We start from the raw sequence: 144,179 nt of genomic DNA on the forward strand, positions 1-144,179 counted from the left end.
CTTATTCAGAGATTGCATCAGCTAAAACAGTGTAAACGGTTGATTATAACTTTCTGTGTTGTTCGATGTGAATTTCAACCGTGTCTTTTCTTTTTGAATTTTAATTTTCTGAAGGCTTCTGAATAATTAGAGGATGAGGAATATTTTGAGAAGCTATCAGCAAGTATATTAACTATGTACTGTTTCGAACTGACATTGTTGTTGTCTAGTTTGAGATGTCGAAAGGAATTGTATTTTCCCTTTCCATTTATTTTGCGGATCGTGTCCCAAACTTTCTTAAGAGAAGAACGAGAATTTAGAGTTGAAAAATATTTTTTTCATGATGCTCTTTTACTTTCTTTAATCGTGCGGCAGACTTTGGCTCGAACAATACGGTACTTAGTTATATTTTCGGGCGTTGGGCGATTATTAATTTTTTTTCAGTTCTTCTCGGCGTTGTCTAATGGCCTCTTTACATTCTTTTGTGAACCACGGTTTTGAGGTCCTTTTACTGTTTGGTCAGGACATGGAAATGGATTCTTCTGCAATGTCGATTAAAACAGAAGTAAAATATTGAAATGAGTTATTGTCGTTTAAAAGAGTATCCCTGTTTAGTTTAGTTATACAAAGTGTTTCAAAGTTGGCCCAGTCAGCTATCTTTAAATTCCAATGTGGAATTGCTTCGTCAATTGTAACGTCGGTGTTGTTAAGAGAGATTGGAAGGTGATCACTGCTGTGAAGGTCATCAGCGACCTTCCATTCATAGTCCAAAAGCAGCGATGGGGAACAAATTGTGAAATCGATACACGTGTATGTACCCGTTCCTGGGTGTAAATATGTCGGTCATTTGGCGTTATATAGAAAACAAATCGTGTCTGGAAATGAAGTCTTCTATTTTGTGGCCTCTGTCACTTATGTGATCTGATTCCCATAAAATGTTATGGGCATTAATATCCCGGAGTAAAACGAAGGGTGCGGGGAGATGTTAAACAAGATTGTCTGATTCGTTTGGTACTAGGTTGGTGTTTGGTGGTATATAAATAGAACAAAATGTAATCACTCGATGTAGAGTGACGCTTACAGCAATGTCTTATAAATTTGTGTTTAAAGGGATGACGCTATGAGGGGCTCTGTTGTTCACAATAACAGAGACTCCTCCTGAGGCCCTATCAACATTTTGAGACTAGTTATTAAATAGGGAGTAGTTTTTAGGTGTGATGTTATCCGTATCTTTCAAAAATGTTTCCTGAAGACATAGTACTGCAGGATCATGTTCGTTTAAAAGCAGACGAATATCACTGTAATTTGCTTTAAGTCCTCTACAGTTCCATTTTATGAAGGTGTTCTTCATTACAAGTTTATATTGAATATTCTGGAGCTAGGTTAGACCTTTCGCGAAGGTAATCTGTTTGGTTATTTATCTGGAGGAAGTACGAGGCTGTATTTTTTGTTGTTAGGTCTGCTGCGTATTTGTTTGCGACATTTGTCTACTGTTTGGTGAATGTCGTTTGAGTCGATATTGAGTTTTTATGTGGTTTGTAATATGGAATGTTTGAGTGGAAAGGGGATTCAGGTGGGTTTGTTTGGGTTTGGGCGTCTTTTGGTGCTTTTTGGTTGGTCTTCACTACAGTTGAGAAGGATGGGCCGGGGAGTGATATTCTAGCTTGTAAAGCTTCCTGGCCTCTGGATAGGGGATGTTGGACGTGTATTTAACCCTCTGGATTTCCTTCTCCTGTTTCCATGTGTCGCATTCCTTTGAATTAGCATGGTGTTCCTTGCTGCAGTTGACGCAGTGCAGAGTGGCTTTGCTCTCGGGTTCCCGATGAGAGGGGTCGCTGCATCGGCCACATATTTGGCTTCTAGAGCATCGGTCTTCATGATAGCCGTATTTTTGACATTTGTAGCTTCGGAGGGGATTTGGTATGTATATCTTAACCGTAACTTGTAGGAATCCAACTTTGACCACTTTAGGTAATGTTGGCTTGTTGAAGGTGAGTATAACAGTGTTGGTGTCCTGCCGATTGTTGTTTCGTTTGATACGAATTCTACGGACTGCAGCGACACCTTCATTTTTCATCCCCTGGACGATTTCTTTGTCGCTGACTCCAGCTAGGTCAGGGCAACGAATGACATCTTTTTGATGTATTAAGTGTAGAGTGGGCGAAACAGCTTACTAGAATATCGTGAAAGATTTTAATTTTTTAAATGTTTTCAGTATGTGCTTTGCGCTCACACTATACAAGTAGGCAGATTGATTTTAGTTTTTTTTACACCTTTTGGCTTGCCGACTAATCCAAGTATAGTCTTTTCGACTATAAATGGCGATAGAGCAGCAAGTGGTTTTGATTCGTCTTTTGATTGGATGACCATGAAGCGAGGAAAGGATTCCACACTACATGGTTCATCATCCGACTCTGATCTAGTTTTGGTACGTTTATTTTGATTTTTATTTTATTTTCGATGTTGGCTTAATTAAAATTCAGCACCCGTGCTCCCCGCCCACCATGGAGCCCAACAAGGGGACACTTTGCAAGTGCCAGGGATACACAGACGCCATACTCAGTTGATAAAATTACATTTGATTTACCCGTGAAGTCGCCAGTTTCTAGGGTCGGTAAAATTACCTCCCGATTTACCAGCTAAGCCACCGCCTTCTAGGAAGTCTTCTAAGACTTGGGAGAGGGAAAGATAAAGGAATATACTATAAGGATAACGGTGGTATCAAGAGAGATACAAGGAGAAATATAAAGAAGGTGAGAGAGTAAATAAAGACCTCCTAGGGCTCGGCGTCACCAGCCGATTTGTCGGGACCGGGTCCATACCGACCACCCGTCTAAAAGAAGTATAGGCCAAAGTAGTGTATTGCATGGAAAGCCTCTGCTCAACTACCAGGATCCTTTCCTCCTCCGACATGGGACGCAACCTAAGGCAAACAGGTTGCCTCTACTTAGTCGCCTTTTACGACACGTAGCGAGGCACGTGGGCCCAATTCTACAACCCTGGACCCGTAGGGAGACTTAAATGATACGGTCTGTTGTCAGGGTGATCAGTAGCGTCTTTGGCGAACATCGTTGTCGGACCAGCTGATCTTGTAAAATCACCCGAATATCTTGCTAGATCTCTTATTGTTGTAGCAACATCGACGTCCTTTTGAATTGATTCAATATTTATTACATCAATCAAGTATGTAACGCTATCAAACAACGCCGTGATGCCGTTATTAACAAAACCAACTATGACATCAGCTCCATATGCTGTGTCATCTTCTTTTATAATTTCCCCTTCTACTTCAATAAATGCTTAGCAGGTAAGAAATATCTACTTGTATCATGAATTTGTAATTCAATTCGACCACGCTGATCTGGTTGTCGTACGTCGTAAGAATAAAATTGATAATCACGTATCGATTCATCTTTAAGTATTGGTGCATCCACGTCGAACGCTGTATCGGATACATGTTTAAACATTATGTTATATTTATCATCGTCTAAAACGAAGACCTGTTCCTGCTATTAAATTTGCAGTTAGATTTCTTTGTGCTTCGCCAGAACATTATGCTAGTTTCTGATTTGCAGCTTGATTTATTACTTTACAGACATCTGCAGGCATAATTTCAGTACTGGTTAATTTTACTGGCGGTGGTTTTCGTCGCATTAATCGTGCTAATTTATCCTTAATTGCTGAGAACGCTTTACTGGCAACATTACCAACAGCACCAGGATCTTTATCACGAAGAAAATCAATAGCTTTCATTCCTACTTGTTTTGCAATCGGTATTGCTTTTGGAGCTATATTTCTAAATAAACCCTGAACAACATCACCGAGTCCATCTCCGTAAATCGCTTTGTAAGTTGGTAATCGTGAGTTTACTACCATGACCATGATCGGTCTACTTTGAGCATTGTGTATAATCATTTTTAAATTACATGCTGATTGATTAATTGTTTATTCGCTGTAATACTTATCAGTAATTTCATTAATGAGAGAATGATAAATGCTGCGATCCATAACACCGCCTGTAAATAATCTTCGACAAATATCAAATATTTCGTTAATTTATGGAGAATTATTTCCTGCGCGTAGTCGGTCAACGTCGGAAATGACGTTATTAGGACAAGCAATAAGACCGCTTCCTCCTGGTGTAGTTGAGTAAAAACCATATATGGCCATCATCATCATCCTTTGTTTCTGGAAAAGGTTTATCATATCTTTTAGGCGAAGCATAAAGTCTTGCTTATGCTGCTGATTTTTCTGCTCTTTTTTAAATCTCTCTCCCACTTTTGCTGTAGTTTTCTTTCATTATCTTCCACATCACGTTTAAAATCCATAAACTTCTGGTTATAATCACTTGGAACATTGCTACTATATACATAATATAAATAATTAACCCAATCACTTCTTCCTCGTACATAATCTTCAAAATATTGAACTTTTATAAATTTTAATGATTCATTAGGATCTAATGCTGCATTTAATAATTGTTGCTGGTTTTAATTAAAGACTTTTTTTAAAATACCTACAGAATAAAATCTATCGTTAACAATAGTTAGTTCTTGATCTTCTTCTTCTTGCTGTGCAGGTTCTTGCTGGGAAGATTGTGGTTTTTGTTGTGACCTAGTAATTCGTGACCCAGAAGATTGTGGTTGTTTTTGTTTTCGCTCTATTTGTTGCTCCGGTGGAGGAAGTTGATAGGAAGGTTCTTGCTCAGGAGGTTGTGGTTCTGATTATTTCGGTAACTTTGGTAGGTTTTTTTTCCTTTTTCTGCAAGGTCTGCATAATATTAATTTATTTTATCAATATAAGCCGCATATAAAATATCAGTTGTATCTACTTAATCAAGATCCCGATTTATTCAAAAAATTAAATTATACCATGTTACACGACCAACATTATCGACATATTCGAGTTTTAAATATCTATATCACTGAGCATAAGTTCCGGCAGCAAAAGTTCCTAAATCACGTATGTCAGTCATCTTTATTACTTGTACACCTTTTCCAGTAAAGTTTTCCTTAAAATTAACTCCTTTCCTTCCTTTCTTCATTTTTATCTTTTTGCTTCTATTTTGTATCTATCACCAATATCAGCACCACCTACATCAGCAGGAGGAGGCTGATCAGCAACTATTGCGGCTGGAAGTTTTTCTATATTGTTTTGGTGTTTTCTTAGGATATTTAGCAGTCTATTTTAACGTTGGAATAATACCTTCAGTTGTTTTTGTAACAGGTTTAAATAACTTTTCTGTATATTCAACTTGTGATTCCGGACGTTCTTCAAGTTTGTGTCTAAGAGAATCACGAACAGGAAGAAATTTTCTAATTGCCTCTAATCTTTCTCTGGCTAATCTAATCTTGATATAATAATGATCTAGTTATAGCAGCAGAGAGGGTGCGACCTCAATGAAACGTCTGGTGGGTAAACGAAAACGCGAGTACAAAATTTAAAAAAAAACACTACAAAGACAAAGTAACAAACGAAAAAAACTAACCCAATTAGAGAAACTCTATGTCAAGTTAGAAGCTTTATTTTAGCGTTAGTGACCTTATTTTTTTTTTTCGTTTTCGTACGAAGCCTTAGTTTTCAAAAATAACGTTTCACAAAAGGTCTGTTCACCCTCTCTGCTGCTATTAGAGATTCCACTTTAATCCACTTGTATTACAAATTAATAAGTACTACTCATATTACAAATTAATAAATACAGGCGTAGCTCGCAAAACGTCGGATTTGATGGCTTTTCAAGTTATATCTAGTTTAAATTCGTAAACCAGTTTTCATCCACTTTAAGGTAGTTTTCATAATTTTCAATCTAGCATTTGTGGAACAACCCTAGACCAACTCCCCCCAATCCTTTAGATTTTTAATGAAAACGCTACATAACTGGTAATCATATTTTAAGGACAAATATAGTCCACCAGTTGCCTCTACAATTTTATTGAAAACCCTAGGCAACCCTGTTCTGTCCTCCAATTTTGAATGGAAAAACATAGACTAATTGATTTGAATGTTTGCGAGAGAAACCCACTGGTCTTTAAAATTGGTTGGAAATATTCTGGGTCAGTAATTGTTATAATTTTTTTTAAACTAAAGCAGTGACATTCTAAACTTTATGAAAACACCAGTCCAGGCACATTCGTAATTTAATGGAAAAATAACATATGCGAAATTTGAATGGTATGAAAACAAATACCTGGGATGACTAATCCTCTGGTCTGTACAAGTTTATGAAACGGAATGTCATCGAATGGTGTGCAAAATTATACTGAAATCTTTCACGTCATCACGAGTATATTGATATTGGCCCACAAGTCATAAAGACCCCCCACTGGCTATCAGAGTTTTAATTCAAAATCATTAGTCGCAGGTCACAACAGCTCAACATAATATATGCTATTATGTCTTTACTTCTAATTTCAAAAGTTGAAATAAATTATTTTAAAATCTTCTGATGCTGATGATTACAATAAACATTTCACTCTCTATAATTACAAGACTCACTTGATCCAGCCCATGATCCTAGATGGTATCCGCTACCCAACAACTAGTAGACGTCCAAAGTGGATACAAATGCCAGATAAACAGAATATACCACATTATCTGACTTGAAGTATTGATTAGTGATGCTTTAATAGAGACAAAGCACATAGTTGCCGTCTTGTCGAGAAAGGTTATGACACCACATTGACGCACAGAGATGAATGGCCTAGTCAAACTAGGTTTCAAACGATAAACATGTCAGTGTTAAGGTAAGTGTTACGCTTTCCGACATAGGCTGGATAGTCAGTAAGGAATGATCTTAGCCAAATTCGTTTATAGATGAGATTGATACTTTTCAATGATATTTCAATTGTTTTATTATCAGCATCATGTGACCATAACTTTAGTATCAAAGAAACATGAATATATTTATTTCCAGAATGACTTGTGAAGGAAATAAGGAGAATATGATTTGATTAAACTTGCATGTTTTCATTTTTCGTGAATATATCTGAAACATTTGACAAGTATTCAAAGTCACTGGTCTCCATTTAGAAATATCCAGTACGTTTGTGAATATAATAACTTCAACATATATAAATGATCTAAAACGTGGCGTGGATGTCTCAAATGTTCATCTGAATGTTTCATCTGATCATTGTGTAATCTCAGTTCACGGTCAATACTTGTATAAGTTTGATATATTCTTAGAAGCTGCATACTCCTCTATAGTAGCCGTCAACTATGGTAATGCACAGCTTTCATAAATTGCATAGTACGTAAGAAAGATTGATTTAACAAAGCAAGTATCGTGATACATCTCAAAGTTTCTAGACAATCCATCAATTAAATCCGGGATTAAAACATAATTCGCGTGGTTAAATGAACTTGCTTTTAATATATTCGTCCACAAGGAGATAGTTAAATTAAAAAATAAAGAAACACAATGATAAAAACCTATCATTCATATACATATATATATATATATATATATATATATATATATATATATATATATATATATATATATATATATATATATATATATATATATATATATATATCGTCCATGACTGATTATTGCGTCATATTCTATTGAGTGGAGTAGTGTATTAATGGAGTTTTTAGACCGAGACTACTGCTCTAGGTCGCATCTTCTTTCTCCCATCACGCCATTGTTTCTGCGGATGATAGTGCAATCGAATTTTGGTTGTTATTGAGACACTAATCTTGGTTATCGATCCGCAGCAACATTACTGATACTACTAACGATTAGCTTTGCAAGTAGTTTAGCGACTGGCTCAGGTGTCAGGTTTCTTGATGAATTGATTCTATGTCGAAAGCACCTAATATAAGTTCAATAGTGTTTCTGCTGGCATCACTGACTGTTGAAATATAAACGAGGATTCTAAAAAAAAAACAACAAAAGAATTTGATCCAATATCAGGCCAACTGTAATAAACTCGCAATAACGCTAATGTTATCTCAAGTGTCCGTGATTCACCGGCGGCAACAATTATATAAAATGTCACATATAATATGGGTTTTATTGATGAGACTGTGTTCATCGAGGTAACGCTCTGGATTGTATGTACAACAGCACGTAATATAGCAGCACATATTTCGCATAACCTCACCCTTAGAACTCATCATCGGTGTCGTAATATACATCATCAATGTTTTTAATATATTCGTACATTAATGCACGAAATGTGTTTTGGTAAATTATGTCGCAGATGAGCAATCACTGACATATAGATGTTGCCTCATTAATGACCCCATATGCATTATTACCGACAAGAACTGGTACCACAACGTTATTTTCAAATCGATCAAAAAGGTAATTAGGCTCAGACAGTCTTCCAAAGTTTGTTTCCTTTCATTGGTTGTTTTTTTCACAAGCCCGGTAATTCTTCCAGCTCAGGTTCAGACTGGAAATGACTTTAGTTTTTTTCTATGATGTTCGTTGTTGGTACTAATATACACATGGCTTTGTTTGTTGTTCCTCTTATACACATTGTTGTTCCTCTTATGTGCCTTCCTGTGCATGTTCTTTGATCATTTTCTTGTGGATGCAATGATACTACCGGTTTATGTATAAATATTGCTATATACTCTCTCCTGATATTTCAACTTCTACTGCTCTTCCACTCTTAAATGCATTAAATGTTCATATAAGATGATTCCACCACTTACAAATGCAATTCGACTTTCCAGTAAACCCTCCAAGTACAATTCTGGTCCATCGTCATGTGTTTACCATGTGTCTTTGGTTGTAGCTTTACCAGGTTATCTTTCCAGTTGTACGTGTATAGGATCTTTAAAGATCACCAGGCGAGTTGTTACGTGATGGCATTAAAACGGTGTTGCTATCTGTGAATGGTAATTGGGTGACACCTTTTGCATCTATCGTATTCGTCAAGAACACGGGTATACAGTTTGCGATCAAACAACAGTTTCTCTAATTTATCCGACGTCTTATTTTACCTCTGCAATTGCTGATGGTAAGGTTTGAATAGTATTTGCATTTGTTGTTTTCGCTTTCATAATGTTTTTGTTGTGTTTAGCTGTTATTTTCGTTTCAGTGAAATATACGAAAGATAGGTCTTTATCAACGTTGGAAAAGAAATTACGGGTAGACGATGCTTTGTTACATAAAGTTTTCGTTAATGATTGATTGATTGATTATATTTACGGCGCACCAACACTGTTAGGCTATTTAGCGCCATAAACAAGGTTATATGTAGGATCATTTAAAATTGGTAAAATATGTCGTATCGACCAGCGATATAAAAGCAGAGTTGGAGGTAACACAACAAGATGGTAGCGGTAATAAATAAAGTTTCCCGATCAACAATGAATGCAAATGGTGTATGTTAATCAAGAGAGAGGAAAAGGTATTGAAAATAATGGACTGTTTATATATTACATAAAACGGCTTAAGTTGATTGCATAAAATTTATAGTTTAGAATAGATATTTACGTCTTTCAGGAATTCCATAATACAAGTCACGTTTATTGTATCAAAAAGTTCCTTCATGTCACGCGCATTGTAGTCTGATCACGCGTAGGATGGAGGTCGATACACTCTGTCACAAATTGCTTAACAGTGAATGGTTCATTGCAAGAAACGCACTCTGGTGGGTCTTCGCCTTTTAGTATGTGGGAGTGGGTTATATAAGTATGATCAATTCTAATTCTTGCAATGACTACATCCTCGCTACGGATAGTTCTGTAGGAAGGAGTCCATTCTCCTAAGGTGGGCTTGATGGAATGAAGTTTGTTATGTACTCAATAATTCCATGATGCCTTCCAGTTCCTACGCAAACACTCTTTGATACTAGTTTAAAATCAGCATACGGTGTTTTAAAATCAGATGGTTCTAGGGATAGGACCATTTTAGCAGCGCGATCTGATTTTTCATTAACTTTAATAGCAATATGGCTGGGTAACCAACGGTATACTATATTGTGGGAGATACTCAGCTCAGTAATTTTGATGCGAATATTGGTTAATAATGGGTTCTCCAGTTTTCTATTATCTAGTGATTGAAGTACTGATAGTGAGTTCGAGAAGATGATGCTGTTTGAAATACATTTGTTATCGATATACAAGGTCTGATTTCGGCTGAAAACAATTGGTGTACCATTTGGCAAGCGAACTTATGTTGTGTGGTTTCCACTAACGAAGGCTGCACCAGCATTTTCCTCGGATCCAGCAGTATAAATTCTTGTGTAGTTTTCAAATTCGGTGAGGAGTTCATGATAACAGTTGTGGAATATGGAAGGGTTTTTCCATCGTGGAGCGTAAAAAGTACTTTTGGTTCCTTAAGTAGCCAGCGAGGTGTTTCGGAGATGAACGTTTTCTGAGTTTTAGAAAGATCAATTTTGGTACTGTCAAGGCCGGATGATATTCTATTGCCAAAGGAAGGTATAGTCTTTGATGTCTTTTCGTATAAGGTTTTGTATTCGGGTTGAAAAGCATTCGAAAGCAGGTTTGAGAGGGTTTGATCTTAATTTGAAAGCATACGGTACCGAAAGCATTTCTCAAAGATGTAATACATGTGGCTCGTTCGCTTCAGCTAGAAGACATTCACACGAGGGTGTTATAAATGCTATTAGAGCGAGTCATGTTCCTTGATGACGAACTGGGTCTAGAATCGTCAGATATGACTTCCTAGCTGAACCATAGACATGTCAATTATAGTCGAGTATACTTCCTAGCTGAACCATAGACATGTCAATTATAGTCGAGTATACTTCCTAGCTGAACCATAGACAGGTCAATCATAGTCGAGTATACTTCCTAGCTGAACCATAGACATGTCAATCATAGTCGAGTATACTTCCTAGCTGAACCATAGACATGTCAATCATAGTCGAGTATACTTCCTAGCTGAACCATAGACATGTCAATCATAGTCGAGTATACTTCCTAGCTGAACCATAGACATGTCAATTATAGTCGAGTATACTTCCTAGCTGAACCATAGACATGTCAATTATAGTCGAGTATACTTCCTAGCTGAACCATAGACATGTCAATCATAGTCGAGTATACTTCCTAGCTGAACCATAGACATGTCAATTATAGTCGAGTATACTTCCTAGCTGAACCATAGACATGTCAATCATAGTCGAGTATACTTCCTAGCTGAACCATAGACATGTCAATCATAGTCGAGTATACTTCCTAGCTGAACCATAGACATGTCAATCATAGTCGAGTATACTTCCTAGCTGAACCATAGACATGTCAATTATAGTCGAGTATACTTCCTAGCTGAACCATAGACATGTCAATCATAGTCGAGTATACTTCCTAGCTGAACCATAGACATGTCAATCATAGTCGAGTATACTTCCTAGCTGAACCATAGACATGTCAATCATAGTCGAGTATACTTCCTAGCTGAACCATAGACATGTCAATCATAGTCGAGTATACTTCCTAGCTGAACCATAGACATGTCAATTATAGTCGAGTATACTTCCTAGCTGAACCATAGACATGTCAATTATAGTCGAGTATACTTCCTAGCTGAACCATAGACATGTCAATCATAGTCGAGTATACTTCCTAGCTGAACCATAGACATGTCAATTATAGTCGAGTATACTTCCTAGCTGAACCATAGACATGTCAATCATAGTCGAGTATACTTCCTAGCTGAACCATAGACATGTCAATCATAGTCGAGTATACTTCCTAGCTGAACCATAGACATGTCAATCATAGTCGAGTATGGAGTGAATAAAGGATCTACATAAATTGAGAATGACATTTTTTATCAGCACCCCAGTCAGTGGGCGCTACTACTTTAAGTAGCTATACAGATTTCAAGCATTTAGCTTTCGAGTTCTTTAGGTGTAGAATAAAAGTCAATTTTCCATCGAAGATAATATCTAAAAACTTTGTTTCATCTACAAGTGGAATAGTTGTTCCGTCCAGCGTGAGTTTAGGTTCATTATGATGTCGTCGTACCTAACAGAAATGGATGCATACCTTGAGTTCGAAAATTTGAAACCGTTAGCATTGGCCCAATTTTGTATCTTGTTGATATTTTGTTGTAGTTTTCTTTCAATTGTATGCAAGTGATTCGATCAATAGCATATTAGAAAATCGTCAACGTATAAGGAGCAATCCACATCAGCAGCCAAACACTTGGTGATGCTATTGAAATGCGTCACAGATAAAATATTGCATATCAGAGAGGGTTAAGTCCACTCATAACTTGAATTCTCTGTCTGGGAGAAAGTTTGATATGAAAGAGGGCATACGGCCTTTTAGACCCATATCGTGCAGGTCATTTAGTATCCGTAATTCCATGTTGTGTCAAATACTTTTTCTAAATCAAAGACAACCGATACTATATGTGCCTTCTTAATAAATGCGTCGCAAATAAATGTTTCACGTCTAACCATATGATGATTGGTGCTACGGCCATAAGGAAAGCCACTTCGCAAAAGAGGGTATCAAATTGTTAGTTTCCAAGCACCATACAAGCCGAGAAGTGATCATTCGTTCCATTGTTTTACACACACAGCTCGTCAATGCAATGTGTCGATAGTAGGATCTGCGCTATCTTAACCTGGTTTGGGAACTGGTATTACTGTTGCTTCTTGACAGATATTAGGTACATTACCAGTAATCCATAAATCATGGAAGAATTTCAAAAGATATGTTAATGATGATTCCGGAATGTGGTATTGTATTTCTTCAGGCCCAGCAGATGTATCATGGGCCTTGTCTAAAGCCTACATAAGCCCCAATTATAAGAACAGTTGGTTATAATTTTCCCAGTTGATGGATGTGAATTTTAAACGTGACTTTTCTTTTTGACCTTTTAATCTTCGGAAGGCTTCTGAATAATTAGATGATGAGGAATTTTTAGAGAAACTGTCAGCAAGAATATTTGCTGTGTCACGTTTTGAGCTAAAATTGTAATTGATCAGTTTTAGATGTCGGAGAAAATTGTGTTTTATCTTTCCATTTATTTAGCAGAGAGTGTCACAAACTTTCTTAATAGAGGAACGAGAGTTAAAAGAAGAAACATTTCTTCCATGATGCTCGTTTGCTTTCTTTGATCGTGCGGCGAGCTTTGGGCCGGATAATACGGAATTTACTTAAATTGTCTGGCATCGGATGTTTGTTAAATTATCTCAGTGCTTCTCGGCGTTGTCTAATGGCTTCTTTACATTCTTAATAATCGGAGCGTTTTGGGTTTTTTATAGTTCGTCCAGGACTTTGGAATGGTTTCGTCTGCGATCTCGATTAAAATAGATGTATAATGCTGAATATGGTAGTTCACGTTGAAAATGGCGTCCTCATTCAACCTTGTTTTACAGAGAGATTCAAACTTAGCCCAGTCGGCATTCTTTGTATTCCATTGTGGAATTACATCATCAATTGAAGAGTTAATACTTTTAAAGGAGAGTGGAAATGGATCACTGCTGTTAAGATTATAAGTGACCTTCTAATCATAGTCCAAAAGCAGCGAAGGAGAACAAACTGTCCAATCGATACACGTGTATTTACCCGTTCCTGGATATAAGTATGTTGGAAATTTGGTGCTATATAGACACCAATCTTGTGTAGAAATGAAGTCTTCTACTTTGTGGCATCTGTTACTTATGTACTTTAGTCCCTGAGTAAACCAAATGACACGCAAAGTTGTTGAACAAGGTTGTCTAATTTGTATGTTACCAGGCTGGTATCAGGTGGTGTATAAATATAACAAAAGGTAATCACTCGGTGAATAGCGAGACTTGCAGCAATGGCTCGCAAATCTGTGTTTAAAGGGATGACGTTGCGAGGATCCCTATTGTTCCCATCAACAGAAACTTCTCCAGAGGCCCTGTCACCATTTTTAAAGCAGGTGTTAAGGAGGGACTTGTTTTTAAGTGTGATATTTTGTTTTGTTGTCATCACTCATGTCCACCCAAACAAGGGTACACTTTTCAAGTGTCAGGGATACGTTGTCGGTATACTCGGCAAGTAAACATACCCCCCGATTGATCCGTTAAGCCACCAACTTCTAATATAAAATTGTGTCTATCCAAGTAGCGTGATACTACCAGTTTTGTGGTTTCTGGTCTGTCAAACAGGCTCTATCCCACATGACTGTCCTCTTCTATGTCGCACACTGGTCACATTTATATTCACTGAATATAATTCGAGGGTTGCACATAACATCGCTTTTTACTCATATGTGATGAGCGGGGATAAAGGTTGTGACCTAGATCAGTAAACTCCGTCTAAAACCATCCTCTACACATTACCATCAAGAAACACAAGCTAACATAAACAGTAGCAAACAATGACAAAGAGCGCTAAGACCACATGCAATTAGCTGCATACGTCGCTGGTTTCGATGTTATTTGCAATACTGATAGGTTTGTATGCTTGTTATCAACCGGTGATCGTGATAAATCAATCAGTCTCTATCAAGACACGCTTTTACAACATACCGTATGTCATATATTGTGTTTAAATACCCAATAGCAGCAGCTTGATTCATTGAAAGTGGTAAGAAAGGAACGAGTATTTAGGAATATAAAAGATGATATTCATGGTACGCAAAATCGAGATGATTGTTTGGTTAGCATAGATTAATGTATCAATACTTCTTGCACAATAATATTATCTTATGATACATCATCCTTGTATTCATTTTCATCATAATCATCATCATCATTACCATCCTCTTCAAAATGCGTACATGTAGGCACTGATTTCTGCAATTTCTGACATTTTGCGTTAGACTGTTTTTGCAACACCTTATACTAGCATCATCCCAGAATGATCACCTGATATATGTTTCATAAAAAGTGTACATATACTATTATAACGATACGGGTTCCTCTTGGTTACTTTTGTGTAAGTTCAAATTCCAATATTTTATTCAGTTTCTTTTTCTCTCTCATCCCACAGATCTCCACATGCGTTCCTTCTTTATGGCAGGAGGAGGGGAGAAAGGATGGGACATTGACACAATTATGCAAAATGTTCAATTAATTGTTCTCGTTACGTTCCATCTTTATTGATATCAACATCTGATTTGATGCAGACTTAAAGAGGTGAATGTGAGGTGGAAAGGCTCTACCCCAAGTTTTGATTCCTTGTCGCTTCAGAGGTGATCTTCGTTGAAAAGAACAAAACGTAACCACCATGCCATTATAAAACAGAAGCTACCTCTCCTTCTCAGAGTTCCTCTCTTTTGGAACTACAACAAAATCTTTCTGGGTGTGGTGAGAGCAACGTGTTCCTAAAACTCGCTTTTCTTCAAAATATGTGGTGCATTGTGTCGTCGGAGCAGTGATTGCCAATTTTAGCTTTCAATAAGGAGACATGCAAATTGTAGATAATGGTACCCACCGGTAGTATTGAGTATCATCTCAGTCCTTCCTTGAAATATAAAAATCAGGCAGTCACAAAAACTGTAGCCTTCCGGGGAACACCAACCACTATTTTTCCAGTCACAACAGCAACAACTGTCTTTTTGCAACATTTAGAACATCATTGTCCTTTGTTATCGAGGAAATCCATGGAAAAGAGAAGCAAATTATAAATTACCAATTTCATTTAACTTTACTGGGTGAGAGTTCTTCGGATGTGTTTTTGAACAACATCTTATGTTGGTTCACGGCTAAACTGCCCCAAGCCAGATAATTAGATCACAAAATACATTAGCAGGTCGCTCATGTTGCAATCATTCATCATACGCAAGTCCTAAATGTCAACCAAAACCAAACTGCTTTCATTGAGGTATCCTGGACGTATAAGTTCAAGAACAGTCGGACAAAAATTATTTACGAAACCAAACATCCGTCACCAATCATTCCTTAATTGATTGCCTATACCATGCGAGTTTCTTCTTGGGTATTATCTTAATGTTAAACTCCAGGTCGATACAACTGCCGATATTTTAACGACCGGTTCGGAAAGCATTGGATGATGTTCGCAAACAAGTATTGATAGAGTATGATAGATTTTGCTCATCGTCCCAAAATAGATTTTTCAACAGTCGAATAATGTACATAACGGTTTGTCCTGTTTTGTTTGTATTTTGGGTTGATCTGGCTTTTATGCAAGACATTTACAACAACGGCCGAATCTCGAAGTATTTTCGTTACGATGTGCAATTGAAAGAGAGACTCAATTTACTTATTGTTTACTCCGATGTGGATGAGTACAACGTGGACGAAAACACACCCGCTCCGTTACTCTCTTTCATTTCAAAGAGGATTCTGTCATTATAATTAAGGTGGATACACGTTTCACATACAAGGTGAATTTGTACATTCTCGTTATCTTCCTTTCTGTAAATCTTATTGTAATAGTGTCAACATTAAAAGAAAGGGAGATCGTAGAAAATAATATTATACTTTCAAAAGGGAAAGTCACGGTAAAATTACCTTTTTTAAGATGATTCTCATAGCACGTTTTAAAAACAAATTATCCTGTGTACCAATGAGTCGCTCGATGAAGAGTAAAACATTTAGTAGAGTAAGGGATTTACTCTTTCACTATGGAAAACAATACCTAGCATAAACAACTGCTGATGTCAGCATCTTATTCCAGCTTCAGATATGTTTACGTATTAGCGTTTCACGGTCACATCACTCGTCAAGATAATCCGCATTAATTCATACCCATTAAAAAAAATTTCTCAGTCAGTTTATTAACTTGCCTCTGTTTCTGTTTACCATATTGAGTCTGGAAACACAAACGTTTAAAATTGCTATTTACATATCGAAATTACTGCAAATCGTTACTTAATTTTGGTTCTATGCCATACTACAGTAAGGTATATAACCAGTAATTGATCGACTACACTCTAATCGGTACACAATCGGATAAACCTGTTGTCAATAAAGCTGGAGCAAGTAGAGATCACACTGGCTTAAAGTTAATGTATTATTCACTAATACTTGAAGCATGTACACAAACCGTACAGGTGTCATACTCATATTCAAAAGAGACTGAATACAACAGATGTAAAGGAAGTGTAAGACTGCTAAATTGTACTCCATAACTTATCCTTGTGCGGCACGCAACATATTCAACATTAGTCAATAATTAAGGGATCAGTTATGTAGAACAATCAATTAATAACATGTAGTCCGTTATGTTGAAATGAATGTACATTAAAATACTGGACGGACCTGGTCATATGAATTGTACGAACTGATCATTTTACAACCTTAATCTTTAGCTATTGTTCTTCAGCAATTTCTCAGCAATTACTTGAAGTGATTTGTGTACATGTACTGGTAAGCGTTTCACGTTGAAATTTCTCGTCTATCTTTTTGTAGAAGATACAGACCATATTGTTATCCTAAACAAAGATTACAATGATTTCCCTATCTTCTTCCATCCAACACGACGCTATCACCATCATCACCACATCGACAACAGCAGCAATCAACACTACTACTATTGTATCCGATAAACGAAATTGGTGTTGTTTTCCTGCAAATTGTTGTTTCGTTTAATACGAATTCTATGGACTTAAGCTAGTAATAAGACCTCTGTTCGAAGATACAAGTGATAGTCACCCATGTCTTTGCAAACTGATGCGGACCAGATTTGGTTTTCATTTTCATGCTCTTGTTCTGGTAAAAACGTGTGCTCATGTAATATTGTGGAACAAGAACAGTTTTGTTTATAAAAATGTATTCACCTATCAGAAACCGGAGTGATAATTCTTGTTTCTACAAGGAACTGTAGACTTCAACACTACATATTGCAGCATACATCATCGTCTTCCATTTTGGATTCTTCGTCGGGATTAGAACGTGAAATCAGAAGAACATTTTGTTATTAGGACTACAACAATTTTGTTCTTGGATTATTTCTTGGAATTTTTTCGGATTTGATTCTATAAAACCGTAAGTTCATATTTTTTCATTTTTACAGAATTTTTCCAGGGAAATAAATTATTGTATTTTTTCAAAGCTTGTTGTTTTCACTCTTTCTTGTGTTATTGTTTATTCGAGCCTAAACAAGTGACAAAAGACAAACATGTCCCAATCGCTCATGTTTTTGTAGGCATACATCTTTTCTAGCTAGCAATATAGTGTTAATAGTATAATACCGAGTTTTAATTGTGACTTTTTATGCAGCTAAATTCCTATCTTTCTAAGAGATGTCTTCAAAAATTACAACAATTTGATACAGTGGAATTACCCTCCTAAATTATACATCAAGTATTTTTATATTGTTTGGAACAATACTTCATCAATATGGAGGTTATCAACCAATTTGTGCATATTTCGAACATACGGAATTTAAATGGCTTTATATCTGTATATCTGGTTTTCCCAAATAAAAGGGCTCCTTCACTTTTGCATCCTATGACTTTTGTAATGAAAAGTTGAATAAAACTCATCCAAACAGCCGCAGCCCAAATTAGCTGAAACGACCTGTCACGTTAAATATTACATCACCTCAAATACGACCAGACATTGTACGTTTATATCAAATAACATATAATGTCTATTGGGGTTTTTAATTTTCCTCAATAGTTCTTGCTTCATTATTTGTTGTAACAGCTTCTGAGATTTTGTTCCAGTGATCGCGCAGCCTCTTTTGCGTCATTCTTTTCCTTGACATATATTGATGAGTGTGGATATCATCGTTATATACTGCTAAACCATCTCGCTAATTGATTTGTCCTTGTTGAATTTCACTATTCAATATACAATATTCACTTAATATTTCATCACCATTGTGGTTCTCGTCATTGCAGCATTCATCTGTACTCAACGTTAGCGTCTTTATTTTCTCGCACAATCACATTCAATGACTTATCAGGCTTTTATCAAAATATTTGCCAATTTCATACCCTTACTTCTTTAAGATACTTCACAATTTAATTATTTTATCAATATGTTATGATTATTTGCTCAAAAACGCTTGTTATATCTTTGGGGCTTTTTCATTAACCTGCATGACAAATTTAATCGAAACAGTGATTTAATCTTTTCTGTAATATTACATACACTTCTTTTATCTGGTAAAATTACGTCACGATTATATATTTCTATAATTTATTTCCCAAAACAATCTTCAGATAAAACTGAATGTTTCGCCATTATATATAATTAGAATTTTTATTATAGCTTCTTTTCTGCCATATACAGTATCATACATTTTATCCCAGTATTAAATATACTTTGCAAAAGAAAATATTATCTGCTATGGAAAATATTCACACTAAACTGGCGATAAACAATCCCGATTATGTAGCAATACATAAATTTAAGTAGAGCAACAATTAATATTATAAACCTGACTGGAAACTTCATGATGCAGATTATTATCATAATACTTATCATAACAAACAATCGTTGTCTATCCTGGTAGACATCAACAGCCTGATTCGTTGAAAGTGGTGGAATAGGAATGTGCATTTTTGGAAGAAAATATGATATTCAAGGTACACAAAAGCGAGATGATTATTTGTCTGGTTAGTATAGATTATTAAATAAATACCTTTTGTACAATAATATTATCTTATGATACAGCATCCCTGTATTCATTAATTTTCATCATAATCATCATCATCTTTATCATCTTCATTAAAGTGCGTACATGTAGGCATTGATTCTGCATTTTCCTGAGACTTAGCTTTAGACTATGTTTTGGCAACACCGTATATTAGCATCATCCCAGAATGGTTACCTGGTATATAAGTTTAATGAAAGATGTTCACAAGCCATTATTACAACACAGGTTCCTCTAGGTTACTTGATATACTTTCATGGTCCAAGATTTCATCCAGTTCATTTTTCTCTTTTACTCCACAGGTTTCCACGTACGATCCTTTTTTATGGCACGGAGAGGAGAGAAAGGAGGGGACATTGATACAATTATGTAACTTTTATAATTCATTTAGAAAACGGGTATTCTTAATGCTTGTTCTCGTTACTTTCTATCGTTTATTTACATCACAATTTGATTTATCGATAATGTTGGCATTTTAAATTGCTTATCCCAAGACTTTAAACGTATATATATATATATATATATATATATATATATATATATATATATATATATATATATATATATATATATATATATATATATTTGGAACTACATTCAGAAATAAAAAGCGATATTTATATAACGCGTTTCAAACTGTAATTTGTTTTGATTGTGCGTCAGGAAAACCATATGTTTCACTGCGTCGTTGTTTCCCTTGTTCTTAATGCCACTAGGTGTCGCTCACAGTACGTCATTGGTGGCAAGCATTTATTGCACATGAGGATGGATTATTGCTGTTGTTAACGCCTGGTACGTACGTTTACATACAGGTCTATGCAAGCGTGTGTGTGAGTGTGTGTTTGTGTGTGTGTCTGTGTAAGAGAATTACGTTTGTTTAGCACGTGATATGACAGGTATTATTCCGGTCACCGCCCAGCTCAACTTCCTGGTTGTGTTAAAATTGCTTTCGTTTTTGACGTGTACCTTTTGTATTATGCGATTTAGAGAAAGGTTTTATTGCATGTGTTCATACTCATTGTAAGTTCAATACATTTTCAATCAATGCTAACCTACAAGGCAGATATTTGTTATTATATATATTAGCCAAAATGCGACCTTTGGTCGACATACGCGCAACCTTTAGGCGACCGCGGTCGCCTAAAGGATATATCTAGTGTCGCCCAAAAGTCAGACAGTATTTTCTACTGTTTCTGTGAAAATTAAACTGTATTGGTCACTTTATATACATAAATGAGAGAGTAATAAGGTTAAAACTTATTTTTAAGTCAACTTTATTTAAAAGGCTGCTTAAATATTTCAATTTTAAATTTTGTATATATATTCGCGGTGCAACCATTCGGCGACATCATGTATATTAGCCTGGAACGATGTATTATCGCGGTACTTAATGTTATTATTAGTACAAATTAAAACTGTTTTTCTATTGCTGTTTACTTATCATTTATAAATTTTCAATGACTTTCCCTCTTTCTATTCATATAAAAATATTTGTCAATCGAAGCTCGTAAATGTAAATATAACAGCATATGGTGACTGACCCAGATTAACGTACCATGGGGGAACAACTCTATATTATCGAGGTATTTGCCTAACTTACGTCTGGTAGCACGCAGGTATTATAATAAATATAAAATACCACTTACCTATGAAAAGAAATGTCTCCGCTTGTACTGGCATAATATTTCCAACATAAATGGAAGGATCCAATAATAAAATCAAACACACATATGTAATTCAACTGTAATTCCTTGAATAACAAAATTACAAATTAAAAGAAATTATTATTTAACTTTATATGAATTTTAAATGCAATGTGGGCAATGAATTTTGAATATATAACAACTATTAGTAATATTATTATTGAAATATTACTGATTTCAATAATGTTTAGCTGTTATTATATTCTTATTTATATACGAGAAGTATGATCATAAGTAACATTTTGTAAATTTTGGTCCATATTGGCTACCATGAAATGAAATTGCAACCTTAACCTTGTAAGGACATGTATGACACAAGCAGTATATGACCTATACTCATCAAACATCAGACAATACACTGAATATATTTCATAATCAAAGCCGATTCTGGTATAGCAAGTTCGACTGGAGTTTTCTATATGATGATAAACGTAAATTAATGCACTTTACAAAAAAGTGATGTTCATTTTTTTTCATTGTAAACTTATAAAAAATGTACACATTTCAGAGGATATTGTGCTGTACGATATCTGCGTCCTTACTGGCTACAACTTTACAGATGTAAACAACTGCTAGACGGCGCGAGTCCAAAATTAATCGGGAAATCCCATTTGCCGCGATAATATAGAGCCCGCGATAATACAGCGTTAGACTATACGTATAATTTTGTTGGTAGCGTGTATGTTTATATCACTAAGATAGATTTTAAGTTTATTTTTGATCATCATCGTTTTACATATCGCACCGTTAGCATATATAATGAAATACCATAGCCCCGCATATTATCTATATGTTTTGCCCACTTCTAGGTTTAACTTCGAAGTGATACCTTTGAGCGTAATGCGCATGCTTATATATTGGCCTAGTCAGCTTCCGGAAAAGCTGTCTCTAAATTTTCAAAAATAATCTCTTGTTTGCAGTTGCCTTACACAAAGCGCATTGTAATTACTGCAAATGTAATGCAGGGATTTGTAGATGTAACAGGGATCTAGCAGTGTAGCCAGTAGGAAGAATATTCCAAAGTATAGAAGAGGTTGGTTGATCATGCAATTTGACTGAATGTGACTGTTGCTTGTTTATTCCGTCAATAACTCCAGTTGCAAACTGGGCCAAAATACATCGCAGTGACTTGCATCATTCTTAGATATAGTGCATACTGTAGGTTAAAGATTGGCTTTTGATTTAATCTACATGCAATTTAGGTGCTGGAGATACTACACAATGCCACACCATTATAGGGGTGGGGGTGTCTCGTATCGTTGCTTAGGGTAGTTTACTTATAAATGACTGACTATTTGGAGTAACGTCGTTTTCGCCCGTCAGGACATGCACGACGATTACCTATAAAGAATATCGGGTACAGATAAAATAACCCCAGAACAACACCCACCTCCCACCTCTTAAAAATAAGAGACAAGACATAATTCCCTCCCCCAGTACAAGTTTATCCCCTTTTAAACTAATTTTTTTAACCAACACAATGTATATACACTGCTGTCGGGCATTTCTGCGCACCTAAGGTTTTTGTTTCCATAACTGAAGCAAAACGCATACCGAAATCGAGCGATTGACAAAAATAAAATGGGTTGTTTTCACAGACGTCACGATTGTGTACACACAAACCCACAATGCAACGTACGTGCACCTTGCGTCGCCATTTTGAGTCCCTAACAAACCTTTGTCAACATTAGTCATCATGTATATTCAAGATAATAATCTGATTTAACTGTCGATAAGGACATTTACTTCATCGAAACGATACAAAGATTATACTTGAAATTAAGTGCCCTATAGCACGAAAATAAAAATAAAGCTGGAAATTCCCTTGCTTACATCGAAAGACAGAATAGTGAAGTTGAACCGTAATCGTGCATATTGCTATCAAATAGAAATGCAGATATTTTTTATTTTTTTTACAAACAGACAATATTAACATTTTTAAAAAGTGTTTCGCATCATATCCCTAGGCTTGTCATCTTACAATAATGGTTCCGGACAATGATTTTCGGGATACAATATCAGTTACGAATTAACGTTTCGTAACATGTTTTATGTCAGAACTTTTATGTAAAAATACTTTTCGCGACAACAGTGTTTGTGCCAAAGACAGTTGACAAATCAATTTAATTAGTATAGTCAAATATTGTATTTGTGACGGAGATGTTGGACGTAGGATGATACTGAATGAAAGCAATAACCGTTCAAAGAAGTTTGATCTTCAGTGTATTCAAACGAAACACGTGCCAAACAGAACATGACTTTGTGTCGAATGTCAAAAAGAAGTGTTCCTGTAATGCTTTTAGAAATATGAAATGATATATTAACAATTAGCCTTTTAACTTGAACGATAACCAAATGATTGATTTCAGCCCATGACAATTAAAAATCATTACATGTTTCTACTTGTTTGTGTCTCCATTTGTTTATGCGTTGGTTTATTGATCGATCTAATTTGTTTATGAAAGAATAACAAGGATGGTTGAAATTTAAATGTTTTACTTGAAGAAAACAAGTAGAAAAGACACGCATTCAGTCTCATGTGGTTGACATTCACAACAGAATGTGATGTATTATTATAATCTTACGCACAAAATGAGACATGTCTTCATATTTATGCGGGAAAAACAATGCTATTAGGTGCCAGTTTGCAGGGCTAGGGACTCAAAATGGCGGATATGGACGTACACAAGTTTTGTGACGTCACGTGAAAACAACGGATACAGCAATGCTTACCATTTGAAAAGATGCAATTGTCACCAGAATATTCTGTTCAAAATAATATTCATTTTGGACGCAGGGGATACCACCCCCGTGTTTTCCTGACTCGCGATATGCTGGCCTATTCTGCGCATAGCTTTGAAAAGATGTAATGTTTATCCGTCTTGCTATAGAAATGAAATGTATTACTTTGGACTGGTTCTGTCAGCAGTTCAGTCGAGTAATTAGGTCAGGTTTATAGTGTGTTTTACAAAATGGGTCTTCACATTGCCATTTAGAAATCACATTTTTATGTGCATTTCGAGTCTAAATGTGGGATATTTTGTACACTTTATGAATATCACTTTTCTTAATTAATGCACAATTCTTCTTTCTGAATACAAAATGGATTTTTGACCCAAAATAGCACATGATCAAATGTTTACTGAAATGACGTATCGTTGCGCAGAATTACCCGATGTGCAGAATAGGCCGACATGGCGGTATACATCTTTTTGTGTCTCCATGGACCATTTGATTCTCAAGCTTAGTGTGGGCCTCCTTTGAATAGATAAATAAAATTTTTTGTGCCTATTAGATGTTAGATAATAACTGCAATAGATAAGGAGATTAAGATGCCTAATGATATAAGGACTTATTGCACACACTTTTCTTTTTCACCTCACTTTTATAAGCATCATGACACGCACTTTTAATCCATTGCATTAAATCCTTTAGCTGTTCTTTAACACTTGCATTTTTAAAGTATACCATATCCATTGGAAATAGAGCATTCTATAGAGATAGACTAAGAATTGAGTGTACTGTATTTGACTATTATTTTGTGAATTACATAAAATCTGAGCCATAATATTATTGTATTATCATGAAATTCCTTAATTAAATTAAATATTAATATTTCTGATTTCTTTTTTTCCCCCATCCCATTTTAAAATAGGCTAGTATTTCTGACGGTTTAAAAAGTTAAAACTTGTTCAGGTAGAGGGGATTATGTCCTATCCTTCATTTCTTTGTGTGGATTTTACCCTACACCCAGTAACATGGGTTATTAAATATAATTTGTCGGTATATCATAAGCAACAAATATGTGTCTATGGTGCCAGGAATGATAAGGTTTTTCACATGTCAGAAAAATGGTAGTACAATTTTAGTTTTAAGTAATGGGAATTTTTTTTTAACACTTAATCCCAATAATACAATGTAAGGTGTACACCCTGATATATTAGCTAGATATTTTCCCCACTTTTAGGTTTAACCTCCGAAGTGATACCTTTGAGCGTGATGCACATGCTTATATATTGGCCTAATCAGCTTCCGGAATAGCTGTCTCAATATTTTCAAAAATAATCGCAGGCTTGCAGTTGTCTTACTGAAAGCACATTGTAATTATTGCAAATGTAATGCAGGGATTTGTAGACATAACAGGGATCTAGCAGTGTAGCCAGTAGGAAGAATATTCCAAAGTATGGAAGAAGTTGGTTGATCATGCAGTTTGACTGAATGTGACTGTTACTTGTTTATTCTGTCAATAACAAAAATACAATCGTATCTACCTGAGATACCCATTTCACAGCTAAACTTGCATAATAGTAGGCATTTCAGTTTAAATGCAAAATTGATGATATCAAATATGATGGATGTTCATGAGGAATTACAAGTACCTGCAGTTACAATATGAATTTTTTATATATAAAAATGCCCACTATATGCACATACTGACTGGCCTCCACCTTGTTTCTATGTTGTTTACATGCATATCTTTAGGCTTACAACTTTTGATTATTACTGTTTTTAATTGAACTTTTACTTTACAAAGTAATGGTCGCAATAGTAATAAAAATGTTGATCCACAATTTCAGATCGTTACATAAAAGATGGCATGGTTTAGCTGTTGAATATATGTGACCATATTTGGAGTCCAGCAAGGAACCAGCCAGTAGGGGGGAAGGGTGCTTTCAATAGGATATTTTGTTTTCTTTTAACTCAAGATAAATTTGTTTTTAAAATATTAAATTTGTTTTTAAACTAATAAATACATGTATTATGATGTTGTTTTTTTTAACTCTGTTGGTTTTATGCCAGAAGTGATTTTTGGATGGTCTGTTGACTGTCTTCAGTAGTCTATTGTTTGTGTTTGTTAACACAAGTTTTTTTTTTTGCTGCTTCTCCTAAGCTACTTATAGGACTGACCTGAGACTTTACAGTCACATTCATCCCAGGGTCTAAAAAATTGTGCTGCTCTGACATCCAATATGGCGACCACAGTGGCCATCTTAAAAATATTGTTATCACTATTCCTAAATGGATGATGTTATCACCATTCTGTTTTCACTTGACATCTAGCTGCTCCCTAATGAAAATGTTACCACCAGTATGGCTGCCACTGACCATCTTGAAATTCTTGTTACTGTTACTTCTGAATGAATGGTCATTCTGCTGCTGGCAATTTCAATGATGCCAGTCTGACTTCCGGTATGGCTCAAACGACAGCCTTCATGGAAAAATCTTGTTATTGCTACTTCTTCTGATTATATGTCCATATCAACATGGGGTTTTCGCTAAGAGACTTTGTATAATGTCTAGTTGGTCCTAACTAAAATGGTGCTGATCTGATATCCAATATAGCCACTACATTAGACATCTTGAAAGTCTTGTCACTGCTACTTTTGAATAGATGGTCATATCATCATGGAGCTTTAACTAAAAAAAACATCTTGGGCTTAATTGACAGTGGTACTGATAATAAGTTCAGTGTGGCCACTACAGTGGCCATTTGTAAAATATTGTTATTTCTAATCATCCATTATGGATGGTTGTGTCAACATGGGGTATTCACCCAAAGACTACTTAATATGTCTAGCTGATCTTAAATAAAAATGGTTCTGATCTGACATCCAATATGGCCACCATGGCAGCGATTTTAAAACTTTTGTTATCGAATCTCTACTTAAACAGAAAGTAAAAATGAATTGGGGTTTTCACCATATGCCTTTGTATGATGTCCAGTTGGTCTTAAATGAAAGCTGTGCTAATCTGATGACCAAAATGTCCATTACAGCAGGGCTTATCATTGGAAAAGTACAGTTAATTTATTTGGTTGATATATTTAACAGTTGAAAGTATTGTGTATTCTCATTGGGCCCAAAATTATGGTAGCTTTCCTATTGGGCTATAATTTTAGCCATGTGACACTTTAGTACCCACTGTTATACTTTATATTTCCTAACATCCATTAAAAAGTACTCACTTAATTAAATACCCTATGACCAAATACTAAAACCCCCATCATTCAAATAACACCTTTTCTTTTCTTATAGGGTCCCCAAGTGGCCGAGTGGTCTAAAGCGCTCTCTGTTACGGATCACTGCCATCTGACCTCTATCTGTGTAGGTTCGAGTCTCGGATTCGGCCAATGTGGGTATGTGAGAAAGCTTGTCATTAGCTTCTCGAGGGTCGGTGGTTCTTTCCGGGTATTTCCCGGGTTCTTCCTCCACCATTAATACTGGTCGCCATGTATAGCCTATCGTGTGCTGTAAAATGGCATTAAACCCTACAACAACTTTTCTTATATGTGTGATTATTAATATAATCCAGGATAATAACTGGCTCACTTGGCCACTACATGTATCTGTTGTACCTCACTTGACCATGCTTCTGGTGCATGACCTTTGTGTTTGGATTGGCGCTGACATAACCACATGATTGGCCTGCCATTATGGAGTCCACTGGTATCGTGTATTATATATTTCAGTGATTTCCATTATCAACTCATAACGTGTGACACATATTTTCAAATTAAACAAATGATGAATGATCATTCTGAAAAATGAATACTGCACCTTCAGAACAAGCTTGAAATTACCCAGCTAACCTCATCTAGATCTGTAATTCATGATCAAACATTGGTGATTCCAAATCAGATAGTGGAAATTACCTGAAGAAAGATCGTAAGAAAGAAAAGACAGTTTTCAGTAGCGAATGGGAGATTTAATTTGCTTCAGTGAAAATCAGTGGATCACGTAAATTTTCTATGCTACTAAACCTTTGTTTCGATTTGCTTAGTTTCATATGGGTGATAGGGGGTGGGTTGGCATAGTTTACACTAATTTAGGCACTATTAAAAATTGTTATTAGCTTTACTTATCATAGAAGAGAAGAGGTTATATGATTGTCTATCATGCATCATTTGTTATCCATCCATTTGTCTGTTACTGCTAATTTGTTGTCAAATCTCCTAAACTACATTGATGATGGCAGTGAACCTTTTCTTATGCACACATTCATCTCATGGTCTAGTTGGTCCTAAATGAAGACGCTGCTACTCAGACATCCAATATGAAAACAGAGTTGTCACCAGAAGTCTTAACATACAGGTATCGTCTAGTTGAAAATCTTGTCATTACTTCTAAATGGATGGTGATATAATGTTTTAACTAAAAGACTTCTGATGATGTCTAGTTTTAAATGAAAAGGGTGCTGATTTGAGTTTCATTATAGCTGTCACAGCCTTGATCGACCTAATAAGCTTTTTATCATTACTCCTTCAATATGGCTATCATAGTGGCTATTTTGAGAACTTTGTCATCACTTCTTGTGCTAAATGGATTTCTTATTAACATGTGGATTTTACTAAAACTTAAGGTGTCTAATGAAAATGGTGCCACTCAGGCCACCACAGTGACCAATTTAATGGTCAATTCAGCATGGTGTTTTAACTGAAAGACTTGTTTTGATGTCTAGTTGGTCATAAATGACAATTATGCTAAACTGATGACCCAATGGTCATTTGGAAATTCTTGCTCTACTCTTCAATGGAAAGTCATTTTGAGATGGGTATTGGTCAGAAGAATTATTCTGATGTCTAGTTAGTCCTGAATGAAAACAATGTAAAATGACTCACAGTATGACTACCATGCTGGCCATGTTAAAAGTGTTGTTATCTCTGCTCCTTCTAAATGTATGCTTATATCAACATAGGGTTTTCACGAGCAGACTTATGATACTTAGCTGTTTTTAAGTGGAAATGTTGCCATTGGTATAACCAATATTGATGTTACATTAGCTGTCTTGAAAATGTTGCAGTCACTACCCCCCCCCCCCAGCATGGATGATTATATTGTCATCAGGGTTGTACTAAAAGACTTTTCATGTTGTCTTGTTACTCTATGGTCTTCAACTAAGTAAAAGAAAAGATAAAAGAAATCATCAAGTTTTGTAAGATTCAACAGATAATTTATTTCCTTTTAATAAAAGGAACTTAACAGTATTGTGAATTAAATCCCAAATAGTCCTATAAATTCTATCACATTTCCAAAAGTGTAATGTTCCAAATGAATTCCAGTGGTGTTCCAAATAAATTCCAATCTTGCATGATCTGATATGTGAATGGTATTAAATTTGCAAATGGTCTTGCTGTTTCAAATTGATGTAACCTAGAATATGCCCTTGAATTAATTCACAATAAACCTTAAAGAGTGATTTTATCCTAAAGTCAATGAAAACTTTGTAATTCCAATGAATACTGATAATTAAAATCAATAAATCTCCTCAGATAATAATTGAACACTTCTAAAAGACCTATTCCCCTACAAATGTTAAGATAGGAATAGTAATTCTGATTTAAACAACATTAAATGTATGATGTATATACCTTCTTTCTTGAGCTATGTTGCAATAAACCATTTTTAGGAAATAGTCTGTCATCTTAGTAGAATTTCCATCAAATTTGTATTTAAAAAAAAGAACAGAAAAAGGTCATGTCTGTTTACATAAATATTAGCAATCTGTTAAGAAAAGGGCAGGTAGATCATGTTTTTCAGAGGGGAATACCAATGTCCTGAATACACATCCATGTTAACATGTTTAAAAACAAAATTACATTATCTTAAAGTAAAAGCCCACAATAACGGACAAGATTACTATTTAATATGTTCTTTACAAAATGACCCGGGGCCCCGAGTGGTCTAAAGTGCTCTCCGTGTTGGATCACTGCCATCTCACCTCTGTCTGGCTGGTTCGAGTCTCTGATTCAGCCAATGTGGGTATGTGAGAAAGCTTGCCAATAGCTTCTCGTGAGTCGGTGGTTTTTTCCGGGGTTTTCCTGGGTTCTTCCTCCACCATTTATACTGGCCGCCATATATAGCCTATTGTGTGCTGAAAAATGGCATTAAACCCCAAAATAACATGACCCATAACAGTGTATAATCGTTAAAAGAATTAATATAGTATACATAACAGTCTACTTAGTCTTTGCCAAAAAAATGGTATTGTATTAAATTCCTGGAAATTCTTCTCAGAAAAGCATCAATCCATTCTAGATTTTTATGTAGTAAAAGTATTATTTATTGTTATAGTTGGGAGATTGTTGTTGTTGTTATTTTCTGGAGTATGACAATGAATTTTGTGCATGAAAATTAGATGTTACTCAGGAGTTGCTTTTATTTTTGCATAGTATACTCCCAGCAAGAGAAGAAAAAAATACTTAGATCAAACAAACAACTGAAATGCATGCTGCAGTATGAATTTTTCTTTTGTATATCCAACTAGGAAAAGGTGCAGTTTGGATCTTCCAATTCACCTGTTTTGAAAACACAAATAAAAAGTGAGGGATTCTTCCTTAATTTATATTGAAATATTTTCCCAGTGATAAGCTGCTGTAGTTGCAATTGGAACTTTTTACATGATAATTAAGTGTTGGTAGCTTTTAGTCAGTATATTGCTGCATTAATTGGCATCATCCTTTCATATGTTAGAGTCACAAATGTGAGCATAAAAACCTCAACCAGTGAGCTGTTTTTACAATTTTAATTTTAAAGTTGCCATAGCTGAACTTAAAACTACATTATGTCAGACGTTTGGAATAAATATAACTTGGATAGTTTAAACATTTAAATTCAAACATTAATGAGTTTCGACATTTATTGAAATTCAAAGATTAGTAAGTTTTGACATGTCAAAAGTGGTTCGTATAAAAAAAATAGTAGCTAGTTGAAATGTTGGAAAAAAGAAGTAAATGATGTAACAATCCAACTTGTATCAAACTGGCTGACTGTAACAAAAATTGCATTATTAATTATTTTACAAATTCTCTGGGGCCCAAAGTGGCAGACTGGTCTAAAACGCTCACTGCTATGGATCTCAGCCATTTCACCTCTGTCTGTGTGGGTTTGAATCTCAGGCTCGGCTAGTGTGGGTATGTGAGAAAGCTTGCTGGTACCTTCTCGTTGGCTGGTGGTTCTTTCTGGGGGTTTTCCAGGTTCTTCCTCTACCATTTATACTGGCTGCCATGTATAGCCTATCTTGCGTTGAAAAATGGCATTAAACCCTATAACAACAGCAACAAATTCCAGATGTCATTGCGGGCTGCAGGAAATAATTCCATTGGCCATCAGTCTGAGACCTCTGGACTAGATACATGTAAGCTGTACTTTCTAGTAATGCATGGCAACCTTAATGTTTCTTCTTACGGTTTTTATACTACAACCATTTAATAATATATGTGCACCTGTTCTACAGATGTCAGTCTGCTTGTTCTTTATTTTGTTAGGAATAAGTTATGCTCCCTACTGTCTGTGGTTACCAAACAATTTGATCAGCATGCCTTTGGGAATAGTCTAATTAATTTTAGGTATCAAAAGTCAGGGTGACTAGGACTAAAAGACTGAAGATGGTTATCTACATGCATACTCACTGCTTTGACCAAACCATGTAAATGGCCCACATAGGAGATGAAAAAGACACTAATTGATTGAGAGAGAATGCCCCACTTGTTACATGGCACTTTTGTTGGTTATTGTTATCTAGGAGATGATTGACTGTGGTGTTATTGCCCAGACTGAGTAAATAACAATGTCAAATATGAAATTAAGGGATGGAATACCAGAGATCTGAGTAGTGATATTGAATAGGACAACACAAGCCCCCCCCCCCATTTAAAAAAATAACAATATAATCAATTACATAAAGAGTATGAAATTGAACATGACATTGGATATACTTTCTCGTAGAAATAGAATTTCAAAATTTATAAGAAATGCAGTTATCCATTCTGTTATATCGATAAAACAAATTTGATCATAGAGTCGAGTTAACAATTAAACTCACTGCTCAGCATGCCGGCATAACCTGTTTGTGTCTCCTTCCAAATTCAGTGTTTGTGAAAGGTCAGAGTCGCTGTATTCCTTTTCCTCTTTCCTCTCTTTCAGCCTCATTTGGCATAACTTGCTTGTCTGTTCTCTTTCCCAACTGGTTTACATATAGAGCTCTGGAAGCAACCTTGCAAACTAATGCATGACATACAAGCAAGCCTAACAACTTGCTTACCTCCTACAGCAGAACAATTCGATAACTGCCAGCATTCATTGCTCGACAAACATGCCCCAGCTACCAAGTGCAGAGTATCAATTCAAAAGTGTTCTCCATGGTATAGCAGTGTTAGGGACTAGCTTCGCACTGCTAAAAGAGACCGCCGTAAAGCGGAAAGGCTTTGGCTTTCCACCACTCACTATTCATAAGCAGATCTATGAAGTTGCTAAGAAGAATGTCACGAATATAGTCCATGCAGCGAAATCAGCCCACTACACGACTAAGATCATGGAAAGTTGCAGCTGCAAAGAGCTCTTGAAGATTACTAACAAGCTAATGTCAAGGAAAAAATCTACACCACTTCCAACTGCCTTCTCTCCAGTCGACCTTCTGGACATGTTTGCAAATGTCTTCTGTGACAAACTAGAAACCATCAGAGACAAGCTTGACACCACAGTTTCAGTTGACTCGTCACTATAGAGTTGGGATACAGAATCTGAGCGGCAACCATTAACAGCATTTGAACCTGTCTCTATTGATTTTGTACGTACAATCCTGATGAAGAGTGCACCACAGCCGTGTGAATTTGATCCAATTTCAACATCAATGCTGCTTGAGTGCTTAGATCCAGTATTGCCTTCACTAACTGATGCTTTAATACCTCTCCCTCATCAGGGGAATTTCCATAATTTTTCAAAACTGCCATTGTAAAGCCTTTGCTGAAGAAACGAACACTCGACCATAACGATTTAAAGAACTACTGCCCAGTTTCTAATCTCCCATTCATATAAAAAATCTTAGAAAAGGTTGTTCTATCCCAGCTTGTATCACTTCTGAATTCAAACAGTGTATTTAGCAATGTACAATCTGCATATCGCCCATGCCACAGTATTGAAACTACTCTTCTAAAAGTAGTTAGTGACATTCTCTCTGCTTTGGATAACGGAAAGATTACAGTTCTCACCCTCCTTGATTTGTCTGCAGCATTTGACACAATGACCATGATATATTATTTCACGTCTCCAGCATGTATTTGACATTCATGATACAACCTTACTGTGGTTCAAGTCCTACTTGATCAACAGGACACAAATTCTGTCTGCAAATGGAATACACTCAAGCCCAGTTGATCTATGTTGTGGTGTTCCACAAGGGTCTGTTGTTGGACCTGTTCTCTTCATTCTATACACTTGGCCACTCTCAAGTGTCATAGATCATCATCCAGTGTCTCAACAATTGTACGCTGATAACAACCCAAATATACAAATCTGGCCACCCAACTGAAGTTGATGCTACCATCCAAGGTGTAGAGAGGTGCATTTCTGATGTGAAATCATGGATGACATGTAACAAGCTGCAGATGAATGATGATAAAACTGATGCCATTCTGATTACAACACAAATACTTTCTCATTCACATCCTTTACCTCAAACAATAAATATCAGCAACACCAACATTAAAATCACACAATCAGTATGAAACCTAGGTGTTACTCTGGACAGTACTCTCACATTGCACCAACATGTCATGAACATATGCAAGGCTGCATATCTTGAGCTGAGACGCATCAGCTCCATTCACAGACATCTTTCAGTTGATGCCACTAAAACACTTGTGTGTTCATTAGTACTTTCAAGACTGGACTATTTTAACTCAATTCTGTCTGGTTCATCTCAATATCTACTCCAAAAACTTCAAAAAGTTCAAAACACAGCTGATCGGATCATAGAGTACCACAATCAGAGCACACCTCCCCGCTGCTCTGTACCCTACACTGGCTATCCATTTGATCCAGAATCAAACATAAAATTTGTTCTCTGTGCTTCGTTTCCACACCAGGAAGATACTAATGCTCCTCTTCTGACAGTTATATACTCATTATTCCTGCTATGAAAACAAAGTCACATGGACAGCGTTCTTTTGCATACCAGGGCCCAGAAATGTGGAATGAATTGCCCACTCACAGAACTTAGACACAAAGACACAGTAATCCCATTCAAGAGTGCTCTCAAAACTCACTTATTTCGACTGCAAGAACAAACTTAAAGACCTAATGTTTCCTACCCTAAATATTCTTAGCATGTTTTTTGTTTTCTAATTTCATGGTGTTTGTATTTGAAATCATATCATTATATGTTTTTTATCTTATAGGTGTTGTCTAATGTTGCAAAGCGCTTAGTACTTCTACAGATTAGGCGCTATACAAAGTCCTCATTATTATTATTATTATTATTATTATTATTATTATTATTATTATTGTTGTTGTTGTTGTTATTATTATTATTGTGAATTTAATGGGAAAATGAAATTTTCACCCTCATTTTCACCCTCATCCAGGTTATATTATTGTGTCTTGGCTTTTGTTATATATATATTTTATTTACTTGAGAATGATTCATTCCTTATCTTAACATCAGTCTAGTGGAGTCAGTTGTGTTCAATTATATTTTGTGAAGATTTAATTTATTTATTTCAATTATTGATTGTAATTACAAAGTGCTCTTTGATTTTAGGACTAAAGTACTATCTTGGAATTATTGTGAATTTATTCAAGGATATTTTGGATTGTATTGTTGTGTTACATTGAGACTGTCAGCACCTTTTTACCTTTCCTGACTTCTGGCACATCAGTGCATTCAGTATCGAATTTCTTTTGGAATAGTACTGGAATTCATTTGAAATTCTTGATACCCATTGGACTTAAGTTAGAATTTTGGGGACTATTTGGGATGTAATTCACTGTAGTGTAAGTTCCTGTTAAACTTTCACTTTGTGTTTTAGGGAAATACATTATCTGTTGAATTTTATGAAAAGCTTGTTGGCTTTCACTATATTCTGATACTTAGTTTAAGACCATAGATTTATAACACCAGTCAGTGTTGTGTTTGGGGGTTTGGGGTGTAAAAGATAATGTAGTGCCATTTTTCTTTGCATAGAACCTAGTAATTGTTTACCTTTTATAATGATGAATTTATATTTAAAAAATGCAGCTATATTGCACTAGTTGCAAATTGTCATATTGATTCTTTAATTAAATTATAAATAAATTAAAGGATACAGAGTTTCTCTTAAACAGATTTAACATATTGTTGCCAGGGGGAGGAGGGTCAGATCCCTTGCAAAGTTGTGATCATAACAGTTTATGGCCATGAAATTAATTCTGAGTTGTTTTTGCATGATTTTGTAACTGGCAATATTCTGTGCCCAAAGTTTAAGCATGTCAGTGCAGATTAACGGTACATGCATACAAGTTTTGTTATCTGTCTGTTTATAACAGCTTGAACTCACTAGACAACACTGTGGCATTTAATTATAGAAATATCTATTGCAGTGTAAATTGTGTTTGTAGCCATTAATTGAATAACTTCTGGTACCATGAATGAACACGGCATTGCAAGTTTCTCAGATTCTACTTTTCACACAAGATTTATTTAGGATTCATGTAGAGCTTAAAGAAAAAAAGAACCTGATAGCACAATGACTAGGCTCCCTCTAAATCAAGATTGTGCCCCTGATGTAAGCTACCTGTCTGATCTGTTCACAAAAGGTGCTGTATAATTTGCCTCAAAGAAAGCTTGATCCATTTGTCGAAATTATGCATTTGCACAAAAACTTGTAGTAAAATGTACCCAGCTCTGAAAGTTTTGCCAGGCTAGCAAATTCTTTCCTCCCTCCAGCTGAAAGTGCGCCCCCCCCCCCCCCAAGGAATTGGCTAGGTGATTATCCCCCCTGCCAATTACACCATTAGAACATTTAAATAGCAAAACTAAATTTATAAAAACAGATACTTAGTTTAAAAATTTTATAAGAATAAATCTCTGCCTTTCCAATGAATATATTAGTTTTTAAAACCAATCATATTAAAATAAATATTTATGTTACAACCTTCCATATTAACAAAAATATATATGTCCATTCTTCATTAAGGGGGTTATATGTTTTTCTTATTTTGTTTGGATTTTATATATAATTAGAATATAAGATGAGGAAATATAACTTTTGTAAGGTCTCACTTGGACGAAATATGATTGTCCCAATTTGTCAGTTTTTATTAGCATGTATAAAATAATTTTGTATTTTATTGAAATTGCAAATTAAAAAGAAAACAATAGGAAGTTTGCAACCAGTGTTGTAAGTATTCTAGGTGTTCCTTACTTTATGTACTTTTAATAAAAGTGTCGCAGGTGTGATGATTACAGGTGAATGTTATTGTTCTAACTGATATTTTGAGGGTTCAGTGGATCAGGGAAGGGTGGTCAGATTTTGAAAACAAATAAAGCCACAAAACTTGTCTATTGCAAAACACCAGAAATGTCATATGTTCTATACGGTAACGTCTCATTAGGGCTCAGACGATTAGAACTTATCACACTAGAGCGCAAAAAATATTTTTGTCCTACTAGAGCTAATCTTATTAGGGTGCATACCATTAGAGCGCGAACAATAAAAAACACATTTGTTAACTGTAACTTTATATTCATTTTAAATGGATTGATTCAGAATGAAAAACATATTTGTTAACTGTAACTTTATATTTATTTTAAATTGGTTGATTCAGAATGTGGCTAATACCAGTTATCAGTTCAATAGCATCAATGCTCCCATCGTTGTACCTTACCATAAGTATCTGATTACGTTTTTCAATGTCCAAATATTTCTTGTTTGGACGTACCACTTCTTGTCCTGCAGTGATTTGCAGTCGTGTAACGTCGGAACTTGCCTGCTCATCACGAATTGCTGTAAGTAGACGCCAGATGTTCGGGTGATGTTTGTTGACCAGACAAAAAAGAATAAACCGGTGTAAGGTATAATAGTGGTATAAAATTATGTGTATTGAAGGTTCTCTGGTTTCTGTCTAGTAATTATTTTCTAACAGTGACGATACCGCCATTTTTGTACATATATATATATATATATATATATATATATATATATATATATATATATATATATATATATATATATATATATATATATATAACATCAAACGTGATGGCAATTCAATCTTGTTGAACTTAATTTTTTTTTCTCCGCGCCCTATTGTGAATGCACTTTAGTGAGATTTTTGGCCCCCTAATGTGATTAGGCCTAATGAGAAAAAAAAAATTTCAGCGCCTCACTGAGTGGCGCTCAAATGGGATGCGCTCTAGTGAGACCAAACCATTCTATACATAGTAATTATCACAGGTAATTCCAGGTGTTCCCTACAGGAAATTGGTCTATAATCCCATTTGTAAGAATATGTGGTGGCATAAAATCTTGGTATAAATAAAGTTGAATATCCTTAATATTACTTCTTGACTCACAATCATGGATGACAAGTTATACATTGATATAGTATCGGATGCTAATGATGGCACCTACCCAGCAAACATGGCAGCTTTCAAAGCTCTCAGTAAGAGAAAAAGTGAATTGGGGTTAAAGGCTTTACTGCAAGCAGTGGTATACTTTATAAAGATGACGTCTTAGAAGAAATGAAGTATCAGCAGTCCTAGCAAACTTTCATGTTGGTAAGTAGTACTTTAACAAATTATTAATCATAATATAATATTATTGCAAAATTCTAAAATACTCGGTTAACATATACAGAGCCCGGGTCTATTGGCCGTAGTCCACACAAAAAAAACCCAATATAACACTACTTGCTAAGCTACTTAATATATTGATACATCCATACTCTATCAAAATCAATTATCCATCATTATTCCAGGAGTGGAATCTGTTTGTCTCTGCTCTCTGTCTTCCTCTGTTTTTCTCTACCTTAATAACTCTCTCTCTCTCTCTTGTCTCCTCTCTGTCTTTCTCACTCTTCCTCTTTGTCATCCTTGCTTCCTATCTCAATATTTCTTGTTTTCTTCTCATTCGTCCTCTCTCTCTATCTTCATTTCTCTCCCCCGTCTTATGTTCTCTTGTCTCTCTATTCCATTGTCTTCTTTTTTCTCTCTCTCTTCCTTAAGTCTTACTCTTTGTCTTCTCTCTTGTCCTCTTAATCCCTTTTCTTCCTCCCTCTTGTCCTGTCTTCCTTTCTCTCTCTCTGCCACTTCCTCTGTGTCTGTCTTCCTCTTTCTTTCTCTACCTCTACTCTCTTTCTTCCTGTCGTCTATCTCCTCTATCTCTCTCTCACATTTCTTCTACGTCTGTTCCTCTCACTCTCTTTCTTCTCCTATCTCTTTCTTCCTCTGTCTTCTTATATCTCCTCTATCTCTCACTTTTCTTCTATGTCTATTCCTCTCACTCTCTCTTTCTTCTCCTATCTCTTTCTTTCTGTCTTCCTCTCTCGCTTTTTATCTCTCTCTCCTTTCACCATCTGCCTCTAGAACTCTGATATACTCCTCTTCCTGTCATTCTATCTCCCTCTGTCTCTCTCTTCTTTTCTTTTTCTATCTAAATTCCTTTCTCTCTAGCTCTTGCTCTTACTCTCTTCTTTCTCTGTGTGGTACACAAAGTACATAATTATAAACTGTAAACATTCTTTACTTGTACTTTTGAAATCTAATTGGATTGTTATATTTTTATTTTAACAGATAAATACACAGGGTGGACATGACAAAACATATGAGAAATGCCAGGAAGGGTATTACTGGATGGGGATGAAACAACATGTAATAAAATATGTCAGTGACTGCAATAAATACAATAGACTGAATCTAGGCCAATACAAGCAGTACCTCCTCTGAATTCCTTACCAGTGCCATCAAAAGTGTTGAGTTTAGTTGGAATCAATATTATCTGTCCTCTTCCAAAAATAGACAGTGGGAACAAATATATTATTGCAGCCACATATATATTTTTTCAAATGGTCTGAGGATGAAGGTCTCCCCAACAAAAGTGCTGATGAAGTAAAAATAATTCTACTTAATCTCATATGTCGCCTTGGTTCTATCGATCAGGGAAAAGAGTTCACAAACCTTTCACTCAGTCTGGAATTTATTAACAAAACCTTGCAAATGACTATTTTAATATAGTGTTAGGTTATAATAAGAAGTATGAACAATATTTAAAAGCTGTATTTTATTCCATGTAGGTGATTTTTGAAAGGTTATTAGTCTGAAATTGTAATCTGTATTAAATTTAATGTAATGGCTCATTTGAAATAAATCCTATAAAAGTTTGTTACATGAACTTATTACATGTATTATATTTCACATGTCCCCCCTCCCCCGATTTGTTAAGTGACCCATTCTGTGTATGGTATTTCACTTGTAGGCCTTAAGTATATTACAATAGAACCCATTAATAATAAGAAATTATTGGAGGGGGGAATAATCAGCTAGCTGATTCTGGCCCTCCTCCCCCCCCCCTTTTTGTTAAGTGACCCATTACATGTATGATATTTCACATGTGGACATTAAGCTTATTACCAATTAGTCCAGCGGGGGGGGGGGGGATTGGCTAAGCTAAGTTATCTATGTGAACAAATTAGTTAATCAGTAGGTTCAGCAAACTGGGCATCGGTGATATTGTTGATAAAACTTTTTATCAACGTTTAAATGTGAAACTGTTCCCAAAGTTGTTTTACTTTATTATTGTTTCATAATGAGTTAATTAAAATAATATATCTAGACTGATCAATAATAGATTGTTCTGAGGAATGATAAAGTCCTAAGATGACCAAATATCGGGACCAGGTTTTTCTGTGGCTCTACCTTTTGTAAAGATAACTGGCTACGTTCCCTCATTGAAGCATGTTCATCCATGCCATAATTGTTGTGTGCAGGGTAAAACATTCTGTTTTATAATGTGACCAGGAGCATTATATTTTTATTTCTTCATAAAAAATATTTGAAAACAGTTGAGTAGATTCGTTGCACTTGGTAACCATTTTATGTCTTACATGAAATGAGGCTTTATATACAATACTTCAAAATTTTTAACTATTTTATCATATCGTGTTGTGTTCATTTAAAAAGTTTTATAGAAATTATAACTAAGCAACTGTACACTGTATTTTTGTATTATTAGCTGAAATGAAGATTATGCTTAAGGTGGAGATCGAATTTAGTATTAATATATTTGCATTGCTCCTATTCTTAATGTTTGGAAAGTTGTACTGTCTTTAAACTGCATTGTTTGAGGAAACAATATGGGCATTTACTGGCATCTATTGGTCAGTATGACTGGCCACATTTATTTTCAAACCTTCATTAATTGCTTGACCTGGTATGGGAGTTGAAGAAAAAGTATAAAAATAAGTTAACAGATATGGATGCTTAAAAGAACGTTTGAAGATAAAAATACCCAATTTTTTTTTATAGATGAAACTCACAACCTCTTGTTTGACAGTGGTGACACAAACAAGTTTACTAAGTCTTGTACAGTAATCAACTGACAAAGTTAGTCACAAAGACCTGGTCTCATCCTCCCATGACTACATATATCACTATGCCTTTAGTTAATATTTCCTTACAATTTTTGTTATACAGTCATGAAATTAGATTATTTATTTTAATAGTTTGTTTTACCCATTTGCAAAAAAATGCAGAACCATGGCCTACATTTCAGGTTTGGTTAATTATGTTCTTTGTTTACATTAAGCTGACTTTCTGAGATCTTGAATACTGTTGCCTGTTGAAATATGAAACGTTTTTATTTTATATTTATTAACTGAACTAATTATTAGCAAGAGTTGGTCAAAGCAACATGTCATTGAACATTAATACATATTAATATCTGTATTAAAAAAAATCATGACACTAATCATCACATGTATATACATTTTCATTCATCACTTGTAAAAAAGGTCATATTTAGCAAGTGTTGGTCAAAGCAACCAAACAACTTTTTTATTTTGTTTGTGGTGCAGATCTGATATTAGATGTGACTGTTATGGCAGCCATCATAGAAATATTGTTACTGTCATCTCATGAATGGAAAATCATATTGACATGTGGTTTTGTACCAGATGATTTATTATCAAGCCTATATGAAAGTAAATGACAATGGCTCCAATCTTCCAATCAGCATGGCCATCTTGATTTTATTTTTTTGCATTCTTCTGAATGGATAGTTATATAGACATTTGGTTTTCACCAAAAGGCTTTTAATGGTCATAAATCAAAACATTGTGGAGGTGACATCCACAATGGCCACTATGGCAGCCATCATAACATTTTAAGTTATTTATAATTCTCTCACATTGTTTGATTTTATATTTTATTTAAGTAGATTTATAGTTTGGAAGACTTGAATGCTTGTTTGGTTTTACCTGGTCTTGTTACCTAAGTTCAAGCCCTATGACTTAACGTTGGTCTTTAATGATGCCAATCTGCACAGACAGTATGATAGCTACTATCTTGAAAAAAACATTGTATCTCTACTCTTCCTAAACGAATGGTCATATTGACATAGGGTTTTCACGAGAAAACTTCACATAAAAAATGGCCCCAATCTTGCATCCATTATGGTCATCATGGTGGCCATTTTGAAAATTGTCTGTTTCCTCCAGAATATCAGAGATAGTTTCCACACCATCAGTTAACAGACAGAAACAGTCGTTGGTTCCTGGAAATTCATTTCAGCCAGCGGAGTATCATTGTTTGAAGGAGCTCTTGTTTTACTTAACTTGGCTGTAAAGCCAAGTGAGCTTTTGCTATTAACGCCTTTTTTGTGCTTTTGTCCATCGTGCATCATTTTGTGTCCCTCGGCAACTGCTATATTAATCTTGACACAAATTTAAACCAGACTTGTCAACCTTGTAAACATGTTTAGGTTTAAAACATTGCATGTTTGTTTTATGGTTTTGAGTTAGAGAAGCTTATTTTTATTATTAAATATGGTGATTTTTGAAAAAAGGAAAGGTATTTTTATTTATTGAAAACAAATTGACATGCTCGTTCACCTTTCTTTCTTTCAGTCTTGGTTATGTTTGCTTTCTCATCAATCCAATAGGAAGGTTGTATTCCTTTACATCTGTGCTTTTCCCATGTAAATTGGTGGTTTCATTAGTCTTACCACCAGTCATTGACTCATGAACCAAACAAAATAAGTAGATCAGTTGAGCCCAGGTACACATGCAAAGGGTCTGACAAGGTCTTATTCAGAAGAAGAAGGACAAAAAGACTTTCATGACTTTACTTTTATAAGCAATTTTTCATTATGACCCTGATATGCATTAATGCATGTGTGGTAAAGAAAGTGACCCTTCTGCATTACACACAAACCTGAAGTTTTCAATCAGGCATATATTATTGATTGTGGCTATACGAGAAATTCTTGTGTAAACGCAGAAATAGGAATATTGATCACCACTACAATGATTTTATTTTCTGTGGCAGAGATAGTTTGAAATTATTTTCAACAAACTCCAGCAGAGGTAGTTTTTATATTACACAATTACCGCACTATATATAAATGGCAGAAAAGTCACAGATTGATATTATATTATTTTGAAAGAATGTATTGACATATCAAATTGTGGTTTAATTTTACCAGATCAGTGAACTGTGCACAATGCTACAGGTAAAGATTAAATTACTGTTTCACATAAATGTATCATAAAGTTTAGTCTGAGACTTGTTAAAGACATAGCCTGGACATATTGATAATTTATTAAACTTAGAAATTGTCTTGGAGTAACAATGATGTACCGGTAGACATGACTTGGGAGAAGAAAAAAAATCCTGGAATGTCCTTTGATTTTGTATAGGAAAGAACTGAAGTAGTTAGCATTTAGAGAACCCAAAAATGAAAAAAAAACAAAAAACCTGCAATGATAATGATAGTGGTGACATTGAAAACATTAAGTAAATATAGTAGCCTAAGAGTGATGATCATCAAGAATGAAATAATTAGAGAAAGATGTCTTTAGCATTAATATATTGAATTACGAACAACACCTTTGCATGAATAATATGAGACCTTTTTCGACGATGAAGAATGTAAGCAAATGATGCAGTGTTATAAGTTTTGTGGAAAGACATTCACATGCAAGCATTGCTTTAAGAACATCAGATGTAATTGTACAAGCTTTGGTCATTTATGTTTTCGTATAATTCATTGTGATCATATTAATCAGCACTCCGTGATTTGATCAGATACTGAATTAAAGAAAATTATGTTAAGACACACAATTATATTTGACATTTATCCTTGGTTGATGCAGACTGGTCAAAACATGTTTGTAAAATGCACTACCACAGGTTTGCAAATTACTTTCGCAGTGGTGTATTTTACAGCAAATGGCCATACAATCAAATACTGTCCACTGCGAGTATTTTGAAGACCATATGTATATGCTCAGGAGCACATACACCTGATAATATGTACACCATCATTCCAACCCAAAACAATTAGGGGCTCTGGGGGTGCCTAACTGGTCTAAAGGGGTCACTGCCATGTCACATTTGCATGGGTCCAATTCATAGGCTAGGCCAATGTGGGTATGTGAGAAAGCTTGCCAGCATATACGTACGGTCTTCAAAATACTCGCAACAATTAGAAACATAAATTATGATTTTTATGAAAACACAGACGATTATTTCTGTTAGAATACAATTTATAAATATATAAAGTTCAGTGGCATTGGTATGTAATGACTCTAGAGGTGTTGGCCTTGGAAAATGTTAACTATTAAGCAGAGCTTGCCATTATGTATACTGTAAATTACATTTGCTCGCATGACATGTTGGAATAGGTGTCTTAAATGCAGCATCCGAGTTAAATCACATAACCAGCCTTGCCGACCTTGTGGATATGTTAGTGATTATTATTGTGCACTCCGACAATGATTCGCTAAGATATATGTCAATAAAAACACCCTGTAACATTAACACTGTTGAGGAAACACATATGTTGATGAAGTAACATCTAGGGTTGAAGCAATTACAGTTTATGATCCTGATAGAGTAAACAAACTAAAGCAAAATTATTCATGGAATCTGTAATTAGAGAAAGATTTTCCTTTATATACCAGTATCAGTAAATGCAAAAGTTCAGTGGGATATTTCCATTTGTCGCAGAGATTTCAGTGCTGTTTGCGGTGGTAAAATCAAACATTTTTTAAGTGTCTTTATGCGGGGAACATGCGTCGAGGATTCCACAAATAATACAAAATGGCATTGTTAACCTAGATTTGACTACGGGACCTAGAATGCATTGGGTAGCTTACATACTAAGACCCAAACATATTTTATATTTTGACTTGTATTGGCTTGTACCACTTTCCTAAAATTGTTAATTATTTAACCCATGATGATAGCCCAGACTGACAGCCATCATTGTCAGATGGGCCAAAATATGGTCATGTTGTTAAAGAATTGCATGCTCTTGAGCATTCACCATCCCAGCAAATGTGTATTGAAATTACGTTTAAGTTTGCTTAACATTATTCAAAATGTATGCTAATATTTGCTCAGATGTTGTATTGATGAAAATCTGAGCAGATTTTCCACCAAATTAGATCTGGCTGAGATTTGGCTTAGTTTAGCAGCCACATTGTTGCTGACATTGACCCAGATGAGATGTGAATTTTGAAGATCGAACTGGTAAACTTAAAATGTGTAACGTTATTTGTGCAATCGACACGGCAACAGCCTTTGGTCTGAGTGTGGTATGAATAGCAACCACATTGACTATTACAGCTACACCCAGTGGAATTGTCGGAACCAGTGTCACAGATGGCGCTGGTAAAATTATTTCGCTATGGCTGCATTCTGGAATACTTGTCTATTCCAAATGTTCATGGCAGCACAAAGCAGTTTCAATACAATTAATAACTCGATGGCTATTGAGGATCAAAGAATTAGCATGGCCGAGTTTGAGTTAGTGTTGATGGAAATAGAAAACCACTGGCAACTCTGCACATGTACGAAACCAGGGGTTTGTTGATTTACAGAGAGTACAAGTCGAGTAATTTCCTTTTAAAATAAAATGTTTATAAATACCAAAAAGAAGAGCAGTTCATTGTATTTATCATGTCACAATCATGAAGACGTGGTTTTCAAGTAGAGTTGTAAGAGCGGTGTTTTGTTGGTATCCAGTGTAATTCACAATCATTTACTCTACATGAATATCCTCTTGCATGGACTGTTGGTAACTTTCATGGATTATAATCCACAGTTCACATGCATACATGTGTGATTTCATAAGATATGAGGACTAAGTCATGTTCGATAGAGGGTTGTCACCTGTATCAGTAAATGTTACCAGGCTATAGTCATAAACTAAGTCATAGAAGGAAGAAAAACTGAAGGAAAAAAATCTTAGAGTGACATATAATTATGAACTGAATCCAAAATAATCATATTAAGGTCCAGAAGAATGAAATGTTCAGAATAATTTTCAGATACAAGAATATACTTGTTTGCCAACAATCCTCATGTGTCAAAATGGTGTCATTCAGAACTTGTTTGAATAATTCCCACTAGTTCCAAAATCAATCATAGTCCAATGAGCACTGTCTATTTCCACTGAATAATCCAAACATTTCCAAAATCAGTTTCTTTTTAACTTTGTAAGGACAGATAATATCTACCCTAACTAGGATTTTGAAGTCTTGGCAAGAGAGACAGAACTTTATCACCAGGGTGAAAAAATCTTACCTTTGTACTTTTGACCTGCCTTAATTGTAATTTTGAGTGAGTAGACAGAAGAGTATATCTTGCTACTTCACAATCAGAGATAAAATTTAAAAAGATTAGTATGAGATTCCTCTGTATACAAAAAGCATTTTCTTTTAACAAGTCCATGGATAATATATGTCGAAAAAATAGTTCAAAAGAACTGAAACCAGCCATTGACAAATTAAACAAGATTTACAATATTTGGAAACATGATGTAAGAAAATGTAAAAATGATGCAAGAACTTCTGATAGGTTTCATTGACTCATAAATGACCAGCCAAGATAGTTTAATGAGCTAAACTATGAATTTCCTGTCTATATGACATAAAAGCAACAGTCTGATAGCTCACTGACCACTCTTCACCAGCGGGTGCCTCAGATGTCTCGATTTTATCATAACGACCCATTTTCCAAAACTATCAAGTTGTTACATCTGCAGAATCAGCTTCACTAATAACCCTCTGAAACAAACTGGAGATATCAGGATCTTTTTCCCTTTCAACGACAAGTGAATGTCATTTGCCAGCCTGATTAGAAATAAGAGAATGAGTAGCTAAAATATGATCACAATGATCAATACCATTTTATTGATCAGTAACAGGAGCAAAGGTATCCTCATCAAAAGTCTGACCAACGCGTGTCAGGAAAAGGAATAATTTCCTGAAAAACATCTTTCCCAAGAGCGTTATTTTTTGCCATAGCTTTAGTAACTGCACAAGCAGAGTATAAATAAGGGATTTCGTTTTCAATAAGTCGTTACCTATCAATAAATAAACATCCTTAATGGGCAAGGAACTCACAGCGCTGATGTCGTTGGTCCTGAAACTAGGTGGGAAGACAAATTAACGTTATGGAGTGGAATCGAAGAAAAGAGCATTCTACTCCCTAAACAAGAACACTTTCATCATCAGAAGACTTCTGAGACAAAGTACCTGATAATACAATATTGCGAAAAGCTCCTGCTTCCATTAATATTTTTATAGGGATAGGATTGACCCAATTGCCAATAAGTGATATAAAACCTTTTGACATAAATGGGTTATAATTCTCCATATAATCTGACCGGGGTTTATTTGACTCCGCAAATGTATTTTTCCAATACATAACTATGACCTTGACCTCAAAGAATAAAACTTTCTCAATAGCTGTCTTTATTCTTTAGCAATAATAAATAATGTACCTGTTCTATTCCACTGAATAATCAAAACAACTTTTTCTTCTTAAATAGTAGCATCTACAACATAGAATTAGTCTGCAAACTCATTTTAACAAATGAAAATTATAATCCGAAATAGGAATGAATTTGATTGCTCAGTTCTCTTATATAAACCTTCAAGAGTCTTAATACGAATGTTTGTCGCAATAAACCCCATGGTACAGATCTAATTACTTAATCTAACATTTCAAAATACCTGTTCACGTGATCTAATCTATAAAAAAGGAAATAACATTTCTTCTAAGAACCCACCTGTCCAGTGGGAAACAACCCAAAACGTGTCCATAGATTTACTAATTTTGTTATTGGTAACAGCAAACACGCGCGTCGGCATCTATTTATACATACTATGCAATTTTACGTTCATAATATCTTAATATAGAACATATGAAAGTGCCAATTTTCAACTAAAGATAATCACTGCCATTTTCAGTCATGAATAATAATGTTTTTAAAAAAAACCATTTAATTATAGATCTACATCAATCAAAAACCTCTATTATTACTCTACTGTTTGTGTGTATGTAAGTATAGCACGTAAGCATAAACTTTCTGACACTTTTCGCAGGATAGCAGGATTGTGTGCTTGAACAGTGATCCAAAAGCAGGATTGATTAAAATCAGATCTCCACTGTTGTACGTGAAGATCTGACAGCGACAACATAGGGATCATGTTCTTGTAACCTGTTATTGCCATAATCGCTAATTTTATCAGCCAGTCAGATGAAGTCTTATATCTTTGCGTTTGGAGACTGAGCAGTGTGGATGAAGAATAACAATGTGTACGGAACGATTTGATTCACTGTCAGATTTTTTTAAAGCTGCGTTTCTGTTGGCAAATTCAAAGGTCACCAGAACATGACCCTTAAACCGTCATCGTCATATCTTCACGTTTGACAGCGGAGATCTGATCTTATTGAGATTGCTGATTGTAGTCTGTGTCTTTGGATAGTGATCAAAAAGCGGTTGAATGATTATGAGACACGTGTATATCACAAAAAACAAAACGGGTAGCTAGATTGTAAATGTGGCGTATTAGATTTTATTTTTAAAAAAAATAATATCATTCCGAAAATTCCCGTTTGCTCTAGGAACACACAATGTTAAATTACTGTTTGGTTCTAGACTGCTTCTTATGTAAACCTACAGTATGGCATAATTTTTAAAACAAACTTCTCATCTGTCTCTAGGGTGACCCATATATGAACTAGCCGGCAATGACAAAGTTAGAACAAAACGGAAACGGGTAAGAGCTGAATGATTTTGTGTGTGTGTGTGTGTTTAAAATTTAAATTTCACACAACTACATCAACAACATGAGTGGAAGCCTAACATTAGATTGTAAATCATGCCGGAAATACATGGAGAAAAAACAAGACGCACATGACATTCATTCACCATACTAGTAGAAACCGATACAATGAACGCACAATTCTGCATTGTTTTAGCTAATAGTGATATGGTTTCGCCTTGTATATTCCCAAAGGAAAAGCGAGTAATACAGTAGTGATGTGTTTAGGACTTAAAAAATTGCTATATGGTTCAAACCTATCAAACACTTCAGGAGCGGATGACAAAATCAAAATGTACTTAAGGCACTATCTTCTGAGTTGACACAAGTACTTACACACCTTTTAACAATCACTGGACATTTACAACATCCCAAGGATGGTATCTGGAAAATAAATGGCATGGCCACTACTGGAAAAAGGTAATCACGCAATGGCCAATAATTATCGTCGGGGCCCCGAGTGGCCGAGTGGTCGAAAGCGCTCTCCGTTACGGATCACTGCCATCTCACCTCTGTCTTCGCCGGTTCGAGTCTCGGATTCAGCCAGTGTGGGTATGTGAGAAAGCTTGCCGGTAGCTTCTCGTAGGCCGGTAGTTCTTTCCATGGTTTTTCCCTGGTTCTTCCTCCACCATTAATACTGGCCGCCATGTATAGCCTATCGTGTGCTGAACAATGGCGTTAAACCCCACAATAACAATAACAATAATTACCGCCTGTTGTCACTCACCATTGTACTTTGCAAAGAGCTTGCACATATTGTCTGTTCTAATCATGAAACACTTGGATAACTATATGATAAACATGATGTATTACGGAAATTTCAGAGTTCGAAACACACCTTGCTAAGTTATTAATGACCGGGCTAAATATGTGGATAGAGGTGACCAAGTAGACAATTAGTAGAAAAAAACTATTGACAGGTCCCCCATGAATTGTGGAATTGCAAGGAAAACTCAACGCTGGATGGGCGCTTTTTATGTTGTGACAAATAGTCCAAAATCTGGATGGTGTTACAAGTCTATGTTCTTAAAACAAGTAACAAAAAAAAGTGAAAATCAACAAGTTTTGAAAAATTCAACAATTAATTTCTTTGCCTTGAATACAAAGTGAAAATTGAAAAAGAACTTACGGTATTACAAATTAAATCGAAAAAAATCATAATTATAGACACAAGTCCTAATAATTTAAAATTCTGAATAAACTTAATCTGAATCAACACACTTTGCTTTCCTTTTGACAAAACATCAAACATGCGATGGCCGATACAGGCATGCTTCTGCAGATTTCAAGTCAATGAGCAAAAACTTAATTGCTCGCGTCGCGTTACATTTGAACATACCAAGACACTTCCAAATTGGCTTAACGCGACAGGAACGGATGCAACCTAAGTCAGGCCGGGGCAACTGGCTTTGTGCGTTTCTGGCCACTGCACATAAATCAATTGCCTTTGAATGTAGCGGACGTTCGTATGCTGCCGAGATCTTAGATCCTACATATTCAACCAGCACATTTGAACAACCTTTGTCTATTATAAAATAGTGCACATGAAACAAATGGAAAATTTATATGAAGCAGAGCTCATGAACGTTCACGGATTCGTTTGTTTTGTGAAAACTTCTTGATATGTGATGTTTTGACTTGCACTAAATCGAGATATATGTGCTCATTAGATTAATCACATCCATCGTTTAGATTAGTGTATTGTGCAGCATCCATGTTGAGACGAGCGGACATGAATATAATAATAATTAAAGTGGTTAGTAAGTATGGAACTGGATAAAAATAAATAACATCCTTACAATTCATTAAATTACCTTTACAAACTCTCAATGTTTTCAACTATACACTGCTTCGTTATTTATAATGCTTATTGGATAGAATTACCACCCTCTTAGAATATCACTGTTTGCAAACTGAACAGATCTTTCTTTCACATATATAATGAAAGGCTCTTTTTATACCACGCGATCTGAATGTGTCACTTGTCTTGCGTCACGACTGTTTATTTTGACTACCATACCACAACATGGCACTAATTGTCCGCAAGGAGTGAGGTGTTTTAATACACTTACTGACAGCTGGTAAGTACATTTTGACGATATTCCTCCTAAGAGTCGTTCGCGTGTGCTAGCGAGAGAGAGAGAGAGAGATGGGGGGGGGGGGGGGAAGGGAGAGATATATAGATAACAAGACAGAGGGGAAAATAATGTTTAGTACGTGATTCTGCAAGTACTGATCGGGTCTTCTCCTTCTTGGTGACATATGCAGTTCACATTTAATAATGCTCATTTTGTGATCCATACAATATTTAATTGCTCATTTGACATTTTAAAAGGTGGGTTCAGTCCGTTTCTGTCCAATATATTTCCAGAGAACACTCACCTCTAGAATAGGACTGTTTCTTAATAGCTTTAACTTACACTTTGATGGCAGACTATATGTTGTTGACTCATTGTGGTTTAATCTTTGTACTGGGTCCCAGACGTTGTCTAAAGCGTAACGCCCTTACCGATAACCGTCATCAATAGCCGATTTTTCGCGTTAAATCAAAAACAGCAAAACAATTATTTTTACTTTGAGTATAATTCAAGCCTCATTGTCTTTGTACACAAAACGTTGGGCATATCATTTTAAGAATGTTATTTTTATTTTCTTCGTAGCTTTATGTTTACTTTGTATCCCTTGCCAAGACTATAATATGTAGTACTACTCCATGACGTCTTACAGGAATACCTATAACGTCAATTTTCTAAGAATTTTAGTGTTTTGCTGCATTTGTCATTTGTAGCATTTAATGTTTACTCAGCACTCTCTATACCTAATTGTGTTGACATGCTGTTTAGTCAAACATGTATATCATTACACATAATAATGGTGTTTGTGTTGTCTAAGGCTAGACTAAGTCTCAATTTTTCAATTACATTGATAATCATAATTTACTTTTATATTCCATATATTTTATATTTGCGTCACATACTGCATGAATGTACTAAACGAAGCAAAAGTTAAACTACTTAACATTAATCCCATCTCTCTATCTCTGCCAGCAATAATATTTTCTCCTTCCAATATTTGCTTAAAATTTGAACCCTGCTGACAACTTACAGTGACAATAAGAAGGTATACAATGGAATACATATCTTTCCCATAAGAAAATCGGCTATCCGACAACAGATGAGTTTATTTATTTATTGTGTGTGTGTCGTTGTTTGTATATGTTTCTTTTGTTCGGTTTCAACCAAAGCTCCAACAACTGAAACACTTCAGGTTATTAAAACGTCCAACTGTAAGAGCGTATATAAGAAATTCTAGAGATGTGGAGTTAAGGTTTTGTTGCATTGCACGATTAAATAGAACACTGGCTATTACAGTAGAACATCTTTACTCCAGACAGGAGATTAATGTTTAGAGAATAGGGTAATTTCTATTTACGATCAATATATATGATAAGGTATTGTCGTAATTTAACATGTACGTTTATACATCAAGATTGATATCTTGTTTTGCTGTGAGTTTGGTCCGAAAATTGGGGAGAAGATGCCCCGATTATCAACTTGAAATGTTTTGCAGGTGTATGCTTACAAATTGGTAAGCAAATCATGAAACAATACAAAGGGGACGTGCACAAAATTAGATTGTCAGTACGAATTCATTATTTTAATGGTGTTAATAATTATTGGGGCACGCGTATGCATATCTTCTCAGCCCTTAGACGGACAAATACAGTCATTACAGACCCGGCTATAACAAATTTACATGCATTCACCTTATCTGCAATCCGCTTTAATGAATACATACATACTTTCTGTCAAAAACAGATTTATCTTTACAAACACATTTGTGTTTATCAAACAACATGATGTAAGGTTGTTCAAGGAACAGATTTGGGTAATCTTCATGCCAGATTAGACAAGACAGTTAGCAATTTTAGCGTTAATTGTAATGTTTTATTTCTCGCCTTTTGCATAGTGATATCAGCATTTAATTTATTCTATTGCTTCCTAGCACATTCTGAAATCTTTTATTAAAGAAGAATGATAAAACATGATGCTACGAATAAATTCGTTTATATATTTCAGCATGTGGTAAGTTACCAATGTTACGCTCCGCCAAGGTAGTACTTTTAACTTAAACTTTTGGTAACAGCAATAATTGTTGCCTTATTAACATAACCAAAGGTTTAGAGATTAGTCTATTTAATGTCTTAGATCTAGTTCTTCTGTGTCCTGCCAATGTTCCAGGTTCACCTCATCGCAATAAACCATAAATAGCTACGCCATATGTGACTGGTCACATGTGACACTCATAGTCACCTGTTCTAGAACGGCATGTACTAAACAGACAATTTTAGTGGACGAATGAGGACGTAAAGCCCATTTTAATTTGGTAATCAAATATATTTGCATGGACATAATGATACAGCAGTTGATGGTGTTGTACGTCTGAGATCATGTTTCTAATGATACATCTAGTGTCTGCTCCGAGCTTACCCAGGCCTTAGATTCCACAGTTTAGATCATAATAGACACCTATATAAGCGGAATACGATCCATGTATTCGAGAAAGAATCAGCCCTATCGTCGTCATTAATCAATACCTCACCATTCAATCACTTCCACAACCAACTTATTAACTCACCTCTGTTTATCATACTGGCGATAACAAAAAAAAATCATATTGAGGATGGAAACACCAACGTTTAAAAGATGCTATTGATATGACGAAATCGCTTCAAATAGTTATCATTTACAAAACATATTTCCCACTCATAATTAAAGTCTTTATAAGCATACCGAAAGTTGTTACAAATACAAATGTCAACCATACCACTCTATAGTTCTCATTTGAGAATGTTCTTTGTTTGCTTGCTTTTAGAAAGGTAGTGTATCTTTCATGTTTTTTTTTTCTTTCTACGCCACGCTACAATTCAGTACAGACCACATTAATGGATCGTCTATAGTTGGTACAAGGTCTGATAAACCTGTTGCAAACAAAGCGGTTTACTGACGCCGACAGAGATTACATTCAATTGAGGCATAATTGTTATCAATTAATACCTGAAGCATTTACAAAAAAGTGATCAGATGTCATACCCATATTCAAAATAGACAGCGTAGCAAAGACGTAAAGGAATTGTGCCTCTTCAAAAATCTTATATATGTTTTCTATTTATTTAACATTGGTTAAGAATTCAAAGATCAGTCATGTAGCACAATAAATGAACAGCATGTATTGAAACAGTTTTGTTGAATTGATCATACATTAAAATATTGGGCAGGCCTGGTTATATGAATTATAAGAGCAGTACTTTTTACAAAATGGACCACACCCGTAAGGTGCGTATGTATGTTACTGCTAACATATACGTATTATAACACTAAAGAAAATAATGAGAACGTTGTTTGCAATACAATTTTTGAGGTTAAATTAGAAGAACTTCGGTTATTCAATAAAAAGCTATCTGAAATTAAAATATTTTAAAAAGAGCATTTACAATAATGTTTATGATCGCTATATTTTGTCTCTCCTGCAAAGCATAGACAAGATTTTGGGATTCAGATTCAGATTGATTTATTTTTTAACGGCGCATCGGCACTGTTAGGCTATTTAGCGCCAAACAAAGTGTTATTTCTATAATCTTTTAAAACGTATAAAAGGTCCTATATCGACCAGCGATATAAAAGAACAAATGGTAGAAATTAAAAAACGGTAAGATGATAACGGTGCAAAATAAAGCTTCCCGATCAACGGGAGATGTAAAAATGATGAATAGTTATTAAAATGGGACGGTATATGTATATTGCATAAAACTGCACAAGGTGATAGCATAAAAGTCAGAGTTTAGGGTAAATATTTACGGCTTTCAGGAACTCTATAATACGAGTGATGTTTATAGTATCAAAAAGTTCTTTCATGTCATGCACAATGTAATAACGATCGCGCGTAGGTTGTAGGTCAAAGCACTCTATCATAAAGTGCTTGACAGTGAATGGTTCATTGCAAGAAATGCACTCTGGAGGGTCTTCACCTTTTAGTATGTGGGTGTGGGTGATATAAGTATGACCAATTCGGATTCTTGCAATGACTATCTCCTCCCTACGAATGGTTCTGTAGGAAGGAGTCCACTCTCCTAGAGTTGGCTTGATGGCATGAAGTTTGTTATTTACAGCATCATTCCATGATGCCTGCCACTTCTGACGAAAGAACTTTCTGATACAAGGTTTAAAATCAGTATATGGTATTTTAAAATCAGATGGTTCTTGAGTAAGGGCCATTTTAGCAGCGCGATCTGCTTTTTCGTTACCTTTAATGCCAATGTGGCTAGGTAACCAACAGTATATTATATTGTGGGAGATACTCAGCTCGGTATTTTTTACGAGTATGTTTTTTAATAATGGGTTCTCCATTTTTCTATTGTGTAGTGACTGGAGTACTGATAGCGAGTCGGAGAAGATGATACTGTTTAAAATGTGTTTCTTTTCTATATGTTGCAGAGCATGGTCTATTGCTCTGATTTCGGCTGTAAAAATTGATGCTCCGTTTGGTAAACGAACTTGCGTTGTGTGATTTCCACAAACAAAGGCTGCAGCAGCCTTTTCCTCATCCTTTGATCCATCCGTATAAATTCTGGTGTAGTTTTTAAATTCGGTGAGGAGTTCATGGTAAGAGTTGTGGAAGACAGAAGGGTTTGTTTCGGATTTTTTGCCATCGTGTAGCGTGAAAAGAACTTTTGTTTGTTTAATTAGCCAGGGTGGTGTTTCGGAGATGGACGTTTTCTGAATTTTAGAAAGATCTATATTTGTAGTGTCAAGGCTGGATGATATTCTAATGCCAAAGGAAGGTATGACGTTTGGTTTATTTTCGTATAAAGTTTTGTATTTGGGTTGAAAAATAGCCGAAAAAGCAGGATTCAGAGGGTTTGATTTTAATTTCAGAGCATACTGTGCGGAAAGCATTTGTCTGCGATGCGATAACGGTGGTTCATTCGCTTCAGCTAGAAGACTTTCACACGGGGATGTTTTAAATGCTCCCAGAGCCAGTCTTATTCCCTGATGATGAATTGGATCAAGCATTTTAAGATATGACTTTCGGGCTGAACCATACACAACGCAACCATAGTCTAGTTTGGAGTGAATAAACGTTCTATATAAATTCAGGATGACTTTTCTATCAGCACCCCAGTCAGTGTGCGCTACTACTTTAAGTAGGTCAAGTGCTTTTAAGCATTTGGCTTTCAAGTGTTTTAGGTGTGGAATAAAAGTCAGTCTTCTGTCAAAGATAATACCCAAAAATTTTGTTTCCTCAACAACTGGAATAGGTGTTCCATCCAGCGTGAGGTTCGGTTCATCGTGATGTTTTCGTAACTGACAGAAATGCATGCATACCGTTTTTGATTTCGAGAATTTGAAACCGTTTGCATTGGCCCAATTTTGAATTTTGTTTATATTTTGCTGCAGTTGTCTTTCAATTGTATGCATGTGCTTTGACCGATAACATATTAGAAAATCATCAACGTATAACGAACAATCCACACCAGGAGTCAAACACTTGGTGATGCTATTAATTTTGATGTTAAAGAGCGTCACAGATAAAATACTGCCCTGGGGCACACCCATCTCTTGCTCGTGCAGATCTGAGAGGGTAGAGCCCACTCGTACTTTGAATTCTCTGTCGGAGAGAAAGTTGGATATGAAAGAGGGCAGACGGCCTTTTAGACCTAGATCGCGCAAGTCATTTAGTATCCCGTACTTCCATGTCGTGTCATAGGCCTTTTCTATATCAAAGAAAACCGCTACTAAGTGTTCTTTCCTGATAAATGCATCTCGAATAAATGTTTCTAGTCTAACCAGATGATCGTTGGTGCTCCGGCCATATCGAAAGCCACTTTGGAAACGAGATATTAAATTATTAGTTTCCAAGTACCAGACAAGCCGAGAATTGATCATTCGTTCCATTGTTTTGCACACACAGCTTGTGAGTGCAATTGGTCGATAGCTGTTAGGATCTGCGCTATCTTTACCGGGTTTGGGAACTGGTATTACTGTTGCCTCTTTCCAGATTTTAGATACATTACCAGTAATCCATAAATTGTTGAAAATTTCTAGAAGGGCTGTTAATGAAGGTTCTGGGAGGTGTTTCAAAAACTGGTAATGTATTTCGTCAGGCCCAGTGGATGTATCGTGGGCCTTATTCAGAGATTCCTTCAGCTCATACATTGTAAACGGTTGATTATAACTTTCTGAGTTATTCGATGTGAATTTCAACCGTGTCTTTTCTTTGTGAGTTTTTAATCTTTTGAATGCTTCTGAGTAATTAGAGGATGAGGAATTTTTTGAGAAGCTATCAGCAGGTATGTTAACAATGTCATGTTTGGAATTGATATTCTTGTTGTTTACTTTGAGATGTCGAAAGGAATTGTATTTCCTATTTCCATTGATTTTGCGGATCGTGTCCCAAACTTTCTTTATAGAGGAACGAGAGTTTAGAGTTGAAACATATTTTTTTCATGATGTTCTTTTACTTTGTTTAATCGTGCGGCGAGCATTGGCCCGAACAATACGGTACTTAGTTAAATTTTCGGGTGTTGGACGATTATTAAAATTTTTCAGTGCTTCTCGGCGTTGTCTAATGGCCTCTTTACATTCTTTTGTGAACAATGGTTTTGAGGGTTTTTTACCGTTTGGTGAGGACTTGGGAATGGATTCTTCTGCATTGTCGATTAAAACAGAAGTAAAATATTGAAAAGGGTTATTGTCGTTTAAGACAGTATCCCTATTAAGTCTAGTTGTACAAAGTGTTTCAAATTTGGCCCAGTCGGGCTTCTTTAAATTCCAATGTGGAACTGCTTCGTCAATTGTAACGTTGGCATTGTTAAGAGAGATTGGAAAGTGATCACTGCTGTGAAGGTCATCAGCGACCTTCCATTCATAGTCCAAAAGCAGCGATGGGGTACAAATTGTCAAATCAATACACGTGTATGTACCAGTTCCTGGGTGTAAATATGTCGGTGATTTGGTATTATATAGACACAAATCGTGTCTGGAAATGAAGTCTTCTATTTTGTGACCTCTGTCACTTATGTGATTTGAACCCCATAAAATGTTATGGGCATTAAAATCACCGAGTAGAATAAAGGGTGCGGGGAGTTGTTGAACAAGGTCGTCTAATTCATTTGTTACTAAATTGGTGTTTGGTGGTATGTAGATAGAACAAAAGGTAATCACCCGATGCAGAGTGACGCTCACAGCAGTGGCTTGTAAATTTGTGTTTAGAGGGATGACGCTATGAGGGGCTCTGTTGTTCACAATAACAGAGACTCCTCCTGAGGCTCTGTCAACATTATGAGAGTAGTTGTTAAACAGGGAGTAGTTTTTAAGTGTGATGTTATCTATATCTTTCAAAAATGTTTCCTGAAGACATAGTACTGCAGGATCACGTTCGTTTAAGAGCAAAATAATATCATTGTAGTTGGCTTTAAGTCCTCTACAGTTCCATTGTATGATGGTGTTCTTCATTACAAGTTTATATTGAAGATTCTGGAGCTAGGTTAGACCTTTCGCGGAGGCAATGTCTTTGTTTATTTATCTGGAGGAAGTACGGGGTGAATTTTTTGTTGTTAGGTCTGGAGCCACCTTGAGGACATGGAGCAGATTCTTCTGCATCCATATCCTCAAAGTCTCCAAACCTATTGTGCAGTTTTATTGGGTCATCAGACCCTTTTTGCTGCCTATTTCCTGTCGACTTTTTCTTACTGTTTGGTGATTTTGATGGTGGAGGATTGTTGAACGTTGTTTGCGTCGATGTTGAGTTTTTGGGGGGTTTGTAATGCGATATGTTCGAGACGGAAGGGGATTCAGGTGGGTCTGTTTGGGTTTGGGCGTCTTTCGTTGCTTTTTGATTGCTCTTTACTATGGTTGAGAAGGATGGGCCGGGGAGTGATGTTCTATTTTGTACAAGCCTCCTGGCCTCTGCATACGGGATGTTGGATGTGTATTTGATCCTTTGGATTTCCTTCTCCTGTTTCCATATATCGCAATCTTTTGAATTTGCATGGTGTTCCTTGCCGCAGTTGACGCAATGCGGAGTGGCTTTGCACTCGGATTCCCGATGAGAAGGGTCTCCACATCGTCCACATACTTGGTTTCTGGAACAGCGGTCTTCATGATGACCGTATTTTTGACATTTGTAGCATCGGAGGGGATTTGGTATATATACCTCAACCCTAACTTGTAAGAACCCAACTTTGACAACTTTAGGTACCGTTGGTCTGTTGAAGGTGAGTATAATGGTGTTGGTGTCTTGCAGATCGTTGTTTCGTTTGATACGAATCCTACGAACTGCAGTGACACCTTCACTTTTCATCCCCTCTACGATGTCTTTGTCGCTGACTCCAGCCAAGTCACGGCAACGAATGACGCCTTTTGATGTATTTAGAGATGTGTGTGCGAAACAAGTCACTGGGATGTCATGAAATACTTGAATTTTTTGAATGTTCTCAGTGTGTGCTTTACGTTCGCACTCCACAAGCAGACCACCTGATTTAATCTTTTTAACGCTTTTTGGTTTGCCGACTAATCCAAGTATAGTCTTTTCGATTATAAATGGCGATAGTGCGGCTAGGGGTTTGGTTTCATCTTTTGATTTGATGACCATGAAGCGAGGAAACGATTCCACACTACATGGTTCATCATCTGAGTCAGTTCCCGTTTTGGTACGCTTATTTTGATTTTTTTGATTTTCCATTTTGGCTTGAATAAAAATTCAGCACCCGTGCTCCCCACCCACCAAGGAGCCCAACAAGGGGACACTTTTCACGTGTCAGGGATACACAGATGCCATACTCAGTTGATAAAATTACCTTTGATTGACCCTGAAGTCGCCAATTTCTAAGGTCGGTAAAATTACCCCCCGATTGACCCGTTAAGCCACCGCCTTCTAAGACTTGGAAAAGGGAAAGATAAAGGAAGAGAATTTAGGGGCTACGGTGGTATCAAGAGAGATACAAGGAGACAGATAAAGAAGGTGAGAGAGTAAATAAAGACCTCCTAGGGCTCGGCGTGACCAGCCGATTTGTCGGAACCGGGCCCATCCCGACCACCCGTCTAAGAGAAGTAGAGGCCAAAGTAGTGTGTTGCAGGGAAAGCCTCTGCTCAACTACCAGGATCCTTTCCTCCTCCGACACGGAACGCAACCCACGGCAAACAGGTTGCCTCTACTTAGTCGCCTTTTACGACACGTAGCGAGGCACGTCGGGCCAATTCTACAGCCCCGGACCCGCAGGGGGAAGATTTTGGGATACGTTTAACCAAGTAGCATATCAGGTCTAGACATATACTGATTATTGAAACCTCTTTTTGATTGTACGCTAACGACATAGTTATATTTGTGAAACTGCATTCAAATTTCAACGATTGCTTAAAAAGCTAAAATTAAGCTGTAATTTGAAAGGAAAGCATTTTCTTTTCTCGAAAAAGTGACTCAAAGACACAATGTGTCAGTATGTGTGTGTGTGTGTGTGTGTGTGTGTGTGTGTAAGAGACAATGACCAACAGTTGCTAAGCTGCTACGCATTTTAAATACCTTATGGTTTTTTATTATGTGGTACCTGCATAGATAACAAAAAACTTATTGACATGAGATGGTTCAATGACGCTTCAAACATATTATTTTAACAGCAAAGCAACTATTTGGCGTTCTCCAAAATATTAACAGACAGGGGCACCTAGTGACTGAGTGGTCTAAGCTCTTGTCTTTACCGATCACATCCATCTCATTTCTGCTCGAACATCAGGCTCAGCCAAAATGTAGATGAGAAAAAGCTTAAAAGTAGCTTAAAGTGATTCGATTGTTATTACCGAGATTTTCCCTTGTTCTTCCACCAGTTTTACGGGCCGCTGTGTATAACCTGTCATGTGCTTGGGAAATTTCTTAGAACCAAAAACAACGTTAAAAACATAAATCTTAAGATTTTCGATAATACGATAATAGCCATTTTAACCTCAGGAGCTGCAATTATGCGCATTTGTTTGGACTGATATTGATATAGTTCGAATATTCTAATAAATGACAATATTTATACCCTGAAACTACTCTATTAGTGTCTGTTTTGGTATGGGGGCGATATGAATACATACGCTTATACGTATGCATGTGATAAACCATACATCTCTTGGTTACCTATGTATAATATGCCATCCAGTAGTCTTTCTGGACATTGCTACAATCTGCAGGTCAAAACGTGTGACTCAAATAGTTGCCATTTAGGTTCTTGACATTAAACATTTCATGTTCGTCTCTAGTTTTTTTTTTGTTGTTGGCAGAAGCAGGGTGTAGACAATGACATATGTTTCCTAAATGTATCTAAACTAGGATTTGTTCATATTGTTATAAGAATATGGCGTATTAGTAAATAAGTTGGATAGAGAGCACACACACACATACACACACACACACACACACACACATATATATATAATATATATATATATATATATATATATATATATATATATATATATATATATATATATATATATATATATATATATATATATATATATATATATATATATATATTCAAGATTCTTGTATAGAGCAAAATTGATTTTTACTCGTTTGCTATAGTTTTATTATTATATTGTACTTATCTGTGGTTTGGACTTACAACTTACATTGTTTAGATATCGATTTGGTAAGGAAGATATATGTATTAAGTTGCCACGGAGTAAGTATTTTCTTTTAAAGATGTAAGAAAACATAGATATTAAAATGTAGTTTTGCCACCTAACAACTGAGTTAGTTCCCACGATTAACACAAAATCATAGAAGACAATATAAGTTTGGGTATATAAATTAAATCTCAGTAAATGACTAAATGACATTCAACAGAAACTGGAAAAAGTGGTTTCCTTGGGAAAATGACAATACAACTGCTGAATAATTTATGGATATTAATTATATTTAGAAAAAAATGTCACAGGTAAATTACATACCAGCATATATTACAATGCAGATATAGCGACTATCTGTTCTTCATAGACACTTCAGGTTTGAAAACAAAATCAGATTTGCAAGGACAAACAATGTAGCTAGTCTGAGTCAATATATGTTTACAAAAGAAAGCCAGCCACTAACTACAGTACCTAAAAGTCACCTTCAGTGTATCCTGTTTTGCATCACGAGGACAGAGTCAATGTATTAGGGCAGACTATCATATTTGTTTTTCTCTTTACACAATTTGCCCATCCTCTGCGCAGCAGGAGAACGTAGCAAGATTACACGTTGTTTGCTAGTGTAAAGTGGATGGGCACATTGAACATGATTTTAGTGATGTGAAAGTTGCTCAACATTTGTGTCTGATAAGAAAGGCTTGACATTTTCGAGTGTTGATCCTTCGCCTCGCGTTTTTATAAAACTATGTAAAATTGCACGGAATACAAATACAATTCTGCTTTCCATCAATTGCCTTCAGGTAATCAACGATGTTATGATAAATCCAGATATTTATATTTTGGTACTCTTTAAAGAGGGTTTCTAATGCTCTCGCATGACAATAGTTAGTCTATTAAATATATATCTTTTTAGATGTCATACAATCTAATAAAATATGTGCGATTGCCAACACATACAAGTATGGGAAATAAAGTCTCTCTGATGTTCATGAAGTCGGCAATTTGCGGTCAACATTCATGAACATGTGTGACTCACAGTGTTTGCACTCGAGCATGATAATGATAGTATTAAATCAAGGGTCACCAGCATAAGAGATGCTAACGTTTCTATGAAATGATGTCTCGTGTATGGTGCTGTGTATATGTCATATTTATGTAAACCGAGATTAGGGAATAATTGAGAAGTATTTTGCTTTTACTTCAGTGGTGTTGATTAGATTATGTTCAGTCAAAATCTGCTACAATTAGAAATCGCCATATTCTGTTTTATTAAGAACGTTTCAGAGGAAACTAACTGCAACCACTTTTTTCCTTATTGCAAAATGATCTTTGTACTGATGACTGATACGTCATCCAATTGAAACATAATATAATAGGAATAGTCAAATCTATGATGATAATTGGTCTTCACCTCCTGAGTGTTAGCAAACAATCTTTCGTGTAAACTTTCATAGGTTTTAAACAGTCAACCATGTATAATATCCTCGTCTTCTGTTCTAAACTCCTTTTCAACCACTGAACATAACTGAAACAAAGAGAAACGAGTTGGCGAAACGTATGATTTAGGTTCTCCTTGATCATAATCAAAATAGCAATTATCTATAATTATCTCCGTCGCTTGTTTCATAGCATTTTGTGTAACGGCCATTTGATCGACAACTAATCTCAGTAATATATATGGGTTATATGCTGAATTAGTATCAGTAAAAATAGAATCTTAGTCAGCTTTGGAGATAAAAGATAATCAGGAGCAGATTGTGCAAACCACATATTAAATCAAATCAATAATTATCACACGAACGACTAAAATAATTGATTGATTGATTTTATTTTTAACGGCGCATCAGCACTGTTAGGCTATTTAGCGCCAAACAAGACGTTATTTGTATAATCTTTTAAAATATTATAAAAGGTCCTATATCGACCAGCGATATAAAAGAACAAATGGTTGAAATTAAAAACGGTGAGATGGTAACGGTGCAAAATAAAGCTTCCCGATCAACGGGAGATGTAAATGTTCTATGTTAATGAAAAAAGATGAAAAGGTATTAAAATGGGACGGTATATATATTGCATAAAACTGCACAAGGTGATAGCATAAAAGTCAGAGTTTAGAGTAAATATTTATGGCTTTCAGGAACTCTATAATACGAGTGATGTTTATAGTGTCAAAAAGTTCTTTCATGTCATGCACAATGTAATAACGACCGCGCGTAGGTTGCAGGTCAAAGCACTCTATCATAAAGTGCTTGACAGTGAATGGTTCATTGCAAGAAACGCACTCTGGTGGGTCTTCACCTTTTAGTATGTGGTAGTGGGTGATATAAGTATGACCAGTTCGGATTATTGCAATGACTATCTCCTCCTTACGAATGGTTCTGTAGGAAGGAGTCCATTCTCCTAGAGTTGGCCTGATTGCATGAAGTTTGTTATTTATAGCATCATTCCATGATGCCTGCCATTTCTGCCGTAAGGGCTTTCTGATACTGGGTTTAAAATCAGTATACGGTATTTTAAAATCAAATGGTTCTTGAATAAGGGCCGTTTTAGCAGTGCGATCTGCTTTTCGTTACCTTTAATACCAATATGGCTAGGTAACCAACAGTATATTATATTGTGGGAGACACTCAGCTCGGTATTTTTGACGAGCATGTTTTTCAATAATGGGTTCTCCATTTTTCTATTGTGCAGTGACTGGAGTACTGATAGCGACTCGGAGAAGATGATACTGTTTAAAATACGTTTCTTTTCTATATGTTGCAGAGCAAGGTCTATTACTCTGATTTCGGCTGTAAAAATTGATGTTCCATTTGGTAAGCGAACTTGCGTTGTGTGATTTCCACAAGAAAAAGCTGCAGCAGCCTTTTCCTCATCCTTTGATCCATCAGTGTAAATTCTTGTGTAGTTTTTAAATTCGGTGAGGAGTTCATTGTAAGAGTTGTGGAAGACAGAAGGGTTTGTTTCATATTTTTTTCCATCGTGTAGCGTAAAACGTACATTTGTTTGTTTAATTAGCCGGGTGGTGTTTCGGAGATGGACGTTTTCTGAATTTTAGAAAGATCTATATTTGTAGTGTCAAGGCTGGATGATATACTAATGCCAAAGGAAGGTATGGCGTTTGGTTTATTTTCGTATAAAGTTTTGTATTTGGGTTGAAAAACAGCCGAAAAAGCAGGATTCAGAGGGTTTGATTTTAATTTGAGAGCATACTGTGCGGAAAGCATTTCTCTACGATGCGATAACGGTGGTTCATTCGCTTCAGCTAGAAGGCTTTCACACGGGGATGTTTTAAATGCTCCCAGAGCCAGTCTTATTCCTTGATGATGAATTGGATCAAGCATTTTAAGATATGACTTTCGGGCTGAACCATACACAACGCAACCATAGTCTAGTTTGGAGCGAATAAACGTTCTATATAAATTCAGGATGACTTTTCTATCAGCACCCCAGTCAGTGTGCGCTACTACTTTAAGTAAGTCAAGTGCTTTTAAGCATTTGGCTTTCAAGTTTTTAGGTGTGGAATAAAAGTCAGTTTTCTGTCAAAGATAATACCCAAAAATTTTGTTTCCTCAACAACTGGAATAGGTGTTCCGTCCAGCGTGAGTTTAGGTTCATCATGGTGTCATCGTAATTGACAGAAACGCATGCATACCGTTTTTGATTTCGAGAATTTGAAACCGTTCGTACTAGCCCAATTTTGAATTTTGTTGATATTTTGCTGTAGTTGTCTTTCAATTGTATGCATGTGCTTTGACCGATAACATGTGAGAAAATCATCAACATATAGTGAGCAATCCACACCAGGAGCCAAACACTTGGTGATGTTATTAATTTTGATATTGAAAAGTGTCACAGATAAAATACTGCCCTGGGGCACACCCATCTCTTGCTCGTGCAAATCTGAGAGAGTAGAGCCCACTCGTACCTTGAATTTTCTGTCTGAGAGGAAGTTGGATATGAAAGAGGGCAGACGGCCTTTTAGACCTAGATCGTGCAGGTCTTTTAGTATCCTGTACTTCCATGTTGTGTCATAGACCTTTTCTAAATCAAAGAAAACCGCTACTAAATGTTCTTTCTTGATCAATGCATCGCGAATGAATTTTTCTAGTCTAACCAGATGATCTTTGGTGCTCCGTCCATAACGAAAGCCACTTTGGAAAGGAGATATTAAATTGTTAGTTTCCAGGTACCATACAAGCCGAGAATTGATCATTCGTTCCATTGTTTTGCACATGCAGCTTGTGAGTACAATAGGTCGATAGTTGGTAGGATCTTCGCTATCTTTACCGGGTTTGGGAACTGGTATTACTGTTGCTTCTTTCCATATCTTAGGTAGATTACCAGTAATCCATAAATCATTGAAGAGTTTCAAAAGAGAAGTTAAATACGATTCTGGAAGATGTTTTAAAAACTGGTAATGCATTTTGTCAGGATCAGCGGAAGTATCATGGGCCTTATCTAAAGCCTCCATAACTTCTGATAGTGAAAACAGTTGGTTGTAACTTTCCGAGTTGTTGGATGTGAATTTTAAACGTGACTTTTCTTTTTGAGTTTTCAATTTTTGGAAGGCTTCGGAATAATTAGATGATGAGGAATTTTTAGAGAATGTATCAGCAAGAACATTTGCTATGTCATGTTTTGAGCTAAAATTGTTATTGTTCAGTTTCAGATGTCGGAAAGAATTGTGTTTTCTCTTTCCGTTTATTTTGCGGATCGTGTCCCAAACTTTCTTAATTGAGGAACGAGAGTTTAAAGAGGAAACATATTTCATCCATGATGCTCGTTTGCTTTCTTTGATTGTGCGGCGAGCTTTGGCCCGGAGAATACGATATTTACTTAAATTCTCGGGCGTCGGATGATTGTTAAATTTTTTCAAGGCTTCTCGGCGTTGTCGTATGGCTTCCTTACATTCCTTAGTGAGCCAAGGTTTTAGGGTTCTTTTACAGTTTGTTGAGGACTTGGCGATAGATTCTTTTGCAATGTCGGTTAAAATAGATGAAAAATGCTGAATGGGGTCGTTAACATTGAAAACTGTATCCTCATTCAGCCTAGGTTTAAAGAGTGTTTCAAACTTGGCCCGGTCGGCCTTCTTTAAATTCCATTGTGGAATTACTTCATCACTTGTAGAGTTAAGATTTACGAGGGAGATTGGGAAGTGATCGCTGCTGTGAAGGTCATCACCGACCTTCCATTCATAGTCCAAAAGCAGCCAAGGAGAACAAATTGTCAAATCGATGCATGTGTATGTACCCGTGCCTGGGTGTAAAGATGTCGGTGTTTTGGTGTTATATAGACACAGATCGTGTCTAGAAATAAAGTCTTCAACTTTGTGACCTCTGTCACTTATATAATTTGATCCCCATAACATGTTATGAGCATTAAAATCCCCGAGTAAAACAAAGGGTGCGGGAAGCTGTTGAACAAGATTGTCGAGTTCGTTTGGTACTAGGTTAGTGTTTGGTGGTAAGCAAATAGAGCAAAATGTAATCACTCGATGTAGAGTGACGCTTACAGCAATGGCTTGTAAATTGGTGTTTAAATTGATGAAGCTATGAGGGGCTCAGTTGTTCACAATAACAGAGACTCCTCCTGATGCCCTGTCAACATTCTGTGAGTAGGTGTTAAACATGGAGTAGTTTTTAAGATGTTCTCGGTATCTTTCAAAAATATTTCCTGAAGACATAGTACTGCAGGATCATGTTCGTTTATAAGCAGAAGAATATCGTGATAGTTGGGTTTAAGTCCTCTACAGTTCCATTGTATGATGGTGTTCTTCATTATAAGTTTATATTGGAGATTCTGTACCTAGTTAGACCTTTCGCGGAGGCAATCTGGTTATTTCTCTGCAGGAAGTACGGGGGTGAATTGTTTGTTTGTGGGTCTGGAGCTACCTTGAGCACATGAAGCAGTTTCTTCTGCATCCATGCTCTCAGTGTCTCCAAACCTGTTTTATAGTTTGATGGGGTCATCTGACCCCTTTTGTTGTCTGTTTCCGTGAGATTTTTTTACTTTTTGGTGATTTCGGTGCTTGGGTATTATTAAATGCAGTCTAAGTAGATGCCGTGTTTTTCTGTGCTTGGTAATGGGGGGTGTTTGAATTTGGTGTTGAATCGGGTGCTTCTGTTTGTGTTTGAGCGTCCTTCGTTGTTTTAGGGTTGATCTTCACTACAATGGAGAAGGATGGGCCAGGATGGGCTGTTTTCGGCTGTACAAGTTTTCTGGCTTCTGGATAGGGAATATTAGTTGTGTATTTTACCCTCTGAATTTCCTTCTCCTGTTTCCAGGTATCGCAATCCTTGGAATTTGCGTGGTGCTCTTTTCCACAGTTGGCACAATGCGGAGTTGCTCTACATTCAGATTTTTGATGTGCATTGTCTCCGCATCGGCCACATATTTGGCTTTTTGAGCAGCGGTCTTCGTGATGGCCGTATTTTTGACACTTATAACACCGAAGAGGGTTTGGGATGTAAATCTCTACCTTTACTTGCAAAAAGCGAACTTTTACCACTTTGGGTACAGCTGGCCTGTTGAAGGTGAGTACAATGGTGTTGGTGTCCTGCATATTGTTATTACGTTTAATACGTATTCTTCGGACTGCAGTGACACCTTCACCTTTCATTCCTTCAAAGACATCAGCGTCGGTGACTCCAGCCAGGTCACGACAGCGAATCACACCTTTGGACGTATTCAGGGTGGTGTGAGCGAATGAGGAGGTCACTGGGATATCAAAGAACGTTTTCATTTTCCTGATATTGTCTGATTGACCTCGTCGCTCACACTCAATAAGAAGACAACCCGATTTCAGCTTTTTAACACTTTTAGGTGTGCCAATCGATCCTGTGATAGTCTTTTCGATGACAAATGGAGATAGTGCGGCAAGCGGTTGAGTGGCATCATTGGACTGTATGACCATGAAGCGTCACACTGCATGGTTCGTCGTCAGACTCTGATAAGGGTTTCGATGTTTTATTTTGATTTTGTTTTTAATTTTCCATGTTGGCATAATTAAAATTCAGCACCCGTCCTCCCAGTCCACCATGGAGCCCAACAAGGGAACACTTTTCAAGTGCCAGGGATACACAGATGCCATACTCAGTTGATAAAATTACCTTTGATTGACCCTGAGGTCGCCAGTTTCTAGGGTCGGTAAAATTACCTCCCGATTGACCCGTTAAGCCACCGCCTTCTAGGAAGTTGATTGATTGATTGATTGATTTATTTTTAACGGCGCATCGGCACCGTTAGGCTATTTAGCGCCAAACAAAGTGTTATTTCTATAATCTTTTAAAACGAATAAAAGGTCCTATATCGACCAGCGATATAAAAGAACAAATGGTAGAAATTAAAAAACGGTAAGATGATAACGGTGCAAAATAAAGCTTCCCGATCAACGGGAGATGTAAAAATGATGAATAGTTATTAAAATGGGACGGTATATGTATATTGCATAAAACTGCACAAGGTGATAGCATAAAAGTCAGAGTTTAGGGTAAATATTTACGGCTTTCAGGAACTCTATAATACGAGTGATGTTTATAGTATCAAAAAGTTCTTTCATGTCATGCACAATGTAATAACGATCGCGCGTAGGTTGTAGGTCAAAGCACTCTATCATAAAGTGCTTGACAGTGAATGGTTCATTGCAAGAAACGCACTCTGGAGGGTCTTCACCTTTTAGTATGTGGGTGTGGGTGATATAAGTATGACCAATTCGGATTCTTGCAATGACTATCTCCTCCCTACGAATGGTTCTGTAGGAAGGAGTCCACTCTCCTAGAGTTGGCTTGATGGCATGAAGTTTGTTATTTACAGCATCATTCCATGATGCCTGCCACTTCTGACGAAAGAACTTTCTGATACAAGGTTTAAAATCAGTATATGGTATTTTAAAATCAGATGGTTCTTGAGAAAGGGCCATTTTAGCAGCGCGATCTGCTTTTTCGTTACCTTTAATGCCAATGTGGCTAGGTAACCAACAGTATATTATATTGTGGGAGATACTCAGCTCGGTATTTTTTACGAGTATGTTTTTTAATAATGGGTTCTCCAGTTTTCTATTGTGTAGTGACTGGAGTACTGATAGCGAGTCGGAGAAGATGATACTGTTTAAAATGTGTTTCTTTTCTATATGTTGCAGAGCAAGGTCTATTGCTCTGATTTCGGCTGTAAAAATTGATGCTCCGTTTGGTAAACGAACTTGCGTTGTGTGATTTCCACAAACAAAGGCTGCAGCAGCCTTTTCCTCATCCTTTGATCCATCCGTATAAATTCTGGTGTAGTTTTTAAATTCGGTGAGGAGTTCATGGTAAGAGTTGTGGAAGACAGAAGGGTTTGTTTCGGATTTTTTGCCATTGTGTAGCGTGAAAAGAACTTTTGTTTGTTTAATTAGCCAGGGTGGTGTTTCGGAGATGGACGTTTTCTGAATTTTAGAAAGATCTATATTTGTAGTGTCAAGGCTGGATGATATTCTAATGCCAAAGGAAGGTATGACGTTTGGTTTATTTTCGTATAAAGTTTTGTATTTGGGTTGAAAAACAGCCGAAAAAGCAGGATTCAGAGGGTTTGATTTTAATTTCAGAGCATACTGTGCGGAAAGCATTTGTCTGCGATGCGATAACGGTGGTTCATTCGCTTCAGCTAGAAGGCTTTCACACGGGGATGTTTTAAATGCTCCCAGAGCCAGTCTTATTCCCTGATGATGAATTGGATCAAGCATTTTAAGATATGACTTTCGGGCTGAACCATACACAACGCAACCATAGTCTAGTTTGGAGCGTATAAACGTTCTATATAAATTCAGGATGACTTTTCTATCAGCACCCCAGTCAGTGTGCGCTACTACTTTAAGTAGGTCAAGTGCTTTTAAGCATTTGGCTTTCAAGTGTTTTAGGTGTGGAATAAAAGTCAGTCTTCTGTCAAAGATAATACCCAAAAATTTTGTTTCCTCAACAACTGGAATAGGTGTTCCATCCAGCGTGAGGTTCGGTTCATCGTGATGTTTTCGTAACTGACAGAAATGCATGCATACCGTTTTTGATTTCGAGAATTTGAAACCGTTTGCATTGGCCCAATTTTGAATTTTGTTTATATTTTGCTGCAGTTGTCTTTCAATTGTATGAATGTGCTCTGACCGATAACATATTAGAAAATCATCAACGTATAACGAACAATCCACACCAGGAGTCAAACACTTGGTGATGCTATTAATTTTGATGTTAAAGAGCGTCACAGATAAAATACTGCCCTGGGGCACACCCATCTCTTGCTCGTGCAGATCTGAGAGGGTAGAGCCCACTCGTACTTTGAATTCTCTGTCGGAGAGAAAGTTGGATATGAAAGAGGGCAGACGGCCTTTTAGACCTAGATCGTGCAAGTCATTTAGTATCCCGTACTTCCATGTCGTGTCATAGGCCTTTTCTAAATCAAAGAAAACCGCTATTAAGTGTTCTTTCTTGATAAATGCATCTCGAATAAATGTTTCTAGTCTAACCAGATGATCGTTGGTGCTCCGGCCATATCGAAAGCCACTTTGGAAAGGAGATATTAAATTATTAGGTTCTAAGTACCAGACAAGCCGAGAATTGATCATTCGTTCCATTGTTTTGCACACACAGCTTGTGAGTGCAATTGGTCGATAGCTGTTAGGATCTGCGCTATCTTTACCGGGTTTGGGAACTGGTATTACTGTTGCCTCTTTCCAGATTTTAGGTACATTACCAGTAATCCATAAATTGTTGAAAATCTCAAGAAGGGCTGTTAATGAAGGTTCTGGGAGGTGTTTCAAAAACTGGTAATGTATTTCGTCAGGCCCAGTGGATGTATCGTGGGCCTTATTCAGAGATTCCTTCAGCTCATACATTGTAAACGGTTGATTATAACTTTCTGAGTTATTCGATGTGAATTTCAACCGTGTCTTTTCTTTGTGAGTTTTTAATCTTTTGAATGCTTCTGAGTAATTAGAGGATGAGGAATTTTTTGAGAAGCTATCAGCAAGTATGTTAACAATGTCATGTTTGGAATTGATATTCTTGTTGTTTACTTTGAGATGTCGAAAGGAATTGTATTTCCTATTTCCATTGATTTTGCGGATCGTGTCCCAAACTTTCTTTATAGAGGAACGAGAGTTTAGAGTTGAAACATATTTTTTTCATGATGTTCTTTTACTATGTTTAATCGTGCGGCGAGCATTGGCCCGAACAATACGGTACTTAGTTAAATTTTCGGGTGTTGGACGATTATTAAAATTTTTCAGTGCTTCTCGGCGTTGTCTAATGGCCTCTTTACATTCTTTTGTGAACAATGGTTTTGAGGGTTTTTTACCGTTTGGTGAGGACTTGGGAATGGATTCTTCTGCATTGTCGATTAAAACAGAAGTAAAATATTGAAAAGGGTTATTGTCGTTTAAGACAGTATCCCTATTAAGTCTAGTTGTACAAAGTGTTTCAAATTTGGCCCAGTCGGGCTTCTTTAAATTCCAATGTGGAACTGCTTCGTCAATTGTAACGTTGGCATTGTTAAGAGAGATTGGAAAGTGATCACTGCTGTGAAGGTCATCAGCGACCTTCCATTCATAGTCCAAAAGCAGCGATGGGGTACAAATTGTCAAATCAATACACGTGTATGTACCAGTTCCTGGGTGTAAATATGTCGGTGATTTGGTATTATATAGACACAAATCGTGTCTGGAAATGAAGTCTTCTATTTTGTGACCTCTGTCACTTATGTGATTTGAACCCCATAAAATGTTATGGGCATTAAAATCACCGAGTAGAATAAAGGGTGCGGGGAGTTGTTGAACAAGGTCGTCTAATTCATTTGTTACTAAATTGGTGTTTGGTGGTATGTAGATAGAACAAAAGGTAATCACCCGATGCAGAGTGACGCTCACAGCAGTGGCTTGTAAATTTGTGTTTAGAGGGATGACGCTATGAGGGGCTCTGTTGTTCACAATAACAGAGACTCCTCCTGAGGCTCTGTCAACATTATGAGAGTAGTTGTTAAACAGGGAGTAGTTTTTAAGTGTGATGTTATCTATATCTTTCAAAAATGTTTCCTGAAGACATAGTACTGCAGGATCACGTTCGTTTAAGAGCAAAAGAATATCATTGTAGTTGGCTTTAAGTCCTCTACAGTTCCATTGTATGATGGTGTTCTTCATTACAAGTTTATATTGAAGATTCTGGAGCTAGGTTAGACCTTTCGCGGAGGCAATGTCTTTGGTTATTTATCTGGAGGAAGTACGGGGGTGAATTTTTTGTTGTTAGGTCTGGAGCCACCTTGAGGACATGGAGCAGTTTCTTCTGCATCCATATCCTCAAAGTCTCCAAACCTATTGTGCAGTTTTATTGGGTCATCAGACCCTTTTTGCTGCCTATTTCCTGCCGACTTTTTCTTACTGTTTGGTGATTTTGATGGTGGAGGATTGTTGAACGTTGTTTGCGTCGATGTTGAGTTTTTTGGGGGTTTGTAATGTGATATGTTCGAGACGGAAGGGGATTCAGGTGGGTCTGTTTGGGTTTGGGCGTCTTTCGTTTCTTTTTGATTGCTCTTTACTATGGTTGAGAAGGATGGGCCGGGGAGTGATGTTCTATTTTGTACAAGCTTCCTGGCCTCTGGATACGGGATGTTGGATGTGTATTTGATCCTTTGGATTTCCTTCTCCTGTTTCCATATATCGCAATCTTTTGAATTTGCATGGTGTTCCTTGCCGCAGTTGACGCAATGCGGAGTGGCTTTGCACTCGGATTCCCGATGAGAAGGGTCTCCACATCGTCCACATACTTGGTTTCTGGAACAGCGGTCTTCATGATGACCGTATTTTTGACATTTGTAGCATCGGAGGGGATTTGGTATGTATACCTCAACCCTAACTTGTAAGAACCCAACTTTGACAACTTTAGGTACCGTTGGTCTGTTGAAGGTGAGTATAATGGTGTTGGTGTCTTGCAGATCGTTGTTTCGTTTGATACGAATCCTACGAACTGCAGTGACACCTTCACTTTTCATCCCCTCTACGATGTCTTTGTCGCTGACTCCAGCCAAGTCACGGCAACGAATGACGCCTTTTGATGTATTTAGAGATGTGTGTGCGAAACAAGTCACTGGGATGTCATGAAATACTTGAATTTTTTGAATGTTCTCAGTGTGTGCTTTACGTTCGCACTCCACAAGCAGACCACCTGATTTAATCTTTTTAACGCTTTTTGGTTTGCCGACTAATCCAAGTATAGTCTTTTCGATTATAAATGGCGATAGTGCGGCTAGGGGTTTGGTTTCATCTTTTGATTTGATGACCATGAAGCGAGGAAACGATTCCACACTACATGGTTCATCATCTGAGTCAGTTCCCGTTTTGGTACGCTTATTTTGATTTTTTTGATTTTCCATTTTGGCTTGAATAAAAATTCAGCACCCGTGCTCCCCACCCACCAAGGAGCCCAACAAGGGGACACTTTTCAAGTGTCAGGGATACACAGATGCCATACTCAGTTGATAAAATTACCTTTGATTGACCCTGAAGTCGCCAATTTCTAAGGTCGGTAAAATTACCCCCCGATTGACCCGTTAAGCCACCGCCTTCTAGGAAGTCTTCTGAGACTTGGAAAAGGGAAAGATAAAGGAAGAGAATTTAGGGGCAACGGTGGTATCAAGAGAGATACAAGGAGACAGATAAAGAAGGTGAGAGAGTAAATAAAGACCTCCTAGGGCTCGGCGTGACCAGCCGATTTGTCGGAACCGGGCCCATCCCGACCACCCGTCTAAGAGAAGTAGAGGCCAAAGTAGTGTGTTGCAGGGAAAGCCTCTGCTCAACTACCAGGATCCTTTCCTCCTCCGACACGGGACGCAACCCACGGCAATCAGGTTGCCTCTACTTAGTCGCCTTTTACGACACGTAGCGAGGCACGTCGGGCCAATTCTACAACCCCGGACCCGCAGGGGGATTCTCGGAAGTCCTCCAAGACTTGGGAAAGGGAAAGATAAAGGAATATAATGTAGGGGTAACGGTGGTATCAAGAGAGATACAGGTAGAAAGATAAAGAAGGTGAGACAGTAAATAAATACTTCCTAGGGCTCGGCGTGACCAGCCGATTTGTCGGAACCGGGCCCATCCCTACCACCCGTCTAAGAGAAGTAGAGGCCAAAGTAGTGTATTGCATGGAAAGCCTCTGCTCAACTACCAGGATCCTTTCCTCCCCTATACGGGACGCAACCCACGGAAAACAGGTTGCCTCTACTTAGTCGCCTTTTACGACACGTAGCGAGGCACGTCGGGCCAATTCTACAACCCCGGACCCGCAGGGGGAGACTAAAATAAAGGCTTCTTATTAGGGTCCATTCCACAAAATTTAAATGGTCCTGACACTGTCTCAGTGGGATGCAACGAATCAGCGGAGCAAGCATTTTAACGGAGGTATATGCTTTAGCGTTTAAGAAATCAGGTCCTATTTCAAAGTTACAAAACTAGTCATAAAATAAATTTTTGTTTCAATTTGTATTACGTCACTTGAGGTCATACTGTGATATTAGGATGAATCAACAAGGTTTAATAACACTTCTGAGCTATTGTTTCTGCTGAAATTCTTTAATTTTTACCTTACCGTCGAATTGCAGAAATTTAATTAAGAAATTGTAAATGATATTTTTTCTTACCTTGTATACAAAATATATTGTCCATGTATTATTTACATTTGACTTTTATTGGATCTATTCATCTTTTAATATACGAAAAGGTCATCTGTAATGTATGTTCACGCAAAAGGTTCAGTATCCAACTTTACATAAGCTGATATGTTACTGTTCCTTATTAATTAGCATGCTTTCCAAAGAAACGGAAAATAACTTGCATGTTGTGTCCACATCTCGTTGCGTAATCAGTTGACACACGGTGAGCTATGTGAACCATATGGCACACTTGTTTTGTTATACCACTGTAAGATTAATTTAGGCAAAAAACAGGGTCCCTCCAATACGCTAATAGTTTTCCAGGCAGCCATAACTTAAAACTAAAGTGAGAACATTCTTAGCAGATGCAAGAAGTCATGACTATTTATAATGCTCATGGCGTTAGTGATATTTAAATGTTAATCCAATTTGTAGCTTAAGAATGTTTCTAGAACTAAACGGCCTGCATGGTATTTGGTGGTAAAGAAAATTGTTTTGAGTAGTTGTGAGCTGTAAATAACACGAGCGTCGTGTTATAACTTGTCAAAGAGAGGCTGGGATATATGATTTATCACGCTGACCCGTATATCTATCCTTCATTTCATCCAGCAGCAAGAGTCTATTCACACGTTTGTATCGCAGCTGCGAAGACTGTGGTACATACTACTGGCATTATATGTTAGTTAATCATTGTGCCTTTGCAAGTGTCGATGAGTTATTATTAATTTCGCTTATTTTAGCAAATGGCTTTTGTTGTATGTCATTAGTTTTAGAAATTTGGTATTTTATTCTCAGCACTGTATTAGTTATGAGTTCTTTTAGCCTGCTAGATGAACGCAGAGTAACCTAACCTTGTGAACACATATAGTACACGCATGTACTTTATTAAACTGGACTACTGTGAAACTTAATGCATATTATTATCATTAGTTACTCCAGCGCACGTGCAACGAGGATATCATATTTTCAAAACTCTTGTACCATATTAAATTCAGTCTTACTTAAATTAATTACCTGAGAAGATAAATTTAAACCGGATCGATCTTTCAATTCGGGCAATACTTACTTTGCAATGATATTTAAATAAATCACACGTTTCCTGATTATAGAATACAATTTTCATCATGATTTGTTTGAATTAAAATATTACGTTACAGCTGAATGCGTGAATACAGATAATCACTCTAAATATGCATGTATAGGTTTACAGCAGATGAGTAACCGTTAGGCTATATATTGCCAATTAAAATTTAATTTCTAAAACATGTTGAGATATAAATTCCAACAATATTTACGAAGATAAAACCTGTCAAGCAAGCATTACTGTGACAGAAAAAGCTGTTATATTTATTTGAAATGTATATTAAATGAAAACTAAATGCAAACAGTAAATATCATTACAATATAAGATCAAAGTCGGGTCATTATTCCTCACTTATCTATATAAGTATATCTGGTGGTATAGAATATCTTTGGATTCCTTTCTCGACACTGCCTTCCCTTCTCGACACTGCCTTGCAAACGCTTAAATCTGACAAGCCTTTTTCAGGTCTTACAGAAGCATAATGTGCTAATAAAATATAGAAAGTGTACAATTATCATTTGAGTATCAAGTGTACTAAATAGGCAAATAAAACATCCAGAGCAAGAAAATGCAGGGTTGGTTAACGGAGATGAAGAAAACGGCTATAAAAGCATTTGAAAACTAACCTTAGTGCCTATGCGTAATAAAATTATTAAAGATTTCGTTTATTTTCAGGACTATTTAAAGATTGAAGAAAAGGCTGAATCCAGAATAGATCATAGCAATGCACCGTCCTCTAATTAAAGACCAACGTTGTGCGTGTGTGACTCTCAGAAGCTTAGTTATACCGCTATCTAAGGCATCTCAGGAGCATAAACAGAGCTTAACACGCCAAAATTAAATTGAGCTGAAGACACAAGACTAGTTTTATCTTAACATTATTCAAGCGTACAAATCATAGAAGCATACCATTTGTACAGTACAAACTATGTTCGACACTATGATAGAGTCTGAATGGAGTTTATTATTGCACTTATTTTTAAGACGCATTGAATACATATAACAATTCAATTACGTACCTCGTCCACATTCATAACTGCAAATAAATGTTATGTACAAACACTAATGAAAATAGTTTGAATATTATCTAGGAATGGAAACAGAATCATACAACTGGATTTGTTTTTCCAAGCTAGTAACAGATGTTGGAGCTGAAGTACTTCGAACTATTTTCAACCAACAGTTTCCGACATGCTGTCTCGGTGAATATAAGTCATTCTGGTTGAAAACTTTAGACACTCGACATCAGTTAAACTTTTGTTCAATACTTTGGTTACGATTCTTTCAACAGGTCCGTAAGCTTGATCAAGACAAACAGAAAGAATTGAAACCTCTAATCGAATCGTTGAAACCAAAAGGTAAACAGACATTAACAAAGCAAGTGGAAGTCCTAAAGACATGGATGCACGATATCCAAAACAAATTTGACTCGTGTGAACCCGATATCAAGGAAATGCTATCATCGTGGGAACGCGAAATAAAAGATGAAGTAAGCAAACTATGTTCACTGCTTGGGGTCCTAAAAGACTGGAATACAAGCTTCTTCTCTCTTTGGAACAAATACGAAAACGATCTTATTAGCACAATGGAGGTATATCTTGACGAGTTTGTGTCAGCCAGAAGAAAGAACCTTTCAGATATCAAAAATCCATCACGAGATGACCTGCAAACATTTTCTATCACGTTTGAGAAAGACGCACAGTCAATCAAAGAAAAATGCCAAACGGAATTGATGATTTGTTTCAAATCATGGCAAAAAGATTTTAAAGCTGTGGTAAATTCCTGGAATCTCCAAGAAAAGATCTCTCATTACAACTTCATTCTAGAAAGCCTCGTCAGCGAGGTAAACGTCAACCTTCGGCGGCTCAAAGAAAGGCGCAGGACTGAAATCAACCTATATTTAGAATCGTGGTACACCAATCTTAAAAAGTTGCAAGTTTCTTGGCAGCGGCAGACAAATGTAGCTTCCGACAGTCCAACAAAGATAAATAAATTGGCACAAACCTGGCAGTTAAGTCTGACGGAATTTCCATCTTATCATCAAGAACAACTAAATCGATTTTTGCTTTCCAAGCCTGTGCTACGCACACTCATCGGAATGTGGAAACATAAAATCCTGATAGAAGATAATTTTAATGTTTTTCCTGACATAAGTTCATTGGATACTACATGTCTATTGATATTGCTGAGAATTAACGGCATTTTACAGCCTCCAGATTTTGGTTGGCAAGCGGACGCATCTGACACCGATTTATCCGTTGCCGCTGACCTTCTTCGACTAGAGTCATACAGAAATGACATGGTTAGGGGGATTGAGAACCAACTGATTCCTGTGGAAAAGATAGAACAAGTTAAGACTGTATTAAGCAGACTTGCATCCTATGTTAGTAATGATTTCAGAAAAAAAGTCAAATCTTATATGGACAATATAACAAGATGTATCGTCGATGAAGCGCTTGAGGACCCCATCATGCGCGGTGTCATCAATTCGTGCAGAAGAGCCATACTGGCTGATTTGTCGGGCCTATCTTTGTCCGGCAGGTCCATGGCAATCACCAGCACATTTGAATCATACATTAAAATCTTGCGTTCACTCCTGAATGTGAAAAGGAAGACAAGTAATCCGTCTGTAGAATTAGAGATTACTGCTGAAAAGAACTGGAAATCAGAGGTAGATGCCTCGAGCAAAGGTAAAAATTAGAAAAAACTTATCCTGCTTCACACGATCTTACACAGAAAAGACACGATCACTTCTCTCACCCATGTAGTTCACTCTCTCTCTTTATATATATATATATATATATGTGTGTGTGTGTGTGTGTGTGTGTGTGTGTGTGTATGTGTGTGTGTGTGTGTGTGCTTAGTCGTGAGGAAATATAGGATCGCGTGTGCAGGCAGGGCGATGGGTGTCATTTACCCGAGGACATGTCTTTGAATCTCCATAGAGTACGAATTAAAAATTCTATACATGTATGATAGTATTATTTGTGCTGAAATATAAATTCTACCTACTACTTTTGTTCATTGTCGTGTATTTAAGACCCGCCGCGATCAATCCAATAAGACAGAATGTTCGAGTATATGGTTTTTGTCTTCTTTATGTGTATTTCGTTCTAATAATATCGTTACAGATGGTGAGAAGTACCAAAGGCAATTTTTAGAGGAGTTACTGAATCATTTAGACGTCCACGACACGGATCAGAAAGCTCCGGCAGTAACCGTTACACACCCAGATTTTCGCAAGCCTTTGTCGTTCATAAATATGACGACCATTGATGTTATCCAGTCTGCAAAGAGGGATAGTATGCCTCAAATGGCAAAGAGAATTAGAGAAGTGGAAGAAGAAGAGCCGGTTAAGAAGCAAATAAAGAAATCGGTAGGTAGGCAAGGCGCTTCCGGCTTACATTTCTCGTAGTGAATATATTGCTATAGTATGTTAATAATTGTACCTATGTGCATATTAAAACTTGTCGTTAAAAACTGTCAAAACGGTAACCTAGATGTCCGTAGTATTGTATTTGACTAGTTACTTAGCATGACTGTAGGCAGAGTGCAAGGTACGGAAATTAAAATACACGGGCGGATGTAAAGATTTGCATAAGATCCATGACGTTGAATTGGACGAACGATTAGAATATGAAGCTACTGTAAATCGTAGAAAACTCGAAGTGGATTTGTTCCTGAATGGTGAATTATTTGGTTGTATCAAGTTTTTCGAGATGGCAGAAAACAGTTCTTCACGTGGTACAGGGAATCCTAGTGAGAATTCAAAGTATTAATGGATATGCATTGTTTACATACTTACAATTAGATCTTCTTTCCTTGTAAACATATATTCGCCTTTTGTAATCAGAAACAAAAAAAAAAACACTATAAACAACTTTACCTCCTTTCTCTTCTAGAAAACCCGTGAGACTGACTTATTCTGCGATTTCAGTGGTGTAGGGGTATAACGGAGTTATCTGTCTAAATACATGTATGTAGATGGTACGTTATCAAAGTTCAAGACACAGTCACAAAATGATATGTTGGTCTTTATATCTGCAATTTGATCAAACACCTAAGTCAAAAAATGCATATACAGTGTATCACTTGTGCTTTATTTTCTCAGATTAAAATGATAATTTGCAAATTACAACAAATAAGATTTGGGAAAAGATGTCGCGAGGGAAGGCATTACCTCTATTTGCAACGTTCGTCAGCACTCGCTTAAATAAAGAGCATCATGTAGCTTATTGACTTGTTCATTATGCTTTTTGATAATCAGATTGACAAATATACGTTGAGTGCCGATTATGTCACATGCGTAATATTATTTATAGATGGAAGCCTCATTTTACATGCCGGATCTCGGGAGGTGACGTTTCATGCGAGCGGATAACTTAATTAAGTGAATAGTTCCGTTTCATTGACAATGGAAAATATGTTAGCTGCAATTAAATTTCCTATGAGCACTGGTTATATGGTTCCGTTGATTGCCCGTGTATGTGAATGTCTGCATGATTTGGAATTTAACGTAGCTTTAACAAGTTTTCAGTGGTATCGCTACGATGTCTGCCGTGTGACAATTTATAGTTTTCTTAGCACTGGGGCATCCTGCTTCAGACATGTAGCATGATGTCCAACCCAGTAAGACTTTTCATACACGACCCCGAGCAGTCATAACACTAACATTTAATGCTGAGTGCCAAGCGAGGCAGCTGCTAGGACTATTTTTATGTCGTTGGTAAGACTCGACCGTGGCTCGAACCCGTGACCTCCCACATCCAAAGTGGACGCTCTAACCACTTAAGCCACCGGAGCGTTCGATACCCTGAATAAGCGTCTACTGCCTATTTACAAATTTGTGAACGAAACTTGGTTATATTGTGATTGAACACAAAATAATCTATGTGACTGAGTTTGTATTCCATTTTAAACGTTAACATTATGACTTTTAATCTAGCAGAAACATTACGACAATGTTATTAATCATACTTATATTTCAGTTTGTGATTTCATTTAACATATATTTTCCTCAAATGTGACGAATTTTCATTTTAGCATCAATATTCTACGGAAGCCTTGACAAACTCATCTACTTCAGCAGGAATATATGTCGAGAAGAATATACCGGAATTTGTTGTGGAATCGAAATTATATTTAAGGACTGCAGGTAGGAGTAATATATTTAACAACTGCATTATATTACACAATTTCACGTATGAGAAATAGACCATTTGTCTTCATCGGAAACCCGAATGCAAAGCCAATCCAAAAGGAGTAAGACACACATTAAAAGGATTGTAAACCTGAAAAAGGAGATATAAATACAAACGGTGAGATACCAGTCTAGAGCATCTCTACTTGGCCCAAGTTTTGAACACCAGTTGCAAAACAACTCAGAACGTACACACCAAAACATGCCCAACTAGTTCAACAACAACGTCAAGCACTCCTCAAGAAAACACTACATCTGATCAGACAAAATTAAAAAACAAACCACGAGTAAAACGACCAGAAAAAAAACAAAAAAAAAAAAAACAAAAAAAACCAAAAACAAAACACTTAAAATGTCAAATAGGCAGCAAAGTTGTTCCCATGAAACAAGGAATCTGTATAATAGGTTTGGCGACTTTGATACCATGGATGCAGAACAAACTCCGTGTACTAACCAAGGCGGTTCCAAACCTACATCTGAGAAACGTCTATTCTAATAACTACATTATATATACTTTTACTTCATAATGAGGAATGCCATCACATAATGTAATTGTCGAGTACATAAAACTAACCGCAGTCATCATCTTCTGCTTTTAAGTGAATGTGATGGTGCATAACTATGTCAGCATGAAATCGTTCTAAAAGAAACGGACTTAACAGTTAAAAAATGACTCCTTTCTTAATACCTACTCTAAAGATGCTAACAATTCCTCAGGAAGAATTTAAGTTAACAATAGGAACACTCGAAACGGGTATATATATATATATATATATATATATATATATATATATATATATATATATATATATATATATATATATATATACCCGTTTCGAGTGTCCCTATTGTTAACTTAAATATATATATATATATATATATATATATATATATATATATATATATATATATATATGCATCCATCTGCCAATATGTTGTCCGCTTGTTTCGCATTTTAACTGGAAGGCTGCTGATGATCATAGCGACCACTTCCTAGTCTCTTTTAAGAACATTTACCCTACCAAGAACTATCCAATTCCACACTGGAATTTAGTGAATGTCAACAGGACCAAGTTTCAAACACTGTTGGCCTAGACCTACAAGAGATACCTTTCAAACGCCAACCATTGTATTCAAGACTTTAAATCCATTTTATTCAAGATTGCAGAAAAATCCATTCTTATGTCCCCACGTTTCTAGTAAAAGCCTCAAACCATGGTTTGTTAAAGACTATATAGAAGCCATTAGAAAACTCTAAGAAGCACTAAGAAAATTTAAAAATCATTAGGCGCCCGAAATTGTGATTAGGTACAGCATATTCTGAGCTAACGTTCGCCGTACGATTAAAGAACGTAGTAAAGTATGGTAAATAGTAGGCTTCTACTTTACATTATCGTTGCTCTGTAAAGGAGACGATCTGCTAATTAAATGGTATGGAGAAATACAACCCTTTCCATGCCCGCTCCATTAACCTAGTGGTAAGCAAGTCCTCTTTGGATGAGGGAGGTCGTAGGTTTGAACCCCGGCCAAGTCATACCAAAGAGTTATAAAAATGGTACCAACAGCTGCCTCGCTTAGCCCTCAACATTAAGAGGTTAGTGTTAGGACTGGTTTTAGGATAATTTGGGATAATTTGGGTGGGATGCATGATACATATCTGCGGCATGATGCGCCAGTGCTAGACATCAATATAAACTTCCACACTGTATATATAGTAGAGATAAAACGTTTTATCGCTGCGTTAAACAATCCAAATCACACACACTTTCCGGCGTCTAAAATGGAGCAAAACAAGCTTTAATTCCAAATGTCACATACCAATTGTACTTTCTGATAGTTTTTCTAAAACTTGGTTATGGTTTAATTAGTATGCAGATTGTCGTAGACTAAGACGTGAAAACGAAAAGGTGCTACTAAAATTCACATCCAGTAATTCAGAAATTTGTAACCAACCAAACTGTTTTTACTTTTGGAACTGATGGAAACTATGAACAAGACCAATGATACACCCGCTTGTCCTAAGGAAAGTCTACACCAGCATTTGAAACACATTCCATACTCACCATTAACTTCTCTTTGAAAGTTTTCAACGATTTATGGACCAACAATAATATACCAAAGCTTTGTTAAGACGTTACCCTAATGCCTATTACCAAACCCAGTAAGGATATTATAGATCCTACTAACTACCATCCCATTGGATGTGGTGTGTGTGTGTGTGTGTAAAACGATGGAAGATGGAACGGATGATTAATGCACACCTTGTTTGGTGCTTCGTTTCCAACATGACATCCGATACGACCATCTGGTTAGACGTTAGACGTTTAATCGCCATGCTTTTGTCAAGGAACAACATATACAGACTATTTTCTTCGATTTAGAAAAGGTCTATAATAACATTAAAATTAACAGTATTACAAATTATTTGGGACCTGCTGCGGATTGCTCAATGTTGATGATTTTTAAACATGTTATTGATCGAAACGCATGCGTATAATTGATACACAACTGTTACAAAATATAAACAAAAATGAAAACTGGACCAATGCCAATAATTTCAAATTCTCAAACTCAAGCACAGTATGCATGCATTTATCTTATCAGGGAAGATATCACAATTATCCTTAACTCAAGCTGAACGAAGCACGTAAAGCGATTGTTGAGGAAGCATAATTTTTTAAGTAATGTATTCGATAGACAACTCAGCTTTATTCCAGATATAAAGAATTTGAAAGCGCAATGCTTGGAAGCTCTCTGTTTACTCAGCGTAATAGCTAACTGACAGTCCTTCTTAACCTATAGATCCAAACGGTTATTCAGCCAAACGATGCTTGACACATTTTATCCGCCAATCTATACGACGTACTCGGGAAGCATTTACGACATGGGAAGAAAAAAAAAACGTTTGGCTGAAGCAAATGAGACATCTTTACCACATCGTACATAAACAGCATCTTTACAATATGCCCTTAAATATTAAGCTCCAACCTTTTGATCCCTGCTTCTACGATCGTATCTCACCGAAATTTAAAGTATTATTCCAAAACAAACCAAATATCCTATCCATATTTCGCACTTGAATATCTTCCAGATTTTACGCAACTGATGTTGAATTCTAAAAATCAACAATACATCTTATTACAAACCAACGAGTTTTTAAATTACACGACGGAAAAATATTTGAGACAAATTCTTAACATTTTCATAACTCTTGTAAAAGAACTGCTCAGTGAATGTAAGAACTACATAGTAATTTACAATGATGGGTCAAAGGATGAAGAAAAGTCTATATGTGTCACGTGCCTCTTGCGGTGTCATTTCTAACACCGAAGTAGGACGGAGACTTTAAGATTTAGATAGATCTGAGCCCCAAGCCAGCCATGCCGAGGGTCCAGGTGTATCAAAGACTCAAGATTAAAGGTATGACAATTTAATAAAATATCAACGTATTCAACTTTTTCATCTACAATTGCTCAAATTAAGCTTTCGACAAATAAAGAGACATATTCCGTTGCCAGTTAGTATGCTCATATGAAAATAGTCTTAAGAGAGTGTGTTTATCTTCATTGTTGATTCTGTTACTTATCTGACCGCCTCAAGCTACCACACATCCACACATACAGCGCCTAGTTGATATAGACCTTTTGACCTTATAATCTTTGTTTATTTTTACCATCAAATCAGACTCAATGAAATATTTTTGTCTAGACTTTAGCTGAAAATACAAACATGTTACTCACTATAACACTATGCTATTAAAATGCATTCGAATTATAACATTACATATTTAGCTGCATATCGACGAGTACGAGGTGACTAGATGATAACTGTTGAATAAACGGACAAAAGAAATGTCGACAAATCCTTCCGCTATATATAGATAGATAGATAGATAGATAGATAAACGTTTTCACTTTTATAATTTCAGATTTTGTTTTAGAGAATGATACCAAAGTCTTAGACCTCCTAAGAAGCAACAACATGGAATGTATCGATGATCTATGTAGAGAACATATAATTCCAACGAAACGTATGATAATAACTGCAATCAATGAATGTGGATACAACACTAGCATTCAATATCTCCTCAGAGGAATGTCAAGCATGCTGAAAAATGCAATACCTAACTCCGTCGGGTCATGGTGTGGATATAGACCACAAGATCCAGACTGTCCTGTGTTTATGGTCACACTCGAACACCCAAACTGTGTATTTGATAAGAACGAAATCCTTAAACAATTTCTTGACTACGAGATTATTATGCGCTTCAAAAATGTTCCCAACGATGAAGAAAAATCTATTCTTGAGAAGACTGGTGAAAAAATAACCAGAGTTGAAGATGATACCCGTGTCCACATATGTATTGCACAAAATACAGAGTCCCTCATGCGAGAACACAGCAATCTTAGTATAATCAGAGCAAACTGCGTGAAAGCAATCGGTTATTTCAAGAAGAAGCTTGAGCTGGTGGAAGAAACATGCATAGTTTTCTCTGTTCCTGTCAAGGGAATCATTCCTATAGGGGAGAAAGAGTTTCAAAAATCCATCGACGGAATAGTTACGGATGTAAGAGAAGGGGAATTTGTCCTATTTACACGTCACAACGCAAACAGATACCACCATCAGTTGCGGATCGGGTGCTGCATATCAAGGCCCGAGACTAATACCTCTGGTACTTTGGGGGGATTTATAGACCTACCGGGTAATAAAATAGGATGCTTAACAGCTGCTCATGTGGTTTTAACTAAAGATGAGATTGCGCAGTATATAATGCAGGTAGAAAGTAAAAGTCCAATAAATGATGCTTTGAAAAATAGGCAGCTAGTATTAAAGACATACCAACCGGATGCACATGCAGGCACTTGTTTTGGAAATGTTCGTACTATAGCTTTGCAGCATGCAATTACTTCTCCTTCAGTGGATGCAGCCATAATTGAAATTACTGACGACAGCAGAAACCCTGAAGCAGGAAACTTTCCTGAGGGAGACTTCAGTGATGTAGGTAAGACACCACCTGTAGGCCAGACCACACACAAGACGTAAAATAAAAAATATTTACCAGTTTAGTCATCTCCCCTGTATGTATTTGTGCATAGATGGCGAAGAAGTTTTGAAATAAACCCGACTGTATCCTTATGATTTGATTTTAGAAGAAAAATAGGTAATCACTATTTATGATTACTATATTTTCTTAAGGAGAGCACCAGTGTAACAGGTCCTATTAAGGTTAGTGTGAGATGACCAACTGAACACAGCGCGTCTCCTTATGGCATATACAGCTACCACCTCTTGTCTGAATGAATGAATTCTGTCCATGTTGATATATACATATATTCAAGTTGGAATGCCATTAGTGTTGTGTATATTTGATTTAATTATATCTGATTTAATATGCATTTATTTCAATTTGTTTGTTTGTCAGTTTTAATTGTGTTTTAGGTTTTATTACATGCTACTGTAATCTAACTATATTCACTGCAGATGATACTTTTTTCAGAAAATAGTTTGACCTTGAATGTTCGTTTTAGTATACAACAGGTGTTGACCTAGATCCTGACCTTAATTCAAAATGAGTAAAACCACGTAATTCAGTTGCTTGGTTTTTGTTGGGGTTTTTTTTTGTATTTTAAACTGACCGGTTTTTGTGGAGGTCATGATGGGATTACGTGCTTCAAAATGTAAAAATTTTTAACATTTTTATTTTATTTCTTAGAGTAAAATGATTAGTTTTCGTCAGGACCCCTCTGAATATACGTCATTTATAACAGGTAAATAATTTCGACGCGGTCCTGGAACAGGATCACGTGACCCCCTTTTGCGTTTTAGAATACGATATAACCTTTGTTTTGGAGAGACATTCTCAGTTTTGGGCTTTTTCTTTACACTGGAAGGTGTTGTGTCGTTTGGAGTTATTTCAAATTATTTGGATTCAAAAGGATTTATTCTTTTTTTCCTGGAAAATACGTGTGTTCATATGAAAATCTTGAACAAGGACAGCTTTTATAACAATTTGTTCTGATTTTCGAAACCGGAGTGATATTTCTTGTTTCTACAAGGAACTGTAGACTTCAACACTACAGGTTACAGCATACGTCATGATCTTCGATCTTAAATTCTTCGTCGGGACTCGAACTTGAAATCAGAAGAACATTTCATTATTAGGACTTGTACAATTTTATTCGTGAATTATTCTTGAATTATTTTTGGATTTGATTCATAAAACCGCAAGTTCATATTTTAAAATATTTTACAGAATATTTCCAGAGAAATAAATTATATTTTTTCAAAGCTTGCTGTTTTCACTCTTTCTTGTATTACTTTTTATTCGAGCCTAAATACGTAACATAAGAATAGAGATATTCAGTGAAATATCAGCCCAAATAATAATTTCTCTCAGACTGAAAATGAAATAGATTGACCAGTAAATGTATTATTGCTATGGAAATAGTTGTCTGAGAAAAGTCTAATTCTTATTTGTGTCCTATATTACTATTTTAACTTCTATCTTGGAATAAGAGGGGAAGGACATACACTAGCAAACTTAAGTGATCAAACGGAGAAAAACACCAGATTCGCATGAACTGCCGTGCTGTTCTAACTACTTATCTATGATAAGGTAGGATCTAAATTTGTACTCGAAATGTATTTGCGTAATTTGATCATAAACAGTATCTGATGTAATGTTTATATTGGTCCTGCATGCACGATATGTTGAACATAAAGATTTAGTTATTGTTGTATGCCATTGTAGCAATGTGAAAGAAATACAAATAATTTATTTTAAAAGTATCATAAATTGTTGAGCAGCATATGCATTAGTATTTGTTTAAATTCTAGGCTTTCCGATTGATGAGCCTATGATGTACAACAGTGGGAAGACTCTGGATCCAATACCATCGTCACAGAGGGGCTCGGCGGTAATAAAGTTCGGAATCACCAGTGGCATCACACGTGGGTTTCTTGGTTGGAATGGGACATCTGCACGAGTGGCATTCGAGTGGGGAAATTACTGCTTTCCGGCTATGTTTGGGCAACTGGAGATCGTATCGCCTGGTTTTGCTACTTATGGTGATTCGGGTGCGTTAGCGTTCATGTGTTATGGTGGAAATGTAGACAATTTACATGCAATAGGTATGGTCATCGGCGGAAGCAGTACAGGTTGCTCAACTCTCATAACTCCTATTGGAACAATCTGTAAGGAGCTTGGGTTGTCAGAGAATAGATTCAAGGTATTTCGTCCAAGAATATTGCCAAATGGCGGACAACCATCTCAAGACATTGCAGATAGTGTCAATAGGCATGGACATGTCCTTGATGAGCATAGAGAAGCTTTGAAGAATATGTCAGGGAGAATTACAACCATGGATATCAATATTAACCAGAGAGTTGATATCTTAGAGAACAGGATAAAAGACGAAATGACGAAAGGTTTCCAAGACATAAAACAGTTTATACTGGCAAATCAAAAATAACTTATTTGAGGCCAATGGTGTAGAAAAGACCTATACGTGACCCATACATGCCTTAGGAAGAGTTAATCTAAACGAACTGACCATACGATACTGCTGTCTGCATTGAATATAAACGGTTAAGATATTTATTTCACGTTTCAGGGGATCTGAACATGCGCAGGAAAGGACCTGTTTCTCACATCCGTGAAGTTACAATGAGTTACCAAACTGCTCTTCATCAACGGATTATGGGTAGCGTTTCCATAAAGTAATTTGCCTTATATTAATTTCACCGAAAATATGTTTAATTCTAGAAGACTGGCTTTTTAACATACATTACCAGTCTCAAGAGGAGTTAGGATTTGTCAACAATTTCCCAAGCTCACCAGCAGAGAACAATTTTCTAACTGTTACGACCCTATAATTATGGGTAGGAGAAAAAAGCTAAAACCAACGCTTTTTGTAAATTTCTAGAAATTATTTATTTTAGTATAAGAAAACGTTAAAATTTAAAATGAACTAACACTATTTTCAATTAAATTTTAATTATTCCTAAAAGTTACATTACAAGTCCAAATATATGAAGTTTCAACTAAATTCCAGTCGTATTTCAAATTAATGCCAGTACTGAATGTGTTGAGGCGCATTTAGTCTCGAGTATGTAAATGTGCAAATGTGACGTCTTAAGCCTTATGATGTATCACAATAATATAATACAAATGTCGTTGTGTGAAATAACTACAATTCTAAAGCAATGCTTTATTTTAAGATTATTATTGAGTTCTTTGTAATTCCAGTGAGCATACATTTTATTTAAAAACTCCACCAAAATTAAATAAGGAACACAAAAAATAGACTGATCCTGCTTCGGAAGGTAAGGCAAGAATGAATATTCCTGACGTAAACAAGTTTATGTAACTCTGCACTTGACCTAGTCGCACTTAACATTTTCTGGAAATACTCTGTCAGCTAAGTGTGAATGTTCCTTTCTGGAAGCTTCTACGGTCAGAATGAAGACTGTATATTTAATTCAAACTAAAGTAAACATGTTTGAGATTATGAATGGTCTGAATATTTAAAGAAAATATTTGAGATGTATGATGAAGTTTTTAAAAAAATAAATGTCACTGGTCAGGTACACCATTAATTAAAACCAACAATCAATGCAGATTACATATACATAACATAACGGTCGTAAAACCTTCAACGCTTTTCAAGCTAATCAATTTAAAGCCCGGATAAGTTTACTCCAGCAAGCCGGTAAACAAGCAACGAGACAACATTCAGTCTAAAACCCGAATTCCTTGCGTATGAACAGCAGCATACAACAGTTGGGTTTAAGCGTTAATATAGCAAGACGTGTTTATCCTTTCATGTTATATTCTAGTTTCTTCTGTAATTAAATGTTTGTTCTGGAATTGTTTTTAGTGCATTAGTAATTTGACTACTTAAGGAATTTTAAGACACACAGACAGACACACAAACGCACACACACATATATATATTCTGGGAAGATTGTTCGCGACTAGCAGTTGTATAAATATAAGGGAGTTCGCTTCACGTTAGGATACGCGGCAGTTATACAACTTCGTTTGGGTGATCATTAATGCCGTTTGCTCAACTATCCTTGCCTTTTTCTTATCCTTCGTCAATTAATCATTTTTTTTCCGCCTCAGGTACCACGCCATTACTAATATTAACTGTGTATAGTCGTTGAAATAGGATATCGTCTCTTCAGACACCACTCATTTACTATTATAATTTATGTGGTCATTGGATGTGAATTCTCTACGTATACCACACATATTCCATTCAATAACTGTGCGAGTGATCACTGAATGCACATATTTCTCTTTAAATATAAGACACTGAATGCACATATTTCTCTTTAAATATAAGACTTTCTTAGGATGAAGTTTCATTCTAATGAACGGACGAACACACCTTTCCTCCATTTGCTACACCAGTGCTCAAGTAGTAGCCATTTAGAACTCCGTTCAAGGAAAACAACTCTTTCTGTATTGGAAACAGCAACGGGACAAGTTGTCCCTACAGTCCTACCATAGTTCGCATCAATTTCATGCCGAATATTCCACATTACACGAACAAAGATAATCATCTGATAGTATCCTCAATCCAATGTCATTAAGGAAGGGTAGGATTTAAGTGAAACATACAGAACGTTGGCGATACGTTCACTTATAAATCTGTGTCCGGAAGCAAGTAAAGAAGTCGTTCGTATAAGAATATATACAAATATCAGGTCTGACGTCAAAATTCTCATCTCCACCGCCGGAAAATATTCACATGAATAGACGATCGTTAATTATCCGATTTATTGCTGCCTATTTTAATTTTGTATCTTAAATAAATGTGCGTGTTATACATAGAAAGGTCGGAATCATAATACTGATCCAGTTTATTGCATATTGCCGTCTTTGGAAAATAAAATGTCAGTAGTGACTAGGGTTCTTGTATTATAAGGAGTCAGATACATTCATAACGGTAACATTAGCTTTCGTAGGAGTGCTCAAGCAGACTCTAATAGTATGTGTTAGATGTTTTCAATACTGTTAACAAAATTCTTCTCTAGAGAATCTTAGAAAAAGGAAAGTGTGAAGCGGTGCTAAAATATACCTTTTGGTTTATTGAAAGACATTTTAGCTCCAAGCTACACCCTGAAAGTGCACCCTCAGGAAATGCGCGGACCTCTTGTTGTTTTAAGGCAAACATTTCAAAGACGGAAACTACATTCATGTGTATTATTACGATGAACATTACAATGTCATTACCAGTATCACTGGATTCCTGGGATAAAAGTATTGTGAGAAATGTGACTATGGCTATAACAATCAAGAGCAACACAAGTATTTTTGATCGAAATGTGAGGGGTGTTTACCCTCTAAACCATGCCTTAACGAAGGACAAAAGCGAATGCCTTACTTAACTTGTCAGCGAACATTTGTCAGCCCTACATGTTACCAAAAGCATCTGAAGACGCAAGGTAGACAACATACAAGTGCTTGTCCACTCTTGAAATGTTGATCTACTTGTAGACAAGTCATACGTACCGATAGTGCCGATGTGCATGTATGTTCAGGAAAGAAACAGCGTCCAATTAGTCACCAAATCGTAAACTTGGAACGTAGAAAATCTAAAATCGTGTAAGAGTTTAACGGTTGCTTTTTTTCTTGGATTTCCTCTCTGCTACCCTTGACGGTACACCCAAAAGCAGTTTTTACAATGTACCATGGACGATGTGTACAAGGTCACTTTTCAGCTACGCTTAAATTTAGAACAGCAAGGATACCAATTTCTGGAAATGTTGGGACACAGTGCGATTAGTTTTAAAACCTATCCCGAATTTAAGCGCATCGAGTTAAGTTACGAGATGATGGACCCTCTGAGCCCTGGGGACAGTTTGTATGGAGGACGGACGAATGCTACATGTGTGCTGTACCACGCTGACGAGGAAAAAGAGGAAGAAATCAAATACATATATGTGTGTTCGCTGTATCCTTACGTGTGCAAATATTGTCACGTTCCAGCAGGGTACCAACAGTTGCTGACGGAACACATCCACGTGGAAAACACTCGACAATACGAATTACTGTTTGATTGTATTTTGTTGCACATCAGCAATGTTAGGAGTTTAAGGCCATACAAAAGATTATATGTAGGATTAATTAAAAGGGATACCAATTTTCTTATCGACCAGTAATAGAAAAATCAAACAGTTATAAAAGCCCATAGATTAAATGGTAAAGGTTATATATAAAACTGATGTTTCCTTTTTGCCTGTACTTGTGCCGAAAAATACAACCAAGACCAACCTTGTCAACACACCCAGGAAGGACGCACATTGACAGACACGTGTGTTACCTTGGAATTGTTTAAAGCGCTGGACCTGGGATACCAAGTATACGAAATTTACAACTTTCCCCAGACAGAACAGTATCACAAGGTCAACGAGACCTATAAAAGGATTTTCGCAGACTACGTGGATGCCTTTTTGAAACTGAAACAAGAAGCCAACGGATATCCTTTCTGATGTCACACTTCCGAGGACCGAAATAAACTCAAAGATAAATACTTTGAGCAGGTAGGCATAATTTTAGATCACATCGAGAAAAACGTACGTCGACGATCATTTGCCAAAGTGATGTTAAATTGCTTGTGGGGCAAAATGGCACAACGACTGTGTTTACCCAAGACGGAATATCTGATACAACCGTCCTTCTTTTTTGAGATGATTCACGACAAAACCAAAAGATGGACGAATATTTAATCCTCCTGCAAAACAAGAGGTCGAGAGTTCGAAACTCGCGGCGGCATCCCGATATTGTTGTATATACCGTTTTTGCATTTTTGTATTCAAATTTCTTTTAAATTCGCTTATCCTAATATTACTTTTCTTTTTTTACTTTTTTAATTTTATCTTTAAAGAAGAACTGGAGTTTGTACAGGCCGACGAATTTGGATATGTTATTATTGCAGCCTACGTGACAGCCCATGCTGGCTTAAAATTGTACGTAGTGTTAAAACTGTCAGGAGATCGTTCGCTACATTTTGATACGGACATATTCATCTACATCGATAGCCTTGGTCACCGTCACCCTGACATCGAAAGAGACTGTTTAGGAGCCTGAGCAGACGAGCACCTCGACAAGATTTTAAGTTCTGCTAGAGGCGGTCCAAAACATTACGACTACGAATACAGTAACCAGCAAGGCGAAATTGCACACATAGTATAATGTGAAAGGAGTGACTCTAAATTATCGCACCAGTCACGTATTGAATATTGAGGTATTGAAAGAAGCCTTCCAACCTAGAGAGGATCAACATTTTAAACTGACCATCCTCGACCCTCACAAGACTGTACGTTTACCCACTCACCAAATCGTTAGTCAAGGTGTGAACAAACTGTATCAGAAGCGAGTGCGGCTTCACAGCGACTTCACTTTAAGGTTTGGAACCACTGGCATAAAAATGTGGTTCCAAGACGATAATTACCAATAAGAACGATGACATCGACTCAGCAAATATCAAGTGAGAGACCAACTGTGAACTCCAAGTTAAAAAAATACAATTTTCCTCTCTTCTTGCCTGACAATAATGATTGTGCCAGTCGACCGGAAACGTTTAAAATGGACTAAGGACAAAGAATGATTACCTATTCCGAATGTTTTAGCTAGAACAGGATTTGTCTACTTTGTACCTGAGGCTGGATTGGAATACGATATACAGTGGTTCCCTAGAGAAGGTAGTACAGTTGTCCACGGAGAGAAAAAGGAAAACTTCCAAAACTAGACAAACAAAATTGAAAACTTTACAAGCTCCATTACGACTAGTATAAAAAGGGGAAAACGTGCAAGACCGATAGTTCATTGTGACTACATTTGCCAAGCCAGAAAGATCAATTCTTTCAGACATTCACAATTCACGTTCAGTGATTCCCAAGTAGAGTACAATGCTGTGGCTTGCGATTGCATGGATGCCATACGTTGCGACCTCAACGATTCAAAACATCATGGAAACTTTTCTATGACTACTACTCCTACAACATCTACCATGGAAAGTGAATATGTGCGTGTTAAACCTAACGGATGAGAAAGCGATGCCTCTCATTATCGTGGATTCTTTACTGGTTTTTATCCTCAATGTGAAACCATGTGGATACCACCCTAGAGATGTCCTCCATGCCTTAGCAACCTAATTTGGGTTTCACCGTACCCTCATCGAAATAATCCTGTGAAAAAAGAATATTCGTTGACTGTGCGTTTGTTTAAATACTGCGACTTTCAAAGTCGATTGAAACCTTCCAAGTGGCTGAAATATCAAAGAGGACCTAGCTACAAAGAATTAGGCGGATGTGGATATATCTACTTGGGCAAAAGTGATACGGTCAGGTGTGTTTTAGTTGAGGTGTGCCACTTTACGAGTGTGATCAGATTGATTCAGCCTTCCTAGAACTGGCTACCTTTAGTGGGACGACTTCAGTAATCTCTTCCTGGCTAATTTACACGAGAACATATGTGGTTTGCCTGTGGAGCTGGAAGAACGTATTTACCAGGAATCCGACAAAATACAAGTCAAACGCAATAAAAGATTGCATCTGTTACGTCACCAATGTTTAAACCATTGGTGCCTGAATGATATCAGAGGACTGATTCTGATTGATTGATTGTTTGTTTTTAACGGCGCATCAGCACTTTTAGGCTATTTAGCGCCAAACAAAGTGTTATTTGTATAATCTTTTAAAACTTATAAAAGGTCCTATATCGACCAGCAATATAAAAGATCAAATGGTTGAAATTAAAAACGGTAAGATGGTAACGGTGCAAAATAAAGCTTCCCGATCAACGGGAGATGTAAAAAAGATGAATAGGTATTAAAATGGGACGGTATATATATTGCATAAAACTGCACAAGGTGATAGCATAAAAGTCAGAGTCTAGAGTAAATATTTACAGCTTTCATGAACTCTATAATACGAGTGATGTTTATATTATCAAAAAGTTCTTTCATGTCATGCACAATGTAATAACGATCGCGCGTAGGTTGTAGGTCAAAGCACTCTATCATAAAGTGCTTGACAGTGAAAGGTTCATTGCAAGAAACGCACTCTGGTGGGTCTTCACCTTTTAGTATGTGGGTGTGGGTGATATAAGTATGACCAATTCGGATTCTTGCAATGACTACCTCCTCCCTACGAATGGTTCTGTAGGAAGGAGTCCATTCTCCTAGAGTTGGTTTGATTGCGTGAAGTTTGTTATTTACAGCATCATTCCATGATGCCTGCCACTTCTGACGTAAGAACGTTCTGATACAAGGTTTAAAATCAGTATATGGTATTTTAAAATCAGATGGTTCTTGAGAAAGGGCCATTTTAGCAGCGCGATCTGCTTTTTCGTTACCTTTAATACCAATGTGGCTAGGTAACCAACAGTATATTATATTGTGGGAGACACTCAGCTCGGTATTTTTTACGAGTATCTTTTTCAATAATGGGTTCTCCAGTTTTCTATTGTGTAGTGACTGGAGTACTGATAGCGAGTCGGAGAAGATGATACAGTTTAAAATACGGTTCTTTTCTATATGTTGCAGAGCAAGGTCTATTGCTCTGATTTCGGCTGTAAAAATTGATGCTCCATTTGGTAAGCGAACTTGCGTTGTGTGATTTCCACAAACAAAGGCTGCAGCAGTCTTTTCCTCATCCTTTGATCCATCAGTGTAAATTCTGGTGTAGTTTTTAAATTCGGTGAGGAGTTCATGGTAAGAGTTGTGGAAGATAGAAGGGTTTGTTTCGGATTTTTTTCCATCGTGTAGCGTAAAACGTACTTTTGGTTGTTTAATTAGCCAGGGTGGTGTTTCAGAGATGGATGTTTTCTGAATTTTAGAAAGATCTATATTTGTAGTGTCAAGGCTGGATGATATTCTAATGCCAAAGGAAGGTATGGCGTTTGGTTTATTTTCGTATAAAGTTTTGTATTTGGGTTGAAAAACAGCCGAAAAAGCAGGATTCAGAGGGTTTGATTTTAATTTGAGAGCATACAGTGCGGAAAGCATTTCTCTACGATGCGATAACGGTGATTCATTCGCCTCAGCTAGAAGGCTTTCACACGGGGATGTTTTAAATGCTCCCAGAGCCAGTCTTATTCCCTGATGATGAATTGGATCAAGCATTTTAAGATACGATTTTCTGGCAGAACCATACACAACGCAACCATAGTCTAGTTTGGAGCGAATAAACGTTCTATATAAATTCAGGATGACTTTTCTATCAGCACCCCAGTCAGTGTGCGCTACTACTTTAAGTAGGTCAAGTGCTTTTAAGCATTTGGCTTTCAAGTTTTTTAGGTGTGGAATAAAAGTCAGTTTTCTGTCAAAGATAATACCCAAAAATTTTGTTTCCTCAACAACTGGAATAGGTGTTCCTTCCAGCGTGAGTTTAGGTTCATCGTGGTGTCGTCGTAATTGACAGAAATGCATACATACCGTTTTTGATTTCGAGAATTTGAAACCGTTCGTACTAGCCCAATTTTGAATCTTGTTGATATTTTGCTGTAGTTGTCTTTCAATTGTATGCACGTGCTTTGACCGATAACATATGAGAAAATCATCAACATATAGTGAGCAATCCACACCAGGAGTCAAACACTTGGTGATGTTATTAATTTTGATATTGAAAAGTGTCACAGATAAAATACTGCCCTGGGGCACACCCATCTCTTGCTCGTGCAAATCTGAGAGAGTACAGCCCACTCGTACCTTGAATTCTCTGTCGGAGAGGAAGTTGGATATGAAAGAGGGCAGACGGCCTTTTAGACCTAGATCGTACAGGTCTTTTAGTATCCCGTACTTCCATGTTGTGTCATAGGCCTTTTCTAAATCAAAGAAAACCGCTACTAAATGTTCTTTCTTGATAAATGCATCGCGAAAGAATGTTTCTAGTCTAACCAGATGATCGTTGGTGCTCCGTCCATAACGAAAGCCACTTTGGAAAGGAGATATTAAATTGTTAGTTTCCAGGTACCATACAAGCCGAGAATTGATCATTCGTTCCATTGTTTTGCACATGCAGCTTGTGAGTGCAATAGGTCGATAGTTGGTAGGATCTTCACTATCTTTACCGGGTTTGGGAACTGGTATTACTGTTGCTTCTTTCCATATTTTAGGTAGGTTACCAGTAATCCATAAATCATTGAAGAGTTTTCAAAGAGATGTTAAAGATGATTCTGGAAGATGTTTTAAAAACTGGTAATGTATTTTGTCAGGCCCAGCGGAAGTATCATGGGCCTTGTCTAAAGCCTCCATAAGTTCTGATAGTGAAAACAGCTGGTTGTAGCTTTCCGAGTTGTTGGATGTGAATTTTAAACGTGACTTTTCTTTTTGAGTTTTCAATTTTTGGAAGGCTTCGGAATAATTAGATCATGACGAATTTTTAGAGAATGTATCAGCAAGAACATTTGCTATGTCACGTTTGGAGCTAAGATTGTTATTGTTCACTTTTAGATGCCGGAAAGAATTGTGTTTTCTCTTTCCGTTTATTTTTCGGATCGTGTCCCAAACTTTCTTAATTGAGGAACGAGAGTTTAAAGAGGAAACATATTTCATCCATGATACTCGTTTACTTTCTTTGATTGTGCGGCGAGCTTTGGCCCGGAGAATACGATATTTACTGAAATTCTCGGGCGTCGGATGATTGTTAAATTTTTTCAAGGCTTCTCGGCGTTGCCGTATGGCTTCCTTACATTCCTTAGTGAGCCAAGGTTTTAGGGTTCTTTTTCAGTTTGCTGAGGACTTGGGGATAGATTCTTCTGCAATGTCGGTTAAAATAGATGTAAAATGCTGATGGGGTCGTTAACATTGAAAACTGTATCCTCATTCAGCCTGGTTTTACAGAGTGTTTCGAATTTGGCCCAGTCGGCCTTCTTTAAATTCCATTGTGGAATTACTTCATCAATTGTAGAGTTATGATTTACAAGGGAGATTGGAAAGTGATCGCTGCTGTGAAGGTCATCAGCGACCTTCCATTCATAGTCCAAAAGCAGCGAAGGAGAACAAATTGTCAAATCGATGCATGTGTATGTACCCGTGCCTGGGTGTAAATATGTAGGTGTTTTGGTATTATATAGACAAAGATCGTGTCTAGAAATAAAGTCTTCAACTTTGTGACCTCTGTCACTTACATGATTCGATCCCCATAAAATGTTATGGGCATTAAAATCCCCGAGTAAAACAAAGGGTGTGGGAAGCTGTTGAACAAGATTATCGAGTTCGTTTGGTACTAGGTTAGTGTTTGGTGGTAAATAAATAGAGCAAAATGTAATCACTCGATGTAGAGTGACGCTTACAGCAATGGCTTGTAAATTGGTGTTTAAAGGAATGAAACTATGAGGAGCTCTGTTATTCACAATAACAGAAACTCCTCCTGATGCCCTATCAACATTTGGAGAGCAGGTGTTAAACAGGGAGTAGTTTTTAAATGTGATGTTGTCCGTATCTTTCAAGAAGGTTTCTTGAAGGCATAGTACCGCAGGATCATGTTCGTTTAAAAGCAGGAGAAGATCATTGTAATTTGCTTTAAGTCCTCGACAATTCCATTGTATGATAGTGTTTTTCATTATAAATTTAAATTAAAGATTGTGGAGCTAGGTTAGACCTTTCGCAGAGGGAATTTGTTTTGTTATTTCTCTGGAGGAAGTACGGGGGTGAATTTTTTGTTTGTAGGTCTGGAGTTCCCTTGAGCGCATGGAGCAGATTTTTCTGCATCCATGCTCTCGATGTCTCCAAACCTGTTATAAAGTTTGATGGGGTCATCTGACCCCTTTTGTTGCCTGTTTCCATGAGATTTATTTTTGTTTTTTGGTGATTTAGTTTGTTGGGTATTGCTGAATGTAGTTTGTGTAGATGCCGTGTTTATCTGTAATTGGTAATGAGGGGTGTTTGAGCTTGGTGTTGAATCGGGTGCTTCTGTTTGTGTTTGAGCGTCCTTCGTTGTTTTAGGATTGCTCTTCACTACAGTGGAGAAGGATGGGCCAGGATGGGCTGTTTTCGCCTGTACAAGTTTTCTGGCTTCTGGATAGGGAATATTATTTGTGTATTTTACCCTCTGAATTTCCTTCTCCTGTTTCCAGGTATCGCAATCCTTGGAATTTGCGTGGTGCTCTTTTCCACAGTTGACACAATGCGGAGTTGCTCTACAGTCAGCTTCCTGATGAGAATTTTCTCCGCATCGGCCACATATTTGGGTTTTAGAGCAGCGGTCTTCGTGATGGCCGTATTTTTGACATTTGTAACATCGAAGGGGGTTTGGAATGTAGATGTCAACCTTCACTTGCAAGAAGCCAACTTTGACCACTTTGGGTACAGTTGGCTTGTTGAAGGTGAGTACAATGGTGTTGGTGTCCTGCAGGTTATTATTACGTTTGATACGTATTCGACGGACTGCAGTGACACCTTCACTTTTCATTCCTTCGATGATATCTGCGTCGGTGACTCCAGCCAAGTCACGACAGCGAATCACGCCTTTGAACGTATTCAGTGTGGTGTGAGCGAATGAGGTCACTGGAATATCGAAGAAAGTTTTTATTTTCCCGATATTGTCTGACTGACCTCGTCGCTCACATTCCACGAGAAGGCAACCCGATTTCATTTTTTTGACGCTCTTTGGCGTACCAATCAAACCTGTAATTGTTTTCTCAATCACAAACGGAGAGAGTGAAGCAAGGGATCTTGCGGCATCTTTAGATTGTATTACCATGAAGCGTGGAAATGTGTCCACACTACATGGTTCGTCGTCCGAGTCAGATAAAGTTTTGGTACGTTTATTTTGATTTTTTTTGGAAATATCCATTTTGGCTAGATTAAAAATTCAGCACCCGTGCTCCCCACCCACCAAGGAGCCCAACAAGGGGACACTTTTCAAGTGTCAGGGATACACAGATGCCATACTCAGTTGATAAAATTACCTTTGAATGACCCTGAAGTCGCCAATTTCTAAGGTCGGTAAAATTACCCCCCGATTGACCCGTTAAGCCACCGCCTTCTAGGAAGTCTTCTAAGACTTGGAAAAGGGAAAGATAAAGGAAGAGAATTTAGGGGCAACGGTGGTATCAAGAGAGATACAAGGAGACAGATAAAGAAGGTGAGAGAGTAAATAAAGACCTCCTAGGGCTCGGCGTGACCAGCCGATTTGTCGGAACCGGGCCCATCCCGACCACCCGTCTAAGAGAAGTAGAGGCCAAAGTAGTGTGTTGCAGGGAAAGCCTCTGTTCAACTACCAGGATCCTTTCCTCCTCCGACACGGGACGCAACCCACGGCAAACAGGTTGCCTCTACTTAGTCGCCTTTTACGACACGTAGCGAGGCACGTCGGGCCAATTCTACAACCCCGGACCCGCAGGGGGACTGATTCTGATTAAAGCGTTCATTCGTTCAAACATTGGTCAACTACTCATTGACCAGAATTATAATGTATGTATTTACTACAAGGTAGACTTACAGAAACGAACCTTCAAAATCAGTGATCGTATCTTAGAAGCCTGTCTTAGATAAGTATTGCGATGATTTACGGTGACAGCACGTCAATTACTTCAAGGCATGATTAATATCTCTCATCAAACCAAACAATGTTTTGAGAGAAGAAAAGTAGCCTTGACGAGACTGGCAGATATCCGCATCCACAATCAAACCAAAAAGTAAATCATTTTGCAACCACGTGTCATAATTCGCTCCCTTTTAAAATGGGATCCTAAATCCACAAAAGGCATCCCCACAAAAAAGACACTCCCCGACCCAAACGTACCCAGTTGAAAAGGAGCAGCATTGTCAAAACAGGTCACAGCCCCAGAAAAGGAAATGTCTTCAAAAAATAAAAGCCCCCAAACATGACCAAATAAATCACCTTCTACCGGCATGAGATGCACAGCGGCTAGGACACAACCGTAAATCCCTCAGCTATAATCTAAAGCTACCGTGACTGCGTCCTCATTAGCCTCTGGTTCTTTCGTTTTCCGTTGCTTGTGATGCGAACCAAGCCCAATTTGACAAGAGTCTTTCCTAATTTGATAAATAAAAAATGGAAATCCGCGTATCTAGGAACATCACATCCAACGGTGACACACTCCTCGTCTTTAGCTGCTACGTCAGCTGCTAAAAAACTACCCCCTCCCAAATCAAAGTCTAAGAGAAATCGCGTATGTTACAGAGTTTACTGGATTTATCCACGCGGAAACAGTCCTGATTTAGTCTGTTGCGTACCCCTCAACTTCGAGCGACGTCTGCATGAAAATGAGCCGATGGATCAAGAATCAGTGTGACGCAATCTACCACTATAAAAAAGATCTGGGAAAAACGATGGGTGTAAATGCTTTTGTGCTTTTGAACGACAAGAGATCAACCACCACTATCGTCGGTCTCCTGTCTCCGTTTTAAGACCTCTAAATGCTGTTAAAAATGTATATTACCCCTTTAGCACTTTGCAGTTATATGTTCTTCTTCACACTTTGTATCTTTTGACGTAAAGGACCATTTAGATTCAGTTCATTCCCAGTTGGTAAGGCTGATGGTGTTAATATGAGCTGCTTATTCTTAAGTGTTTCTTTTGAAATCTCCATTTGTTTCCTGCGAAACATAGTTTCCCGTTTGCCATGTCTTGTACTAGTTTAGTGTTTTCCTGTTTGTCATTTTGGTTCCTTTCGTTTTTATAGTCTAGATTTGGTTGCCTAAGTTCTTGAATTTGATCTCTAATTTGTTTAAATAATTTTTCGCGTTCTAGATTCGAATATAAAATAACAAAAATTGATTGTAGTTCTAGATTAAACAGCAATTTTAAAACATCTATCCCTCCTGATAGTAACATTCTAAAATAATTGCGTTGCTGTTAGAACTTTAGAAATGGATGAATCGAAGTAGTTTCACACAAAATAACATATACTTAATATATCTCACAATTTTATATCAAAGTAGTCCTTGCTGAAGAAACATAGTTTATTTAATGAATTTGTCGTGTAACGCGCTGTCAAGGGCCAATATATTTTAAGTTTTTAATCACGTATTCTGCCCAGCCAACCGCAATTCTTTCGCACCGGCTAAGGGGCAGAGAGATTTGCTAGGGACGTTTGGCGTCAGGTGTGCCAATTTCCTTCTGGGGTGCGGAAGTGTTTTCTTTTATGTTAGAAACTTTTCCCCGTTGTTATCGGTTCACGTTGTTAGAATATCAGTTTCCTGGAATTTTGACCACGAGGAAACCTCTTGAAATGTAAGTATTTACTTATTTTACAATGTTTCCATTCCACAACTTCTGCTAACCTTTATTTTGTTACACATTACGTCACTCTCATACTGGGTCATTCCATCTGTAGAATAAATCAGCGTCAATTGAAATCAGAAATAGACGATCGATTACTTCCCGATTTTAATATTCGGAGCTATTCTATAAGGTATATGCATGGGGTTGGGTGCAGAATATTCGACATAATTATCTAGCTCGATCTCTCTGTCGTTCGCAGAATTAAACCAAAGAACCATAATGCAATATGTAGATATACTTCCCATTGTTACTTGCATAAATTCATTTCATCAACATATGTACCTAAGAGTGCGTTATCAGTCTATTGTCCTTGGTTCACTGTTAAAATACGTTCGACTTCCACTACTTCGCTCCCGGTTAATGGGCTATGTCTTGCCCAGTTCATTTAAGCCCACTGACCTCTAATTGGTATGTTCCTACTAGTTTTATGTTGTATTCAGCACATCAAAACAATGATCCATAATTGTCATAATGTTCCAATATTTTTCGCTTTTTCATTTTCTTTCTTACTATACCAAGTACGTGCCTCATCTCACTACCATGAACAGTGATGTTCATAATATTACAATAAGGGTTATGCATTTGCAACGATAGCTTCGTAGTAATATCAATGAACTATATGTAAGTGTTACCGTTTTATAGCATTCCTTACATAATGCCCCTTACAAAGGAAGCTGCGGATGCGTAGCAAATGGCAGTAAAGAGAGCCAGACCATCAAGGTCTAAAATCCAAGAGGCTCAGAAAGAAGGCACTATTGTCAACACCAACGGCCAACAGCCCTGAAGAGGCTCGGATGGATCCCCATCTTTATGTTGTAACCCAAGGTCTCCGACAGGCTCACCACCCATGCGACACAATTAATCCATAACAAATTTGATCAGCTGGTAGCTATGCTCTGGCCGTTCACGGAAAATAATCCACAAACTGGGTTTCAACTTCAACCCTTCGTAGCAAAAGACAACACAACAGCAGGGAAACCATGGCTTCACGTACAGGTACGGCTGTGATTACAGGTAGCTTTGCCCAAATCGTTTGTCGAGGGCGGGGGGGGGGGGGGCTTTCACAATCACAGTTTGTAAGCTCGTCGATCACACCATCCACTGATAAAGGTAAGGCAAACATATGGACGGGCTCATACATTGATTGTTCTACCCTCCTAAGTAACTCGCAGGATGCGGGTTTCAAATTTCAGTTAGATACGCATAATTTTAGTCCTGAAGCATTGAAACAAACATTAGGATCAACCAACTCGCAATAGGACAGTGGATTTTTGCTTGGAACAGGTTCACCAGTGTCCTATGTGAAAATTATCCCATAGTTAGTACCTCTCTTCCCCAAAACATACAAACTGTCCTTAAACTAGACGAGAGTCGCGCTGATTGGAGGTACTATGATGAAACCGTTAGACAACTGGTTGCAAATGGGGAAGCCAAATGGGGTACCATACATCTAGAACTCTACATGAAGGCCGTTCGAGAGTCGGGCATAACAACTACGCAAAAAACAATCCCTCACAAATTACAAACATAAGGTATCCAAAGGGAGTTTGCTTTAGTTACCACAAAAGCGATCGCTGTTCATAGGGATTTTCAGGCAATTTTCACCACAAGTGCTTTAATTGTTTAGGGGGACACTCATTCATTCACTGTCCCAAACCAATTTCAAAGCGCTTAAAGGTACTTCCACAATACAGCCAGCAACCTATGGAGGGGGATTACCGTCATAATTCTATGCATGTATTTTCTAATCTTCCATGATGGATTATTGTAAATGGCTGCTTGCAAGTGTTACTTTCATAATTCTATCAATGTGTATTGTATTCATTGATGTAGGATGTACGTGGTAGTTTGCAAGTGCTACATTCATTCTGCATTATTGTCAATGGCTGCTTGCAGGTGCTATATTCATAATTCTAGTCATGAATTTTCTATTCTTCATTGATGCAAGCTGTAAATGGCTGCTTGCAAGTGCCTAGATCTACGTTCCTTCTGCTTCCGTGTATCTTGCAATTTGAATTGAATCTGTAGTTTTGTCGTATGGCAAATGCTATGTAAGTTATTACACGTTTTCACATTCCATTTATAAACTTGCTATATCACAAGTTACATAAATTGCACCTTCCAAAATCATGATAATAATGTAGCATCAAGCACGTTGCAAGTAAGAATCAAGGAAGTTAGCATAATATAATGCCTCATTTTGACAACAGATGGCACTGTGACACGTCAATATATTACAATACGACTACTCCCCTGACCATAGCAACAAGATGTTAAACCACATAACGGCATGTTTGGGCATCTTATTTAAAATATCATTCGAATTAAATTACAGCAGCTGATGCCTCAGAGTTTTAACATTTGGAAGAGAGGTGGCCTGCAAGTAGCACAAAACAAAATTAAATGTATCAAATTGTATACAATTATATGTATTTACACGTTATATTTCCGCTAACTCTTCCCACCCCATTTTACTGGAACATTTTGTCTGTTTAATTTACCGCTGCCGCACAGTGGCAGAATAGGGTAGCCGCTTACAAGCAAGATTTAAAGCCCTAATCTTTTTATATATTCTCATTCACAGAAAGAGTCAAATGAGTTGAAAAAAGGACATCGCATACAAAGCATATATGCTACAAAACTGAACATATTTCATTATATAATAAAAAAAATTCTAGGAGTATTTTCTATACGTAAACATAAAGAACACTTCCATATAATTATGAGATGCTTTATTTCGACAGATATCAAACTGGAAACTACACCTTTTTTATTATTTAAAACTGTATTCATCCATATATGAAACAATATTTATAGTACATATAAGATGACTGTATAGTACCTCACTGATAAAATATCAGTATACTTTGGTAGCAATTATAAAAAATATAATATACTGAATATAAATAACATTGCTACAGCTAACAGTAACCAGCTCTATTTGTTTGTATTATTACTGCTACAGTACAGTACTAAAAGTGCTTGATATATTTGGATATGAAATTATTGCAGTAGTTAAAAAGATTAATACGAATTTTAGATGTGTCTTCTACAGATGTGATTGTTTTGTTAGAATAAGACAGCCCCCACATATTTTCTAAAACACTTGTAAAGTTTTTAAGGCTAGTCACAGCTCAGGCTTTTGTAGCATCCACCACCCCATATATACATGTTCATTTGTCTGCGATTTCATCCTGTTTGAAATATAAGGTTATATTGCCACGATAAAAGTAGCACAATACAATTATGCAATAAAGCAAAATAAATAAATAAAAAATATACAGTTCTCTGTTTAACTTTTCATAGGAAATATAAGAGCAAAAAGTTTAATTTAAAACGGCATTCATAAAAACAATATTGTTAGATCAATTAGTCTGAGAAAAACAAAATATCATACAGGTAGGCAATTATAATGAACAAATACCTGATTTGTCTTGTTACATTGTTCTTACAGATTTATTTGCCAATTCATTTTGTTTTCCACTTTCACATGAATAAAACATGAATGAAGACAAGCTTTTCACACAATCTGGCTTTTGGATTGGATATTCACTCATCATTGCAAATTCCGAGGAATTAAAACTGTACATTGTGGATTGGCCAAGACACATTATCCTTTGTTGACACATCCAATTTTGGGTGATGGAGTAGGCAGGAAGAATACAGCATGAGAATATCTTATTGTTATGACCTATGTTCTGTCTCCGACTCGTTAAGTTTGTCTCTCACAGACCTATCGACTATGATGAGTCCGTCTCAATAAGGCAGTTGATTTTGTTCCGTAAGGGTGATTAGTTTTCAGTAAAGTGTAATAAAATATAAATAACTGCTATTGTAATGCTGGAAAACGTAATTAAAAGTACGACGCATCGACGATAAACATTATGTTCAAATGAAACGTTTGGTAAGTAAGCGTAGACTTTGTTTACCACTAGTACAGTTGCACAAATTCTAGTTCCAAATCCTATGCAGCTTAATGACTTGTTGCTATCTCTCAACTTTACATAATTCATGGAAATTCATTTCCAATTCACATGACGACGGCAATCATATCTCCCGTCACAAGACCTACTCACATTGGCATGTGATGTCCAATAGACATAATTGTGTCCTTTTCAGCTTTTATACACAAGAATCTGAATAGTCCTTTTTATTCTTCTGTGTTGATTATTAACACATTTCGATAGCTTATTTTCCATTGCGTCTTTAGCATGCATCGCTATCTGGACGCCATTTCTAAAAATTTTGTAATCAACAGTTTGATTATGCAGACGCTTCGCGTGAACATATATATGCAGTTTAAAGCATCTAGGGTGCTGATGTAAAGTTAGTCTGATTTCCCGACTAATTTCACTAATTGCAAGATGAAACCCGGATCCAAATAAAACACGGATGAACCAATTTGCCGGATTTTTCGGCAACGATCATTTTTCTGTACATATTGCTAGTATGTCGCAAGTCCGTGTTTTAAGGGTAATTTCGTAAAACTTGCGGTAAATTCGTAAGAGTTGGCAGGTCTACCCTCATCCAATGCAGTATTTCTAGTCCTCGTAAAGTACAACTGAAACTAAAAGAACACTATAGGAATATCCACATAAAAAAAGAGACAGGCTTCTAAACACTCTGACCTATCTCACCAAACCTAATCTGTGTTTAGTATCAGATAATAGTAGCAACATTAAGTGGTAATATAGAGACTATTTTTGGACACATCAAATTGTATTGTGACTGTAAACACAGAAGTGTGCATATTGTCATGCCTGTATTATTTATGTGGTATTAGTCTAATATAGTGAAACTCAGAACTAAACTTGAAGAAAGCTTTCCCAGATTAAAATCTGGAGGGGGATTTGAATTGCTGAGGTCAGGCATTATCGGTCGTGTTCTTAGCAAGGATTCGGATGCCACATGGTGGATACAGCAGTGCTTACCTGGCAGTTGAAAGCAACTTGGGGCAAGCCGTGTGCTATATACTATTCAAAGAAACCTTGATTTATCAGCGTTGACAGATATATAAATTTCATCATCTACCATCAATACTGAAAACAATAATACTTGAAATAGTTCATATTTATTAATTTCTTAAATGGGGGGAGGGTTTATTAACAGCAATATCTAAAAATCATGTGATGAAATCAGTATTATTTATTTAAATATGTACATGTAAGTTTGCCATGTGTAATTTGTGTATTTACTGTGAATTCTCTTCTTTCAGGCTGTTAAATAAGTTTTGATTGTTTCATAAACACCATAACACATTCACAGATTTGAGTACTTATAAAGCGTCAATTTTTTTAAAACCGCACATATCAACATCTATAAAAGTGAATTTATGGTAATTGTTCTTAACCTTTCTTATTTTTATTTTGCAGGTAGATGCACATAAAGAATATTTGACATGTGGGCAGAAGATTGTTGTTGGAATGCTCAAAGAACATGTATCATCCTACACAATGATGCTTTATTTTACATCAAACCCAAATATGCATCAGATACTATAATAGTTAAAACTAAATATCCTATGAATTACACAGAATAAAGCAATATATTACTTGTATTCACATTGAGTCCATCTTCAATCCTCATTATCTTTGTCACTGACATCAAATGTGATTGCTGTATTCTTGTAGTATTATCTGAACCGCCACAACCTCTACTTTTCATTGTTTGTTTAATGAAAATGAGGGCACTGTGATCACCGAATACAAATCCAGAGAAAGATATAAGCTAATATACACTTCAAAATGTTGCAAAGACAATGTCAGAGACAAACATTCCTTTTCAGTTGTGGAACAATTTCTCTGATTATTGTTTACTTTTTTATAATAGCCGTAATGGATGATCTACATTTTTATCTTCTTGGATCAATACTCATCCAACCCCTACATCACTAGCATCAACATACATATTAAATAATTTAAATGTGATTCTGAAAGGACTGGTGCACTTTTAAACAAGACTTTTAATTTGTCAAAACAAATTCAAGACCAATGAAACTTAAATTTCTTAACAAGCTTGTCCTAGGCCCGTCAATTATAGAAAGAACAGGGCAAAATGTATGATAATAACCATCCATACCCAAAAATTGCGTAAGTTTCTTTAACAGGCACTGGGAACTAAGATGACCTTGACCATAACATATATATAACTTAACCTTGTCCCACAATATGTCCTAAAAATGTGAAATAAACCTGGCTAATCTCACTTGTACATAAATTGTCAGATTTGCTTCACCAAGTTAATATAAACAATTCTGAATGGTTTCCAAGTGATCCTCCCAGGTGTTGTAGATAATGACATCATCGATCTATGCATTCTAATTATCTAGAACATATATTATCATTCATTAGACACTGGAATGTTGCAAAGAGCGAAATTTCTTTTGCTCATTTCGTGTGTGGAATTTGGCAGATTCCTTGAAAAAAAGTAAATCTTTGTGAATATTTGACATTTCTAATTTGTTAATGCAGTCATCCATACTTGGCTTTGAAAATGAATCTGTTTTGGCGACACTGTTGACCTTTTTTTAGTCCGTACACATGTGGAAAGCACATGTATTATCTGCTTTAGGCACAAGAATACATGGTGACTGGCAATTACCTTTAGTTGGTTACCTGATCTACGTAATCATTCTCCTGTAAAAGTGACTTTTCTTTTTCAAAAATTCCTGCTTCACAGATGTAGAGTCTACAACATCGATGTCCTGATAGAGTATACATCTTGATTGATTTTATTTATTCGTGTTGGAACATTAGGAAACACATGTTCATTATCATGTAATAATTGTTCTAGCTCACTCCTTTCCTATTATTCTAGACATGAAAGTTCTTGGCCCAGATTGTTTAAGTCACTAGACAGATTGCATTTCATCGTTTACATTCTCACTGTGTGGGATAAATACAACTAAACTGACTCATTAACTGTTTTATCTCTGTCAAAATAGTCCTTTAACATACCAAACAGATGTTTATGTTTCTGCCTCCCAGAGCTCTTATTGATATAATTTAAGTCATCTCCTTTCTTTTGAAAAGTATAACAGGGTTCCTGCAATCTTTAAAAAAAATATATAATTCCATGACTTTTCCACAATTTTACAAGGCATCTTTACCAATTTCAAGAGTACCTCTTATGCAAATGTATGACCTCTAATACTGACTTAACATGTAAATTTAGCACAACATTTTACAGTTGGCTTTTGGACATACTTCATCCAATCAGATAGGTCATTCTCATTTGAATGCCGTGAGTACAATGGTGGTAAAAATCCCTGGACGTAGCGGTACTTAAAATTTATGCGGAACCTCCTCTAACAAAATCTAACGAAGAAGTTAGAAATTATGGTAAAACGTCTGTGTATGCAAATATATGCGCGCAGATAATGCAAAATAACCAAATTCCACGACTTTTCCAAATGTTTGAATGACTTATAAAAATTTTAAAACTTTTAAAGGCTCTTTAAATGCTTTTCTGTAATGTACAAACTTTTTCCATGGCTGCAAGAACAATGGAATAAGGACCATAATACGTAGCCTGAAGATGATATTGAGGTATGGGCAAGACAGTCAGAACTTTACCACCAGGCTTAAAGTTCCCTGTGTAATTTTGTCACACCTAAATTTCATTAATAACTTAAATTTGAAAACGGAAAGATAGTCAAGAATATTAATCTTGGAATCTTCGTTTGAAAAAGTTTCTATTTTAATAACTGATCCGGGGACAGTATGTCCAAAAACCAGTTCAAAAGATCTAAAACCCTACGATTCTTAAACTGAATGCCTAGCAGCAAATAATAGAAAATGAACACCATCATCCCAATCCCTTCCTTTATTAAAATAATATGACTGAGTACTTTTCTTCAAAATTTGATGAAATCTTTCCATATATCTCTTTGACTTTCTGGGTGATAGGCAGAACAAATAAACTGTTGGATGTCTATTTCATGCACAAGTCAGAAATATCCAGACATAAAATCTGACCCTTGATCGAAATAGCCTATGGAAATATTGTTGATGCACCATTATGGTGAACAAGTATTGGTTGCCTGACTTGATATCAGGTAAGAATCCGACAGTTTACCATTTTTCTGCTAAATGATTCGTCAAATGCAGACATAGGTTGCAGACGTGCCTTCGGTATCTTCTGATTGTGACAAGATCTACATCATTTATAAACATTACTTTCAATTTTCAGCCAATAAAAATGGTTAAAGTTCTTGTGACAAGTCTTACTGACATCTAAATGACAGCTTAAGTTGTTTCGTGGGCTAGACTATGAATTTCCTGTCTATACAACTTTGGAACAACAATTTGATCACTGACTACTCATCACCACTAGATACATCTCCGTTTTCTCATAATTACCCCATTTTTCACAAAGTAATGAACTGGTACTCGTGTGGCTTCAATTTCTGAGACCCAGTCTTGTGTCTTATTTGAGGAATAGTACTTGGGGCCTACAACGTAGATCATTGTTCAAAGGTAGATATATGGATGCATATGATTTTAAATGATACAAAATGTAGATTCCAGTTTGAAATCTGAGGAAAAAAGCATCTCATACTTGTTTGGAAATGTTCTTTATGTTCAGGTAAAGAACAAAGATCCATAGTCTTAGAATCTATTTTCTTATATAATGAGGCTATTGCAGCTTTGTATCATTGATTATATAAACACTGTAGATAGATCGCAAGGGATGTATACACATGCCGAACCATATTCTTGCAAGTTACTTGGTGCATCCAGTTCAAATTATTTTTCTCTCTCACTCCAAATTTCTGCGTATTATGTCCCTTATACATAAGGGGAGGGGGAAACAAAAAGAAAGGATTGTGATGAAATTGTGTACAATGTTAAATCCATTTAGAAAATGGCGATTATTATTATTAGTGTTACCTTTTATCGTCATTTTCATACGTCGTTAATGATTATGAGTGGAAATTCAACCGATATCGCACAGTTCCAAGAATGTATATATATATATATATATATATATATATATATATATATATATATATATATATATATATATATATATGTGTGTGTGTGTGTGTGTGTGTGTGTATTATGACACCATGGGTGGATCACAATTAGATATACCAATATTATTGGTAGATCAAATTGCTGTATGCCAATACTTTAAAAGCCATGAGATATATATATATATATATATATATATATATATATATATATATATATATATATATATATATATATATAATTGGGCTGAACATATTTAATATTTTCCTTTCAACTAAAATAAATGTACGAATAATATCGGAAAACTAAAACACATGTCCAAAATCAAACATAAACGTCTACAACAATTTAGAACATATAATTCTCAACATATTTGTTTTGAGAACGATCGGATAGGCGTCTCAGCAAAATTAGATTTCATGCAGTAATGACAAGGTCTTATATCGTTTACATTTCGTTTGTATTCGGCTATACCCTATGATACCGGTTGCGGTAAATTACACATACAAAACAATAACACGTCCAAATCAAAAGGAGGTGTGATGGGTCAACGAATATATAAAATTGTGTAGATATATCTAATTGTATACAATTGGATAAATTTAATTTGTTCTATGCTTTTTACAGGCCACCTCCTTTCCGAGTGTTTATACTCTTGGAAACCAGCTGACTGTAATATGCCATTACCTGCAGCAAATTAACTCAAATATTTTAAAATAGACGCCCAAAAATTACTGTCAAGTGGTCGTTTTGTAGGAAATTGACATATCACAGCGCCACCTGTTGTCATAATGATGCATTATTCATGCCAACGTCCTTGATGCTAACATGCAACATGCTTGATGTTACATTATAATCATGATTTTACAAGATGCAATTTGTCATAAAGCATGGACTAGGAGAACATTTTGAAGTTACGGTGTTACAAGGCTAAGTCTGTAAAATGAAGAACAAAATCAACAGCTGGAACGATGACTACGGAATTAATTCAGCGTTTGGCAAAAATCAAGATACAATGACGCAGAAAGAAATGAGATTTAAGCACTTGTAACTAGCCCTTTACATCAATGAAGTATACAATATACAGTAATGGAATTATGATAATAGCACTTGCAAGCAGCCATTTAAAATAATGCAGAAGGAAAGTAGCACTTGCAAACTGCAACGTACAGTTTCCATCAGAAGATTGATTGATTTTATTTTTAACGGCGCATCAGCACTGTTAGGCTATTTAGCGCCAAACAAAATGTTATTTGTATAATCTTTTAAAAATTATAAAAGGTCCTATATCGACCAGCGATATAAAAGAACAAATGGTTGAAAGTAAAAAGGTAAGATTGTAGCGGTGCAAAATAAAGATTGCCGGTCAACGGGAAAAATGTTCTAAGTTAATAAAAAATGATGAAAAGGTATTAAAATGGTATATATAATGCATAAAACTGCACAGGATGATAGCATACAAGTTAGAGTTTAGAGTAAATATTTACTGCTTTCAGGAACTCTATAGTACGAGTGAAGTTTATAGTATCAAAAAGATCTTTCATGTCATGCACAATCTAGTAACGATCGCGCGTAGGTTGCAGGTCAAAACACTCTATCATAAAGTGTTTAACAGTGAATGGTTCATTGCAAGAAATGCACTCTGGTGGGTCTTCACCTTTTAGTAGGTGGGAGTGGGTGATATAAGTATGACCAATGCGGATTATTGCAATGACTACCTCCTCCCTACGCACGGTTCTGTAGGAAGGAGTCCATTCTCCTAGAGCTGGCTTGATTGCATGAAGTTTGTTATTCACGGCATCATTCCATGATGCCTTCCACTTCTGACGAAAGGACTTTCCGATACAAGGTTTAAAATCAGTAAACGGTATTTTAAAATCAGATGGTTCTTCAGGAAGGGCCATTTTAGCAGTGCGATCCGCTTTTTCGTTGCCTTTAATACCAATATGGCTAGGTAACCAACAATATATTATATTGTGGGAGACGTTCAGTTCGGTATTTTTGACCAGTATGTTTCTCAATAATGGATTCTCCAGTTTTCTATTGTGTAGTGACTTTAGTACTGATAGTGAGTCGGAAAAGATGATGCTGTTTAAAACACGTTTGTTTTCTGTATGTTACAGAGCAAGGTCTATTGTTCTGATTTCGGCGGAAAAAAATTATGTTCCATTTGGTAAGCGAACTTGCGTTGTGTGATTTCCACAAATGATGGCTGCAGCAGCCTTTTCTTCATCCTTTGATCCGTGTAAATTGTTGTGTAGTTTTTAATTCGGTGAGGAGTTCATGGTAAGAATTGTGGAAGACAGAAGGACTTGTCTCGGATTTTTTTCCATAGTGTAGCGTAAAAAGAACTTTTGGTTGTTTAATTAGCCAGGGTGGTGTTTCGGAGATGGACGTTTTCTGAATTTTAGAAAGATCTATTTTTCTACTGTCAAGGCTGGATGATATTCTAATGCCAAAGGAAGGTATGACGTTTGGTTTATTTCCGTATAAAGTTTTGTATTTGGGTTGAAAAACAGCCGAAAAAGCAGGATTCAGAGGGTTTGATTTTAATTTCAGAGCATACTGTGCGGAAAGCATTTGTCTGCGATGCGATAACGGTGGTTCATTCGCCTCAGCTAGAAGGCTTTCACACGGGGATGTTTTAAATGCTCCCAGAGCCAGTCTTATTCCCTGATGATGAATTGGATCAAGCATTTTAAGATATGACTTTCGGGCTGAACCATACACAACGCAACCATAGTCTAGTTTGGAGCGAATAAACGTTCTATATAAATTCAGGATGACTTTTCTATCAGCACCGCAGTCAGTGTGCGCTACTACTTTAAGTAGGTCAAGTGCTTTTAAGCATTTGGCTTTCAAGTGTTTTCGGTGTGGAATAAAAGTCAGTTTTCTGTCAAAGATAATACCCAAAAATTTTGTTGCCTCAACAACTGGAATAGGTGTTCCATCCAGCGTGAGATTCGGTTCATCGTGATGTTTTCGTAACTGACAGAAATGCATGCATACCGTTTTTGATTTCGAGAATTTGAAACCGTTTGCATTGGCCCAATTTTGAATTTTGTTTATATTTTGCTGCAGTTGTCTTTCAATTGTATGCATGTGCTTTGACCGATAACATATTAGAAAATCATCAACGTATAACGAACAATCCACACCAGGAGTCAAACACTTGGTGATGCTATTAATTTTGATGTTAAAGAGCGTCACATATAAAATACTGCCCTGGGGCACACCCATCTCTTGCTCGTGCAGATCTGAGAGGGTAGAGCCCACTCGTACTTTGAATTCTCTGTCGGAGAGAAAGTTGGATATGAAAGAGGGCAGACGGCCTTTTAGACCTAGATCGTGCAGGTCATTTAGTATCCCGTACTTCCATGTCGTGTCATAGGCCTTTTCTAAATCAAAGAAAACCGCTACTAAGTGTTCTTTCTTGATAAATGCATCTCGAATAAATGTTTCTAGTCTAACCAGATGATCGTTGGTGCTAAGGCCATATCGAAAGCCACTTTGGAAAGGAGATATTAAATTATTAGTTTCCAAGTACCAGACAAGCCGAGAATTGATCATTCGTTCCATTGTTTTGCACACACAGCTTGTGAGTGCAATTGGTCGATAGCTGTTAGGATCTGCGCTATCTTTACCGGGTTTGGGAACTGGTATTACTGTTGCCTCTTTCCAGATTTTAGGTACATTACCAGTAATCCATAAATTGTTGAAAATTTCTAAAAGGGCTGTTAATGAAGGTTCTGGGAGGTGTTTCAAAAACTGGTAATGTATTTCGTCAGGCCCAGTGGATGTATCGTGGGCCTTATTCAGAGATTCCTTCAGCTCATACATTGTAAACGGTTGATTATAACTTTCTGAGTTATTCGATGTGAATTTCAACCGTGTCTTTTCTTTGTGAGTTTTTAATCTTCTGAATGCTTCTGAGTAATTAGGGGATGAGGAATTTTTTGAGAAGCTATCAGCAAGTATGTTAACAATGTCATGTTTGGAATTGATATTCTTGTTGTTTACTTTGAGATGTCGAAAGGAATTGTATTTCCTATTTCCATTGATTTTGCGGATCGTGTCCCAAACTTTCTTTATAGAGGAACGAGAGTTTAGAGTTGAAACATATTTTTTCCATGATGTTCTTTTACTTTGTTTAATCGTGCGGCGAGCATTGGCCCGAACAATACGGTACTTAGTTAAATTTTCGGGTGTTGGACGATTATTAAAATTTTTCAGTGCTTCTCGGCGTTGTCTAATGGCCTCTTTACATTCTTTTGTGAACCATGGTTTTGAGAGTTTTTTACCGTTTGGTGAGGACTTGGGAATGGATTCTTCTGCATTGTCGATTAAAACAGAAGTAAAATATTGAAAAGGGTTATTGTCGTTTAAGACAGTATCCCTATTAAGTCTAGTTGTACAAAGTGTTTCAAATTTGGCCCAGTCGGCCTTCTTTAAATTCCAATGTGGAACTGCTTCGTCAATTGTAACGTTGGTATTGTTAAGAGAGATTGGAAAGTGATCACTGCTGTGAAGGTCATCAGCGACCTTCCATTCATAGTCCAAAAGCAGCGATGGGGTACAAATTGTCAAATCAATACACGTGTATGTACCAGTTCCTGGGTGTAAATATGTCGGTGATTTGGTATTATATAGACACAAATCGTGTCTGGAAATGAAGTCTTCTATTTTGTGACCTCTGTCACTTATGTGATTTGAACCCCATAAAATGTTATGGGCATTAAAATCACCGAGTAGAATAAAGGGTGCGGGGAGTTGTTGAACAAGGTCGTCTAATTCATTTGTTACTAAATTGGTGTTTGGTGGTATGTAGATAGAACAAAAGGTAATCACCCGATGCAGAGTGACGCTTACAGCAATGGCTTGTAAATTTGTGTTTATAGGGATGACGCTATGTGGGCTCTGTTGTTCACAATAACAGAGACTCCTCCTGAGGCTCTGTCAACATTATGAGAGTAGTTGTTAAACAGGGAGTAGTTTTTAAGTGTGATGTTATCTATATCTTTCAAAAATGTTTCCTGAAGACGTAGTACTGCAGGATCACGTTCGTTTAAGAGCAAAAGAATATCATTGTAGTTGGCTTTAAGTCCTCTACAGTTCCATTGTATGATGGTGTTCTTCATTACAAGTTTATATTGAAGATTCTGGAGCTAGGTTAGACCTTTCGCGGAGGCAATGTCTTTGGTTATTTATCTGGAGGAAGTACGGGGGTGAATTTTTTGTTGTTAGGTCTGGAGCCACCTTGAGGACATGGAGCAGATTCTTCTGCATCCATATCCTCAAAGTCTCCAAACCTATTGTGCAGTTTTATTGGGTCATCAGACCCTTTTTGCTGCCTATTTCCTGTCGACTTTTTCTTACTGTTTGGTGATTTTGATGGTGGAGGATTGTTGAACGTTGTTTGCGTCGATGTTGAGTTTTTTGGGGGTTTGTAATGCGATATGTTCGAGACGGAAGGGGATTCAGGTGGGTCTGTTTGGGTTTGGGCGTCTTTCGTTGCTTTTTGATTGCTCTTTACCATGGTTGAGAAGGATGGGTCGGGGAGTGATGTTCTATTTTGTACAAGCTTCCTGGCCTCTGGATACGGGATGTTGGATGTGTATTTGATCCTTTGGATTTCCTTCTCCTGTTTCCATATATCGCAATCTTTTGAATTTGCATGGTGTTCCTTGCCGCAGTTGACGCAATGCGGAGTGAAAGCCACTTTGGAAAGGAGACATTAAATTGTTAGTTTCCAAGTACCAGACAAGCCGAGAATTGATCATTCGTTCCATTGTTTTGCACATACAGCTGGTGAGTGCAATAGATCGGTAGCTGTTGCGATCTTCGCTATCTTTACCGGGTTTGGGGACTGGTATTACAGTTGCTTCTTTCCAGATTTTTGGTACATTACCAGTAATCCATAAATCATTGAAGAGTTTCAAAAGAGATGTTAATGATGATTCTGGAAGGTGTTTCAAAAACTGGTAATGTATTTCGTCAGGCCCAGTAGATGTATCATGGGCCTTATCTAAAGTCTCCCTAAGCACCGATAGTGAGAACAGTTGATTATAACTTTCCGAGTTGTTGGATGTGAATTTTAAACGTGACTTTTCTTTTTGAGTTTTAAGTTTTCGGAAGGCTTCTGAATAATTAGATGATGATGAATTTTTGGAGAAACTGTCAGCAAGAGCATTTGCAATGTCACGTTTTGAACTAAAATTGTTATTGTTCAGTGTCAGATGTCGGAGAGGGTTTTGTTTTCTCTGTCCGTTTATTTTGCGTATAGTGTCCCAAACTTTCTTAACGGAGGAACGAGAGTTTAAAGAAGAAACATTTCTTCCATGATGCTCTTTTACTTTCTTTGATTGTGCGGCGAGCTTTGGCCCGGACAATGCGTTATATATGATTAATAATTCTTTTTAATGCTTCTCAGCGTAGTCTAATGGCTTCTTTACATTCCTTAGTGACCCAAGGTTTTTGGGTTCTTTCACAATTCGGCGAGGACTTGGGAATGGATTCTTCTGCAATCTCTATTAAAATAGATGTAAAATGCTGAATAGGGTCATTAACATTGAAAACTTGTCTGCATTCAGCCTAGTTTTACATAGTGTTTAAAATTTAGTCCAGTCGGCTTTCCGTATATTCCATTGTGGAATTACGTCATCAATTGTAGAATTAATATTTTCAAGGAATATTGTAAAGTGATCACTACTGTGAAGGTCTTCAGCGGCCTTCCATTCGTAGTCCAAAAGCAGCGAAGGAGAACAAATTGTCAAATCGATGCACGTGTATGTACTCGTTCCTGGGTGTAAATATGTCGGTGTTTTGGTGTTATATAGACACAGATCGTGTCTAGAACTAAAGTCTTCAACTTTGTGACCTCTGTCACTTATATGATTTGATCCTCATAAAATGTTATGGGCATTAAAATCCCCGAGTAAAACAAATGGCGCGGTAAGCTGTTGAACAAGGTCGTCTAATTCGTTTCGTACTAGGTTAGTATTTGGTGGTAAGTAAATAGAGCAAAATGTAATCACTCGATGAAGAGTGACGCTTACAGCAATGGCTTGTAAATTTGTGTTTATAGGGATGACGCTATGTGGGCTCTGTTGTTCACAATAATAGAGACTCCTCCTGAGGCCCTGTCAACATTTTGAGAGTAGTTGTTAAACAGGGAGTAGTTTTTAAATGTGATGTTATCCGTATTTTTCAAAAATTGTTTCCTGACGACACAGTAATGCAGGATCATGTTCGTTTAAAAGCAGAAAAATATCATGGTAGTTGGCTTTAAGTCCTCTACAGTTCCATTGTAAGATGGTGTTCTTCATTACAAGTTTATATTGAAGATTCTGGAGCTAGGTTAGACCTTTCGCGGAGGCAATCTGTTTGGTTATTTATCTGGAGGAAGTACGGGGGTGTATTTTTTGTTGTTAGGTCTGGAGCCACCTTGAGGACATGGAGTAGATTCTTCTGCATCCATGTCCTCTAAGTCTCCAAACCTATTGTGCAGCTTTATGAGGTCATAAGACCCCTTTTGCTGCCTATTTGTTTGCGACTTTTTTTACTGTTTGGTGATCTTGGTGGTAGAGTATTGTTGAATGTTGTTTGCGTCGATGTCGAGTTTTTCTGGGGTTTGTAGTGCGGGATGTTCGAGTAGGAATGGGATTCAGGTGGGTTTGTTTGAGTTTGGGCGTCTTTCGTTGCTTTTTGGTTGCTCTCGACTACAGTTGAGAAGGATGGGCCGGGGAGTGATCTAACTTGAACAAGCTTCCTGGCCTCTGGATAGGGGATGTTGGACGTGTATTTAACCCCCTGGATTTCCTTCTCCTGTTTCCATGTGTCGCATTCCTTTGAATTAACATGGTGTTCCTTGCCGCAGTTGACTCAATGCGGAGTGGCTTTGCACTCTGGTTCCCGATGAGAAGGGTCGGCGCATCGGCCTCATATTTGGCTTCTAGAGCATCGGTCTTCATGATGGCCGTATTTTTGACGTTTGTAGCATCGAAGGAGATTTGGTATGTATATCTCAACCTTAACTTGTAGAAATCCAACTTTGACCACTTTAGGTACTGTTGGCTTATTGAAGCTGAGTAGAATAGTGTTGGTGTCCTGCAGATTGTTGTTTCGTTTGATACGAATTCTGCGGACTGCAGTGACACCTTCATTTTTCATCCCCTCGACGATTTCTTTGTGGCCGACTCCAGCTAGGTCACGGCAACGAATGACGCCTTTTGATGTAATAAGTCTAGAGTGGGCGAAACAGGCTACTGGAATATCATGAAAGGTCTTAATTTTTTGGATATTTTCAGTATGTGCTTTGCGCTCACACTCTACAAGTAGGCTGCCTGATTTTAGTTTGTTGACACTTTTCGGCTTGCCGACTAATCCAAGTATAGTCTTTTCGACTATAAATGCCGATAGTGCAGCAAGTGGTTTAGACTCGTCTTTCGATTGGATGACCATGAAGGGAGGAAAGGATTCCACACTACATGGCTCATCATCCGACTATGATCCAGTTTTGGTACGTTTATTTTGTTGTTTTTTTTTTTTTTTTGAATTATCCATGATGGTTTGAATAAAAATTCAGTACCCGTGCTCCCCGCCCACCAGGGAGCCCAACAAGGGGACACTTTTCAAGTGCCAGGGATATACAGATGCCATACTCAGTCGATAAAATTGCCTTTGATTGACCCTGAAGTCGCCAATTTCTAAGGTTGGTAAAATTACCTCCCGATTGACGCGTTAAGCCACCGCCTTCTAAGACTTAGGAAAGGCAAAGATAAAGGAGAAGACTATAGGGGAAACGGTGGTATCAAGGGAGATACAAGGAGAAAGATAGAGAAGGTGAGAGAGTAAATAAAGACTTCCTAGGGCTCGGCGTGACCAGCCGATTTGTCGAGACCGGGCCCATCCCGACCACCCGTCTAAGAGAAGTAGAGGCCTAAGTAGTGTAGTGCATCGGAAAGCCTCTGCAAAAATACCAGGATCCTTTCCTCCACCGACACGGGACGCAACCCATGGCAAACAGGTTGCCTCTACTTAGTCGCCTTTTACGACAGGTAGCGAGGCACGTCGGGCCAATTCTACAACCGCGGACCCGCAGGGGGATCCACCAAAAGAAGAATACAATATACATGGATAGAATTATGAAAGTAGCACTTGCAAGCAGTCATTTACAATAATGCATCAATTAACAAAATAGAAAATGCATGCATATAATTATGGCGATAATACACCTTCATACCTAACACCAGCGTTTTCGTTTCCAACGATCCGAACAACTTCGAGACACTAACCCGAACAACAAGGAACCTGTCGACAAATATTGCTGATCCTTTGCCTACCCCGGTCAGAATTGAACACCTTTCAATATGGACTCCACGATTTCGATCCAACTACAAATGACAACCCGCTTTTAGGTTTTCAAATGGGTTTTGATGTGGGTTTTAAACACACGTATGTAATAATCTGAAATTAGCTCAAACTAATGACCAAATTACTGAAGAAAAGATACATAAATAATTGGCAGCGGGTCGATTTGCAAGGCCTTTTCGTAAGAAAACATTTTCCAATTTACACATTTCACCCCTGTACCTAGTCGTAAAGCAAATTCCTGGGTCTTTCAGACTAATTCATCACCTTTTCTTCCCATCGGGCGATTCACTTAACGAGGGAATTCCAACTCAACAATCAGCAGTACATTACGAAGGCACTGATAATGCCATCACATGTATAAAACAGATTGGAAGGGGGTGTATTATGGCAAAAACAGACATATATAATGCTTTCCGCTTTCTTCCTATTCGTCCCATGCAATATCATTGTTCTGGCTCTTTGTGGCGGAATATACTATTTTGACAAATGCTTACCAATGGATTGTAATTCCACTTGCCAGATTTTTGAGACCTTCAGTAATTTTATCTATAACACACATAACAAATATTTTAGACGATTGTTTGATACTAGATGCAACTAGTGTCAAATGCCAGCATAAGCTCGATCACTTCCTGACTGTATGTGCTGACATCGGCGTTCCTATGGCTGCAGATAAAACATTTGCACCGTCAACAACCATGACGTACCTCGGATACGAAATGGATTCATTGAGAACGGAGGTTCGCCTTTTCATGGACAAACTAGAAAAATGTAATGGACTTGTACATTTATATCTGGCTGGAAATATAACTACTCTTAAGAAGTTACAACCTATCATAGGTACTCTTATCTTTGCTTGCACAGTAGTTTTGCCGAGACGAGCTTTTCTTCGGCGACTAATCAACCTAACAATTGGCATCTCAAAATTGCATCTCCACATTAGATTAACAAAAGAAATAAAAGCATAGTTAAGGGCCTGGCAAAAAAAAATGTAACCGGTTTTAACGGGAGATCTTTGTTCTTACCTGTCATTTGGCTGACTTCCGACACGTTGGACTTGTACACAGATGATTCTGTCTCAGATAGGGTGCGATCCTAGGCACACACCATTTCTATGGTATTTGGGATAAGACATGTACATATCAAAATATAACGTTTCTAGAATTCTACCCCATTGCTCTGGGGAGAACACTTATAAATTAAATGCATATATTTCCACGCTGACAATCAAGCTTTAGTTGGAATCATAAACAAGCAATCATCTAAGTACACAACAATCATACACTCAATTGGTACATTTGTACTATCTTGCCTTAAATTAAATATCTTGTTCAGGGCAAAACACATACTGGGTATAGGTAAAAATCTCGGCGATGCTCATTCTCGCCAGCAGCTTTCGAGTTTCGTCGCCATGGCTCCCAATGCCGACTCACACCCTCATCGAATTCCGCATCTTCCAACCTTGCCCAGCTAGAGAGTACTCTTGACCATTTGCTTAGAAACCTCCTTCACCCAGCTACACAAACCACATATAAACGGGCTTGGACGCTATATAAAGAGTTCACATTAGACGCTTCGACAGAGTTCTCTCTCCTGAGGTCAATAACCAAGTTGGCCCTTTTCATAGCGCACTTAATCAACAAGAAATATGCAGCATCTTCGATATCCACTTTTGTTTTTGGAGCTTTATATGTCCACATACTTAACGGTTTCGCAGACCCTTCTTCATCTTTCCTTATTCAAACATTCATTGAAACCATTCACAAAAGTAAATCTCATGATGTTCGATTGCCAATTGACAAAATTGCGCTGGATAAGCTTACAGTTCCTATGATGCATACCATCTCTGACATTTTTAGTGTACCATGTTTTCGGCCATGTTTACATTGGCCTTCCGTGCCTTTCTCAGAATATTAGATATTACGGTGCAAACAACAGCACTTCAGAATGATAATGTGATACAATTATCTCAAGTCACTTTTTCGCACAAGCGTCTTACAATCATATTTCGACACTTCAAACACGGCTTATGACAACCATATATATTGCATGTTGCTGCCCAACAAAATCCTGCGACATGTCCAAGAACTCATTTACAAGCATACCTAACCCGCATGGGTAATACCCCAGGACCGTTTTGTATTAACCAAAATGGGCAACCGGCATCCAGAGTAGAAATTAGCACAGAATTTAGAAAAGCGCTATGCTTTTGCGGCTTTAACTCTAACCATTTCAAGACCCATAGTTTTATAGTTGAGGCCGCCACCGAGTTAAATGAGAAACAAGATTCATTTTTACCCCTATTTTAATATATAGTTATATCTGTAACTACACTGAACGTGTACCACTTTAGGAAATGTATACATTAAGAAAAGAGACGGGGTTAAAATATCCGCAATGTTGTTTGTGTTATGTACTTTAGATATAGGTAGGCATCCTAACATTAACAAAGGTTTAGGCTGAAAAAGCCAGGCTATGTCCAATCAGACTTTCATGTAGTCCTCTCTCTCTCTCTATATATATATATATAGATATATATACACACACACACACACATATATGTAATTAATATTAGTCCAGGTGTAATATTATATTAAAGAGAGAAGTTGATATTAATGACTATACATTTTGATGTTACAAAAAGCGTGCAGAGTGCTAACGAAATTGTGCCTATGTTCTTATGAAAGAAAAAGAACAATTACGGTCACACAATTTGCAAGGATTATATGCGTTATAGGTATGAATAAGCAATGTCATTAGTTCTCACGCGTATTAAACTATATGCAGTAGTTTACACATTGCAGGTAATATCTCTGACGTTTAAAAATCCCTGGATGTAAACGGTTTGGGCAGACAATATATCCGTCATTGGTTTTGGAAATGCCCGATAACAAGCACCAGCATAAAAAAAGAAATATGTGACAGGGGTTACCATATCACTGGCCTGTAAAAGGTTGGGTCAGACAATATTTCAGTCATTGGTTTTGGGAATACCAGCTAATAACAACATTGTTATTTGTCTAGCAAAGCATGGCAAGTATGCTTGTGGGTACCAAATCACTGACTGGAATGTTGGACACGCTTTTATCTCGATCATTTCATTTGGAAATAACAGATAATATCAACAATATTTTCTGCCTGAAATAAAGTGAAATTTATCCTAGCGTCAAGTATCACTTTATTGTGGGTGGTTGTGATACAAACAACCGTCAATTCACTGTTTTCACAACTCTTGTTATTTAAACGATTATATACATATATTTAGCTACTTCAGAAATTTAATTATGCAAATTATTCGTTCAGAACCAGTCAGCAAATTTTACCTATCAGACTTTCATTGCTGTAATCCAATCCAGTGCAGTCGACTGCACTGGATGGGAGTACAGCAATGAAAGTTTCTGAAGACTCGGAAGATTCCATAGACTGTATAATTCTCTTGCCCAGTCTTCACTTTCTAACTTTTATTTCCCTCCCGCTATTTTATATTTGGGTATTTTGTACTAGATATACAATTCCTCTTGCTCTTATCGTTTAAAAATGTTTTATTACCAATGAACCTGGCATACATGGCAGAGGTTACATTACACAATCTAGAGCAGCTAATGCTGATAGAACAGCTTATGCTTGTTTGCGCTACGCAGGGTTTAAAGGTCAATTTCCTACCATGACCTTACCAGATCCTAAGTACGAGTCAAAGCATAAGGCTTGAATGCAACTTATATATCGGGTGACAGAGAAACAAGATACTCCGGAAGTTCAATGTCAACTTACTGAACACTGCCGGAAGAATTGCGTAACAAATCAGTTCTATGTTGCGAAACAGGTACGGAAAAAAATGTGCACAAGTGTATTGCTCAGATCCACCGTCAAAGTAATCGCCGATACCTGATTGATTGATTGATTGTTTTTTAACGGCGCATCAGCACTTTTAGGCTATTTAGCGCCAAACAAAGTGTTACTTGTATAATCTTTTAAAACTTATAAAAGGTTCTATATCGACCAGCGATATGAAAGAACAAATGGTTGAAATTAAAAACGGTAAGATGGTAACGGTGCAAAATAAAGCTTCCCGATCAACGGGAGATGTAAAAAAGATGAATATGTATTAAAATGAGACGGTATGTATATTGCATAAAACTGCACAAGGTGATAGCATAACAGTCAGAGTTTAGAGTAAATATTTACGGCTTTCAAGAACTCGATAATACGAGTGATGTTTATATTATCAAAAAGTTCTTTCATGTCATGCACAACGTAATAACGATCGCGCGTAGGTTGTAGGTCAAAGCACTCTATCATAAAGTGCTTGACAGTGAATGGTTCATTGCAAGAAACGCACTCTGTTGGGTCTTCACCTTTTAGTATGTGGGTGTGGGTGATATAAGTATGACCAATTCGGATTCTTGCAATGACTACCTCCTCCCTACGAATGGTTCTGTAGGAAGGAGTCCATTCTCCTAGAGTTGGTTTGATTGCATGAAGTTTGTTATTTACAGCATCATTCCATGATGCCTGCCACTTCTGACGTAAGAACTTTCTGATACAAGGTTTAAAATCAGTATATGGTATTTTAAAATCAGATGGTTCTTGAGAAAGGGCCATTTTAGCAGCGCGATCTGCTTTTTCGTTACCTTTAATACCAATGTGGCTAGGTAACCAACAGTATATTATATTGTGGGAGACACTCAACTCGGTATTTTTTACAAGTATGTTTTTCAATAATGGGTTCTCCAGTTTTCTATTGTGTAGTGACTGGAGTACTGATAGCGAGTCGGAGAAGATGATACAGTTTGAAATACGGTTCTTTTCTATATGTTGCAGAGAAAGGTCTATTGCTCTGATTTCGGCTGTAAAAATTGATGCTCCATTTGGTAAGCGAACTTGCGTTGTGTGATTTCCACAAACAAAGGCTGCAGCAGCCTTTTCCTCATCCTTTGATCCATCAGTGTAAATTCTGGTGTAGTTTTTAAATTCGGTGAGGAGTTCATGGTAAGAGTTGTGGAAGATAGAAGGGTTTGTTTCGGATTTTTTTCCATCGTGTAGCGTAAAACGTACTTTTGGTTGTTTAATTAGCCAGGGTGGTGTTTCGGAGATGGATGTTTTCTGAATTTTAGAAAGATCTATATTTGTAGTGTCAAGGCTGGATGATATTCTAATGCCAAAGGAAGGTATGACGTTTGGTTTATTTTCGTATAAAGTTTTGTATTTGGGTTGAAAAACAGCCGAAAAAGCAGGATTCAGAGGGTTTGATTTTAATTTGAGAGCATACTGTGCGGAAAGCATTTCTCTACGATGCGATAACGGTGGTTCATTCGCCTCAGCTAGAAGGCTTTCACACGGGGATGTTTTAAATGCTCCCAAAGCCAGTCTTATTTCCTGATGATGAATTGGATCAAGCATTTTAAGATACGATTTTCTGGCTGAACCATACACAACGCAACCATAGTCTAGTTTGGAGCGAATAAACGTTCTGTATAAATTTAGGATGACTTTTCTATCAGCACCCCAGTCAGTGTGCGCTACTACTTTAAGTAGATTAAGTGCTTTTAAGCATTTAGCTTTTAAGTTCTTTAGGTGTGGAATAAAGGTCAGTTTTCTGTCAAAGATTATACCTAAAAATTTGGTTTCCTCAACAACTGGAATAGGTGTTCCATCCAGCGTGAGGTGAGGTTCATCATGATGTTTTCGTAACTGACAGAAATGCATGCATACCGTTTTTGATTTCGAGAATTTGAAACCGTTTGCATTGGCCCAATTTTGAATTTTGTTTATATTTTGCTGCAGTTGTCTTTCAATTGTATGCATGTGCTTTGACCGATAACATATTAGAAAATCATCAACGTATAAGGAGCAATCCACACCAGGAGTCAAACACTTGGTGATGCTATTAATTTTGATGTTAAAGAGCGTCACAGATAAAATACTGCCCTGGGGCACACCCATCTCTTGCTCGTGCAGATCTGAGAGGGTAGAGCCCACTCGTACTTTGAATTCTCTGTCGGAGAGAAAGTTGGATATGAAAGAGGGCAGACGGCCTTTTAGACCTAGATCGTTCAGGTCATTTAGTATCCTGTACTTCCATGTCGTGTCATAGGCCTTTTCTAAATCAAAGAAAACCGCTACTAAGTGTTCTTTCTTGATAAATGCATCTCGAATAAATGTTTCTAGTCTAACCAGATGATCGTTGGTGCTAAGGCCATATCGAAAGCCACTTTGTAAAGGAGATATTAAATTATTAGTTTCCAAGTACCAGACAAGCCGAGAATTGATCATTCGTTCCATTGTTTTGCACACACAGCTTGTGAGTGCAATTGGTCGATAGCTGTTAGGATCTGCGCTATCTTTACCGGGTTTGGGAACTGGTATTACTGTTGCCTCTTTCCAGATTTTAGGTACATTACCAGTAATCCATAAATTGTTGAAAATTTCTAAAAGGGCTGTTAATGAAGGTTCTGGGAGGTGTTTCAAAAACTGGTAATATATTTCGTCAGGCCCAGTGGATGTATCGTGGGCCTTATTCAGAGATTCCTTCAGCTCATACATTGTAAACGGTTGATTATAACTTTCTGAGTTATTCGATGTGAATTTCAACCGTGTCTTTTCTTTGTGAGTTTTTAATCTTCTGAATGCTTCTGAGTAATTAGAGGATGAGGAATTTTTTGAGAAGCTATCAGCAAGTATGTTAACAATGTCATGTTTGGAATTGATATTCTTGTTGTTTACTTTGAGATGTCGAAAGGAATTGTATTTCCTATTTCCATTGATTTTGCGGATCGTGTCCCAAACTTTCTTTATAGAGGAACGAGAGTTTAGAGTTGAAACATATTTTTTCCATGATGTTCTTTTACTTTGTTTAATCGTGCGGCGAGCATTGGCCCGAACAATACGATACTTAGTTAAATTTTCGGGTGTTGGACGATTATTAAAATTTTTCAGTGCTTCTCGGCGTTGTCTAATGGCCTCTTTACATTCTTTTGTGAACCATGGTTTTGAGAGTTTTTTACCGTTTGGTGAGGACTTCGGAATGGATTCTTCAGCATTGTCGATTAAAACAGAAGTAAAATATTGAAAAGGGTTATTGTCGTTTAAGACAGTATCCCTATTAAGTCTAGTTGTACAAAGTGTTTCAAATTTGGCCCAGTCGGCCTTCTTTAAATTCCAATGTGGAACTGCTTCGTCAATTGTAACGTTGGTATTGTTAAGAGAGATTGGAAAGTGATCACTGCTGTGAAGGTCATCAGCGACCTTCCATTCATAGTCCAAAAGAAGCGATGGGGTACAAATTGTCAAATCAATACACGTGTATGTACCAGTTCCTGGGTGTAAATATGTCGGTGATTTGGTATTATATAGACACAAATCGTGTCTGGAAATGAAGTCTTCTATTTTGTGACCTCTGTCACTTATGTGATTTGAACCCCATAAAATGTTATGGGCATTAAAATCACCGAGTAGAATAAAGGGTGCGGGGAGTTGTTGAACAAGGTCGTCTAATTCATTTGTTACTAAATTGGTGTTTGGTGGTATGTAGATAGAACAAAAGGTAATCACCCGATGCAGAGTGACGCTCACAGCAGTGGCTTGTAAATTTGTGTTTAGAGGGATGACGCTATGAGGGGCTCTGTTGTTCACAATAACAGAGACTCCTCCTGAGGCTCTGTCAACATTATGAGAGTAGTTGTTAAACAGGGAGTAGTTTTTAAGTGTGATGTTATCTATATCTTTCAAAAATGTTTCCTGAAGACGTAGTACTGCAGGATCACGTTCGTTTAAGAGCAAAAGAATATCATTGTAGTTGGCTTTAAGTCCTCTACAGTTCCATTGTATGATGGTGTTCTTCATTACAAGTTTATATTGAAGATTCTGGAGCTAGGTTAGACCTTTCGCGGAGGCAATGTCTTTGGTTATTTATCTGGAGGAAGTACGGGGGTGAATTTTTTGTTGTTAGGTCTGGAGCCACCTTGAGGACATGGAGCAGATTCTTCTGCATCCATATCCTCGAAGTCTCCAAACCTACTGTGCAGTTTTATTGGGTCATCAGACCCTTTTTGCTGCCTATTTCCTGTCGACTTTTTCTTACTGTTTGGTGATTTTGATGGTGGAGGATTGTTGAACGTTGTTTGCGTCGATGTTGAGTTTTTGGGGGGTTTGTAATGCGATATGTTCGAGACGGAAGGGGATTCAGGTGGGTCTGTTTGGGTTTGGGCGTCTTTCGTTGCTTTTTGATTGCTCTTTACTATGGTTGAGAAGGATGGGTCGGGGAGTGATGTTCTATTTTGTACAAGCTTCCTGGCCTCTGGATACGGGATGTTGGATGTGTATTTGATCCTTTGGATTTCCTTCTCCTGTTTCCATATATCGCAATCTTTTGAATTTGCATGGTGTTCCTTGCCGCAGTTGACGCAATGCGGAGTGAAAGCCACTTTGGAAAGGAGACATTAAATTGTTAGTTTCCAAGTACCAGACAAGCCGAGAATTGATCATTCGTTCCATTGTTTTGCACATACAGCTGGTGAGTGCAATAGATCGGTAGCTGTTGCGATCTTCGCTATCTTTACCGGGTTTGGGGACTGGTATTACAGTTGCTTCTTTCCAGATTTTTGGTACATTACCAGTAATCCATAAATCATTGAAGAGTTTCAAAAGAGATGTTAATGATGATTCTGGAAGGTGTTTCAAAAACTGGTAATGTATTTCGTCAGGCCCAGTAGATGTATCATGGGCCTTATCTAAAGTCTCCCTAAGCACCGATAGTGAGAACAGTTGATTATAACTTTCCGAGTTGTTGGATGTGAATTTTAAACGTGACTTTTCTTTTTGAGTTTTAAGTTTTCGGAAGGCTTCTGAATAATTAGATGATGATGAATTTTTGGAGAAACTGTCAGCAAGAGCATTTGCAATGTCACGTTTTGAACTAAAATTGTTATTGTTCAGTGTCAGATGTCGGAGAGGGTTTTGTTTTCTCTGTCCGTTTATTTTGCGTATAGTGTCCCAAACTTTCTTAACGGAGGAACGAGAGTTTAAAGAAGAAACATTCCTTCCATGATGCTCTTTTACTTTCTTTGATTGTGCGGCGAGCTTTGGCCCGGACAATGCGTTATATATGATTAATAATTCTTTTTAATGCTTCTCAGCGTAGTCTAATGGCTTCTTTACATTCCTTAGTGACCCAAGGTTTTTGGGTTCTTTCACAATTCGGCGAGGACTTGGGAATGGATTCTTCTGCAATCTCTATTAAAATAGATGTAAAATGCTGAATAGGGTCATTAACATTGAAAACTTGTCTGCATTCAGCCTAGTTTTACATAGTGTTTAAAATTTAGTCCAGTCGGCTTTCTGTATATTCCATTGTGGAATTACGTCATCAATTGTAGAATTAATATTTTCAAGGAATATTGTAAAGTGATCACTACTGTGAAGGTCTTCAGCGGCCTTCCATTCGTAGTCCAAAAGCAGCGAAGGAGAACAAATTGTCAAATCGATGCACGTGTATGTACTCGTTCCTGGGTGTAAATATGTCGGTGTTTTGGTGTTATATAGACGCAGATCGTGTCTAGAACTAAAGTCTTCAACTTTGTGACCTCTGTCACTTATATGATTTGATCCTCATAAAATGTTATGGGCATTAAAATCCCCGAGTAAAACAAATGGCGCGGGAAGCTGTTGAACAAGGTCGTCTAATTCGTTTCGTACTAGGTTAGTATTTCGTGGTAAGTAAATAGAGCAAAATGTAATCACTCGATGAAGAGTGACGCTTACAGCAATGGCTTGTAAATTTGTGTTTATAGGGATGACGCTATGTGGGCTCTGTTGTTCACAATAATAGAGACTCCTCCTGAGGCCCTGTCAACATTTTGAGAGTAGTTGTTAAACAGGGAGTAGTTTTTAAATGTGATGTTATCCGTATTTTTCAAAAATTGTTTCCTGACGACACAGTAATGCAGGATCATGTTCGTTTAAAAGCAGAAAAATATCATGGTAGTTGGCTTTAAGTCCTCTACAGTTCCATTGTAAGATGGTGTTCTTCATTACAAGTTTATATTGAAGATTCTGGAGCTAGATTAGACCTTTCGCGGAGGCAATCTGTTTGGTTATTTATCTGGAGGAAGTACGGGGGTGTATTTTTTGTTGTTAGGTCTGGAGCCACCTTGAGGACATGGAGCAGATTCTTCTGCATCCATGTCCTCTAAGTCTCCAAACCTATTGTGCAGCTTTATGAGGTCATAAGACCCCTTTTGCTGCCTATTTGTTTGCGACTTTTTTTACTGTTTGGTGATCTTGGTGGTAGAGTATTGTTGAATGTTGTTTGCGTCGATGTCGAGTTTTTCTGGGGTTTGTAGTGCGGGATGTTCGAGTAGGAATGGGATTCAGGTGGGTTTGTTTGAGTTTGGGCGTCTTTCGTTGTTTTTTGGTTGCTCTCGACTACAGTTGAGAAGGATGGGCCGGGTAGTGATCTAACTTGAACAAGCTTCCTGGCCTCTGGATAGGGGATGTTGGACGTGTATTTAACCCCCTGGATTTCCTTCTCCTGTTTCCATGTGTCGCATTCCTTTGAATTAACATGGTGTTCCTTGCCGCAGTTGACTCAATGCGGAGTGGCTTTGCACTCTGGTTCCCGATGAGAAGGGTCGGCGCATCGGCCTCATATTTGGCTTCTAGAGCATCGGTCTTCATGATGGCCGTATTTTTGACGTTTGTAGCATCGAAGGAGATTTGGTATGTATATCTCAACCTTAACTTGTAGAAATCCAACTTTGACCACTTTAGGTACTGTTGGCTTATTGAAGCTGAGTAGAATAGTGTTGGTGTCCTGCAGATTGTTGTTTCGTTTGATACGAATTCTGCGGACTGCAGTGACACCTTCATTTTTCATCCCCTCGACGATTTCTTTGTGGCCGACTCCAGCTAGGTCACGGCAACGAATGACGCCTTTTGATGTAATAAGTCTAGAGTGGGCGAAACAGGCTACTGGAATATCATGAAAGGTCTTAATTTTTTGGATATTTTCAGTATGTGCTTTGCGCTCACACTCTACAAGTAGGCTGCCTGATTTTAGTTTGTTGACACTTTTCGGCTTGCCGACTAATCCAAGTATAGTCTTTTCGACTATAAATGCCGATAGTGCAGCAAGTGGTTTAGACTCGTCTTTCTATTGGATGACCATGAAGGGAGCAAAGGATTCCACACTACATGGCTCATCATCCGACTATGATCCAGTTTTGGTACGTTTATTTTGTTGTTTTTTTTTTTTTGAATTATCCATGATGGTTTGAATAAAAATTCAGTACCCGTGCTCCCCGCCCACCAGGGAGCCCAACAAGGGGACACTTTTCAAGTGCCAGGGATATACAGATGCCATACTCAGTCGATAAAATTGCCTTTGATTGACCCTGAAGTCGCCAATTTCTAAGGTTGGTAAAATTACCTCCCGATTGACGCGTTAAGCCACCGCCTTCTAAGACTTAGGAAAGGCAAAGATAAAGGAGAAGACTATAGGGGAAACGGTGGTATCAAGGGAGATACAAGGAGAAAGATAGAGAAGGTGAGAGAGTAAATAAAGACTTCCTAGGGCTCGGCGTGACCAGCCGATTTGTCGAGACCGGGCCCATCCCGACCACCCGTCTAAGAGAAGTAGAGGCCAAAGTAGTGTAGTGCATCGGAAAGCCTCTGCAAAAATACCAGGATCCTTTCCTCCACCGACACGGGACGCAACCCATGGCAAACAGGTTGCCTCTACTTAGTCGCCTTTTACGACAGGTAGCGAGGCACGTCGGGCCAATTCTACAACCGCGGACCCGCAGGGGGATCCACCAAAAGAAGAATACAATATACATGGATAGAATTATGAAAGTAGCACTTGCAAGCAGTCATTTACAATAATGCATCAATTAACAAAATAGAAAATGCATGCATATAATTATGGCGATAATACACCTTCATACCTAACACCAGCGTTTTCGTTTCCAACGATCCGAACAACTTCGAGACACTAACCCGAACAACAAGGAACCTGTCGACAAATATTGCTGATCCTTTGCCTACCCCGGTCAGAATTGAACACCTTTCAATATGGACTCCACGATTTCGATCCAACTACAAATGACAACCCGCTTTTAGGTTTTCAAATGGGTTTTGATGTGGGTTTTAAACACACGTATGTAATAATCTGAAATTAGCTCAAACTAATGACCAAATTACTGAAGAAAAGATACATAAATAATTGGCAGCGGGTCGATTTGCAAGGCCTTTTCGTAAGAAAACATTTTCCAATTTACACATTTCACCCCTGTACCTAGTCGTAAAGCAAATTCCTGGGTCTTTCAGACTAATTCATCACCTTTTCTTCCCATCGGGCGATTCACTTAACGAGGGAATTCCAACTCAACAATCAGCAGTACATTACGAAGGCACTGATAATGCCATCACATGTATAAAACAGATTGGAAGGGGGTGTATTATGGCAAAAACAGACATATATAATGCTTTCCGCTTTCTTCCTATTCGTCCCATGCAATATCATTGTTCTGGCTCTTTGTGGCGGAATATACTATTTTGACAAATGCTTACCAATGGATTGTAATTCCACTTGCCAGATTTTTGAGACCTTCAGTAATTTTATCTATAACACACATAACAAATATTTTAGACGATTGTTTGATACTAGATGCAACTAGTGTCAAATGCCAGCATAAGCTCGATCACTTCCTGACTGTATGTGCTGACATCGGCGTTCCTATGGCTGCAGATAAAACATTTGCACCGTCAACAACCATGACGTACCTCGGATACGAAATGGATTCATTGAGAACGGAGGTTCGCCTTTTCATGGACAAACTAGAAAAATGTAATGGACTTGTACATTTATATCTGGCTGGAAATATAACTACTCTTAAGAAGTTACAACCTATCATAGGTACTCTTATCTTTGCTTGCACAGTAGTTTTGCCGAGACGAGCTTTTCTTCGGCGACTAATCAACCTAACAATTGGCATCTCAAAATTGCATCTCCACATTAGATTAACAAAAGAAATAAAAGCATAGTTAAGGGCCTGGCAAAAAAAAATGTAACCGGTTTTAACGGGAGATCTTTGTTCTTACCTGTCATTTGGCTGACTTCCGACACGTTGGACTTGTACACAGATGATTCTGTCTCAGATAGGGTGCGATCCTAGGCACACACCATTTCTATGGTATTTGGGATAAGACATGTACATATCAAAATATAACGTTTCTAGAATTCTACCCCATTGCTCTGGGGAGAACACTTATAAATTAAATGCATATATTTCCACGCTGACAATCAAGCTTTAGTTGGAATCATAAACAAGCAATCATCTAAGTACACAACAATCATACACTCAATTGGTACATTTGTACTATCTTGCCTTAAATTAAATATCTTGTTCAGGGCAAAACACATACTGGGTATAGGTAAAAATCTCGGCGATGCTCATTCTCGCCAGCAGCTTTCGAGTTTCGTCGCCATGGCTCCCAATGCCGACTCACACCCTCATCGAATTCCGCATCTTCCAACCTTGCCCAGCTAGAGAGTACTCTTGACCATTTGCTTAGAAACCTCCTTCACCCAACTACACAAACCACATATAAACGGGCTTGGACGCTATATAAAGAGTTCACATTAGACGCTTCGACAGAGTTCTCTCTCCTGAGGTCAATAACCAAGTTGGCCCTTTTCATAGCGCACTTAATCAACAAGAAATATGCAGCATCTTCGATATCCACTTTTGTTTTTGGAGCTTTATATGTCCACATACTTAACGGTTTCGCAGACCCTTCTTCATCTTTCCTTATTCAAACATTCATTGAAACCATTCACAAAAGTAAATCTCATGATGTTCGATTGCCAATTGACAAAATTGCGCTGGATAAGCTTACAGTTCCTATGATGCATACCATCTCTGACATTTTTAGTGTACCATGTTTTCGGCCATGTTTACATTGGCCTTCCGTGCCTTTCTCAGAATATTAGATATTACGGTGCAAACAACAGCACTTCAGAATGATAATGTGATACAATTATCTCAAGTCACTTTTTCGCACAAGCGTCTTACAATCATATTTCGACACTTCAAACACGGCTTATGACAACCATATATATTGCATGTTGCTGCCCAACAAAATCCTGCGACATGTCCAAGAACTCATTTACAAGCATACCTAACCCGCATGGGTAATACCCCAGGACCGTTTTGTATTAACCAAAATGGGCAACCGGCATCCAGAGTAGAAATTAGCACAGAATTTAGAAAAGCGCTATGCTTTTGCGGCTTTAACTCTAACCATTTCAAGACCCATAGTTTTATAGTTGAGGCCGCCACCGAGTTAAATGAGAAACAAGATTCATTTTTACCCTTATTTTAATATATAGTTATATCTGTAACTACACTGAACGTGTACCACTTTAGGAAATGTATACATTAAGAAAAGAGACGGGGTTAAAATATCCGCAATGTTGTTTGTGTTATGTACTTTAGATATAGGTAGGCATCCTAACATTAACAAAGGTTTAGGCTGAAAAAGCCAGGCTATGTCCAATCAGACTTTCATGTAGTCCTCTCTCTCTCTCTCTATATATATATATAGATATATATACACACACACACATATATGTAATTAATATTAGTCCAGGTGTAATATTATATTAAAGAGAGAAGTTGATATTAATGACTATACATTTTGATGTTACAAAAAGCGTGCAGAGTGCTAACGAAATTGTGCCTATGTTCTTATGAAAGAAAAAGAACAATTACGGTCACACAATTTGCAAGGATTATATGCGTTATAGGTATGAATAAGCAATGTCATTAGTTCTCACGCGTATTAAACTATATGCAGTAGTTTACACATTGCAGGTAATATCTCTGACGTTTAAAAATCCCTGGATGTAAACGGTTTGGGCAGACAATATATCCGTCATTGGTTTTGGAAATGCCCGATAACAAGCACCAGCATAAAAAAAGAAATATGTGACAGGGGTTACCATATCACTGGCCTGTAAAAGGTTGGGTCAGACAATATTTCAGTCATTGGTTTTGGGAATACCAGCTAATAACAACATTGTTATTTGTCTAGCAAAGCATGGCAAGTATGCTTGTGGGTACCAAATCACTGACTGGAATGTTGGACACGCTTTTATCTCGATCATTTCATTTGGAAATAACAGATAATATCAACAATATTTTCTGCCTGAAATAAAGTGAAATTTATCCTAGCGTCAAGTATCACTTTATTGTGGGTGGTTGTGATACAAACAACCGTCAATTCACTGTTTTCACAACTCTTGTTATTTAAACGATTATATACATATATTTAGCTACTTCAGAAATTTAATTATGCAAATTATTCGTTCAGAACCAGTCAGCAAATTTTACCTATCAGACTTTCATTGCTGTAATCCAATCCAGTGCAGTCGACTGCACTGGATGGGAGTACAGCAATGAAAGTTTCTGAAGACTCGGAAGATTCCATAGACTGTATAATTCTCTTGCCCAGTCTTCACTTTCTAACTTTTATTTCCCTCCCGCTATTTTATATTTGGGTATTTTGTACTAGATATACAATTCCTCTTGCTCTTATCGTTTAAAAATGTTTTATTACCAATGAACCTGGCATACATGGCAGAGGTTACATTACACAATCTAGAACAGCTAATGCTGATAGAACAGCTTATGCTTGTTTGCGCTACGCAGGGTTTAAAGGTCAATTTCCTACCATGACCTTACCAGATCCTAAGTACGAGTCAAAGCATAAGGCTTGAATGCAACTTATATATCGGGTGACAGAGAAACAAGATACTCCGGAAGTTCAATGTCAACTTACTGAACACTGCCGGAAGAATTGCGTAACAAATCAGTTCTATGTTGCGAAACAGGTACGGAAAAAAATGTGCACAAGTGTATTGCTCAGATCCACCGTCAAAGTAATCGCCGATACCTGATTGATTGATTGATTGTTTTTTAACGGCGCATCAGCACTTTTAGGCTATTTAGCGCCAAACAAAGTGTTACTTGTATAATCTTTTAAAACTTATAAAAGGTTCTATATCGACCAGCGATATGAAAGAACAAATGGTTGAAATTAAAAACGGTAAGATGGTAACGGTGCAAAATAAAGCTTCCCGATCAACGGGAGATGTAAAAAAGATGAATATGTATTAAAATGAGACGGTATGTATATTGCATAAAACTGCACAAGGTGATAGCATAACAGTCAGAGTTTAGAGTAAATATTTACGGCTTTCAAGAACTCGATAATACGAGTGATGTTTATATTATCAAAAAGTTCTTTCATGTCATGCACAACGTAATAACGATCGCGCGTAGGTTGTAGGTCAAAGCACTCTATCATAAAGTGCTTGACAGTGAATGGTTCATTGCAAGAAACGCACTCTGTTGGGTCTTCACCTTTTAGTATGTGGGTGTGGGTGATATAAGTATGACCAATTCGGATTCTTGCAATGACTACCTCCTCCCTACGAATGGTTCTGTAGGAAGGAGTCCATTCTCCTAGAGTTGGTTTGATTGCATGAAGTTTGTTATTTACAGCATCATTCCATGATGCCTGCCACTTCTGACGTAAGAACTTTCTGATACAAGGTTTAAAATCAGTATATGGTATTTTAAAATCAGATGGTTCTTGAGAAAGGGCCATTTTAGCAGCGCGATCTGCTTTTTCGTTACCTTTAATACCAATGTGGCTAGGTAACCAACAGTATATTATATTGTGGGAGACACTCAACTCGGTATTTTTTACAAGTATGTTTTTCAATAATGGGTTCTCCAGTTTTCTATTGTGTAGTGACTGGAGTACTGATAGCGAGTCGGAGAAGATGATACAGTTTGAAATACGGTTCTTTTCTATATGTTGCAGAGAAAGGTCTATTGCTCTGATTTCGGCTGTAAAAATTGATGCTCCATTTGGTAAGCGAACTTGCGTTGTGTGATTTCCACAAACAAAGGCTGCAGCAGCCTTTTCCTCATCCTTTGATCCATCAGTGTAAATTCTGGTGTAGTTTTTAAATTCGGTGAGGAGTTCATGGTAAGAGTTGTGGAAGATAGAAGGGTTTGTTTCGGATTTTTTTTCCATCGTGTAGCGTAAAACGTACTTTTGGTTGTTTAATTAGCCAGGGTGGTGTTTCGGAGATGGATGTTTTCTGAATTTTAGAAAGATCTATATTTGTAGTGTCAAGGCTGGATGATATTCTAATGCCAAAGGAAGGTATGACGTTTGGTTTATTTTCGTATAAAGTTTTGTATTTGGGTTGAAAAACAGCCGAAAAAGCAGGATTCAGAGGGTTTGATTTTAATTTGAGAGCATACTGTGCGGAAAGCATTTCTCTACGATGCGATAACGGTGGTTCATTCGCCTCAGCTAGAAGGCTTTCACACGGGGATGGTTTAAATGCTCCCAAAGCCAGTCTTATTCCCTGATGATGAATTGGATCAAGCATTTTAAGATACGATTTTCTGGCTGAACCATACACAACGCAACCATAGTCTAGTTTGGAGCGAATAAACGTTCTGTATAAATTTAGGATGACTTTTCTATCAGCACCCCAGTCAGTGTGCGCTACTACTTTAAGTAGATTAAGTGCTTTTAAGCATTTAGCTTTTAAGTTCTTTAGGTGTGGAATAAAGGTCAGTTTTCTGTCAAAGATTATACCTAAAAATTTGGTTTCCTCAACAACTGGAATAGGTGTTCCATCCAGCGTGAGGTGAGGTTCATCACGATGTTTTCGTAACTGACAGAAATGCATGCATACCGTTTTTGATTTCGAGAATTTGAAACCGTTTGCATTGGCCCAATTTTGAATTTTGTTTATATTTTGCTGCAGTTGTCTTTCAATTGTATGCATGTGCTTTGACCGATAACATATTAGAAAATCATCAACGTATAAGGAGCAATCCACACCAGGAGTCAAACACTTGGTGATGCTATTAATTTTGATGTTAAAGAGCGTCACAGATAAAATACTGCCCTGGGGCACACCCATCTCTTGCTCGTGCAGATCTGAGAGGGTAGAGCCCACTCGTACTTTGAATTCTCTGTCGGAGAGAAAGTTGGATATGAAAGAGGGCAGACGGCCTTTTAGACCTAGATCGTTCAGGTCATTTAGTATCCCGTACTTCCATGTCGTGTCATAGGCCTTTTCTAAATCAAAGAAAACCGCTACTAAGTGTTCTTTCTTGATAAATGCATCTCGAATAAATGTTTCTAGTCTAACCAGATGATCGTTGGTGCTAAGGCCATATCGAAAGCCACTTTGTAAAGGAGATATTAAATTATTAGTTTCCAAGTACCAGACAAGCCGAGAATTGATCATTCGTTCCATTGTTTTGCACACACAGCTTGTGAGTGCAATTGGTCGATAGCTGTTAGGATCTGCGCTAATCTTTACCGGGTTTGGGAACTGGTATTACTGTTGCCTCTTTCCAGATTTTAGGTACATTACCAGTAATCCATAAATTGTTGAAAATTTCTAAAAGGGCTGTTAATGAAGGTTCTGGGAGGTGTTTCAAAAACTGGTAATATATTTCGTCAGGCCCAGTGGATGTATCGTGGGCCTTATTCAGAGATTCCTTCAGCTCATACATTGTAAACGGTTGATTATAACTTTCTGAGTTATTCGATGTGAATTTCAACCGTGTCTTTTCTTTGTGAGTTTTTAATCTTCTGAATGCTTCTGAGTAATTAGAGGATGAGGAATTTTTTGAGAAGCTATCAGCAAGTATGTTAACAATGTCATGTTTGGAATTGATATTCTTGTTGTTTACTTTGAGATGTCGAAAGGAATTGTATTTCCTATTTCCATTGATTTTGCGGATCGTGTCCCAAACTTTCTTTATAGAGGAACGAGAGTTTAGAGTTGAAACATATTTTTTCCATGATGTTCTTTTACTTTGTTTAATCGTGCGGCGAGCATTGGCCCGAACAATACGGTACTTAGTTAAATTTTCGGGTGTTGGACGATTATTAAAATTTTTCAGTGCTTCTCGGCGTTGTCTAATGGCCTCTTTACATTCTTTTGTGAACCATGGTTTTGAGAGTTTTTTACCGTTTGGTGAGGACTTGGGAATGGATTCTTCAGCATTGTCGATTAAAACAGAAGTAAAATATTGAAAAGGGTTATTGTCGTTTAAGACAGTATCCCTATTAAGTCTAGTTGTACAAAGTGTTTCAAATTTGGCCCAGTCGGCCTTCTTTAAATTCCAATGTGGAACTGCTTCGTCAATTGTAACGTTGGTATTGTTAAGAGAGATTGGAAAGTGATCACTGCTGTGAAGGTCATCAGCGACCTTCCATTCATAGTCCAAAAGCAGCGATGGGGTACAAATTGTCAAATCAATACACGTGTATGTACCAGTTCCTGGGTGTAAATATGTCGGTGATTTGGTATTATATAGACACAAATCGTGTCTGGAAATGAAGTCTTCTATTTTGTGACCTCTGTCACTTATGTGATTTGAACCCCATAAAATGTTATGGGCATTAAAATCACCGAGTAGAATAAAGGGTGCGGGGAGTTGTTGAACAAGGTCGTCTAATTCATTTGTTACTAAATTGGTGTTTGGTGGTATGTAGATAGAACAAAAGGTAATCACCCGATGCAGAGTGACGCTCACAGCAGTGGCTTGTAAATTTGTGTTTATAGGGATGACGCTATGTGGGCTCTGTTGTTCACAATAACAGAGACTCCTCCTGAGGCTCTGTCAACATTATGAGAGTAGTTGTTAAACAGGGAGTAGTTTTTAAGTGTGATGTTATCTATATCTTTCAAAAATGTTTCCTGAAGACGTAGTACTGCAGGATCACGTTCGTTTAAGAGCAAAAGAATATCATTGTAGTTGGCTTTAAGTCCTCTACAGTTCCATTGTATGATGGTGTTCTTCATTACAAGTTTATATTGAAGATTCTGGAGCTAGGTTAGACCTTTCGCGGAGGCAATGTCTTTGGTTATTTATCTGGAGGAAGTACGGGGGTGAATTTTTTGTTGTTAGGTCTGGAGCCACCTTGAGGACATGGAGCAGATTCTTCTGCATCCATATCCTCAAAGTCTCCAAACCTATTGTGCAGTTTTATTGGGTCATCAGACCCTTTTTGCTGCCTATTTCCTGTCGACTTTTTCTTACTGTTTGGTGATTTTGATGGTGGAGGATTGTTGAACGTTGTTTGCGTCGATGTTGAGTTTTTTGGGGGTTTGTAATGCGATATGTTCGAGACGGAAGGGGATTCAGGTGGGTCTGTTTGGGTTTGGGCGTCTTTCGTTGCTTTTTGATTGCTCTTTACTATGGTTGAGAAGGATGGGCCGGGGAGTGATGTTCTATTTTGTACAAGCTTCCTGGCCTCTGGATACGGGATGTTGGATGTGTATTTGATCCTTTGGATTTCCTTCTCCTGTTTCCATATATCGCAATCTTTTGAATTTGCATGGTGTTCCTTGCCGGAGTTGACGCAATGCGGAGTGGGTTTGCACTCGGATTCCCGATGAGAAGGGTCTCCACATCGTCCACATACTTGGTTTCTGGAACAGCGGTCTTCATGATGACCGTATTTTTGACATTTGTAGCATCGGAGGGGATTTGGTATGTATACCTCAACCCTAACTTGTAAGAACCCAACTTTGACAACTTTAGGTACCGTTGGTCTGTTGAAGGTGAGTATAATGGTGTTGGTGTCTTGCAGATCGTTATTTCGTTTCATACGAATCCTACGAACTGCAGTGACACCTTCACTTTTCATCCCCTCTACGATGTCTTTGTCGCTGACTCCAGCCAAGTCACGGCAACGAATGACGCCTTTTGATGTATTTAGAGATGTGTGTGCGAAACAAGTCACTGGGATGTCATGAAATACTTGAATTTTTTGAATGTTCTCAGTGTGTGCTTTACGTTCGCACTCCACAAGCAGACCACCTGATTTAATCTTTTTAACGCTTTTTGGTTTGCCGACTAATCCAAGTATAGTCTTCTCGATTATAAATGGCGATAGTGCGGCTAGGGGTTTGGTTTCATCTTTTGATTTGATGACCATGAAGCGAGGAAACGATTCCACACCACATGGTTCATCATCTGAGTCAGTTCCCGTTTTGGTACGCTTATTTTGATTTTTTTGATTTTCCATTTTGGCTTGAATAAAAATTCAGCACCCGTGCTCCCCACCCACCAAGGGGACACTTTTCAAGTGTCAGGGATACACAGATGCCATACTCAGTTGATAAAATTACCTTTGATTGACCCTGAAGTCGCCAATTTCTAAGGTCGGTAAAATTACCCCCCGATTGACCCGTTAAGCCACCGCCTTCTAGGAAGTCTTCTAAGACTTGGAAAAGGGAAAGATAAAGGAAGAGAATTTAGGGGCAACGGTGGTATCAAGAGAGATACAAGGAGACAGATAAAGAAGGTGAGAGAGTAAATAAAGACCTCCTAGGGCTCGGCGTGACGAGCCGATTTGTCGGAACCGGGCCCATCCCGACCACCCGTCTAAGAGAAGTAGAGGCCAAAGTAATGTGTTGCAGGGAAAGCCTCTGCTCAACTACCAGGATCCTTTCCTCCTCCGACACGGGACGCAACCCACGGCAAACAGGTTGCCTCTACTTAGTCGCCTTTTACGACACGTAGCGAGGCACGTCGGGCCAATTCTACAACCCCGGACCCGCAGGGGGAAATCGCCGATACCATGAGTTATACTGTGTGGAACGTGTAAGTAGACATTGGTCTCATATTTGCGTAAGAAAAGTAGACAAAGAAGGTGTAATTTATAAACGGAACATTATACCTTGTACATTTCGTTTAGGACCACAAAATTTCGTATTTTATTGAGAGAAAGACATCTTCGTTTATCTGAATATGTATTTCCTGCTTATCAGAGATTTTTCTGAGTAGCAAGTTTCAAGATATTTATCCTCCCTCCGGATCATGGAAAGCTAGTCGTTTTCACCCGTGCGATTATTTATCTAACTTAAAGCGGGATATTTATATTTATTATCAACCGCGCGGTAACTGGCTACCCACGGTGAATAATTGGTAACTACAGGTCATTAACTGTCAAGTTTGATTGATTGATTGTTTTTTAACGGCGCATCAGCACTTTTAGGCTATTTAGCGCCAAACAAAGTGTTACTTGTATAATCTTTTTAAAACTTATAAAAGGTTCTATATCGAACAGCGATATAAAAGAACAAATTGTTGAAATTAAAAACGGTAAGATGGTAACGGTGCAAAATAAAGCTTCCCGATCAACGGGAGATGTAAAAAAGATGAACAGGTATTAAAATGGGACGGTATGTATATCGCATAAAACTGCACAAGGTGATAGCATAAAAGTCAGAGTTTAGAGTAAATATTTACGGCTTTCAAGAACTCGATAATACGAGTGATGTTTATATTATCAAAAAGTTCTTTCATGTCATGCACAACGTAATAACGATCGCGCGTAGGTTGTAGGTCAAAGCACTCTATCATAAAGTGCTTGACAGTGAATGGTTCATTGCAAGAAACGCACTCTGGTGGGTCTTCACCTTTTAGTATGTGGGTGTGGGTGATATAAGTATGACCAATTCGGATTCTTGCAATGACTACCTCCTCCCTACGAATGGTTCTGTAGGAAGGAGTCCATTCTCCTAGAGTTGGTTTGATTGCATGAAGTTTGTTATTTACAGCATCATTCCATGATGCCTGCCACTTCTGACGTAAGAACTTTCTGATACAAGGTTTAAAATCAGTATATGGTATTTTAAAATCAGATGGTTCTTGAGAAAGGGCCATTTTAGCAGCGCGATCTGCTTTTTCGTTACCTTTAATACCAATGTGGCTAGGTAACCAACAGTATATTATATTGTGGGAGACACTCAGCTCGGTATTTTTTACGAGTATGTTTTTCAATAATGGGTTCTCCAGTTTTCTATTGTGTAGTGACTGGAGTACTGATAGCGAGTCGGAGAAGATGATACTGTTTAAAATGTGTTTCTTTTCTATATGTTGCAGAGCAAGGTCTATTACTCTGATTTCGGCTGTAAAAATTGATGCTCCATTTGGTAAGCGAACTTGCGTTGTGTGATTTCCACAAACAAAGGCTGCAGCAGCCTTTTCCTCATCCTTTGATCCATCAGTGTAAATTCTGGTGTAGTTTTTAAATTCGGTGAGGAGTTCATGGTAAGAGTTGTGGAAGATAGAAGGGTTTGTTTCGGATTTTTTTCCATCGTGTAGCGTAAAACGTACTTTTGGTTGTTTAATTAGCCAGGGTGGTGTTTCGGAGATGGATGTTTTCTGAATTTTTGAAAGATCTATATTTGTAGTGTCAAGGCTGGATGATATTCTAATGCCAAAGGAAGGTATAGTGTTTGGTTTATTTTCGTATAAAGTTTTGTATTTGGGTTGAAAAACAGCCGAAAAAGCAGGATTCAGAGGGTTTGATTTTAATTTGAGAGCATACTGTGCGGAAAGCATTTCTCTACGATGCGATAACGGTGGTTCATTCGCCTCAGCTAGAAGGCTTTTCACACGGGGATGTTTTAAATGCTCCCAGAGCCAGTCTTATTCCCTGATGATGAATTGGATCAAGCATTTTAAGATACGATTTTCTGGCAGAACCATACACAACGCAACCATAGTCTAGTTTGGAGCGAATGAACGTTCTATATAAATTCAGGATGACTTTTCTATCAGCACCCCAG

The 144,179-nt window shown here is 37.2% G+C and overlaps 1 protein-coding gene and 1 long non-coding RNA gene across 2 annotated transcripts; both read left to right on the forward strand.

The window, feature by feature from the left end:
* The first annotated feature begins 20,182 nt into the window (after nucleotides 1-20,182).
* LOC149790731 (uncharacterized) lies at nucleotides 20,183-89,731 on the forward strand. The gene is made up of 6 exons (XM_089972788.1): nucleotides 20,183-20,256; nucleotides 76,349-78,363; nucleotides 78,805-79,049; nucleotides 80,717-80,828; nucleotides 84,802-85,875; nucleotides 87,711-89,731. Exons 2-6 carry the CDS (start codon nucleotides 76,767-76,769, stop codon nucleotides 88,343-88,345), a joined length of 3,663 nt encoding a protein of 1,220 aa, XP_089828914.1. The 5' UTR covers nucleotides 20,183-20,256; nucleotides 76,349-76,766; the 3' UTR covers nucleotides 88,346-89,731.
* A 12,912-nt stretch (nucleotides 89,732-102,643) lies between these two features.
* On the forward strand, nucleotides 102,644-107,666 carry LOC149790732 (uncharacterized). Its single transcript, XR_016423638.1, has 2 exons — nucleotides 102,644-103,136; nucleotides 107,513-107,666. It is a non-coding gene; the product is annotated as an uncharacterized LOC149790732 (long non-coding RNA).
* The last annotated feature ends 36,513 nt before the right edge of the window (nucleotides 107,667-144,179 follow it).

This window comes from Sinohyriopsis cumingii, chromosome 10 (genome assembly GCF_028554795.1).
Source record: "Sinohyriopsis cumingii isolate HCF-2022 chromosome 10, ASM2855479v2, whole genome shotgun sequence".
NCBI classification, from domain to species: Eukaryota; Metazoa; Mollusca; class Bivalvia; order Unionida; family Unionidae; genus Sinohyriopsis; species Sinohyriopsis cumingii.

Excerpts from the sequence above, each read along its gene's own strand:
- LOC149790731 (XM_089972788.1), top strand. The coding sequence starts at position 76,767 with ATGGAAACAGAATCATACAACTGGATTTGTTTTTCCAAGCTAGTAACA. Across the intron at positions 78,364-78,804 it reads GGTAGATGCCTCGAGCAAAG|ATGGTGAGAAGTACCAAAGG; the intron begins GTAAAAATTAGA and ends ATATCGTTACAG. Across the intron at positions 85,876-87,710 it reads GGGAGACTTCAGTGATGTAG|GCTTTCCGATTGATGAGCCT; the intron begins GTAAGACACCAC and ends TTTAAATTCTAG.